Source organism: Micropterus salmoides, unplaced genomic scaffold (assembly GCF_014851395.1).
Source record: "Micropterus salmoides isolate LMB-PRFRI ecotype aquatic unplaced genomic scaffold, ASM1485139v1 Ms_hic_scaffold_9, whole genome shotgun sequence".
NCBI classification, from domain to species: domain Eukaryota; kingdom Metazoa; phylum Chordata; class Actinopteri; order Centrarchiformes; family Centrarchidae; genus Micropterus; species Micropterus salmoides.
In genome coordinates this window covers 33,670,347-33,795,599 of record NW_024044681.1, presented here as the reverse complement: position 1 = coordinate 33,795,599, position 125,253 = coordinate 33,670,347, and the positions used below count along the sequence as shown (strand labels likewise).

General features: G+C 40.9%; 7 protein-coding genes across 15 annotated transcripts; 5 read left to right on the top strand and 2 right to left on the bottom strand.

Moving 5' to 3' along the window:
- The first annotated feature begins 9,666 nt into the window (after positions 1 to 9,666).
- Positions 9,667 to 41,077, top strand: mark4a (MAP/microtubule affinity-regulating kinase 4a). Of its 5 annotated transcripts, none has more exons than XM_038708529.1 (18): positions 9,667 to 10,354; positions 12,842 to 13,039; positions 13,337 to 13,390; positions 21,944 to 21,992; positions 22,383 to 22,448; positions 26,664 to 26,734; positions 26,829 to 26,885; positions 27,471 to 27,707; positions 30,246 to 30,365; positions 31,354 to 31,453; positions 31,623 to 31,732; positions 33,083 to 33,269; positions 33,633 to 33,844; positions 34,022 to 34,125; positions 34,738 to 35,022; positions 36,236 to 36,318; positions 36,997 to 37,041; positions 37,110 to 41,077. In XM_038708529.1, the coding sequence occupies exons 1-18, from the start codon at positions 10,301 to 10,303 to the stop codon at positions 37,508 to 37,510; spliced, it is 2,433 nt and encodes an 810-aa protein (XP_038564457.1). In that variant the 5' UTR covers positions 9,667 to 10,300; the 3' UTR covers positions 37,511 to 41,077. The 5 variants fall into 5 exon arrangements, with proteins under 5 accessions (XP_038564457.1, XP_038564455.1, XP_038564453.1 ...); XM_038708527.1 differs by having other exon boundaries at positions 9,671 to 10,354; positions 33,618 to 33,844; positions 37,174 to 37,367; XM_038708528.1 differs by having other exon boundaries at positions 10,301 to 10,354; positions 37,174 to 37,238.
- Positions 41,078 to 41,545: 468 nt separating this feature from the next.
- ckma (creatine kinase, muscle a) lies at positions 41,546 to 45,521 on the bottom strand. Its single transcript, XM_038708531.1, has 8 exons — positions 45,406 to 45,521; positions 43,883 to 44,090; positions 43,522 to 43,676; positions 43,151 to 43,283; positions 42,703 to 42,874; positions 42,455 to 42,578; positions 42,174 to 42,363; positions 41,546 to 42,036 (listed from the first exon to the last, which is right to left on the bottom strand). Exons 2-8 carry the CDS (start codon positions 44,073 to 44,075, stop codon positions 41,858 to 41,860), a joined length of 1,146 nt encoding a protein of 381 aa, XP_038564459.1. The 5' UTR covers positions 44,076 to 44,090; positions 45,406 to 45,521; the 3' UTR covers positions 41,546 to 41,857.
- A 10,520-nt stretch (positions 45,522 to 56,041) lies between these two features.
- nccrp1 (P1, F-box associated domain containing) lies at positions 56,042 to 58,601 on the top strand. The gene is made up of 6 exons (XM_038709019.1): positions 56,042 to 56,261; positions 57,226 to 57,306; positions 57,407 to 57,503; positions 57,606 to 57,701; positions 57,959 to 58,097; positions 58,180 to 58,601. The coding sequence occupies exons 1-6, from the start codon at positions 56,120 to 56,122 to the stop codon at positions 58,324 to 58,326; spliced, it is 702 nt and encodes a 233-aa protein (XP_038564947.1). The 5' UTR covers positions 56,042 to 56,119; the 3' UTR covers positions 58,327 to 58,601.
- Positions 58,602 to 59,345: 744 nt separating this feature from the next.
- slc8a2a (solute carrier family 8 member 2a) lies at positions 59,346 to 94,002 on the top strand. Of its 2 annotated transcripts, XM_038709017.1 has the most exons (13): positions 59,346 to 59,625; positions 75,193 to 75,606; positions 75,888 to 76,025; positions 76,275 to 76,502; positions 76,590 to 76,865; positions 81,771 to 82,205; positions 82,493 to 82,854; positions 87,251 to 87,354; positions 87,901 to 87,918; positions 89,508 to 89,620; positions 90,828 to 90,927; positions 91,798 to 92,070; positions 92,269 to 94,002. In XM_038709017.1, the coding sequence occupies exons 2-13, from the start codon at positions 75,256 to 75,258 to the stop codon at positions 92,643 to 92,645; spliced, it is 2,775 nt and encodes a 924-aa protein (XP_038564945.1). In that variant the 5' UTR covers positions 59,346 to 59,625; positions 75,193 to 75,255; the 3' UTR covers positions 92,646 to 94,002. The 2 variants fall into 2 exon arrangements, with proteins under 2 accessions (XP_038564945.1, XP_038564946.1); XM_038709018.1 differs by lacking the exon at positions 87,901 to 87,918 and having other exon boundaries at positions 92,269 to 92,645.
- A 2,020-nt stretch (positions 94,003 to 96,022) lies between these two features.
- hnrnpl (heterogeneous nuclear ribonucleoprotein L) lies at positions 96,023 to 110,917 on the top strand. 3 transcript variants are annotated; one of them, XM_038708465.1, is made up of 14 exons: positions 96,023 to 96,169; positions 96,675 to 96,815; positions 101,909 to 102,146; positions 102,700 to 102,785; positions 103,046 to 103,142; positions 103,252 to 103,324; positions 108,096 to 108,131; positions 108,399 to 108,467; positions 108,561 to 108,811; positions 109,253 to 109,374; positions 109,495 to 109,696; positions 109,790 to 109,847; positions 110,290 to 110,385; positions 110,519 to 110,577. In XM_038708465.1, the coding sequence occupies exons 2-14, from the start codon at positions 96,685 to 96,687 to the stop codon at positions 110,575 to 110,577; spliced, it is 1,518 nt and encodes a 505-aa protein (XP_038564393.1). In that variant the 5' UTR covers positions 96,023 to 96,169; positions 96,675 to 96,684. The 3 variants fall into 3 exon arrangements, with proteins under 3 accessions (XP_038564393.1, XP_038564392.1, XP_038564391.1); XM_038708463.1 differs by having other exon boundaries at positions 96,075 to 96,169; positions 96,675 to 96,793; positions 110,519 to 110,917; XM_038708464.1 differs by lacking the exon at positions 108,096 to 108,131 and having other exon boundaries at positions 96,073 to 96,169; positions 96,675 to 96,793.
- A 1,620-nt stretch (positions 110,918 to 112,537) lies between these two features.
- Positions 112,538 to 117,548, top strand: LOC119895110 (interferon regulatory factor 2-binding protein 1-like). The gene is made up of 2 exons (XM_038707973.1): positions 112,538 to 114,693; positions 116,631 to 117,548. Exon 1 carries the CDS (start codon positions 112,899 to 112,901, stop codon positions 114,666 to 114,668), a length of 1,770 nt encoding a protein of 589 aa, XP_038563901.1. The 5' UTR covers positions 112,538 to 112,898; the 3' UTR covers positions 114,669 to 114,693; positions 116,631 to 117,548.
- On the bottom strand, positions 117,546 to 123,338 carry micu2 (mitochondrial calcium uptake 2). Of its 2 annotated transcripts, none has more exons than XM_038707975.1 (12): positions 123,095 to 123,338; positions 122,612 to 122,741; positions 122,199 to 122,230; positions 122,017 to 122,092; positions 121,656 to 121,703; positions 121,264 to 121,346; positions 120,506 to 120,553; positions 120,318 to 120,415; positions 119,096 to 119,267; positions 118,904 to 119,012; positions 118,659 to 118,816; positions 117,546 to 118,131 (listed from the first exon to the last, which is right to left on the bottom strand). In XM_038707975.1, exons 1-12 carry the CDS (start codon positions 123,290 to 123,292, stop codon positions 118,036 to 118,038), a joined length of 1,248 nt encoding a protein of 415 aa, XP_038563903.1. In that variant the 5' UTR covers positions 123,293 to 123,338; the 3' UTR covers positions 117,546 to 118,035. The 2 variants fall into 2 exon arrangements, with proteins under 2 accessions (XP_038563903.1, XP_038563902.1); XM_038707974.1 differs by having other exon boundaries at positions 117,546 to 118,137; positions 123,095 to 123,337.
- Positions 123,339 to 125,253: the final 1,915 nt, after the last annotated feature.

The following is a 125,253-nucleotide window of genomic DNA, read 5'->3' as shown; positions in this document are numbered from 1 at the left end:
TAAAACATCTTAGAACACAAATGTAATTGAAACATGGGGATGGAGCATTTCTTGACAATACAACAGAAATCCTGGAAACACTTAAATGAGGTCTGTATATTATACTATTAATTATAACTGTAGACTATATTAGTGGGAGGCATTTGAGCTTTCCAAAATAAACTGGGATGTGCCAGGAGACATAGATTAATGCTACTTCTGCCATTTGGTGCAACTTTTTAAACAACAATTTCAATTTAGTGGGAAAGTGGGATTCCAAGACACTACGCTTATTTGAAGGTCATTTTCATCTGGCTAGAAAGAGGTTACAAGAGAATAATTTATATAATAACATTTTTAGATATCTATCATTTTAAATAGTTTACCCTATAAACCTACAAAGTAAATTTAATGGATGTAAAGTATATATAATTAATTTTAAAAAACAAACTACCACACACTGGTCTGACTTTACTACCTTTAAGGTAGACTTATCCTGCTATCTACCAGCACCTGATTGTTGTTGCTGTGCTCGGGGAATTTCTTGAATATAATTTAATATTGTATGTGATATTTTTAAGTTATATTTTTTAACAAATTGAACAATCCAGACTTTATTATTTATTAATTTATTTATTTATATTAGCGACAACAGTAAAACTTTGCTACCCTCTGGTGGGTTTTGTGTGGCATCGCAAGAACAAACTGCTCAGACCAACAAAGAAAAAGTGAAAATTACTTCAATTACTGCATACTTTCAGCAGCAGAGTATTTAAGCTTTAAATGGCTTTCAAGACTTTAAACTATACTTTACCACAGTTGGTTTTGTTGGCCAATGTGTACACATACAAGGAATTTGACTGTTTATTCTTTCAGTGCTCTCAATGTACTTACACAGAGATGGAGAGCTGCAAACTGAACAAACTAGGAGACTGCACTCAGTAGAGAGATAAAACTGCAGAGGATTCACGTCAAAAGGTTGTGCATAAATTAAACACAGAAAGTGCTTATGCACAAAAATATTCTGATTTATAACATAGTGCGCATTCACGTCCCAAGCCAGGGGTGTCTTCGACAAAATGAGTTGAAGCTTATTTTCTGCAGGCTTGTGACTTCTTCCATAAGAAGTTTACTCATTTTCTATACTCCCTCCTGAAACCACTGTACTCCCACGAACTTTAAGGATATAATATTGTTGCTTTACTCCAGAATCTTTGCCCTCTAAATGCCCCTCACTCCACCTTTAAAAACTGATGAACCCGATGAAACCTGGGAGGCTGTACTTCATTGAGTCCATTCATCCTAAATCTGTGCTAAGCACAGCACACTCAGCACTCTCCATTGTGTTCACAGGGCGAAGTAACCCGCATTTATTCTGAAACTGACCCATTGAATGTGAGATCTTTATGCATATTTTCTGGTTCTGCTCTGCCTTACAGTCTTATTAGCTCCCCTTATTTAATTTAAAAGAAATTAAATTAGAAAAAATTGGTACTCATGCGTGGGTCCCCTGTTCAATTTCACAAGACCTGGCTTCCATAGACAGTAGACTAGATTTCTTCTATTTCTTTCCTTACAAGATTTTGCAGCACATTACAGTCTAGTTCTTCTCTCAGAATTTCCATGCCTCACATAGGCCACACATTAGATGCAAATGGTACCAAACAGGCAAACAAGAAGGTCACAAAGCCCTCTGACATGCTGAGTTTGAAGTGTTTGATTGCCAGTGTTATCAAATCATGCAGGTTAAAAAATAATAATCCTTCATTACCAAATGATGAAATGTTATTGCCCTTGAGATGGATAATTTGATAGCTTCTATCACCTTTGACACTGTATTTTCTTTTATTTTCTATCATATTTGAGCTGAATATAGTGTACCCATTGGTATGCTGTTCAGCTTGTGTCATCTGCTTGAGTTAGAATTTGATACAGAGCTGAGTTGGAAGTTATGACGACGTAATCAGAGAATAATCTGTACCCTTTATACAGAGGTTCTTTTAATATCCCTGGTTGTGTCAGCTCATAGTGGGAAATGTTGCAAAGCAATGAGCAGAATACTTCATGAAAATATTGGATTTACAGGATATTTGGATCATTGTAATGAAGAACCTTGATTTCTAGTTATACGTGCAGTGCTGATCTTTTGTATCCCCCTTCTGGCAGTGAGAGTCATTACACGCACAACACTGACACGTTCTCATGATGAATGCCTACAGGTGAGCTTGCCCCAGGCTGGTGTCCAGAAATAGTTACAAAAATTTATTTCCACAGGTCCAAAACAATAAACCATTTTAAGGTAGAATAAATGTAATAGCTTCGTGGGCTATTCAGGCAACTGTGTCGCATCTTACTCTTCGGCTAACATGTTATGGAAAGTCTTATTGGTTTCAGTTAGCATTCATTGCTAACTGGGCACTGTACACAGAGCACAGCTAACGTGTCACAACGAGCAGTCTCTTACAGTATTTAGTTAGCTCAGGCTAAACCCCGTGTGCTCGCTTAACTGACAGATAAGCGCAACTAGAACAGCTACTTAGTACACTGTCGTATTCTTTTCCAGTTACCATGTTCTCAGCCGCTATCCCCACCAAAGGCTCAAGAGGCCGGAACCCTTATCTGATGTTCACAGTGGAACTTGTAGTTTTCCATCCTCCTTCATTCTCCTCAGTGGAGGAGGAGAGGCTTAACGCATTTTGCCCAGTGCAGACTATGCAGGTGTATGTGAGCAGGACAGCTGGATATAGGGAAGAGGATCAATGGTAAGCCATTGTTCCGCCAGCGGCTGTCCCACTGGATTTTGGACACTATATCTCTGGCCTGAACTTGCAAGAATTTGCAGCCCCCCAGGGTTTGAGGGCTCATCCCACAAGAGGGAGTGGGCTAAATCTCCCATAGTGAAACACCGAATAGCGTTAGAAAAAGAACTTAACGTAATCCCCGGTTCTTTGATAAAAGAGTGAGGTTTTTCATCAATCACTACTTCTCTCTCTGCATAGGCACGGAAAGAAATCGGTGGAGAATGATTGGGGAGGGGTTTGCTGACTGTGGTATTATGAGGTGTGCCCCCAGCACAGCTCTACATGTCTGTCAGTGACAAAGGTTGTGTCATTGGAGCTTCCGTAGTTGGTGACTCCAAGGCGATTCCCCATAGAGAAACACCTCGCTCTGTTATAAAAGAACCAGGGATTACGTTAAGTAACCCCAAGATTCTTTTTGATCTGGAGCATTGGAAACTTCTTAGGTTTTTCTGCTATAGCCTCTACCATACTCCCAGTTGAGACAGAGCTGTGTCATCTCCGTTCAATTTCAATTTGACCGGCTTTATTGGTGTGACTGCATCCAATACAACGTTACCCAAGCATATTAGCTCTAGCAAAGCAGTCAATGCTGGTTTGCATTAAACACATCACTACAAGTGTGCCAGTGTGGGAATAACACCACAGACAAAAGATTTAAAAACTCCGGTGGCCAGGGCCTGAAGGTAACGAACCTTCGTGTATCCAAAAGTCCTGCACTCCAGCTTTAAGAGAGCGGTGTAGTTCTTGGGATGGCAATGTCGGTCTGTCAGCCAGTGGATCCACCAGTTTGGTCCAGACTAAAATTTCTTTCTTTTCTTCTAGCGTCAGCATGAGTTTGACTTATGTGGTTTTGAGTAAATTTGGTACAGACATTAATTTTGCAGGTCACAATTGATACTGAAGTAGTAACAGAAAATAGTTACAGGCTCTCCGGCAAATGTCCAGATGTCCAAATAACTAGTCTGCAGGTACTAATCCACAGATTTTACTTATTATTGAATTTATGAAAATAGTTTTTTGCTTGGTAGAAACATTGCTAAATGTTCACCACTGAACAAACTATTTTTTTTGTACCCACACCATGTATCTTTGACAGCTAAGAAGTTTTGGGAATCTCGTTCTATGGGCACCTGTGGTGTTCCAATAGACCTGTTAGATGAAAGATCACGGCAGAAGATACCTCCACTTCTGCTTCTTGTCTCGCTTTCCCCAGGAAAGAGAGGTGGCTAGAAGCCAATCAGACATGAAACCATCTGGTACTGGTACAATACTCTGCTCAAGCAAGGTGTTGGACCTGTGATTAGACGACAGAAAGCACTGTTTGGACCTGCGCTACACTCTTCCAGAAAACATGCTGGAACACTGGCTCTGCTGCCTCCTGAGTAAAAGAAAGTCAGGAGAGAGGGATGAAGGGATCTTCCTGGTAGAACTAGTCTATTTACATGAAGATCACAGTATAGCCATTAGTGGGTCAGTGCAAATGAGACATCAGGGTTTCTTGGGAATATGTAGGTGTTCTAGTGAGATTCCTTAAACTGTGTAAAAGTAGGCCAAGCAGCATCCAAAGTCTGGGTTTCACCTTCACTAGAAGGCCTCTGTTCATTAAAAACAGATGACCTGTCAGTCACATGGAGCCCAGTGGGTAACTTGGCAGCAGACAGAAAGAGAGAATTTTCAGTCATATACTTCTCCAGTGATGGGTAGCAAAGTACTAGGGTTGGAGGAAGCAGGGGTGCTGTCATCCAGGAAATTCCTTTCTGTCTCACAGGTCCAGGTAAAGCGGGAAACTGAACTCTTGATGCAGATGATGAATGTGGCTTCCATAGAGAAGAGCCTCTGATAAAGACATTAGAAGACCCCAGAATTTTCTGGATTTTCTACCAAAATAGACTTTTGGTAATCCCGAACCGCATGGATGTTCTTTAAATGATAAAAACCCAGGATCCCTATCATAGAAACAAACAGGGAATTGGAGGATGTTATAATGCAATGTCCTTCATGCTCAACACATGAACCAAACTGAACTGGGCGAATGACTGTCTTATACTGCAGCACCTTGAAAGACAGGTTCACAATTTTCAGGTCTGTCTTAAAGGTACAATGTGTAATACCTGGCCGCATGCTGGTGGTAAGAGAAAAAAATGTAGAGGTAGCAGAGGAACAAGACATTAGAGCGCGAGGGAGAGGGAGACCAAGCTCCTGCAGCAGCCCTCGGGGCAGCTCTACTTCTTCATCCTCTCTGATGAGGGCAGACTGGACGCTACAGTGACTCACTATCACCTCTTAAGGCACAGATGGTATTAAAAGACAGGACAGGCCAGGGTTAGCTGGTTAGTCTGCTAACTTCATCATGTTAGTTCATATTTTGAATGTTTTAAACTAAAATTCTGTCCAGATCTTACACATTGCAACTTAACAATAATAGTCAGATGACCACTTTTTTGCTTGCTGTTAATTCTTATAGCTTAAGATAAACTTTTGAATATATTTTTGCTCAGAATGAGGACTGCAAAGTTTGTCCCCCATTACTTGAAATCACTTTAGGAAGGGATCTCTTGATTTCCAATATGAACAAAAGGAATCATTACATCAAGCAAAACAGTGCACCTGACTGCTTTTTCAATGACGCTGGTGAATGAACTAGTTGCCTCTATCCTGAGTGACAGATTGCCATGGTAGCAACTTGTAAATCACAAGATAGCCCTAAAGCATAGCCTTCTTTATTGTCTATTTGCCTCTAAATGGGATCATAATTTAAACCTCATAAATAAACCTCATGTTGTACTAAAGAAGACTTTAAACTAGTGATTGAGACCATAAACTTATTAGGAAAGTGTTTACTGAGGTAATACATCAAGTGAGAAGTAGGGTCATTTTGTCCAGTGCAGTCCATTGCAACCAGTGGAGTCGCCCACTGCAGGCCATTAGAAAGAATACAGGTTGAAGTCACTTCTGCATTGGCTTCGTAAGGCCCGATGACAGGGCTTCAACCTCAATGCCTCTGCACAGTTGTCCATATCTGCAGAATACATATACTATGATATGTCATCACAAAGCCAATGGGGACCAACCACTTACAACCACTTAATAGCAGCGTGCTCCTCCTATCTCAATGCCAACCCTAGAGATGACCTCTGGAAGTCAATAAGGGCCATTAGTCTAGAGAGTACACCAGGCAGCACGTCATGGACAGTGAAGACAAAAGTATCCATGGAAATGTTATCATTTTAGGGGCTGAAGAACAGTGGATGAGAAGCAATGCTGAATGAACAATATTTGCTGGGAACTTAATCAATTCTAATAATTTCTTACACACCTAATAATTTCCAAACCTTCTATTCCAGTCTTTCAGTCAAGTTGTCATAATTACAAAAAAAACATTACAAACACAGGGTTTTAGGGGTTTCAAGTGATACTATGTCTTTTTAAATTATTTGCTTTATCTGAAAGAAAGGCATTTGCATAGAAATTGCTCCTTTCCTTGTGCAGGCCAGTGCCACACAACCCATCATGAAAATCAAATCAAACAACAGCAGAAGACTCAAATGAATGAGAGATTAGATGGTGAGGCTCCTTACTTCCGCCATTTTTGGAGACTTTATGCTAATTTACGCACAAATCTACGCTATGTTGTGTTGTACTGGACCTCTAAGCCTCTCTGATGTGGCGCATCTCAGCTGTGTCAATCGAAACATGGTTACCCAGATCAAACAGGAAGAGAACCTATTTGATTTCCAAAATAAAAGTGGAACGTTTGTCGTTTTTGAGAACAGGGGTGTCGATGCCTTTATCCATCTTCTGTAGCTGCTGATTTCTTCTCAGGGTTACGGGTAGTGATGCCTCTCCCAGCATGCATGATAAAAGGCTTGTTAACACGCAGGTTATAAAAATCACATGACCCCTTAAGGAGGTTTATGGTCATAGTTACAAGAAAACAAAAAAGACATAAATAAAGCTAGTTGAAATCTAACTGTGGGCAAATACAATACCACAACAAAGAAAAGTATAGCTCATATTTTAGTGTATATATATATATTGAAGTGAAGGAATAAAGGATGTATATAGGATGAAAAAATCTAATGTAGAATACATGCACACATTGCTTGTATCCTGTATTATAGTTTATCTAATTGATCTTGATGTCAATGCAGTGGAACATATTTCTTTCCTTGCTTGTTTACATGCAAAAGAAAATGGTGAAGAGCCTTATGGTCACGCTTCAAGGGCTTAGACACTGAATCAGCAGTGTATTATCTTTATGTCACTTTTATACACTCATTTGTCTTGATGGTCCAACTTTTGCTTTGGGCTTCATTTATTTTTTTAACTGTTGGCTTATGTTGTTAAAAAAACTGGGCGGACAAAATAATAGAAACACTGGAATAATTCAACAGCACCACAAACTGCCGTCTCCATAATGATTTGAATCAGCACCTCTCTAAAATTGTTTCAACACAAACTGAACATTAGAACCTTCATGAAGGAAGGTTTAACTGAAGGACTGTTGTATTAGACTGCATTAGATGTGTACCTCATAAAGCTATGGAGGACTGATCCTGACAGATTAAAAAATAAATACATACATAAATAAATGCTCAATAAATAAATAAAATTCCGATTAAATGCATAAAAAATAAAGTAAATACATTAAATAAATATAGGCAGTAATTAAATTATACAATGAGACATAAATGTATACAGTATATCTTTTAATTAGCTTCTTTATTTATTCACCTTTATAATAATTACCTTATTTATTTATTGTCCATTATCATCTTCAACTTTTTTATAAATTACTTCTTTTTTAAATGTATTTATTTATGTGTGTGTTTTATTATTTTTGTCTGTTTTATTCTTCTTTTGCATTTCTACCTCATTATGCAAATGAGGAGTGTCTGTGTCTCAAGTGGTGAACTTCTCCCCTATTCATAGTTTTCATGAGACACATTCCAAGGAAAACGCTCCCTTGGAGGGCAAAAAAGACGTTATTTTCCGCTGCCTTCCAGCCAATTAATACACTGTTACTTTGAGTTTGTTACTTTTTGCGTTGCCAAAATGCTGGATGGTTGTTGTGCTTTCGGATTTACTAATCGAGGAGGAGACAAGCCCGAGTTGTGTTAAGTACAATTTATACTTCTGTACTGAAACGACGGCGTAGCCTCTGTGTAGCCCCCTACCCTATGCCGTCACCTACGGCGTAGCCTGATGTGCAACTCCTCAAAAATGAAACTACACGTCGAGTCGAGGCGGACCGTAAGCTCTGTGATTGGTCGGCTGGGTAGCCTCACAATGCCTCCGAGCCAACAGGAAGTGTGGATGCTCTGACAGACAGTGTTTCAGTTTGCGGCTTGCACGGACACAGAACTGCGGTAAAGGGAGCTGTCGTTTGTGAGAAACACACAGTCAGCTAGTAGCAGCTAAATCTGGAGTGCACTTGTATCCGACCCTGTGGTAAATTCAGTTTGAACCAGTGCTTGAAGTGGGCTGGAACGCACTGGTACGCAGTACCGGCACCTCAACATTTTAATCTTTGGCGTACTGGGACTTCTCCCAAGCTGAAGGTTCTCTCCTCTGCCCTCTCCATATCAGGTTCTCTGGGTGCTACATGACGCTCACCTGCTCCTGTTCTTGCCTGCCTGCTAAACTCTGCAGAGAGACGAGGGAGAAGAGAAGCTCGGGTGACTTTCAAGCAGCCATGTAGCTCGTCAATGTGACTTATCGTGAACCGACCAATCACAGCCTGGATGGGGCAGGACATTTAAAATACTGACAGAAAGGCACCTATTTCTTTCCACTTCAAGCACCGGTTTTAACGGAGCAGAGCGAGCTAACGGGCAGGGTTAGAGACTATATTCTGTCAGTTTCTCTCTTTACAAAGACAAGTGTGCAGTCTGAGAGTCTCATCTGAAGAGAGACCATCAAATCTCAATAGGTGATACAACACCACAAACAACATACTTCATTATCAAATTACATCGGACTTTATGAAATTAGCACAAAGATACATGACACAACATCCGGTTTTCAAAATAAGGTGTTACCCCAACATATGAAAATAGGAGTAATTGGATTATGTTCACAGGAAGTATAAAACATATTACATGTGTCCATTAAAAGTGAAAAAAAACACAAAAAAGGTAAGGAAAATTACTTTATTCTTTCATTTTGGTTTTCTGGGAAAACATTACATAATTCCTAATGATGACTAGTCTATCACATTTGAGTTCAGGGTAACTCTGACTACATAAAGATTTTAAATCAAGCATTTTTGGCTTAAAAAGTGGCTGTTGAGTTGCTAAACACTTTAGCTCACTGAAGGAAGCCATTTGACTGTGTGAGGAGCAAGCTTGTTGATGTGTGCATAAAATCAACCTCTGTGGTCTGACTGGTCCACCAATAGGCAAGAAGTTCACCCCTTTGAGACACAGCCCCTCCTCATTTGCATAATGAGGCAGATATGCATAGAGAAATGTAAAAAGAGCAGACAGAAATAAATACCATTGGGGAAGTAAATAGGCTAGAAAATGCAAAGGAAGAATAAAACAGAGAAAAATATTGAAACGCAAGCATAAATAAATACATTTAAAAAATAAGTCATTAAAGTTGAAGATTACAAGGACATTAAATAAATCAGTTAATTAATACAAAGGGGAATAAATAAAGAAGCTAATTAAAAGAGATATATACATTTATGTCTCATTCTCATAATTACTGCCTACATTTATTTATTAACTTTATTTTTTGTACCTTTAATAGGATGCTTATTTATTTATTGAGCATTTATTTATTTATGTATTTATTTCTTAATCTGTCAGGATCAGTCCTCCATAATAAACTGATTGTATGTTACAATGAACTGCTGTTGATTCATAAAGGTTGTTGCAAAAGCTACGACCGGAACTCCGGTCTCTGTTTATTCTTCCTGACTTGATGTGGTGCGCATCTTATCGACCGAGAATACCGATTTCTGAACATTTCGGCCTTTTTCCCCGCTTCACCGAAGGCTGTGTTTTCCTGCAAGCGGCTGCAAAGGCGAGCGGGTTGCATTGTCGTCGCGGGGTTAAAGTGAAAGATTATATCGGTCAGTAGCCTATTATGACAAACGAAGATGACACACATCCAGAAGGAGCCGTATTTGTTTTGTATGGCGATATGAGGCAGGGGGTGGAGAGTCGCCACAGAGACGCTGGGCTCCGGCCAAACATCACCGCATTTTAGCACTTATTCGATGCTCGGGCTTTGCATTGCATTGCATTTGCTGCATCGTTGATCGGCCGTGTTTTTGCAGAGTGCATGGTGGAAAATGCAGCTTGTTTGAGGACAACCCCCCTCCAAATATCCATTGCTGCCATGATAGGCAGAGGTCTGCTCTCGACCGCGGCTCGGCCGGTTGGAGAAGAGGCAGACTGATTTGGGACGGTGGGTCGCATATGCAGATGTTATTCTGTCTGTGGAGCCTGTAAATAGCATCCGCGCAAACACACCGTGATTCTTACTCAGGGAAAAAGGAGAAAGAGAACATGTCTTCTCGGTCTGCATTACCGTCTGGAAACGACAGGAGTACTGGAGACCATGTAAGTGCAATTACAGCCTATAGCCTCTATTTGTGTGCATGTAGAAGATAAATCGTGCATCTCTAAAAAAATATCTCCTCTTTTGGCATTCATTGGGGTTTATTCACTGTGTAGATGTAGGCCGTAGATTGTGCTCTGGAACACATTAGGTGAAAGGACTCTGGAGGTGATACTGGATAGATATGTTAACAGAACAGCCTCTTTCAAAATGGGCTAACCTTGAGTGTCTGCGCAGGGAAAGAGCTGATTGCAGGCAAACAGCCCTGAATGAGTCCATCCGCATACGATAACACTCAATGGATGTGCGCAGAAAGCCTGAAAACCAGCCGTCACCTCTTATTATAAGGCTATGGAGAGATAGTGATGTCACATTATACTCCTTGCTGCTGCTGCTGCTGCCCGTGTGTGTGTGTGTGTGTGAGTGTGTGCGTGCATGTATTCCCCAGAAATTGGATGGGTGGGACGAGAGCACAGCAGGCCAAAATAAATGTGTAGAGAATATCTGGGTTGTTCCTATGAAGCAAGGGGATTACTGCGTAAAATGATGTGCAGTCCATTGCTGCGCAGCCTACAAAGCGCCCAGCCCCACAGCCAGTGGGTGTCAGACAGCGCCATACATTTAGTACAGTGGAAAACAGTAGCGGCCTGCTGTAAGGAAAGAATGGGGGGGGGGGGGGGGTTATTCATGTGGGACAAACAGAATATAACATGGTCTGCATATGTATGACTGTCAGTATCTATCTATCTCCTTATTGATGTATATCAAAATGGTGACATGATTGATTGACGTTGCATTATGTCATTTCACTGGCCTAAACACTTCTAGCAAGACCTCCCATCTGTTTGTTAGCAGAGCTTTCAGCACAGAGGGATGGTTAAGCCAGTAGATGTGTGTGTGTGTGTGTGTGTGTTTGTGTATGCGAGTGTGTAACTGGATGTGCATAAGTGTGCGAGGTTTACGAGGTGCATGATTGATTATGAATGCAGATCCGCTCCTACCATTAGAATGGATCTCGATCTGCTGTCATCACTCTACAATTAAGTGATGATGACAGATGAGTGAGTTGACCAGGCGAAATGTGTTGCCATGTTGGCACAGGTGAGGCTTGGCTTCATGTGCCCCTTACAGTTGGTGGATTAATGTAGTCCGCGGCTTTCTGGGTATGCCTCCTGTGCTGTTGTTTGGGACTCATATCTACGGTGTCTATTGTAGAGGGAGGGTCCAAATAGGCTTTAGGTGGGGCGTGAGAACAGGGATGGAAGCATGGGAAGGAGGGACTGTCTGTAGGTGGGGCTTAAGGGTGTGTTTTTTGTGTTGTATGTGTGTGCGTGTGAAGCTGAGAGCAAGATGACATGCTGGGGGGATGGCAGTGTGATGCCTGAGGGCCTGGGACCGGCCAGGGACCACTGTGCCGGCATCTGCTCCCTTTTTTACTCTTTCCTTTAATATTCCTCTCTCCACTAATTACCCCTTCTCTGTTTGTCTCATTTGTTTCTACCCCTTTTCCATCTGATATCCTGATTTCTCTATCTCCTGCTATACCTTTTGTTTTCCTCGCCCCAGCCACCTTCCTCCTTTTTCCTCCTCTCCATGTTTGCTTGGTTTGTCACATGACAAGAAGCTGCTTCATACTGTAATACATCCAGCCTTGTTGTTTTTCCTCCTTTTGTCTTCTGCATTGCTTCCTGGCTGAAAATGATCTGTGACTCAAACTTTTGACTCTATCACTGCTGCACAACTGTGTTCTGAAGCTTTAGGGTACAGACTCAAGGTGGTAGCATGCAGCAGCAGCACAGCTAACTGTTTAACGGCTGTCAGCCCTTCAGGGCTACCTCAGATTTCAGTGAAAGTATTACCCTTATAGTAATAGTCATATCACATAAAGACATCTTCCAGCAGTCGAGCAGTAGACCTCTAAAGAAGATGATCCTGAAGCCATAATGGAAAAAATATGTTCAAGTGTTTATTTGCTGCACAACAGGTGTTAACCCAGAAATGAGGGGCATGTGTTCACATGTAGCTCAGCTCAGCGTCGCCTCTTTTTGTGTGTATGAAACAGACATCAGGTTGAATGATTCTGGTGATGTGCCAAAACAATCCCTCGATAAAGCTGGCCTGCTTATTGTACACATGTTTACCTGTGCAGTTAGTATGTCTGCGATATACACTCACCTGTGAAACAAATAGCTGCCCAGTGACTTCCACAAATACAGCAGTGTTCCCTGGACCTTAAAACTGTTTAGATGCTGCCTAAAAACAGCATATGGTCTCCATATTCTGTGGAGTTCATAACCAGCTTACAGAGACAGAAGGGACTAATGCAGATCATTCTGCTTCTGGAGACAATCAGTGCTCCATAGGTACAGGCAGCCCTGGAGGTGCTTTGCCAGGCTACTGCTGCTGCTGCTCTATGCGATATTGGTGTTCACACAGCGAGTGACCACTTCCCCTCTCTCCTTAAACCCCCCCCTTTAATTTTCTTCCAGCATGTGTCACTGGGGGCCAGCCGCTCAGACAAGGCCACCAGCCAGTCCAGCCGCTCGTTGGGCGCCCGGTGCAGGAACTCCATTGCTTCCTGCTCCGACGAGCAGCCGCACATCGGCAATTACCGACTGCTCAAAACCATCGGCAAGGGAAACTTTGCCAAAGTCAAGTTGGCCCGCCACATCCTGACGGGCAAGGAGGTGAGACACAGGGCATCAGAGGTCTAGGGTAGGAGGAGGGAAGGAGGAGATGGATGATTAAGAAACACTGGGGTTGACAGGGCGAGGAAAGGCCACAGTTGATGTTACTGGTGTCCTGAAGATGTGATTTGGTCCAGTATTTAGTCTAAACATATGTTGAAAAATGTTGCAAAGAAGTAGAGTAGATTGTGGTGTTAATGACATCAATAGGAAAGTCTTCGGGGTATTATTTATGGAGGCTGTTCTAATGATGATGTGCTTACTTTTTGTTCAAAAATGTCTTAATGTCTCTTTCAGGTTGCAATAAAAATCATTGACAAAACTCAGTTGAACCCAACCAGCCTACAAAAGGTGAGTTTTTCCTCTTTATACTGATGGAGTCCCATACATCATGTCCCCAGGTACAAAAATGAAACACGTGCTACATGGTCTTATTCTATCTGCCTTCATAAGCAGCAGCCAGGCATCAGAAATGTGGATGATTGGTCACATTGATGCAATTCAACAAAATACCAATGTATGCCGTTGGGGACTTGCAGAGGTTCAGGTTTATCCTCAGCTGTTCCTTCCTCAGAGGGGGCAGGAAGGAGAGAGCAGCTGATAGAGAGAGGGCTTGTAGGATGTGATGCTGTTTGGCAGGTGCTAGGGACTGGATGGGAGCGAGAGGAGACCTCTGCTCCAGAGATCATCTCTCGTCTCTCTCTCAGGGCTAATCACTGCCCTGAGAGGGGGTGACTCATCTCGGAAACCGCGGCCACCCAACCCATCGTTTTTTGTGTTTGTGTTCTTAATTTGTCTTCCCTGAACACACGTAGCTCTGGATAACAAAGAAAACCGTTGGGTTTGGTGGCCATTTCTTTGTGAGAGGTGTCTTTCGAAAAGCTGGAGTGTATGTCACAGGGAGGGCTTTTAATGGACTGGCTTCTTTTTTCCTGCTGGTCAGCATGTTGAGTGCTAAGCCTGAATGGTGGACACTCAAGGTTTGTTGTGCATGAAGGTCAGAGACGGAGCGGTGGACACTTTGGGTTTGCCAGCTATCAAGGGCAACCTCTGCGTGGGGCAGACACACAACTGACTCAGATTCAGGAGCTGGAATGGTAGATATGTCCAGGCACAACATGGCTGACATGAAGACCATTTGATCATGGGTTGATCCCAAGTTCGGATGTCTCCATCCGATCTCCCAACCACATCAATAAAGCACTTTTCTGCCCTGTCACGTGTGCCTGATGTAGTTGGATCACACAAAGTCAGGCAAAGAACTATCTCACAGTGATGGAAAACATACAGAGACAAAATATGCAGTCAACCATTCAGTCAGCCCATATTTGTCCATAATGCTGCTGATATGCACATATACGGATCAAATTAGAGATAAAATGATTGTTCTTTATATGTGTGCGTGCAATTCAGTTTGACGTTTGATGTATGTGTGTCTTGCTAGAAGACCTGCATTTCTTCACATGGGATGTAGAATTAAAGTAGCAGAGGCATAGCTGGATTACTTGGCCACCTTAAAGAATATTGCTTGGGGAATCCCGTAGTTGTGTCGTACATCCTACTGGAAATGTTGTGGGACCCCAGAATTATTACTATCTTTCACTTTACTGGTAACAACATTGTAAAAATTCCCAAGAAGATTTACCCAGAATAAAAAGCGACTAAAGAAAATAATCCTTTGATTATATATATATTTTTTTTTTCATTTGACTTGTTTTTAGGTAAATAATATTTTCCTTAATCTCTGTATTTACGGTGCAACGATAGCAATGACCTTGGGGTGTTAGAGTATTATTAAGGCTTACACATAAATGCAAGTTCTCATTGTTTTCTTTTCCCATAGCCATCCGTTGCCCTTTTGATCACTGGCTTCCTGTAATCCTGATACTTTGACTCATCGTATTTCTGGTGCTTATGTCATGTCAGAAAATTGATTTTCTGTACATTACCTGGCTAGAATATTTGATGCCTTGCGGGAACTGTAATCCAAATTTGTATTTTATCCCATCTGGTGCTTTTCTTGGACCGAACTGGCTGCTTTGAGAGACAACTGTACAACATTTATGACAGGATTGAGGAGAGAGGCGAGGGATTGGCCACTGATTGGCGAGAATACTCTACAATTGGCGATGATAGCAGGCTTCTTTACATACCCGTGGGCTAGAGAAAATCCTTAGGACTGAAGACATGAAAGAGCCCATATTAACATAATCTGGACAGTAATGTATGTAGAGGGGAAACGGAAAGAGGGAAATGTATTGTACAGGGTAAAAGAGGGGGAGGGAGGAAAGAAAAGGTAAGTGAAATCACAGATGAGAAACTCAAACTTCAACATTTGTGAAGAAGGACTTCTTATAAGAGGAAATAGCATAATACAGGAGAAGATTTCTATACTGGCCTCTCTGATGTTGGAGGACACCTGAAAGTGTCTTTAACTGTATATTTTTTTGTGACACATCCAAGCTGAAAATTATATTTTAATACAATTTGTTTCCATCAGCTTAAAGACAGGAGCCTTATTGCCACTAGGCATGTGTTTCAATCTCTTTCAGCTTTATCGTAGGATTGCTATTTATTTGCGGTCAGTAACGATGACCATGTTCAACGTGTTCCTGGGGTCGAAGATGTTCCCGGGGAACATTGTTTTGACGGACCTGACCGCTCAGCTCTGCAGTGACGAGTAGGGAATTAATGGGACACCTGGATGATGCTTCAGCACTACATATCCCAAGATTCCCTCCAGCACAGCTGGAGAAACCGGTCTTAATACCTGGGTTGCTATGGCAACAGTGACGTTGGGGCACTGTTAGAGGAGAAGACTGCTGGAGGAATTGAATGAAGGAGGAGGGAATGGAGGGAGACACATCAGAAAATAGGAGAGGGGGAGGATTGAGAAAAGAGGATAGAAAAGCTTATTGCGCCATCTTTTTTTTCCCAGTTGGAGTTGACGATGTGGGGGAGAGTCAGTGGTTTTTAGCAATGGCCTTTTGTTGATGGAGTGTACTGTTTTATACATAAAACCAGGGGAGCTGGCTCAAATGTAATCCCCTACTCTGCTCTGACAGAAGTATACAAATATATCTTCGACAGTAGACATATCACACGCAGTGAGAAGTGCACAGACAGAGTAGAAGTTGGTGTGTCAATTTTTACAGGTTCACCACATTTGTATGTTGTTGTTGTTTTAAATGGTGAGGAGGTTTTGTTGGTTGTTGTCACCCTCTCAAAATCTAATTTGAATGAATATCAGAGACAAAAGTTTAAATTTGTCTTCTTATACTGGTCCTCTCTCTCATCTCATCTCTCATGCATTCTTTGTTTTATTTCAACACCAGAATTTATTGCATTGATGGTGTGCTATAAAGACTAAGCCATTTAAAGGTTCAGAGTGTAATATTTAGGAGGATCTATTGACAGAAATGCAATATGATATATATAACTTTTGCTTTCAGTAGTGTATAAAGACCTTAAATAATAAGCTGTTATATTTTTATTACCTTAGAATGAGCCATTTCTATCTGCATAACTGCATCCCCTTACATGTTGCGTCGCCATGTTTCTACAGTCACCCAAACCGACAAACTACTCTACAGAGCATGTTTCATCACTAAGTTGAATATGTACGAAAAACAAGCAGAAGTAGTAGTAGCTGTAGTCATTTGGTTTATTAGAAGTAAGAAGAGAAGTGAAATTTAGACAAATACAGGACCACATGTATTATTTATTTAAAAGAGCCGACAGAGCGCATCGTCCACCATAGCGTCTCCTCCATGCTTGCAAAGGGAAGGGTGAGCGGTGACTGCATTCATGTGGTGTTGGAATAATAGGATTTTCTTTTTCCTCCTTAAATCTTTATTGCAAAAAGAGGAAGTGTACAGTATCTCAAAAAAGATTTTTGTAAATAATTGATTCTATCTTTTCATGTGACAACACTGAAGAAATGACACTTTGCTACAATATAAAGTAGTGAGTGTACAGCTTTTATAACAGTGTAAATTTGCTGTCCCCTCAAAATAACACATCACACAGCCATTAATGTCTAAACCGCTGGCAATGGTGTAAGAAGTGTATGATTCAACTGTTTCCCATGGTGTTAAAGGTGTTAAAAAAGAAAACCACAAGCTAATAATTTTGGGGACAGTACATTAATCTTTCTAATGAACTCCAAAAGGGACTGAGGACAAATTCTGATTGCTGAAGACTCAGTACAAGTTGAAACCTGGTAAAAGGAGAGATTTAAGGGTAAGCAATGTAGTAAATTATTGAGTCCACCTCATGTTTGACACCACAGTAAGAGCTGCATGGATGTCTGATTTTTGTACTGCAATTGAAATTCTTCTGGCTCTAATAAACCCAATTTAAAGGCTTGTTGACAAAAAAGATTATGACTTGGAGGATTCACAAAACATTAGTCTCAATTTATACCAAAGAGTTGTATATCTGTTCCTCAGACAAGAAGGCTATCACTCCCTGTTTGTATGTCAGCAGGTAAATTTAGTGGACAGCCTTTTTTTGGCCTCAGACATTTGATGATCATTCACATCTGAGATTCAGTGGACTTTTTTCAGGCTGAACTGTAAAAATAATCAAGATTAAGAGATTAAAAGTTTATGTTTATAAGACGTCATTTTAACATCAATTTGAAAAATAGGAATCATTGCAAATGTTGTGACATGCAAAAGTATGACAGAGAGGAGGAGCACACACCAGTGTTGCCAACCACAGTGCAAGTACAGGACTACTGTTTAATGTGTGTTTCACTCTCATTCAGCTCTTACAGTAAGTAAGTCACAAGATCGCTGACGTAATCTGTACTCTGCGCATGCGTTGGCGTCTGTAGCTACCTGACGGAAGCTCCGTCTTAAACCTGACTCTTATCCAGTTTTAATCCACACTTTTATGTTACATTTTTTATATCCTTTTTATTTAACTGAAGTTTTTAACTTAAGTTTTACGTGGGTTAAGGATTTTAGTCATCCGATTAGTCATGGATTTTAAGCTAGATGACCGTAAAAACGCTATCAACGCTACTGACCACAACAAAGCTCCAGCGACTAACGTTATGCTAGCCGAGATAACTTTGCCCCATGAGGACTGCACACTCCTTAAGAAAGTGAACAAAAAGATTGCTGACCTTATGGAAGACATCCAACGACTTTCAGAGGAACTCAAAGAGAAATATTCCCTGCTGACTGGCTTTATGGATGTGGCTTCAGTACAAGCCAAACAGATTGTTTCTCTTAGCGCAACCGCTAACATCCAGGACACCGTGCTGTGGGACCCCTCTGACCTTCCAAGGCTTCCCTCCTGTTCGACTCCGAAGCATCAGTCAACCTGGGCTGAAGTGGTGGTCCGTGGCTGCAAGAGAGGCTCGGACGGGGCTGCCTCTCCTCCGCACATCGGCCTCTCCAACCGCTATGCAGCCCTGTCTGACGACACTCAGCAGTCCTGCTCTGGAACCCCACAACCGGCATCTCCTCGTCCCCTTTTCTCCCCAACCACACTAATAATCGGTGACTCCATAACCAGAAACATCCGTTTCTTTAACGCTACCACTCACTGCCTCCCTGGTGCCACCACGGCTGACATTTAAAAAAAACTCCAGGACCTGATGCCATCGCTCCCGTCCTCCATCACAAGAGTGATAGTCCATGTGGGAACAAATGACACAGCTCTTCAATTCAGATTTTAACCCTCTTTTTAACTTTTTAAAGCAGTGTGGAAAGTCCGTTTTTATCTCCGGTCCCATTCCCACAGTTGGTCGCGGTGCTGGCCGCTTCAGTAGACTCCTTGGACTCCACGACTGGCTCCAGTCCGTCTGCAGGGCTCACGGTGTGTGTTATATTGATAACTTTAATATTTTCTGGCAAAGAATGTCTTTTTTTAAGACAGACGGACTTCACCCAAACAAACGGGGCTCAGAAATGTTAGCTGCGCACATACAGCATGTGGTGCGGTCCACACATGACTTACGTGAATGACTAATCATTGATGCAGCACACCTGGACACACCACCGCTCACTGAACAGATCTCTGCCTCACTGCCACAAACAACTGTCTCCACCTGCTGGCATGTAAAGCCGTCTGCTCCCAGCGCTGTTCCACAGACTTCTATTCCTGTCATCATCACGCATAGACCAGTAAACCGAAATGTGCACATCCCACACAGAAATAATAGTAATCTCTTAAGGATTAGGACAACTGCACCAACTCAACACCCAAAACAAACTCATTTCAAATGGCTCTCTATGTGAGATCTCTGTCAAGTAAGACTTTTATCTTAAATGATTTTATCTTGTCTGCAAATCTAGATTTTATGTTTTTAACTGAATCATGGTTGCAAATGAATGACTATAGCCAGCTAGCTGAACTGTGTCCGCCTCAATATGATTGTTTTAGTCAACCGAGGGTCAGTGGTCGTGGTGGTGGGTTAGTGAGCGTGTATAGGAAAAATTTTAAATGTCATCAAGTAAGCTTTGATGAATTTAACTCCTTTGAAGTTCTCACTCTTAAACTTGGAGGGCTGCAACCTATCATATTTGTTATAATTTATCGCCCCCCAAAACCGCCTGGAGGATTTTTATTAGAACTTCCTGAATTTTTATCTACTCTGGTTTTAAATTATGACAGAATTGTTCTTTGTGGCGATTTTAATATTCATGTTGATGAATATTAAAATCGCCTCAGCTGGAAGTAATGATGACTGTGAATTGTTTTTATCTTATTTTACCAATGGTGTCAGTCAGAGCCTCTATTACCCCCACGGCCTCTTACTCAGAGGTCCCTCACCAGCAACAAGAGAGTCTTAACCAGTTTTATCTCATCGACTTGTCTGAGCTTTTAAAAACAGTATCACAAATGAGAGTGTCCTCCAGCCCACTTGATGTAATACCTACAAAGTTTTTACTGAAAGTAATGGATTCTGTTGGGCCCCATTTGATCTCTGTTTTGAACAGCTCCCTATCTACTGGTTGTTTCCCTGATTATTTTAAAACGGCTTGTGTGAACCCGCCTTTAAAGAAGCCTGGTTTAGATCCCTCCCTCCCACAAAATTTTAGACCAATTTCAAAACTGCCTTTTTTTGCAAAGATTCTAGAAAGAATTGTGTCCAAACAGCTGCTCACTGTACTGGAAAATAACAAATTATTTGAAAAGTTTCAGTCTGGTTTCAGGAAGTACCACAGCACTGAGACTGCCCTGCTTAAAGTCACCAATGACCTTTTAATGTCTGCTGATGAAGGTATGTGCTCAGTCCTGGTACTCCTGGACCTTAGTGCTGCTTTTGACACCATTGATCACAACATCATGTTAGACAGACTGAGGCACTGGGTGGGGATCTCTGGTACTGCCCTAGAATGGTTTTCATCCTGCCTGTCAAATAGGAAGTTTTGGTGTCTGTAAACAACTATGTCTCTTCGTTCTGTCCAGTTAAATATGGTGTGCCTCAGGGGCCGGTCTTAGGACCCATTTTATTTTCCTTGTATCTGCTTCCCCTTGGACATATTATCCATAAACATGGTATTTCTTTTCATATTTATGCTGATGACACACAAATGTACTTGCCCATCAGATCCACAGACCCTGGAATGCTGAGTTCACTTAACAACTACCTTTGTGAAGTTAAAAAATGGATGTCAAATAATTTCCTCCAGCTGAACTCAGACAAAACAGAAATCCTGGTCATCGGGTCCCAGCAGATGGCAAAATATATACTGCCATCTGCTGGTTCCCTAGTAAATCAGATTAAGCCTGTTGGAAAGAACCTTGGTGTCTGGTTTGATAGTAATTTAAATTTCGAGCAGCACACCACAAAGCTTGTACAATCATGTTTTTATCAACTTAGAAATATAGCAAAAATTCGATCTATGTTAACTTTTAAGGACACCGAGACCATTTTACACGCATTCATCTCATCACGCCTGGATTATTGCAACAGCCTTTTCACTAGTTTAACCCATAAATCTACTGATCAACTCCAGACTGTCCAGAACTCAGCTGCCAGGCTTTTAACCAGATTCAAAGAAATATGACCACATCACATTTTAGCTTCATTACACTGGCTCCCAGTGTGTTTTAGAATTGACTTTAAAATGTTATTGATCACTTTTAAAGCTCTTCATGGCCTCTCGCCTTGTTTATTTCTGACCTTTTAGTCCCATACGCACCAGCACATACCTTGAGATCCTCGGGCAGAGGTCTGCTGTCTGTTCCAGAGTCTCGACTGAAAACTAAAGGGGACAGAGCGTTTGCTGTCAGGGCCCCGAGGCTCTGGAACAGCCTGCCCGAGGAAATCAGGTCGACTGAGTCAGTGAACTTCTTAAAACATACTTTTATAGAAGAGCGTTTCCCGATCTTATTTGACTTTATTTTATCCCTTTTATTTTATTCTATTTTACTTATTTTATATTTATCTTAAACGTGTATTTTGGTCTTTTCAATGTTTACTTGCTTGTATTCTTTTGGGTATTGTATTGTTGTCTTTGCACTTGTTGAAGCACATTGTAACTTGTTTTTGAAAAGTGCTCTACAAATAAAGATTATTATTATTATTATTATTATTATTATTAAGTACGGGTGTGGAGGAACATAGTCACACTCTTCATACCCTGTCTTTAGGTCCCAGAATTCACATGACCCCAGAGAGTTGTCAGGCTGTCATGTGATTTTAGGGACCTAAAGATCGGGTCAACTGCCAGAACATAACAAACCCCACCTCAACGCGAAAGAACATACATGGTTCTCTAAAGTGGAAATGTATTCTTTGCCATGGACATGATGTCCTCATTGCTACACTTAAAAAACATATTTATAGCAATGTGGAGGGAAAATGTTAAACTCATGCTGCAACACAAGATTTATTTCTGTCTAACATCAAGTTTGAAAAATTCTCTTTTTTCTTTCCAGCTCTTTCGGGAGGTACGAATAATGAAAGGCTTAAATCACCCAAACATAGGTAAGGCACATACATACATCTCAATGGGCTTTTTGTTTGTGTGTTGAGTGTGTATCTATGCATGTGTGTTTGGCTTCCGTGTGTGACCAGGCGGAAGTATAATGTTAGTTATAATGTAATGACAGTGATGAGTTCGATTTACAGTATAAAAATAATAAGCTTAAAGCATTCATTGAACGAACTGTAGCAAGTGACATCTCTGGGCCCATATAGAGTTCACAAGGTTGAATTTTCTAAAGCTGAAGTGCCATATGGATCAAAGACCCCCCACAGCATTAGCAGCAGGCTGCTTGGTATTAAGACAGACATGTGCAAATGATTATTTATAATATAAGCAGGATTTTTTTTAATATATATTTGATTTTAATCTGATTCTGTTTTGGCCTACAGTGCAGCTGTTCGAGGTGATTGAGACCGATAAGACCCTTTACCTGATCATGGAGTATGCCAGTGGAGGTGGGTATATCGGCCGTCATGTCCAGGAAATGCTATGAGTACAAATGATGCATACAGTTAAAGTTTTGGTGGAACTGTTGGAATTTTCCGTGTATGCAATCAGTATTTGGGTCATTCTACAGTTTAGTTCCTCCATTTGAATCCGTGGTGAAACAAAGTCACTGAGGGTAAAACATCTGAGGGGTTTTCCCTCCATATCTGAAGTACAGTTTAAATGAAAAGTTCAAAATTTTGGAAAATACATTCTTGCAGACACTTAGATGAGAAGATCAAAATCCTCCTGTCAGACTCCTGTGTCTGTATGCAAAATATACTGTAAAACCAGAGTCAGTCTCTGGCTTAGCTTAGCAGAAACAACTAGAAGCAAAGGAAAACGGCTAGGTTTAGTTTTTCCTTTTTCACTTTATTACTAGAATAACATGTACATACAGCACAACATATGTACAACCAAAACTAATTATTGTAAGGATATAGCCAGTGCAGATATAAATATAAAAATAAAACAATAAATAACGTGACATATAATCATTTTTATTTTCTAGCTTTAAATGTTCTCTATACGTTTATTTAAATAACTCAAAATGAAGTGGACACATGAAGAATCATTGTACCCTTTTCTTTATCTTTTTCCACTGTGTTAAACAAAAATGTGGGGCCCCATCTTGCACCTGCCGCAAAGTGGCGCCCAGCGAAGCGCAAGTATCATCGATAGTTTCCAACCGATGCAGTTGTCAGTTTCACGCCCAGTGCCCACGTTGTGTAAGTGGCATTTGCGCTCATTTGTGCGCCCATGGGAGTGTTGGACTTAAAATGAGGTGTGGTCAGGCAAATTGTTGGTACATTGCTATCTTGAAGCAGCAGAAAGCGATTTCGCCATTGACCAGACAGAAACCTGGTCAAAAGTCAATGGTGCAGTGTTTCCCTGTTATTTAAAGGGTGCATTATTCAGATAGTAAGATGCGTCTGCATAGGCGGGTTCTAGTGATTTGCAGATCACAGTTATATCTACAGATTGTTTGGGTGTGGTCATAAAAATTATCAGATTTATAGCAGGTGGGTTGCGGATGGGCAAAATAGAGTGAATCGTCGCATTTACACATGAGACAGGATCAGTCAGAAGCACTGACAGCAGCATCTTTAATTATTACAGTAAATCATTAAATAAAACACTCATACCTCAATACAACACACAATTAAAAAATCACAAGTAAGACAGAGATGTGACCCACGACCAGTTCATTATAGTTTATAAAAATGCAGCGCAGTGAGGATTCAGGTGTTACATAGAGGAGAGGAGCATATATAACCTGGAACAGTTTTTTATGTGTATTTTTTTAAACAGTTTTTATAATGTGCCATTCATGCACCATTTAAATAGCAATGCGGCAAGGTATAAGCGCACCTGGCTTTTAAAGGTAATGGGAGATGGCATCCTGGTTGGTTTATTGCATGTTACGCCCAAACACACCCAAGATTAATTTAGAGACTAAATACAACCATATTGAATCATGCGCCTGGCACACGGACTATTTTTTCCACTGTTACACCCTAAAGGCACCTGCACCATGCATTTCATGTTGTTTGTTAAAATAGGGTTCAATTAATTGTTAACAGTTTTAGGAGTTCTATGCCTCTGTGCTTTTGCCAGATAGTTATTTTAGTCTTTGCCCATCCATAGAGACAGTGGGACAATGTAGTCAACATAAGATGTTTTGTGGACTCTCCCCTAATAGGTGTTGTACAGTTCTACATTCAAACCTAATAGAGTATGGAGCCGCAACATAAATAACCGAGCAGCCTCAGTTCAGTAATAGCGCTGCTGTTTAAACTGACTTTAAACACAATTTGAAGAGTAATGCCAGCACGTTGCATCTAATGCGGCTCTCCCTTTCTTTTTGCTTCCATTAGTCTCTTTTATGTTTCTATTTGTGTCCATTTCTTGTAACCAATCCCTTTTGCCTGTGTTCTGGCCCAAACCATATCGTTTGCTCACTGTGACCTTGGAAAATGTCATAGACACTGTTTCAAATGTGGCCTTCTTTCAAGCCCATATTACTTTAAGTCAGAGATAAAAAGACCATAAGGAGGTAGTCGTGACCAAAACCAAAATGTACTATGCTTCTTCTTCTTCTGCTGTTAGGTGTCACCTCAGCGATATCTTTATATTTAGTTAAGTGTGTATTATATACAGCAACAGTTCGCTGTTAATCCAAAATCTAGCAACAAAGTAATGGTATTAAAACAACACCTAAGGGCTGTAGAAAAATATATTGTGAGGGGTTGCGGGGACAGGAAAGGAATGGTGTTACATTATCTTTCTTAAGGGGAATGTAGTCATAGTATTTTAGTGAGAGCGTCTCTTTCTTATCCCAGATTTATATATATTTTTCTTCCCATTTTATTTAAAAAAACATATTTATTCTTTAGGGATGCCCTGACTTAAGATTTAAATAATTTAATTAACTTTTGTTGTTTTGTTCATTTATGTTTGTTTATTTAAGTTTCAGGGCTGAGAAAGAATGTCATCAGTAATATCTGCTGCATTACAGAGAAATACAAAACCCTAATAAAATATCAATTTTACAAGGGGCACAAATGAGCCGCCTGTTAACGATGAGCACTAATGATTCTGAATGTGTCGGAACAACCAGCAAGGTGACTAGACAACAAAGTCTTCACAAGAACAAATACTCGCAGACTTATCAACACGATGGATGATGTATAACGTTACTTACAAACTGACTTGCTATAAACTTGCTTCTCCTCCGCTTGGTGCCTCTCCTGTCCCTGCCTGAAACGGCCGTGTATTCATCGTCCCCGCAGTCCAAGTCCTTGTCAGAGCTCCTGTAAATCTCCTTATTCTTATTGGTGGTTAACAGGAGGGTCCAAAGAAACTATTAATAACATTGGAGATGGACCTGCTTTTTTATAACATTAAATCTAAAATTCAACCCCAACCCACTGCACCTCATCTGTATGCAGAAAAGCTGTTCAGTCATTAACAAGAGTGAAAGCTCATGCTGCAGCAATGAAAAAGATGGTCTGAATCCATAACACCAAATTTATATAAGATGAATAATGATCTACTGTATGGAGGTTTAACAATGGTGCATACACACACATTTGATGTAGTCCGGAGTTTTGATTTTATTTTTTTAAATATCACTGTTGTGTAAATCTGAATAATCAGTACAGGTCTGAACATGTGACAGCATAACATGAAACCTGCAGTACATTTAGACATCATGGATAATGGGTGTATGTACTTGCGGTTTTATGTTATACAGTTAATGATATATATTGATAGATTTGTAGTAATATGTGAGCAGTGGGTTTTGTTTTACAGTATTTATTTCATTATTTTTTTTGTATTTTTTTTTAGAGCTTGACATTTTGAAAAATGCGCTTATTACATGTGACATGAGAAAATTTACACCACTCTCGTCATTAGCTTACCTTGCATTAAATACTGGAAACAGGAAGGGAAACTCGCCTTGTTCTGTCAGAAGATAACAAAATTATACAAAAAGTAATGTTATGTGATCTTTTTTGTGTAATCATGTTTTTTTTTTTTGCTTTTGTACAAATTAAAGTGAGGTAATTGTGGTATAGTTAATGTAGTGTAACGGTAGCACAAATAGAGGAGTCTCATAATGCCAGCAAACACACCCAGTAATGTCACTTCCACAACAATATCTGCCTAACCCCTGACTACTGAACTGAGCAGAGGTGCATTTTGTTACTCGTACTTTTAAAATATATATAACTTTTAAATTCTGAAGATGAAGGTGTTATTTCTTACGGTACATTGTCTAACTTAAATAAAACAAGATATGACGTGTTTGTGAGTGAGCTGTAAAGGTACTTGTAGGTGGATTTTGTTACCTTTAGACAGAGCCGGGCTTGCTGACCGGCTGCAGCTTTATATTGAATGGACAGATATGAGTCGAATCAATCTTCTCATCTAACTCTCTTCAAGAAAGCAAATTAAAGGATTTCCCAGGATGTCAAACTATTCTTTTAAGGCTGTGCGCATTCTGTGTTTTGCGTGGCTACAAGAGAAATTTTGAAGCTGACACCTTTACAGCAATAACCACATTGATGTGTATGAAATTGATTGTGTATATCGGCAGCATATAATGAAATAATGTATGGCTGCTCTGCTTCTGGCTTAATGACCTGACTTATCTGTCTGTCTGCTGTGCAAACTCACAGGTGAAGTGTTTGACTACCTCGTGTCTCATGGGAGAATGAAGGAGGTTGAAGCCAGAGCCAAATTTCGACAGGTACAAAGACTCCTCCTTCTTGATGCCCACATTGTACCAAACCTCAAATTGAATTGCCAGTACTTCAGCTTTGTCTGTCTCCTCGTGTTCACAGATCGTTTCTGCTGTCCACTACTGCCACACGAAGAACATTGTCCACAGAGATCTGAAGGTGAGAAAGCTCAGAAGATGTTTTGGGCTGCTTTCAGAATCGGCGGATTAAGGCTAGTCCGGGACTAGGACATTTCTTTCACTGACAGATTACACTGAACAGAAAGTTATAATCTGGGACTAGTCTTAATCTCTGTCTGTGAAAAGGGCCCTTTAGCATCTTAATCGCTTAGTAAAGCAATGATGAGTGGAGAGACTTGTTTTTTTTCCAAGCTGGTAAGGGTAGGAGGCAGTCAGAGCCTGCTCCTGTTCTAATAGATTATTACATTCCTAAACACACACAGTGACATATCTACAGTATGAGTCACGTCCACTATCTGTGTTGTTGGACAACACACAAGCGCCACCCCCCTCCCTCTCGGTCTCTCATTCGCCCTCTTTTTTCTTCATCACAACTCATGTTCTTGTCTCTTACTTTCTCATTCCTCTTTCTCCTCCCCCATCCAACTATTTTCTCCACTCCCCCCCCCACCCCTCCTATTCCCACCCCAACTTGTTCTCTGTATACATCCCTTGCTCCGTCCTCCCTGCCTCCTGCTGTCCATCCTGCCTCCTGCTCCTCTGCATCAATGTATGTATGACTCAGGCGGAAAACCTTCTGCTGGATGCCGATGCCAACATCAAGATCGCCGACTTCGGCTTCAGCAACGAATTCACGCTGGGCAACAAGCTGGACACGTTCTGTGGCTCGCCGCCCTATGCTGCCCCCGAGCTTTTCCAGGGCAAGAAGTATGATGGGCCTGAGGTGGACGTCTGGAGTCTCGGAGTCATCCTCTACACTCTGGTCAGCGGCTCGCTGCCCTTTGATGGACAGAACCTGAAGGCAAGTGGATGGGGGAAGGGACTGTCTGTCTGTCTGGGTACATTCAGAGGCAGGAGTTCTGCCACAGGGGGTTATGGTAACAGTAATGGGTTTACATACAGTATGTTGAAATGCATAGTTACCAACAACCAATCTGCACCCCAGAAGTAATTTGTAATGAACATTGTAATATTTTCTGTTCCTTTCTGTTTCCAGAACCATTCTGTTGTGCTGTGTGAAAACCATGTAGATTACAGTGTGCCTTATTGAGCATCATTTTGGGGCTGAGTGGTTTGCTTTGCTTCAAATGTTAGATTATGTGATGAATTCAGTTTACAGTAGTAGTGGCAATACAATTTGATAGAACCTCCCTGGAGGCTGTTCTGCCCTTTGGGGTAGTTGGATAAAGCCTGAATCAAATCCAGGGATGTCGTGGCATCCTGCTGGCTCAGTGTGTGAAGAGTAGACATGGCATCCTGGTTTTTGAATGTAGTCCAGGATCATTGTCTTTTTCTCAGGCTTCCTCCTTTTTCTCCTTTTACTGTTATCTGGATTCGGGATTTTTGTGGCCAGTATCGATATTTAACTGCATAAAAATAACAGTAAAAAACAATAACAATGCATTGGCTGATAAAAAACACATAACATAAACGTTTTTGATCCTTTGAACCTAAACGTTTAAATGTGTAAACGTGTTAGCTAACAGTTGCCTGTATACACATGAGTAGATAAGGAGCAACATAAGCATCCATTTGAAATTATTTTTCTGGCAACAAATTTAAGTCCATTATTTACTCTCACTTGTAGCTCTGTTTTGGTCTCCACCAACTCCTGCGGCTCTTTAGCTGCTAAATTCAACTCCAGAGTCAGATAATTCTCTGTGGATTCATCAATACAAGCAGCAAGTTTTACATAGACACATAGTTATTTGATCCTTTGTTATTATATCAAAGTATTGATTTATAGCCTTAAAGATTTGTGGCCAAGATATAGAATGAGTATGACATTTTACATGTGGAAAATAAACAGTTGTCTGTGTCGGACAAACTGTGAAAGTAGCATCACTCTCTCCTAACCATTTAAAACATATCATTTCTGTACTGCAATATATCAGTCAAGCTCTAAAAGAAGGTAATGATAGCATTTTGTACGCCATACGTATGCTGTATTTGAATTTGGTAAACTTCAATGTAAAGGCTGCGGTTATTAACTGCACAGAATTTAAATTGGTGGAGTTGTAGATTGCTGCATTCTAAATTATTCCAAAAAAGATAACTCCATCCACTGAATTAACAAATAACAGACAAGCATTACTAGTATCAAGACATGGATTCAAATGTAATGCCGGTCACCAGAAAATCTCTTCAGCATTTAAGTTTGTATGTAATTTAATCTACCGTATAATGTATGCATTCTAGTTTGTGCATGTTGACAGACAGGGATATAAGTGTTCCATACCCATTAGACTTTAAAGCCATTCAAGTGAGTCTGGTATAAAAAAAAAAATAACCTAATGATGTCATCTTTGCGGGAATGTAATGGTTAAAAGAGATGCGGTATAGTCAACTGGTAATCAGCATGTTGTTAATTTGGATGTGGCTCAATTTCTGTTGGGCCATATGTCATGTGCTCAAGTCCATATCAGCCAGATAGCAAGATCAGGCAAACTGGTCTCTGTGTATACGTGTGTGTGGAACAGTGTACAGTTTGATCAATGTAGTATGTTCCGTATGTGTGTCTCAATGAAAATCAAGGATCCCGTTAGTATTTCATGTGTGTTAACGTGAGCGAAGAGGACACTGTTAATGTGAGTTCATCCTTTTCATGCAGTTTTGCCTTAGTGTCTGTTGGCAGACCCTGGCAACCTCAAAAGACTTTTCACCCTGAACCATTGAATGCATTATTCTCTTTGTTGTCTTTGTTTTCCTACTGTAATGTTATTGCACCCTGTAGTAGAACCTGCTGCTAAATATAGCTAAAATAGTATTTATATCCAAAATCCAGGAGATGGCAATGAATTCCCCCCTAGAGCTCTACCAGAGGGTGGAGACAAATGTGTATTTAACCTCTCTCAAATCTGACCGCAGGCCAAATACTGCCTGCAGTGAGGGACCTGGGGATTTACGTTTTTATGCAACCAACACCATTACATCAGCATGGTCTTATCTTGTTTCGGTGTTAAATAGTTGTAGTTGTTGGATATGTTAATTAAATGTTCAACATAAACCAAAGTGATGATTATGCGTGGGGAATTCTTGGGAAAATTATTAGTGTGTCAAAATGTGTAAGTACCTTCTTCTCTTCTTCTAGTTCTTCTCTTGATTTGACCATGTTTGTCTCAAAAATAGCAGTAAAAGCATATAAAGCAGCAGCAGTACTCCGGTAGCTGAGTGGTTAAGATGCACAACATATAGGTGCAACGTTCACAGTTTGATCCCGGTTCATGATTTTTGTAACATGTCATCCAGCTGATGGTTTTGCAGCTGGCTCCTGCTTTGTGTTTTGGCTCGTTGAATTTGAAATGTGCTGTACGTGTAACGTGATGGATGTGGCCAACAGGAGCTGAGGGAGCGCGTGCTGAGGGGAAAGTACCGCGTTCCCTTCTATATGTCCACAGACTGTGAGGGGATCCTTCGCCGATTTCTGGTGCTCAACCCCGCCAAACGCTGCACCCTAGAGGTGAGAACACATAGCACATAAGGCATAATGTACAGTCCCCTCCAAAAGTATTGGAACGGTAAGGCAAATTCCTTTGTTTTTGTTGTTCACTGAAGACATTTGGGTTTAAGATCAAAAGATGAGTATGAGACAGGAGTTCAGAATTTCAGCTCTCATTTCGTGGTATTCACAACTCAGGACATACCACCCTTTGTTTGAACCCACCCATTTTTCAAGTGAGCAAAACTATTGGAACATGTGACAGATGTTACTTGTTGCCCAGATGCTGCCTTTTAGGTTGATTGTCCAAACATTAAATAGCTCTGCATGACTAGACTAAGTTTTCATCCTTGGTTCAAACCTATAAAGACTGCATTTCCTGTTAAAGAGGATAAACCAACATGAAGGCCAGAGAGCTGTCTATGGGAGAAAAGCAAGCCTCTGTCAAGCTGAGAAAAGAAAGAAAATCGACTGGAGTCATTAGACAAACATTGGGCAGAGCAAGCGCAACAATTTGGAATGTCCTGAAAAAGAAAGAAACTACTGGTGTACTGAGCAACAGACGTCCAACAGGTCGGCCAAGGAAAACAACAGTAGTTGATAAAAAAGCCTTGAATAGCATCACAAATGTAGAATGCAACAGTTTGGTGATGTCGATGGGTCGCAGGCTTGAGGCAGTTACTGCAAGCAAGGGTTATGCCTCCAAATATTAAATGTTATTTACTTTAAGATTATATGTTCCTTTACTTTTGCTCACCTAAGAATGCTGAGGTCTAATACAAAGGGTGGTATGTCCTAAGTTGTTTAACACATTTAGATGTGAATACCAGGAAATAAAAGCTGAAATTCTGAACTCATACTCATCTTTTGATCTTAAACCCAAATGTCTTCAGTGAACAAAAAAAACAAAGGAATTTGCCTTACTGTTCCAATACTTTTGGAGAGAACTGTACCTCATATGAAATTCAAACACAACTGAAGCTCTTCTGTATTTCTGTTTTGTTTACAGCAAGTCATGAAGGACAAGTGGATAAATACAGGGTATGAGGGGGACGACCTGAAGCCCCATATAGAACCAGTTGAAGACTACAGTGACCCAGCTCGCATAGGTGAGTCAGCTGGGCCTCTGTTACTGCAGCTGCAGCTTGGCTGCCTGCCTGCCTGCCATTCTGGTTCAAAAAGTGTACCAAGATTTATTCATCATAACTAACCTGGTCAATGTTTTATATCACTGTCTCCTTTCTTACCTTTTCACATTTGGTTGTTTGTGTTCCTCAGAGGTGATGGTCGGGATGGGCTTCACTCCAGAGGAAATCAAGGACTCTCTGCTCAATCAGAAATACAACGAGGTCACTGCTACCTACTTACTGCTGGGCCGCAAAGGCGATGTGAGTTATATGGATCTGCCCAATATTTATTTATGCATATAAGGTATTTAGCTGACATTCTAACCAGACTGACCTTTTACTTGATCGCTAATTTTGCAGGCATAATTACTTATCATTTGGGCTGGGTATAATTGATTTCTATCGTGTGCCAAATATAGTACTTTGTTGACACCTTACTTTGATGAATATAAACATATTTTGCTCCAAAACCCCTTATTAATATCACAATATAAACCAACCATTTTATTTAATGTTAAAAGAAACAGCCATGCAATAAGTTTGCTTAAATGAAGTACAGATTATTTGTATATCTCCAGTCTTTCTGTCTATATGTTCAGTTCTCTCTGTGTTAGCTGCTGGAATCTCCCACGAAACTCCACCACCTATGCATCCTTTAAAATGCTTCACAAATATATTTGGCTATATTTGTACAGACATGGACTAAAGATGTTCCTCATTCATCTATATCAATGCAATGGAAAAGACTGTGGTAAAATATCACACCATATTCACAGAATTTGATTATCAGCTGTTACATTTTAAATGTGTGTATTGACTTTGCGTAACCCAGGATAAGCTTCTTAATGAAGATTCACCTAATTGTAATCTTTGTCGTATCAGTCAGGGACGTTCCTGCATCTGTTATATCTGGTTGGGGTCAGGTTAGTAAAATGAATTCTAAAATGACTCTGAATCATGAATCTGTGTTACCCTGCTCCCGACGAGTAATGTTAAGTGATTTTTCTATTCTAACTTGAAGTTAACGATGTCCCAGAAAGGATATAGATTAAATCTGAATGTACTACAGCCAAAAGGTTGCAAGCAATTACATGGAAAAATTCACCTTCTCTTTTGCTCTGTCAATGTTCTGGTGCATATATAGATATATTGAATATGGAGATATTGTTTTGGTGGTTTAAATAAACTTGATTGATTATCTGTTGCTAGGATCAAAGGGCCAGTTTAGAGGGCCTGGGAAAGAGTACTTTAGACAGAAAAATTTTTACAGAAAAATTTTTACTTTCATAAAAAACATGTATCTGGTGCTGTATTATTATGTTAAAATGTGACATTTACCCACCTTTAGGGCGGAAGCGAAGGGTTGGTGGGTGAGTGTGTTGGTCAAGGGTAAGAATATGTTGGAAAAAAGTATTAACCAGGAAAAAGAAAATATCCGGTTGAAGAATAAATAAACAAGACTAAGAATCTAATAAAGTGCTACAGTCACGTCTCAGTCAGTGCTCAATCAGGTTCGATACCCAACCCCTCTTATTGGAATTGTGATTCAAGACTTTGGTTTTGGGGGGACACGCTGACACCTTTCTATCCTATATCACTGTGACGTTTCAGGAGGCCAGTGAGGCTCGCACAGCTAGTAGCCTATCCCTGGCGAGGGTACGACCCAGCCCCATCACCAACGGGACCAATAAGCACTCCTCGGCCGCTGGCTCCTCTTCCTCCTCCACCTCCTCCTCACATAGCAAGACCCAGCGCAGTGCCTCCACCTACCACAGGCAGCGACGACACAGCGACTTCTGTGAGTCTCTTCTCTAACACCTTCATTCTTTATCTCTACCTGAACCACACATTTACGAAACCTCACACTCTTTTTTATTTTTATTTTTTTACACCTTTACATCCTTTTCACACCTGAAGAGAGACATTATAAAGACTTTCTCTCATGAGTTGTTACAAAGATCTTAAGTAGTGTTACAGTGCAGTATGGAGTTTAAACTAATAAGAAACATGTTAACCTGGATGATATAAAAAATATCCTCTTTGTGAGTCTCATCATTATTGTTTACAGAGGACTGGCTGTCATGCATATCCCACTGTATATGCAGAATATTCTTTATATGAGTCTCTGTGTGTCTGTGCTCTGCTGTCCTCCACAACAAAGGCGGGCCTTCCATGCCCGTCATGCACCCCAAACGGAGCCCGACCAGCACGGGCGACCGGGAGCTGCGGGAGGGACGAATGCCTTCACGTAAGGCCAGTTGCAGCGTGATGGGGAGCCACAGCCTCCCTCCCTCCAGCCCAATGGTCAGCAGTGCCAACAACCCCAACAAGTCTGAGATCCCAGACCGCCGCAAAGACATGACTGCCACCACAGTGAGTGACAGATTTCCTCCTCAAGTAGGGAATGAATAGCATCTTAATCTTTCTCTGTGGAGGATTTGTCGTGTCCTCCACTGAAGTTGGAAGAACGACTTCTCAACCCGGGAAATGGGACCATCCGAGGAGCATGGTAGATGATATCTGCCTCTTCCCTTATTCCTCTCTCTGTAGAATAACATCCCTGGAAGTGCCATGACACGCCGGAATACATATGTGTGCACAGACCGCTCGGGCGCTGACAGACACTCTCTTCTGCAGAATGGCAAAGACAACAGGTATCATTTGGTGTTGGAGGTTTTAATATTCCTATTTGTCAGTTGATATGGCCACATCTGGACATATCATATAGAGCTGCTGTAAAAACAATAGCGTGAATTCTAAAATCATAAATTAACTTAAAATGATATGTGCAGAATGGATGTTCGAGTCATTTTGCCTGAAAGGATTTACTTAAAGAGGCAGCGCTTGTCACCTTCAGCTGTTCCGTTGTGGAGGATGTGTAAAAGTCTGAAATAGAACTTTCCAGTTTTTTGTGTCTTGAAAGCTTTCCGACTTAGTTTCTACAGTGCCACTAACATTATGCCCATGTCTCAGACAATACAAATATTTCCTCCATCTTGTTAGCCGTAAGGCACTAAAAGCTAGCATAGCTGAAAGACAATGATGTATAGAGATGTACAAGATTCTGTTACTGATGCTGAAACAAAATAAAGCCATGAATACTTCAAGCGGTGCTGCTTTTTACCTAAAGGTTTATTTATCCAATAAAATTATAACTTGTGCCATTTAAGCAAAAGCTTGTGAAAAGGGGAGTTTACCTAAACAAAGTATTTACATAAAAAGGCTGATGGGCTAGCTTAAGAGCCAGTTGTGTTTCTGATCTGCAGCTCCCTGGGACACCGCATGCCTGCAGCGTCTCCCTCCACGCTCAGCATTGCTGGGGCCGGAGCTGCCTCCTCCTCTTCCTCTTCGGACCGGTGCCGCCTGACCCGAGGCTCAACAATCCGCAGCACCTTTCACGGGGGACAGCTGAGGGACCGCGGGCCCCCGGTCTACTCAGCCCCACCCACTTCACCAACCTTGTCCCACCATGACGCCAGCCCTCTGCCCCACGCCCGCACCAGGGCAACCTCCAACCTCTTCACCAAGCTGACCTCGAAACTTACTCGCAGGTAGACGGGCGCCACGCCTGGTCACATTTGTGGCCAGTAGAACACCAGTTACACTTATTGAGAGAACATTGATACCACTCGCATATCTGTCCGTTAAACATGAAGCTACAGCAATGAGACGATTAGTATAGCTTAAAGATATAGCATAAAGACTGGAAGCAGGAGAAAGACCTAGCCTGGCTTTCTAATTAACATTTTTACACTTTGTTTTTTTATGGATTAAACAAATGAGATCTAACTTGTTAATTACTGAGCTTTAGAGGTGCTGGGAAGCAGATTTTGTTTCCTTGTTTCTCTTTCCAGTCGTTTCTGCTAAGCTAAATTAATCATCTATTGGCTGTAGCTTCATATTTAGCGTACAGACATGAGGGTGGCGTCAACAACTCAATGCAAGAAAGTGAGTGAACATATTTTGGAATATATCAAACTATTCCCTTATCTACAGATGTCTAACCAATAATACCAGGGCTGAAATTTAAAGGTTTTTGGTTTCTACTCTAGCTATTTCTTTAATTTGTCAAGTAATGAGCACTTTGAACCTATTTAGAAGGGAATTTTGTGTCAGTCAGACAAGATCTTAATTCATAAACCTATTGTTACAATATCAGCTGCAACAAGCCTTCCTAACTCTGTCCACTCAGCAAGGCTTTTATTTTTTTGTTGGTTCCCACATGCTCTTATATGATCATACGGAGAAGGGCACAAGGGCCCTGATTTTTGCATTCTGTGTTTCTGGTAGCTTTAAATTTTTGCTGTTTAGAATTTTAGGCTTGTTTTGCAGTTTCTGTGGAAAGGTTGCTCTAAAGAGCGTTGGCTCAAGTGTAAAATATGTCTTCAGAAGACAAGACTCGCAGTAAATAAAACCAGGATATCCAATACACGATATGAAATCATGTAGCGTTGTTGTGAAGTTTCAGCTTGAGCACAGCCTGGGTATGGATCCATGCTTATCAGAACATTTTAATCACCCAGGCCTTTTGGCAAGCCCTTCTGTGGCCCCGGATTATCCTCTGCTCCCCTCTCCCTCTCCCTCTCAGTCGTCATAATCACACATGTCTAATCTTATCAAACCTCAGCTCTATCCTTGCCAATCAGCTCTCGTGCTGTGCTCTTTTCCACAACTTTCTGTCTTACCCCCCCCCCTGCTCTTACCCCATATTCCCTCTTTTTCTTCATCTTTATCTCGTTGTGCTTTCCCCTGTCATGGCATCAGGGTCAACCTTGACCCGTCCAAGCGCCAGGGCTCAAACAAATCAGTCTCGGGTTGTACTCTTCCACAAGGATCAAAAACAGTTAGTAAGTTCCCATGTCTCTCGCTTCTTTCTTGTCTGCCCGTGCTGCCCCATCTGCTGCCTGATCACACAGGAAGTCCATAACTGCCTGCCTGACTTTTTCTTATAACTATCTGAATTATTGCCTGTCTGCATGATTTGTTAATCATCTTCATACTGTCAAACTCCCACACACTTGGTTTCAAGCATGGTTGCAATCAAGGAAGATTCATTAGATTTTTTTGTTTTTAACTTTCAGTTTCAGGATCATTGTCATCGTCAGTAGAGACTGGTGCATAAATGGCGTTTTATGTTTTCATTTTGTGTTTGTGGTTAATGATCATTGAATGTTTATTATGTGTTTGGAAGAATGGATGGGAGTGTGTAGCACTATGCACAGAAGTGATGAAAAGTCACACTTTTACATCTGCATGCTACAGAATTGCGAGTAGGGCTTCAACTAACAATTTTCATTCTCGATTAATCTGTTGATTCTTTTATCGATTTATCAGTTAGTTGTTTGGTCTTTAAAATGTCGGAAAAATGTAAATGTGCGTTCCTGTAAGGTGAGGACGTACTGTTCTGCACATCACATGTTTGTTGTTGTTTATGCTTGCTTTGAATTCCATCTTATCTGAGAGTTGTGGGTTGATCATAAGGCTCTTTGTTTTAGATTACCTTATTTTGCCTGGTTGTCCTACAGGGTCACAAATGAATCTGAGGGAATCCGGAGATTTGCGATCACAAGGTCAGTCCACTTGCTTCTAGCTGCATTGACAGCACTGAAAATAGCTGATAGTTATTTTCTGTTTTCAGTGACTAGCAGTGGCAGCCGCAGTCCAGTGCTTGAACATTCTTCTGTTTTTCACCTCCTGCCTAGTTGCGATCTACCTGGGTATCAAAAAGCGTCCGAGCCCCGGCCCTTCGGACGTGGCTGGGATCTGAGAGGTGTTGGGCGGCGGGACCCTGCGGAGGTGGTACTGGCTCTGCGGGAGGCGGCGCTCGGATGTGGCTGCCAGGTCCACCATGCCGGCCCCTTTCTGCTCTCCTGCACCCATGGCGTGGCAGGGGGCCGCGTGGCTTTCGAGGCCGAGGTGTGCCATCTTTCCACAGGCACCTCCGAGACTTCTAACGGGGTGCGCTACACGCGACTCTGGGGGGCACCACTAGCTTTTCGGGACATTGCCACGCAAATCTCTAAGGACCTTGAACTTTGAACGCAGGGTGTGTTTGCGTACCAGTATGTGTTTTTGTGTGAGTGAGTGTTGGTGCGTGTGCAAAAGAGAGGGGGTGGACATAATTGAAGAAAAACATAATATAGCAGAGAAGGGGCTAGGGGCTGGACCCAAGATAGAAAGACTTCTCCTTATGTCTCTATCATGACTAACACCCCCCCCACCCCGCACACACAAGCTCACACACAAGCTCACACACAGATACACAGACCTCACCCCTAAGTCACACAGACGGAAGCACCTCCTTCCACCCAATCACACCACCCAGCTCAGCCAACTTCTTCACTGAGCAACTGCACCCACTGGACCTGGATCAGATGGAATCTAGTAATTTTTTATTGCTACTCTAGCCATAATGACACTTTATTTTGTTATTTATTATTGATCATTGGGTTTTACCCACTGTCACTTTCACACTACAGAAAAACATAATCTCTTGTGTCTCGGACGTCACTGACCAGCCAGTCCTTTTTTTAAAATGGTTCTTTTATATGTCACCTATACGCACGTCATTTTTTCCCCTTAGCGATGACGTGATTATCTGATGACCTTTTATCACCTGGGGACAATAACGTACACACACACGGAGATGGTCCAACTCAGTGAGCAGAGAGGCAGCCACAGAGGGTTGCAGTGCTTTGATTTGTGTCCATACAGCAGTGACGACTGCACTGGATTAAGGTCAGTGGGAGACCAGTGTTGACAAGTCTTTGAGACAGCCAATCAGAGGCTGACCTGGAATCCAAAAAGCCAGTGACATCTTCCACTTCAAGACAGGGCTGTTGCCTCTCAGTCACATTAGCTTCTCTGCATGCGACTAGGAGAAATTAAAAATGTAGTTATTTATTAACAAATAAACCCCTTGGTTAGCCATTTTTTAATGCATACAAGACGATGAGAACATTTTGGTGCAGTGATGCCATGCTCCATTTTAGGTTCTTGTTACAGCAATATCAAAATTAAATCAACTTTCATACCTTTCTTGTCACTGTGAACGTTTTCTATGCTGGCTCTCTAAATGAATGAATAGAGACGCCTGTGCGCACACGCTGCTCTCTGGTTGGCTGGATTCACTCTGTCAGTGCTGGTCATCGCTAGTAAAACTTGGTCAAAGCATTTGGATTTTTCAACCTCCCACCCCTTTTCATCCATTTACCTTTCTTCAAGGGCATTGTACTGAAGACATGACAGGAGAGACACATACTTGAGAATATATTTCAAACTCAAAACCCTTCACTGTTGAAATCTCTGAAGGTGATTAAAGCAAGTGTGAGGGACCTTGCCCTTATAATCTGTCCGTTGTCCCACCACAGATACTGTTTATTTTCAGCGCAATGCAATTCATCAGTTGCAATTCAGTTCTGTGCCATGTGATCTCACCTCAGCCATCTTCTCAGTATGTTGATGGGGAAACACCAAAAGCAGATCAGCCAAGCAACGAAACCTCTCAGATCACACACTTACCTTCACACACACACACAAGAAAACATACACCAAATGTCCACCCTCTCCATTTTGCGGCACAGTCACAAACTGGTCTGTCCATTATTGATGACTGCGGGCTGTGGGGATCAGGGGGGGAGCATTCTGAATCTGGAAAGGCACGGTGAAGGCAGTGTGCACAGTGTTTTCTTTTTGTTAGTCCAGTTGCCTTTAAAGTGAACAAACCCCGGCGCCTTCATACAGTACATATATAATGTATAAAAAAAGAGACAGACAGAAAAACTGAGAAAACTTTCTATTCTCCCTCCCTGTTTTTAGTGAATAACGTACTGTGATATTTACGTAGGCTACAGAGATCATGTTGTTTGGCTGCTGATTTACTGTTAATACTATCTCTCAGTTGTGGCTTTGCTCATGGTGACCCAAAACACCCCACTAAACCACCCCCATTTCCTTTCATCATAAACTCCCCAATTCCCTAGATTTAACAGGGATAGCTGTCCACCATCTTTGTATGTACCACCGACTTTTTTCTATCGTCACAATGAGCGTTTGGCTTTGCTCTGCTCTTCGTTTGTGACCCTGTTTTCTCACAGGGAAACACTCAGCCATCATCCACACTCTCACATTGTACACCCTTGTATGACATCATCTCAGTTCCATTTGGTGTGCGTTGTTTCATGGAGCCCAAAAAGGGGAGACGGGTGTTGACCTGTCCTCCTCCTCAGGGCGAAAACTAGACTCCAATATGGACGCCAGGAGTCTGTCCTTGTCCTCACCCTGGACGTTTCTCATTGTGGTGTATATTAGCATTAGGTAATATAGACCTCAATGCACTTTGCTTTGACTTGAATCAGCTCCTTCCAGTGTACCTGTATAGGTAATAACCAGAACTAGCCACTGGAGGGCGCCAATGTCTTAAATGTGAAACACTTCAATTTGTGGATATTTGCACAGGTACTTTATTTATTTTTTAGAATAATATCATTTAAAAAAACAGGATTTATATCAGTCTGTTGATGGCTGCATATAAAATATATGAATATAGTATATATCTTAGAGCTCAAGGTTTATTTATAGCTAGAGCAAGGGAAGTTATTCTAGTTTAAAGCAGATTATGTCAGTGACAATGGAGAACAAAACCAACCTGCAATCCTGCATGACTTCAGAGTTTGAGTTTTAGGGGAAAAAATTAAACATGATGCACACCTAGGATTGGAAGCTTTGTGAAATGCAGATGTGATTGTTTTTAGACATGAACTGATACACAGAAATGGTGCTAAATGTAGCGCCTGGTCCTTTCCCCTTTCACAAATACAAACAGAAAGGCTTGAGTGAACTTCACTCCACCTTGTTTGCTAGCGGATAGGTTCAGTATGCTCAAGAGGGCTTCTGAGTTCTTAGAAGTATTTAGATACGCTATGAATGGTCCACAAGATACAGTGTAAAAGGAAAAAAAAAAAAAAAAATCAGTTTTAGATCCAACAAGGATGCTTCCATTGGGGAAAATTGTGCAGTTTGGTTCTTTTTTAACTTGAATTTGCACCAATCCCAATAAGTCCCTGACATGTTGAAAGCCCTGGGTTGCTATCAAGCCATAGAAATGTAATGTCACTGTCTCCTTATAGCAAATATGAATCAGGTTGTTTGCGAAGCATTTCAGTGGAAATTAGTGAAGTGAAATGGGCTAAAAAGCAAATAACTTTGTGTAAAACAACTCACTCTTAGTATAAGATATATGAATATTGTCTTAAGGTGGAATCTACTGTGAAAAATTCTTGAAAAGAGTTTTGTTGAGTGGAGTGTTGAGTAGAGAGACAGTGTGTCGCTGGTCTGGTTCAGATGGTGGATGGTACAGTATTAGGGACCCCCGGGGGCTTAGTATTTAACATGCACTGTCATTTCAGAACTGATTTTGGAAACAGTTGATGTTATATGCAAAAGAGACTGAAGAACACAAACAGTTTGACCTGTATGAGTAATTTTACACTGTTTTACTGTTTAATTCCTCTCCTCAGAAACAAACTGTAAACTGAGATTGAGTGGTTGTGGTCTGATAAGGAGAACATGGAGCTGAAGATTAATAAAATTCACTGATGTTGGCAATTTTTCCTTCATTTTGGTGTTTTTATAGTTACGACACACAACCTAAATATTTGTTAATAGCTTTTGATCATCTGATGTGGTGTGAGTGAATCTACGTGGTAAGCTCTGAAAATAATAGTTCATTTTTTACCCCTTAAAGCAGATTGTCACGAATTTGCATCATGCCGCTTTCATTCAGACTGCAGCTGAGATAGCATATGTACTGTATTCCCCCAGTGCCAGTTTCTGCATATTCGATACATACCAAGGAACCTTTTGCAAACACTGGTTGTCACCAATTTGCATCATACCTAAATTTCTAATTTAAAATGTATTATATGTGCTATAGAGAAATTAATAATCTGCACTTCATTTTGCAGCTTGAAAACAAAAACACAATGAATATATATTTTTCTATAATTGTAAAGGCGTCAAGGGGTTAAAATAGTTATTTCTCAAACTGCAACACAAAATGACAAAAATGATTAATGTAGTTGTTTCATGGGGCACTTCTTTATTGAGCAGTATGAACATCTTCAATAATCATTACTTTTTATTACAAAAAGTAGGTAACACCACGTCTGCCAGGCGCGCCCAGCTCAGTGGAGGCTGATCCCAGGATGTTACTAACCAACACTGGAGAAGGTGAAAAAAAAGGTAAAAGGACGGAGAAAAAAGCTGGAAGGAAGAAAAAGGTGCGCAGAGCCAAGAGTCTCTTGGTGAGCGGCTGTTTCTTCTGTACACCTGTCAGCTGGCTCGATTGCACATTAATGGTCACGAGAATAACAAGATTGTCCCTCTTTACTTCTGGGAGGGGATCATGCTGTCGATGGCCTCTCCCTTCTCCAGCTTCTTCTCCATCTCCACCATCAGCTTGACACCATCAACCACCAGCTGGACCTGCTCCACCTCAGAGGAGCCCAGACGGTCAGCGTTGGAGATGTCAAACACACCACCAACGGAGGCAGTGTCCACACCACCTAAAGAGGAGAGAGGACAAGGGATGAGAAACATCACACCCTAAAGCTCAGAACGCCGCAGAATCTCAGTAGAGATCTTAATGGACCTGCCATGCTGATCCACAGGTGCACTCACTAAAGAGTAAAAATATTTGTACCTGTGCCACGCTTCTGCAGACGCAGCCTGGTGAGGATCTCCTCGAACTTGGCGTGTGTGCTCAGCTTGGGCAGCTTGACGTGGACGCCACCACGCAGGCCGGTACCCAGGTTGGAGGGGCAGGTAAGAACGTAGCCGATATGCTCGTTCCACATGAAGCCGTGGTTGTGCTTCTTGAAGATCTCCTCAATCTGGCAGATAAGAAAGAACAAGAGTCAGAGGAACTACGCTGCTTGCACTCAGTCAAATCATGGCTTGTTTTGACCTGTTATTAACGTGTACCTTCTTCAGGCCAACGCAGAAACGCCTGAAGACCTCCTTCATGTTGCCGCCCTTCTGCATGGAGATGACACGCAGGTGATCCTCCTCGTTGACCCAGACCAAGAAGGTCTTGTTGTCGTTGTGCCTGGATTGCAATGGATGCAAAGGATCAACATACAGGAAAACACACACACACGTGATGCACAGACAAAATGAAAGTTCACAGCCATACTGAGAGTTCTGAAAAGACAACTATTGGTGAAACTCACCAAATGCCTCTGCCGTCAGGCCAGTCGCGGGCCATACCAGCGCAGGTCAGCAGGGGGGAGACGGGCTTGTCAAACAGGAAGTGATCATTGATCAGCTGCTCCTGCTCGGCATCAGTCATGGACTTCAGGGGGTAGTACTTTCCCTTGAACTCGCCATCCAGGCTGGTCAGAGCTGGACAGACAGATATACAGTTAGGAGACTATATGTTCTGCTGTTGTATAGATCTCAACAGGCAGTGGGAGTTTCTTTGAGTGTCCTCTGTCACTTAACATGGCCATTCAGACTGATTTAGCATTAAATGAACAAGCAGAACAAGAGTGTGTCCCCTTTTTGGTCACTATATATTCCACCTCTCACTTTCCATTTCTTGTGCACAGCCTATTGTTTGTGAAAATCCCACGCTTACTGCCCAACCCTTTGCATACTTTCAAAATATTAATAGCTTACCCTCAACGGACAGCTTCTCAATAAGTCTGCGCTCGCCACGGCTGTTGTGGGGGGGCAGGGTGAATCCCTTGATGCTGCGGCCAGTACGAACACGGCTGGACAGGACATAGTTGGGGTCCAGGTCGTCACCACCCTACGACAAAAGTTTATTACAAAGTTAAAGAGAGGCCACAAATGTAGGGCACTTAGCATCATAATCTGATTAGTTCCTTTTTGTCTAGTTCAACAATCAATAAAATTATCCAGTGTTTGGTTTAACATCTGAAAGGCTTTACCAGTAAGTTATGTTTTCTCTAGAGATTTACATGTTTCTAAGAATGTTAATGAGCCATTGTGCTTTCTGCTCTTTGTTGCACAGTGGGGTGCTGCACCTTCAGGTTCTCGAAGTTCAGGTCGGTCTTGTGCTTGTCAGTGGGCTTGTATCCACCATGACGGTCGGAGATAATGGGGTCAAACAGATCCTTGAAGACCTCGTAGGACTCCTCATCACCAGCAACGCAGCCAACAGTCATGATGAAGGGGTGACCTGAAGACAGGAAACCAATAGGAAAGCAGGAGTTAGAAGATAGGAGGGAAGATGATAGCTGTGAGACAAGCTTATGAGTATTTAATTTGATGATTTTAGTTACAGATACAACTTAGAAATGTTCCCCACACGCACAGTTTTGTTTCATTTAGTAGACTTATGTGTCAAAATGATTTAAAGATTTCTTTGTCCAAACTGAGTCTCACCGGGGTTGTCGACACCAGTCTGGATGACATCATCCAGGGTGAAGCCACTGGGTGTCTGCTTGTCCCTGATTTTGCCATACAGCTCCTTGGTCAGGACCTTGGCCATATGGTTGTTGTGCTTGGACAGGTCGGGGTACTCCTCCTCAACTTTGTAGTTGAGCTTGAAGTTGTTGTGGGTGTTTCCGAAAGGCATGATTGCTTTCTAACACTGCAAAGAGAGGGATACATAGGATGAGCAACTCTAAACAGAGGCTCTGGATGCTCAAAAACCACTAGATCCTAATCTGACACCGTCTGTGAAGGTGATCTGAATGTCGACCCACATTCTTCAGCATTTGGAGATATGGGATATTCTGCAAGACAGCTGCAGTTTAAGTGGTGTGAGCAGAGGTATCCTGGTAACAAGTGACACTCAATTCTCGATGGCTCAAATGTCCAGTTGAAATAGAGGTGGGGAGGAGCGCGTGTTGGCAGGTATTTTTAGCAACAGCACATCTGACTGTATACTGTTTCTTTAAAATGTCCTCAACATATACAAATAGAATTCTCCCAACACATGCACAAGCCCAGTTCTCCATTTTACATGTTGATACATAAATACACACAAAGTAGTCTTTCCTGGTCATGTTTTCACATATGTATTCCCTTTGAAAACCCTCTGCAACTTCTTTGTATCACTGCTCAACCCTACAGGTTAAAACAGTGTATCACTTAAGTTGTCACTATGACTGAACAAAGTCTGACAAGCTGCAGATACTTGCCTCCAGTCCACTCCACCATGATACAACAAGATCTACTATGTACTAAGATGTACTTCTAATTATCTATAGACATATTATGCATGTTATCCTTGAAAGGGTGGTCACATGAATGATGAAAGACTGACGCATGCAATGACGCACTAGTTACATTACCTGAAATGTGAACTGCAATGTTGCAGTTTGGTAAGAAGCCATATTGTTTTTTTGGTGCAGTAATCAATTTGCTAAGAACAATTGTCATGTTAGCTTAAAACCCCAAAATGCATCTTAAAAGTGGAATACTAAATGGCTATAATCAATTAGAGGAAATGCAGGGCCTTCAGGCTGTCTCTTACATGCCTCAAACTGTGAAGCACCTGTCCACATAAATCACTGTCCAAATCAGAGAGCCATTTGCAGAGACTACATACATGTAGTGATACAAGTCAAACAATACAACATCATTGCAGTTACTGCTATGCTAAAGCAACATGTTCATGCATATTTTCAACAGCAATGAGAATAATCTGACCAAATTCAATGACTTCGGATACCAAGTAGGTCTCATTTATTCCAGGATGTCTTATAGATTCAAACATCCAAGAATTGTTGCGCATTAATCCTTTGATTTCATCATGGACTTTCAGTCCAAAATCCTTCTTTGCAGCCAAAAAGAGTATTATTTGCCATTCTAAATGTTTGGATGTTTTTTTGAAATCTCCAAATATCTGCTCCTCCTTGTTCAACTCCACAAAGCTAATAATCGCTGTGATATTTCTTTACCTGCACACCAGACAAGAACAGAGGTAACAATCCTTGGGATCAGATCCTGTTCACCACAGCCAAAATAGGGGTCACCCAACTTTGGAGGTCTGTGCTCCCTGTTTATATACCGGACAGACACTCAGCCATTGGCTTGTCTATTTTAGTGCCTGCTGCGCCCTCATTGGCCAAACCCTCTGTACTGATACTCAAAGAACAGTTTATGAAAGGGACGCATTTACATCTCCGTCATACAAGACGGGTACTGTAGCTGTACCCTCACCTCCCCTCACCCACCTTTGGCCCATACATAGCACCAACTGGATGGTGGGGAGGGGTGGTGTCGGGGGGGGTTGAAGCAACTGAAAAAAGCTGAGCTTCAGTTTTGTCAAGCATGCAGTGGAGATTAGGGGTCCTTGTGTCAGGGGTGAAGGTTGGAAAGAGTTAGTATTCTTTTTACTTATCGAATGGTTATCCACTTACAAATGTTGTCCAGGGAAGCGTTTTGGCCATCTTGATATCTTGAAAGGAGGAATGATGCTAATCCTAAACTGTTAACATTTGGTGCCTGCCCCACTGAAGCAGGATTAGTCAGTTTTATACTATACAAATTATAGATACACCATATTCAACAGCAGCAGCTTCAAGGTTCAAACAAAAAGGAGGACAAACACACTTGTGGTGTAAAGCAAAATATAGTATACTTTATTAAAGTAAACTTACATAAATAAATCAGTTATGTGAAAACTCAGTAATGCAGATGGGTGTGAAGTGTGAAGAAACAAAGGGGACCATGCAGAAGCTGAGAGACAGGGCCTAAGCAGGCCAGCTTAACAGGCTTTCCAGCCCAGCAGCCCAAGTGAACTTCCTCACGAACCTCCACTCTGTTTGGCTTCTTCCTGAAAGGGGAGGTGCAAAGACACCAAGCAAAAGGAGCCAAGCAGAGTAGGGAAGCAGGAGGGTCATCACAATTGCCACTTTCATTTGAGGAGCTCATTCTGAATTTTCAGGTTCTGACAAAACGAAAAGGCAGTGACTGCAGTCAAAGAAAGTTTTTTAATGTCTTGCAAATTTGAAAAACAATACTGTGCAAAAGTTTGTGACCACCCTTTGACTTCAAAACAGCATCAATTCTTCTAGGTACACTTGCGTAAGTCAGGGACTTGCATATAAGCATAAGCATATGATAATGTGTATGATTAAACAATTATACCAAACAGGTGCTAATGATCACCAGTTCAACATATCTAGACTGAAACAATCATTAACTTTAAACGTTGAGGACCATAGATGCAGCGGCCGGCAAACTAACTGCAGCAGATAAAAAAACATCATGCTTACTTCCCTTTGCAATTAGAAGATGCCCAGACCATGGTACACCCATCTACTGTCTGGAGAAGTCTGGTTGGAATTGTCCAGAAGACCTGTAGCCAAAAAGCCAAACCTCCAGAATGAAAACAGGGCCAAGCGACTCAACTATGCGCAGAAACATGGCAGCATGTGGTCTGGACTGAATGTAAAATATTTTGCTGTATCAGAAGGCAGTTTGTTCGCTAGTTGGCTGGTGAGCGGTACAAGAATGAGTCTCAGGGAACAGTCAAGCATGGTGGAGGTTCCTTGAAAATTTGGGGCTGCATTTCTGCAAACGGGGTTGGGGATTTGGTCAGAATGAATGGTCTCCTCAATGCTGAGAAGAACAGGCAGATACTCATTCATCATGTATTACCATCACTTTATCACAAAATGGAATGTTAAATCCAAATTTCTCTCACACAGACAAAAAAGTTCCTTTTTGCGGGTCTATTGTATTGGATAGCATTAGATGTGCAAATGTGCAGATACTGCTGCCTCTATGGCTCTTTATGTTGATCCCCACCGACCTGCAGGGGAAACTACCTCAAAACAGCCACGACTGTAATTGATATTCCAATTATCAGACATCGAATCTTCAATGGGAATTCTTACTGTCAGATGGAATGTTGAGGATGAAAGATGATGCCGTCTTGGACATTAACTTCATTAGCTCCCTTCTTTGATACTGTATTCTCTCAAATGTCTTACACTAGTTTACCAATGCTATATGCTCCACAGCTGCTTCAGTTTAATCCATAAGAATTTAAGGTAATTTTAATTCCATGAAACTTTCAGTATTGTCGGGGTTTTTGTTTTTGTCTTGGTCAATGGACTGCAGTCAAACTGATTATTTAGACAAACACAAGACGATAACTACTTATATATGTTTCTTATTTTATTAAAGGTTGTTAACCCAGTAATGATTATGTAATACACAAGTATTGATGCCAGTAATAAAGCAGGCTGATATTTTCAATTATGATTGGAAAAAATATCAAAATTCTTATTTGTTATCATTCAGGCTAACTTTCCATTTACATAATTTAAGTCAACTGCAAATGGTGATCCATAGAGCGTTATCACAGGCACTGTACCAAGACGGGGGCATCCCAACAAGCAGCCGTGTCTGTGGGATGTCCCAGCTGTCTCTGACCAGCAGCTGACTAGCTCACACCTGCGTCTATCACTCTAATATATCATTACCTCTCTATCTATACAACCTGCACCTAGAACACTGCCTCCTCTCTCTCAAATATCCAACCCAACCCTGCCACACACTTTAAGCCTACAACCTTCTACCATCTGCGCATAGATGTTCTTTTATGTTACTCCAGTTGTATTTCGTGGATCTTCTGCGTTTGGCGTTGCCCGGAGAGGAAAGCGAGCGAAGTGTCGTCTGGTCACATTGTCCTTGCCCTGAATTGAAATCCCATCTCCTGCAGCACAGTTGTCTGCTGCCTGTCCACCTCCAAGTGGGAAGTCACCAAATTAGTCTTTGTGCAGATTTCTACTATCACCTACAGCATACAACAATGTTTTGTCTTATGTGTATAATATTGAAGCACATCGTAGAGGCTTCTATTTTGCATGGGCTGAAATTTTACCCAGAGCTATTGAATAATGCCAGTCTAGAACAGTTATGCAACAGGGTGGCGATGTGATGATGTGCCTCGTGCTCATGTTAGCCACGGAGTTCCTGAAGCTTCACAAGATTCTGAAATCCCCATCATGCCACTGATCACTCATGACAGTCTGAACACTTTCCAGCTGGGGGTAGGAACATGCTTTTATGATAAAATGGTGGGTGATGGAAAAATTACTGGGGATAGAGGAATTATTTTGTTACACCTTGTCCAGAAATGTTTTTTCCAAAACCTTAGTGTTGAACTTGAACAATTTTTCTTATCTCACAGAATGTGTCAGAGGAAGTGTGCATTAGTTCATAGCCTTTTGCCAAACACTTTCTTGAAACATGTACAGCTTGACCCTTGGAAAGGAATCCATGCCAACTGCAGTGACCTGTGTCAGAATAGCACAGTGTCAAGCTGCAGCTGTGTCCACTGCTATTAGGTGACAAAATATGTCACATTGGTCGGGAATGGTGGAAATTTCAATATATCTGCCACGAGTAGTGAGACTTCAGCAGTTCCTTCATTACGTTGCCTTCTCAACGATACAAAGTGGAAAGTAACATTATGTCCTTGGTAACGCAATACAATGACATAATAAGCCTCTATAAATAACACCTTTATGGCAGACTATATTTAAAGCGTATCTCCCACGTTAAGTTCAACACCTGTCTGTAGAGAACTAGCAGATCCTGCACACATCAAATTTAAGGTAATATTTTACTTCTTAAACATTCATTTTTAAGACATTTATGTGTTAAAAGAATACGCTTTATCAACTTCCTGCCTCAAGTCTACACTGGCTGATGGCTGAACAAAAATTTTCAATGGTTTTGAAAGATGATTATGCAGATTCTAAAATAGCTAGAATGGATATTAAGCAAGCTGAACTTTTGTTTGCAGGCCCAGGGTGATCCGCTTAATGCAGCGCCAGTTGGAGTGTTGTTGGTTGGTCTTACTCCATTGAAACTAAAGATGCCAGGGTCACGTGTACATAGTGTGGTCAGGAGGAGGCTATAATTATACCAGGCTGGCTGGTCCATCTGCACCCTGTCAAACAGGAGCCCCCGCCCTCTCTGGACCCTGATTCAATTTCATCGAGTCAGTTCTCTATCAGATTTGACCAGACATCTCTTAACATTGGCTAAATGGAGGACCTATTTACTAAATCTGTCAAAAATATTATGAATTTAAGATGTACATACAGTATAAACAATGTGGTCATTGCAGAGCTTTTCATGAGACCAAAAACACTGGTAAACTCAATACTAAAAAGAAAACAGTGAGATTAAGGATGTAGCATTTGTCTTCCACCTCATCCCTTCACCACAGTATTATCACATGAGTCATGCAGGTGCTGTTGCTAGTAGGATTAACTGGACCAAAACACATGAACACAGTGCTGTAGTCGGACAATGTTTATTGAAGCGTACCAAACATGTATCTGTGCATCTGAATGAATGAAGGGCCAGCATTCCCTAGGCTTTGAGTACAGTATGAGACCATGGATCATTGCACATGTGATGGCATGTGACACGCAGTACTATGCAATGTAACATGCATCTATACCTGGCTTAGTGCCATAACCCTGGGGAAAATACCTAGTGTGTAATTTTCACCTTTATAAACACTTTTACTATATTTATTTATTATTTTATTATCTACCTGATTCTGCATTGAATGGATGGTTTGATCAAAGTGATTATAGGTTGTCTAATGGCTCTTGTTCTAATATTTAAAGTAGTATTCAAGTGATTTAGTGATCCCTTTCATAAAGTTGGGGGACTTGTTCGAGACAGATTTTTTTTTTGTTGTTGATTTTATTAAAATCAAAGCAACAGACGCAAATATGTTATTGCTGTGATTTCCCTGTAATGAGTCAAAATTCAAAATGCTGAATCCTACAATCCCCTTAATGCTCAATAGTATCACGGTTTGGTGAATGCAAAGCAGGAGAGGGCCCAAATGCAAGACACTGGAGAGCGGACATACAGCTCAGGGGATTTTAATTCAAGACACCAGGCATGAACAAAACTCACGGGTAGTGGAAACTGGCAAAATCCGAAGTGTAGAACACTCATATGACACTGACCGGACGGGGACTGAACAGAAGCACCAAACATATATCCACCAGGGACTAACGAGCAGACGGGCGCAACACGGGTGAGAAGGATCAGGACTAACGAGACAGGCAGGCAGAGAGACAGCAGGGGAAAACAGAGAGACAGGCATGTAGAGGGATTACTGGGGGAACAGACATAAGTCTTTGAACACTAAACACAGGCCATATCAAAATAAGATGTAACAGATAAACACAAATAAACTACAACCAATAGGTAAAACAGACTGATGCTAGGATTAAACAGAAACTGCAAATGAACAATGGAATAAACAAGGCTACACAGAGAACACAAGACAAGGAATGGCACACAGAGTGGCTAAGGGAGACAAGATAACAGAACAACACAGACAAACTCAACAACAGACCAAGATAACTGAACAAAACAGATTAACACAGAATGATAACCAAACAGACAACAAATCAGGCAGAGCTAACAATTAACACTAGCAGACTGGACACAGGACAACAGACAGGACTGAAACCCAAAACACTATACTGAACTGATCAAATAACAAAAAACTCACAGAGACCTAAACTAAGCATAGCCAACAGGCAGAATGTGACAAATAGCATCTTTTATTAAACCTTCCCGGCCTGTGTAATTCCCTGGTAATTCAAACCCCTAGTTTTTCTGTCAAATATTTCTAGTCTAATGGCCTGGTATACCAGCCTTTTAACATGAAGCACCTTTAATTCAGTGGTGTACAACGGTAAACAAAATCCCAGAGGAGGACAGTAATGAGAGAATAAGTCCCTTAGTTAAGACTCTCCAGTTGACCCAGAATGCTGCACATGTACTGACGAACCAGGACAACAGATCATATTTCTCCTGTTTCAGCTTCTCCGCACTTGCTCCCTGTAAAATCCAGAATATAATTTACAGTTTTTCTGAATTATTTAAACAGTATAATCAGACTTTTGAACTAAAATATCAAAACTATAACTTAATTTTTCCATTAGCACACCCTAAATTTTACATACAAATCCCTTTATTTGTCATTGCCTGCACCATGTGGTTGTTGAGAAAGCACTAACATTCAATATATTATATTATCAAGTCAGCACAGGTTGAGCTCAATTAGCCCTCAACTACCCAGGTGGAAACACAAACAGTCAAAATTGATAACAGACCAATCAGAACCTTCAATACATAGATAAAAGGGTCAAAGTCAGTTCATTCAGTTTTGAAACAATGGATCCAGAGACATGTTAACGAAGACGTAGAGGACACCAGAGAGGAGGAGGAGGAAGAGCAGTATGGAGAGCAGAATGAGGAGGAGATGGGATAGGAGGAAGATTAACAGTAGGAGGAGGCGGAGCAGGAGTAGGGTGGAGGAGGAGTAGGGAGGAGCTGGAGAACGAGATGGAGAACGAGAATCTCCGGCCTGTCCCAGACCAAAAACAGGTTGCTGGGGCAGAATAATTTGTTGTTTGGTGTGTTGGAATAAAAAATGTGCAAATGTATGCATTTTTTGTGTCTTATGTTGTTTGCATCATGTGAAAAGGTTTTTGAGGGGGAGAATCTGTGGCAATTATTCTTTATAAATAATTATAAAAAGAGTGACATAGTAAACCTCTGTTATGGTTTTGCACTATATAAAGAAAATTTAATTGAAAATAATAATAATAATAATTTAAAATTATTTATTGAAAATAAAATAAAAAAAGAGAATTTCCGGGAGCTATTTTGACAGAGTTCAGCTGGCTAGTGTTATGGCATTACTGTCCTCTTACATTTAATTTTTTATGTAGGATCTTTTAATGTTACTATTATTATTACTATTCTCGTTATGGCTTATAGATATATATGTAGTATGTTTTTATCCTTAAACTTTCCTTTCCTTATGTTGGTCTGTTCACATTTACTAGGGTTTAGATCAGAGCTGTGAGATTGTTTTGGTGTTTTCCCCTCTTGTTCCTCTCCTCTCCTGGAATGTTCATTCAAGGTCGAGAGAGGATCTCTGTTCCCCAAAACATAGAAACCTAGATTGTGTATATGATGATGCATCCCTTTACTCGGGGCCAGACGCCCAAAGCCGCACTAGGCGGCAGGTCTCTGGACCAGCTGTGTATGTGTTTTAGTACTTCTCTGTTTATTCTCTTTTGTTAATAAAAGTTGGTTGTAACTCAATTCTTTGCTCAACCCCTCACCAGGAATATAATTTCCACAACAGCTAGCAATTAAGTGGTTATCTTGCCAGCTACATTAATTCACTATCCCTGTGAGTATAGTCACTACTTCACCAAGCTTCAACAAAATGTTTCCCAAAGACGCAGGTTTAAATTTGCTGTACCGCTTTCTGGTATGACCAGGCCCTAAAGTCCAACTTAAAAACCCTAATGACCTCATCATGGTTATTGTTGCAGACGAAACAAAGCTCCTTCAGAGGCAAAGAAGATATTTTACTACTGTTTTCACAGGCTGTATATGACATGTAAACTGATCTTTTTGTGCAAAATCGTTGGCTTGCCTTTTTAACCATAACCCTAATTAAACGTGTTTTTCCCGTTAACGATTGTCACCCCTCCCTGCGATGCTTAAGTTGATTGCAGCTCTTAGTGTTTGTATGTGGGTGTTTTAGTGGGAATGTGGATCTTTCAGATCACTTTGAGAAGTACCTGTGATCTCGTTCCACATTTTATTGCGTGCCATTCAATGCAGGGAACTGGTCTTGGTCTTGACTCTCTCTCGCCCTCCCTCAGTCTTGGTCTCGACTGCTCTCAGCCCCTAAAAGTCTTGGTCTTGTCTCGGTCTCGATAAACTCTGGTCTTGGTCTTGACTTGGTCTCGGTTTGGGCGGTCTTGACTACAACACTATTACCCACAATGCACAGGGGCAAAGGGGGTGGGGGGGTGTTGGTGTTGGTTGCATTTAGACAAAACCAGGTGGGGAAGGTGTCACAGCCTACATGTCTGTCTGCTCTGAAGAGCTCTATCAGTTTCTTCATAGTAACTATGTTTTTTCAAATACAAATTATGATCAGTATCCATGCATGCTTATGATATGACACCTTTGAACTGTATTGTAATGACTTTGAGCTTTGAGAAACTTTGAGACTTTGAGAAATATCAGAGACAATTAAACTGGCTCTACTACTATCACTGAGCTTGAGTCAGACAGTGGAGGGTTTAAGAAGCCAACACATATTATGTTTTTTTCAAACACCTGTCCATACAGTAACACATGTCTAACCATCGGCAGCTGAGATCATATTACTGAATGTCTGTCACAGAATCTAGTATGCTGTCCTACCTTTCCAGCACAGCCTACGTCCTCAGTCAAAGAACAAACACTTTAACTACAAAGCTTTGGCATTGCAATAAAGTGTAAAACACCCGTACTGTGTTGTATTCTATGAGTATTGATTTTGGAATATATTACTACAGTACAGTGTATTGCCCTGCAGCAGTCCACTCTTCAGACACAGCGTCTGCTGCCCCCTGTTGCTTCTTTAGCTCTCTACCAACCATACACCCTATTGGCTCTAGGTCATTCTTTTGTCATTGGCAGCTGAACTATAAATTAACCTCCATGACATGAGAAAACACAAGTTCAAGCTATGTCTGCTGTTTTCAACTAATGTAGGCCTACAACATATGTCTGCCATATATATTTAGAACACTAAAATGTGCTTTAGTGTTAGCTTAGCAACTCAGCTGAATTTGCTACATAAAAAGATTGTATCATCGTTTTCATTATTCCTGAGTGTTGTTTCCCCCCTCTCTTTTGGTGCAGGTATACACACAGGGAAAGCCATACATATACAGTACACTGCAATACAAAACATACACTAATGCATTTCTTTCTTGACAATAAGGTTAATTGAAAACACAATTTATTATTATTGGTTGTTTTTATAAAACATAGTTCACCTGTAAGATGACCAGAACTTTAGTTTAAAACATTTTAAAAAATGAACTAACATTATCAACAGGATGTGAAGAAGTAACAGTTCTGGTGTACTGTATTGTACCTTTAAAGAATCATTAGTCATAGTGATATATATATATATATATATATATATATATAGTTGGATAGTCTTTAGTGTGCAAGGGTACAGTATACTTGCATTTTCCTAGAAGACGTAACAGAAGCTCTTATGCTGAAAATGCAAAAACTGTGTGCTACTACTGTAGTGCTACTTCTAAAAAATGCAATACATCCGCCTATTTTAAGGATGAAATTTGAAGTTGAGTATCCTGTTGGCGGCACTGTGAAAACAATGCCAGAATCCACAAGGTGGAGACATTTGTAGATTATTTGCTGTGTGTGTTGACCCTGCCCACACTGTCATCACTAAAAAGTTGCTTTAAATGAGGTCATCCATAAGACATTCCATTTCCAACGCAACAATCAAATAAATTACAAATGTGTAACTTACTGACAAGATGCAGTATGTGTAGTATGAGTATACTTTTTTGGTAACAAGACTGGATCAATAAGACAAGGGCTAATCAGTCATACCAGTTGAGGCATCAGCAGGCAGCTGATGATCCACTGAATATAGGGTAGGATTTTCCCCAGCCACACTATATAATATATACACAGATATATGTTGTAAGAAATAGTAAAATGTAAAAAGAAATAAAAGCATTTGACATGAATCCATTCTGTGTTTAACTATACCCAGAGCATTGCTCAAACCTGGTTGTATTAGTTCCAGTTACAAACAGGATTTTTATAATGAATACATTTTGATTGCATTATGTCTCCTTCTAACAAAACTCATTACATGTCCATTTAAGTTTAGTAAAAACTGTGACTTTTGAACTTTTTAAAGGAAAGGAAAGAAGAAGAGTTTAAAGAGTCTTGCCTGCCAGGGATCAGAATAATCTTGCATTAATATTATTATTCATTTCAACAGGCGAAGCTGGAAATACCCTGCTGAACTCATTTCATGATTAATACTCTGCAGCATACACTGAGCCACACCTTCTTAAGTCCTGTATATTGTCCACTGGTAACCTGCTGACGAAAAAACAATACAATACTAAACATATATGGTAAAGCAGGTTGAGTAAATGTCAAATGTTCCGCTTGGAGAAAAAAATCTATATCAGTGCATCCAGATAAGCAGTGCAAAGGTCAGGGCAGTGTCTCTACAATATAGTCCTGCCACCATGGAGTGATCATATAGGGGCAAAGTGCTTGGGAAAGAAACAATAACTCACTGCTGACTGATAAAACTGTAGAATTTAAGTGATTTATTGCTCATGTGTGTTCTGTGTAGTTTGGGGTCTGCAATTGGAATACTTATAAGGGACAGGGGTTAATTATAATTTATACAGTGATAAATTTATTCAGATGTAAAATGTGTTTTTTTCCTGAGTGGAACATTCACATTTGATGCAATAAATAGTTTTTTAAAATTTCATTACCAGTTTGTTGTCCCATCACATTCCATCTCACAGATCATCTGTCTCTTGCTATTATATTTCTTTTTCTTTTATGGTCTTCTAAATTTTATAGCCTCGATTTTTGGAAACACTATTAAACTACTGTCACTTTAAGAGACCAGGAAGTAGCGCGCATCGTCCTGCTTGCAACACCTGGGTGTGGTGTACAGTAGGCTAAATAACAGAAGTACTCCCGGGTGGAATCAGTGTAAGATTACACACTATTGGCCACAGTATGTCTGCCGCTGAATGGAAGAAGCGATGTGAGGCTGAGTGGGGTATGCGGGGCTCGCTGATGCCCGACAGCGTGGACTGGAAGTTCGTGTGTGAAGCCAAGCCGCTCGGGAGAAACTTACTGCGGAACCCTGCGCCTCACGGTACCACAACAAAGTTGACACATATTGTTTTCCTTTTCAGTACTGATCCAGAGGACAGGTCAGAGTTCAGTGATCCTGATCTACAGTGGGCCTGGAGTTCAGTGCTGATACAGATGCTGCTGTACATTTCAGCCTACCAGCCTACAATAACTTGTTTTGGGTGTTTCAGAGTTTCATGTTTACTTGTTAGATAGCAGCTGTATACAGTTCATAATCAGAAGTAGTTTTCATCTTCAGTAAAACATGGAAGAATTGAGCCAATAGCGCGCAGACTTCCTCATGTTAGTTTATAAACTCTATTGAGCAGGCATCTAAATCTGAAATGCTCAACAGCAACGTGTTTTTAAAGCTCTTTTAAGATATCAAAATGTCTACGTGAGAAGTGAAATGGGAAGAAATTGTGACATAGGATGTGATGACTTTAAGAGCTTTGTGTACTTTAAGCTTTATTTAGTTAAATCTCTCACTAAACCTATAATTTGCAGATGTTTTATTCTTATAGAAGAAATCAGTCTAATCAAATAATGATGGAAAGCAGCAAAATAATTTTTAAGAGGGTTGCTGATTGTTTCTTGGAAGCATTTAATATATATTTTTAGCTGCACTTCTTCCTCCATTTACATTAAGCATTAAACAACGGATAAAGTAGAGGAAAATAGTGAAACCGCCATGCTGTCATTTTTTGTAAACTCATCACTCATCACTGCAGAATGCAAGCTGATTCTAGTCAGATTCTACGATGACGCCAAACACAACTACACTGGAAGTTTCTGTGTGTCCCAAAATGTAGACGTGAGCATCATGAGCTAGTGACTAATACTTAAGTGTCTGTTTTTCACACAGAGGCACACCCAGTGACCCTGTCAGAAAGATCTATTCTGTTGCTTAATGATATTTACCGTGGGATTGCATCAGTAGGTGTGGTTCCGTTTACAGTTGTCCCTTTGTCTTATTTCCCACACAGGATTGAGTAAGGACGCCCCTCCACCCGAACCTGAGCTGCCTGAAATGCCATCAGATGGACCTCCACGTTTTCAACCTGATGGTGAGGGACTGTGAGCATGCCTGGTAGCAAGTCAAGATAAAGGAAATGAATGCAGTTTTGTAAACTCTTGGATCAGATAAACATTTCTCTTAATTCATAGGCGACTTCAGTGGCTGGACCACGAGCACGGAAGTCCTCCCCTATGATACCAGTGGTATCCCGCCAGGTGCTATGATCTGTGCTTTGCCTCAATACAGGTGGGTGTTACTGGGGATCAGGGTCATGGTACCTACAAAAAGGTTTATCCCAAATAATGAGCTTGTGGCAAATTTGACTCATGTCTGCTCTCCTGCCCTCAGCTGGTTCTCCATGGAGCAGGTTGTGGACCTGAAGGCAGAGGGACTGTGGGAAGAGTTGCTGGATGATTTTCAGCCTGAAATAGTCATCCAAGACTGGTGGGTTAATGAGCACGGTCAACACCCACCTCCAGCCCTTGTAACAGACCATGCGTGATTACTTATCACTGTGGTCTTATCAGCTTAGTTGGTACACATGTAGACGACACCATGTAAAGCACATTTCACTGTCTGTACATGTGATGCAGGTTTGCCTGTCTGAATCTCCAGGCTACACTAGTATTTAACTGCTAAACTGCATTGTATTACGATTTCTTGCTACAGCATAAACATTTGATTATCTGCCATTTTGTCAGGTATGAGGAGAGTCAGCTGCATAAGTCCATCTACCAGCTGCATGTTAAGTTACTGGCTGCGGATAAAAGCACTGTGATCTCAGAGCACACTGTCAACCCCACCGAGGACCTCAGCACTTACTCACACACATGGAAGGAGGTGAGTTACTGACAGGTAACAGGCCCCTTTACTGAAGGGCCAGGATTCCAAGTTTTCATTCTATGTCTCTCTTGGCCTGCAGGTGTCACATGTGTTCTCTGGCTATGGACCTGGGGTGAGATATGTCAGCTTTCTGCACCGACTGAAGAACAAATTCCTGAATGAGTTCTTCCCCACCCTGTTCACCGGCAGCTCAGTGATTGTCAAACCAACCAAAACCAGCTACTAGGCTGAAACCTACTGAAAACTGCAATGCAGACATAGTTGCTGACCTACTAATTCTAAATAACCCGTTTAACACATTTTTGCTTTTAGACCAGTAATTATAGGTTTGATTTGAATGGACTAAAAAAGGAGCATTATAAAGTATTCAGTCTTTTTATTTACTTTTGTATGCTGATTTTTTGGGGTTGGTTTTAAATTTGGTTTAAATTTTGCATTTGCTTTTGGATATGGAAAATACCTACACTTTGTGCTTTAATAAAATCACTGTTGTAACAAAAATGTTCTTATTTCATAGTTAATTTCTTCTTTCAAGTAGTGAAACCTGTGTCTGGAAAAAACAAATCAGCATGAAATAGACATACAGTTTTCCTGTATACATGCCATTTGCATGATTTAAACACTAATGACTTGTTAACATTTATAAACTGCGGGCTTGAATTCTTACTGGAAAGTGAGATATCCATGAGCATTATTTTTTTAGCATGATGGGCTTACCTACATTATTACCAAATAGAAAGGATCAATAGAAACCAATGTGATTTTTCACAACCAACCCTTAAAATGTTCTTACTAATGGCAACTACCCTACACAGCAATACTAAATTATTCATTAACCATCGATACAGCCATTAGGCTAGTTATAGCTATTAGAAAGATACATTTGCAAGTGTTTGGAGACATGGATGTTGCTATTAATATTGTGTTTTCAACTTAAACTAACTCTGAACTGAGTTGTTATAAGCCCCGGTGGATGAACAGGATATTATCATACTATATATGCAAATTTGTAGTGACAAGGTGAAGCTGTCTATATCACAGAAATTTAGCAGCTTTGCAGTTGCGCACTTTCCCCTGCGTGTGCTGCCTTAAAGTGCTCTCAAAAACAACTCGGACGAAATAATCACAGGCCTGCTTAAAATACAAAATAAACCTTTAATACATATTGCTGCTGGAACAAAAACTAGCTGTTTCTCTCCTCTTTTCACAGGATACTCAATGGCCGCGGAAAACATCTGAAACATTTTAATTATTTTCACACACTTAAATTAGCGTCAACAAATCGCTTTTACAACTTGACAATGTCCGAAGCGAGAATTTGGGAGGAGACCGTGAACGCCGCACGTCATCCGCCGCGTGGGCTCGCAGCATCCCCCCAGTTAGTTAACGGCAATGTGAGTTAACGGGAAAGTTCACTGAGTGAGTTCAGCTGTGTGTCGGGACGGGGATAGTTTTACCAGGCGTGTGTTTCCAGACTTTCAGACGCAATGCCAGCCTTCGGTGGAGCTGTGCCATAAACGAGAAGGTAAGAGACGAAGAGAAGAGAAGGATACCAGGTCAGGTGCGGAGGATAAACTGTATTTTGGGAGACTGCTAAAGGCTACGCCCTCGTGACCCATCTGTAGTTTCTTCTTGATAACATTAATGTCACTGATTTTGAATATGTACAGGGTCACCACTCCTTTGATTTCTATTAACTAATGTATTAATATAATCTCTGATTCAAACACACTATTACTCAAAGCTGGGGGTTATAAAAAGTTTAGCTAGGACTCTAAAATTAAAAAAGTTATTCTGTCATGGATGAATTGTATAGCCTAGTTATGATTGAGCAAGGAAATATATTAAATACATATTGTAAAGGTAATAGGTCAGTAAAGTAAGTGACAAAATAGAAAATAAAAGCGTCTGATCTCTAAGAAGTAAAAGTACTCTACACAAAAGTATTAATAACTAGCTTTATTTGTATTGCACTTTTCTAAAAACAGTGATTACAAAGTACTTTAAATACAGTAAACTCAAAAGCAAGAATCAAAATAAAGGTAAATGTAAATAGTAGCCATTCTCAGCTCACTGGCACAGCTGGCTGAAATCCAACATGGTTAAACAGATTTTGGCCAAAACCTTGACGGTATAGTGTGTGTTTCAACATACGTTCACAACTTGAATGTGGATCACCGCTGGAAGCTGTAGGCACATCATGTAACGTTTGGTTGATGCTAGAAAAACACATCTATCCTGCTGCAGCTGCAATATGACATTTCATGGCTCAGCTTAATGACAATGCCCTGCTTGGTTGCTTTGTTTGCCAGTAGCAGTTTCTTCTGGCTGAAGGAAGAAATTTAAAGTAGGCTATGTCTTACCAAGTGTGTATTCATGTCGGGGAGTTCTTGCTGGACACTTAGAAGGTCATATTGATTTTATTCTGAAAGATCCCTCTGCTTTTACTGTGACATTTTCTGATAAGGGTTGAACTTCAGAGCTGACATTTAACTGATATAAAAGCATCATTCATTTAGCAGATTGGCTGCGCCACATGCAGTGTCTCACTCGCCCATCTCTTGTGTCCATGACAGGACCGGCTGCCCACAGGCATGTTGAGAGTTGGTGATGTGTGAGACAGGAGGCGTTGACTGCGGGTCCACCCCCAGTGCCAGTCCATTATATTTGATTACACACATGATATCGCTTATATCTCTTTTCAGATAAGCATCCAAAAAAGCAGAATAATGACTCTTTTGGTATTTGCATTTCTTTACTCATGCACACACTGTTCTTTGATGTTTCTCATATGTTATGGACATGTTACTTATATTTATTCATAATATTTGTAGTGTATAAGAATGAATAACGATGTACTTTGGGTCATTTCATCACAGAACACTTACACACTGTATCTGAGATAATTAAACACGATAATGGCAGAAGCAATAGAATGAGGATATTACAACAAATTAAGGAAGTTTTGTTATACTAATACAGAACTTAGATTTACACGTTGAGCTGAAATCATTAGTGGATTGATTTGTTAGCCGGCAGTCAATCGGCAACTATTTTATAATTAATTTTGAGTCACTTTTCAATCAAAACTGCCAGAACATTTGCTGGTAGCAGCTTCTTAAACGTGAGTATTTCTCTTTCTCTGTTGACATTGCTGTGTGTGTGTGTGTGTCCTTGGGCTTTGGGAAATTGTATTGGAATCCCTTCACTGACATAGACAAAATGGTTAATCAAGAAAATAATTGGCAGATTCACCCATAATAAAAATTATTGGTAGTTGCAGCCCCATCTTGTCTTTGGCGGCATCTAAGCACAAGGAAGGACAATGTGTTGGGGTTTAGAAGGTAAATTCAAGCAGTCCACCACTAAAGCTTACTGACACTTATCCTGAAATGCAACCCCTCACCCCCCATAGGTGACGTCTCAGGTAAACCAATGCTGCAGCATTGTATGCAGGCACCGATAAGTGCACCATCGCAAGTGCCACGGGACAAAGGGCTATACTACACCTCACATTTCTCTCACGTTTCCCCTATGATCAGTCAGTAAAACTGTATAGCTGATCCGTCATTAGCCGCCACTAGATTTAGGGAAGTTAAGACCTAAGGATGCGTCTCTTTTACCCTGAGTGAATTAGATTACAGTATCTCATTTTGTTATTGATTTATAATGTTTCTAAAAGACTTATGAAGGCCAAAACTAAATATGTTAGAATCTACGGCTGCACGTTATGGTTAAAAATATTGTGACAGATTTGCGATATGATTCACGATTACTGGGAATGATTATTTTTTCATTTTCACTGACAAAAATATCAAAATCATGATGTGATATTTACTGTAGTCTGTACCAAACATGTTTTCTTACATCTGCAGAACACGATTTGCAGTCCATGCATCTCTGCAGCTCCACAGTACTTATTATAATGCTGTTTTGTCACACACTTTACATTAGAAGATTGCAGCTTCTGTGATTTGGATATTGCACATGGCCAAATTGTGATTTTTGATAATTTTTCAATTAATTGTGCAGCACTGTTTGAATCCGAGAAATAATGAAGCTCTATGTCACAGCTGTCAGTCAGGTTTGTTTAATTTCTGGTGATCTTGTTTGACAATCATTATTTAAACTGTAGCTCGACAGTGTATATAATGGGTAGTATTTACCAGCTTCTCTGTTAGTGTATGTGTAGTGTGTGTGTGCATATGAGCGATTAGGAGAGGAGAGTTAGTGGCTGTGGGGGTCTGTTTTGTTTTCATTGACTCCCCAGTCTATTGTGTGTTCAGGCCTGCTGGCTGCCTCTGCACATTTTGTTAACATTTTGTTGGTCTGAACTAGATTGTTGCCCTGAATTCAAGCGCTCACAGTGAAGAATAAAAGGCACCACAAAAATGTTTCACACGGAAATATTGGTGAGTGGTTTGTTGGCTTTTACTTTTACTTTATTCTTGAGGTTGCTCCACCATGTGAGGACATCTAGTTAATGGACATTATAAGCTATATGTTAACTCAGACTGGGTAATAAGTAGAGATTTTCTTCTTAATGAGTCACATCGGAAAAAAAGCCTCCATTTCGAAGATTAGTGATTGCTCAGGTAGTGACAGTTTGGCAATAGTGCAGTTGCTGCAAAGTGCAAACAGCAATGTTTGTACAATTGACACCATCACTTTATACCACCCCTCCTCAAAGCCATCCGTATCGGTCTGTTATTGATGTTTCCTACAGTATCCTTACTATTGCATAATTGGTGTCCTTGTTTGGGTTCATACTGAAGTTGAGAATGCTGTATCTTCTAAGGTGACAGTGGCTGGGCAGGGTATCTCAGGTAATGGAAACCTCAGGAGCTGCTGTCTGTCAATCGTCTACTAACCCCTTTCTGTCCACCTCACCTCCGGCCCCATGCGGCCTCTCTCTGTCCATCTGCCTCTTCCTTTACAGTGAGCCTGCCTGAGGTAACACATGGAGACATCTTAGGAAAAGGAAGTGTGTCATAATGTTAGCGGAGGCAGAATGACTCCAGGGGGAGAAACAAGAGACAAGAACAGCTTAGAGATGTCAAATGGATTGTTTACCTCAGAATCAAACTGATTAGAAAAGAAGTGAGAAGTTGAACTCCCTAACTAGCGAGCTCAAGGGGCTTCTGAAATCTCACAGTACGTAACTAACGCTTAACCTGAATTCACCCTTGGGTGTAGTAGCATTTGGTGAAAATATATACCATGAGAAGATTTAGGATTATTCCATGTTGTTTATACTATGATAATCAAATAAAATTTGTTTGTTTGTCTCATGAACCATTATACAAGTACAATGTTTAGTGAAATGCTACATGTTAATAACATAATATACACTGCTAGTTGAATGTCCTGACAACAAAATCACACAAAAATTATCAATGGAAATCAAATTTATCAACCCATGGAGGTCTGGATTTGGAGTCACGCTCAAAATCAAAGTGGAAAACCACACTACAGGCCGATCCAACTTTGATGTAATGTCCTTAAAACAAGTCAAAATGAGGCTCAGTAGTGTGTGTGGCCTCCACGTGGCTGTATGACCTCCCTACAACGCCTGGGCATGCTCCTGATGAGGTGGCGGATGGTCTCCTGAGAGATCTCCTCCCAGACCAGGACTAAAGCATCCGCCAACTCCTGGACAGTCTGTGGTGCAACGTGGCGTTGGTGGATGGAGCGAGACATGATGTCCCAGATGTGCTCAATTGGATTCAGGTCTGGGGAACAGGCGGGCCACTCCATAGCATCAATGCCTTCCTCTTGCAGGAACTGCTGACACACTCCAGCCACATAAGGTCTTGCATTAGGAGGAACCCAGGGCCAACTGCACCAGCATATGGTCTCACCAGGGGTCTCAGGATCTCATCTCGGTTCCTAATGGCAGTCAGGTTGCCTCTGGCAAGCATATGGAGGGCTGTGCGGCCCCCCAAAGAAATGCCACCCTACACCCCCACCGCCAAACCGGTCATGCTGGAGGATGTTGCAGGCAGCAGAACGTTCTCCACGGCGTCTCCAGACTCTGTCACGTCAAGAGCACAGGGCGCCAGAGGTGAATTTGCCAATCTTGATGTTCTCTGGCAAATGCCAAACATCCTGCACGGTGTTGGGCTGTAAGCCAACACCCACCTGTGGACGTCGGGCCCTCATACCACCCTCGTGGAGTCTGTTTCTGACCGTTTGAGCAGACACATGCACATTTGTGGCCTGCTGGAGGTCATTTTGCAGGGCTCTGGCAGTGCTCCTCCTGCTCCTCCTTGCACAAAGGCGGAGGTAGCGGTCCTGCTGCTGGGTTGTTGCCCTCCTACGGCCTCCTCCACGTCTCCTGATGTACTGGCCTGTCTCCTGGTAGCGCCTCCGTGCTCTGGACACTACGCTGACAGACACAGCAAACCTTCTTGCCACAGCTCGCATTGATGTGCCATCCTGGATGAGCTGCACTACCTGAGCCACTTGTGTGGGTTGTAGACTCCGTCTCATGCTACCACTAGAGTGAAAGCACCGCCAGCATTCAAAAGTGTTCCCTTTATTTTTTGGAGCAGTGTATATAAACATAACATATAGCTAATATAAACTGTATTAACACCAAGGTATAGCATGTGGCAGAGCTGTTGAACTGGATTGCATTAGATTGTATAGATGTACCTAATTTAGTGGCCAGGGAGATGTATTATAGGGAAGACCTAAATACCTATAATACCTTGTGTATGAGGCCATCTTGGCCAGTGCTGCAAATATGCATTGCAAATAGACAGACATTGTATAAACCATGAAAGAAGACTTTATCCGTATTATACTTAATGTGGAGTGTCCAAAAATGAGATTGCATGTAAGCGTATGGGCCACTTTGTGGGCTATAAAGTGCCTTATAAAGATAGGATTTTCTCGATAAACAAACAAACATATAAATCTGTACAAAAGCCACATTATTATCAAGGTAGAGACAACCGTTTATGGTCTTCGGGAGTTATTGCAAAGAATGAACTTTGGAACGGGATAATTTTGATGGACTCATTGACTTACTGATTATTTTGTTCTATGTGAGCTTTACATTATGGCAATACTAACAGTTCATAAGAAGGGAGTGTTCATTTATCCACAGAAAATCCTCCTGAATACTGTCACAGTCTCATTTTTGTGTTCTTGACATCACAGGACAGTATGGCATATTTCTTCCTGTTGGATAGTGTAGTAAGACCTGTTACCAAAAGGCAAAGTAAAATTTGATTAGAAATTATTTTAAGATCATTGTACAAAGATAACCCAAAAAAGCCGGCACACTGTTGATCACTTGTACTCATTTTATTCTTCTTCTTCTTCATCAGGTAAAATTATATGCAAGAGCGCTGTAGTGATTCTTACCTGCTCACTGTAGTAGACACTGAAAATTCACCATTGGACTGTACATAAACAGGCCAGAGAAATGGCGCTGAACTGTGCTGACTGAAAGAAGATCACCATACTTGAGCAACTGAACAGCGTGGCAGCATGCCCGCCGTGCTGTAAACTAAACCTTGTGCTCAGCCAAGCTTGCACTGCTGCTGTCCAGATTGATGGTAATTTTGACCCAGTGGACACAGGGGGAACAGAGACTGCGCACCACTTGGGTTATCTTTCCCCTGCTGTGTCTCCATGGACTTCTCAAAAACTAATTAATTCCATTGGGGTACTGATTGAGCCAGGTAATATGTAGACTTAATGCAAGTTAAAACTAGAAGTCACAGACAAGTTCTAAAATGTAAGCAAAGTCCAGGTGCCTCTATTACACACTGCACCATAATCTGCGGTAAATCAAATTCACATCTACTCTTTTAGACCTTACAGACCATAGTCAGCTTTAACCAAGCAGGAACCTTCCGGTCTACAATATGAAGCCGATGCGGAAGTCCCTGAAACCTGCATTCTATTGAAATCCAGCAGGGGGCGACTCTTATGGTTGCAAAAAGAAGTCCGGCTCCATTAGAAATAATGGGAAAATGAGGCTACTTCTTAGTCTATGGCTTTAACCAAGATGTGGTTGTCATCATCCACGCTCCACGCTCACAATGGTTTCAAAATCCTTCCTCGATGCAGCCTGGGAGAAAACTCTCTGGCTCCAGGTGCCCATATCACGTGAGCACACAGCTCTTTCTGTAAATGCCCTGTCATGTCTGAATGAAGCCGTAAGTAACATAAACAAAAAAGTAACCTATATTTAAATTAAATTAAGCCGCAGATGAAGCCAGCAATGTTACGTATTCCGTGTATGTTCCATTGGAATTATGGCTCAGAAAGCAACCTGGGTAAATCAAAGAATAACGTTTTGATAGCCACAGTAGGAAGGTGTAAAGTGGACAGGATGCCCAAAGATAACTAGATAGATACACTGATCATTAACTATAGTTAATAATCCAACTCCTTTTGTGCGTTTTGATGTTATTTATAACATAGTCATGAAAAGTGAAAACATGACTCAGAGGTTCTTTTGTGGATCCAGTTGTTTAAAGTGTAATCTGTTGTGCACACCTTGCTGACAGACTCTTTAGTCCGTCAACATTTAAGTGCATTCTTATATTCGGTCCTGTATACAGTGACTAACATACGAGTGTGACATGTGTGACAACTTGTTTAAACATTTGCAGAGATGGTACTCTGTGGAAAATTTCATGAAATGAAACAACCTAACTAGATTATTCTTTAACAAACCCAGGTCTGCTTATGATGTCTTTTCAGGACCAAGATTAAAGATAGGTCTCCTCACACTCAGGTGTCCGTTCTGTGTGTGCTGAAAAAAAATCTGGTGTGTGTACACAGCCCTGGCTCTGTAAATGAGAAACAAACAAAGTGAATACGGCTGTCTGGAGCTGGTGTGCTGACTGTGGGAAAGCACCTGGTCCTCTATGCATGTTAGCTTTAGTTTCGCAGCAGCAACTATAGCAACAGTTTGCTAACGCAAAACTTAGCTAACATAAGTTGCATTAATTAACTAACGTACATTACTTGCTGTGTTGTTGCTCACTCTATTTAAAATTGCAATGACACAAAATCAGTAAGTGATAGATATTCATATTTAATTAAACAATCAGGTATATAGTAAAAACCTAACTGTAAAAAAATAGATTGATCTTCCTCCAACTTATATACAGTTGTTATGTCAAACTTTGGCACAGTGCATCCCCCAGGACACATTTTGAGTTTATCTGTGCTACATAACATAATGTTAGCACAATCCAGCGTTAGGCGGTAAAAACTGGGAAATGCTAAATGTAAACAAAACCATGTTTGTTTACAATATATCTCTAATGCCACATTAGTGGTTTGGCTCAGTCTGTCTGTGTGTCTGTGTGGCCTGTGTGGATTATCTTTCACTTACACTCATTGGGTTCATTTACAGGCCCATAGCAGCAAGCCAAAGCCGCGTGTTACTTATTAAAGACATGGATCTCTTTCCTTTCTTTACTTTAACTGCTAACAGAGAGACTGTCTAACTGCTTTGATTTCTGTGTAACTTGAACAGACATTATTGTGCTATAAGGGATGTGTTTTAAACTGCGTTGCTCAAATCCAAGACTGAATCCTCTGTAGGGGAAATGGCTTGGAGCTGCAATCCACGAGACTGCAATCTTTTGGATTTGTTACAAATTGAGATTGGTCTCTTATGCTTTTAAAATAGTGTAAGAGCCTGCCTGAAGTCCTTTGGTCTGACCATCCAAACACTTTCAACAACATTGAACACTTTCGATACATAAAAACAAAGGCATAACAAACTGTTTCTGAACAAACAATGATAGCCGCTTTCATAAACCTGGTTTCCAGTAGCAGCAGGCAGCTGTTTTCAGTGAAAACGCTCTGTACACTACCTGCTCAGGACTGAAGGGAGACAGATAAAGTTAGTGACTAGCTGGTAAACATCGAGGAGCTCTTAACAGCTGTTTTAGTTTATGAAGACCAAAACTAAGTTTAAAAAACTTTCACTAGATGGCCAGAAATACAATTCCAAAAGATTCCTAATGTTGCTTTGTTTCTGCTGGATGTGTGTGATCATGCGGTTTTGTGTTCATCGCTTGTTGCGGTGCCCCCAAGTGGCCAAAAAACAATCAATTAATGTATGTTTAAATACTGTTAATTTGTATAATAATATTGATATTCTAGAGAGAAAGGATTTGCACCAGTTGAATTATAACTACACACAAGTACAAACACCGGCCCTGATTGGTTGTCTGTAAAACCTATACATGGTTCGTTATTGGTTTACCTGTGCACAGAACTATTATCCTGAAAAGAAGATGTTTGTCTATCTGCATAGAGGTCAAAGCTAAGTAAGGCAAAATAGGTAGAAATAGGTAAGAGACGGTGAGATTTTGCAAGTATCCAGCCTGAAAAAATCCCAACCCTCCCTTTAGGCCTCCCTTCAAAGCCCCTCCCCAAAAATACATGTTCACATGAGTGCACTGGCAGAGTGAGTGCAAGTAGGCAGGTAGGTTGACGGCAGGTAGGCCATACTTAATACGGTCCTGTGACATCCTGATTGCTGTCAGGATGTAAAGAGAATTTAAGCTTTAATGACCAAGCTGCATGGTCAGTGCAGTTTCTTTCTGACGGTGATGGGTTGGGGATTGAGAAAGGGTGTGTGTGTTTACACAGACAAGTTTCAGGTCCCTGCTTCTGAATGCAAATGTCAAATTGGACCAATGTATGCTAATTAGTTTATGTATTTTTACAAATGAAACTAAATCTGAAAGCAGGTGTATTAAATCACAAGATGGCTCATGTCCAGATTCCACTCGTTTTTTAGGTGATGGTAACATCTCTCATGCAAATATACACAGCAGAGTGCCTGTTAGCTACTTTACTGTAATTGATGACCCATTGGTGACAAGTAAACTACTAGAGGCAACAACAGTATGTCTGCCTATCGGGTCACTAGCTCTCAGTCTGACAGTTAGGCTCAAAACCATTAGAAAAGGATTTCATCCACTGGTTCATTGGCACTAAAGTGGAAAAACCAGTAGTGAAGAAGACACTGGAGATCCCCCCAGAAATGATTGTCACTAAGTTATACCTGGAACAGTGCTTTGTTTCAGTTAAGATAAGAGTACATTATTGATACTTTAATCATGTATCTCTGCCTCACCCTCACACCTGAATGCTCTGCTTGTCAAAAGGAGCATCCCTTATCTGACAGTACCCCACTGTCAGGGCACAGGCAGGAAATATTAAACTGTTAAAGGTGCTAACTCCCTTTTTCGCTGGAACTCCTATCAGTGTAAGATAACCCCAGGCAATCACTTATCAGTGGTGGTGACAGATGGTGGCCATGTCAGAGGCAGTAAGAGTGAGCGCGATGAGCTGTCACCCAGCTCACTGTTCCTGTGCGCTAGGAGGACAAGGAGACCGCAGACCTGTCAACACCTCACGACCCCCTTTCCCCAGGCATTAGAAAGGCTTGTAAGAATAGAGTGTGTGTGATTTGTTTGTGCTTTTGTTGTTGTCTACCATCACTTTTTAACATGAACATTTTCAAGTTTTTTCATCTTTTTTGAAGCAACAGTTAAAATTAAATTAGTGTGCGCAGTGAAACAAAATCAAAAAGAGTTTACTTGCATCAGTATCACTGCAGGGGATAGCTCTGATCCATTATGTGAGGGCAGGGAGTGGCAGTAATCTGCCCATTTATCTATCCATTTACTCAGTCTATCAACTGGAAAGACTCAGAAGCACTCCCTTTATGTCTGGCTGATAAATTCACCAAGCTGCTCTTCTAAATGGTGTTTATAGAGCTGCTTATTCTACATTCTATATTTAGGGGAATGCATTGATCAATAATGCATTCTGCTCTTCCAGCCAGCTTCTTGATTAGCTAGCACTCATATATTGCCTCTGTGGCTCTGTTGTAATGTACAGATCATCTGTAAGGAAAATGTACCACTTACCATATGGAAAAAATCTGTATTTGGATCTTAGCATGTTGCACACGTGGAAGACTAAAGACTCTTGAAAATATATAATACAATATGTTAGGAAGTCTTTTTCCTGTCTACGTTATATAACTTTTAAAGCATTTGGATAACAGTTATGCTTTTTGATCAGGTGGTGTGTTTATATCTGCATATTGCTGGTGTTATATGAAATTGTTGGCTGTTATGGTAAAAATAAGACTGGTGCTCTCATCACAATCCAACAATATTATAATATTTAAATGAGACATCATATTAGAAATGATTTGACCGAAGGTTTGTTGTCTAAATATAAACGTTGAGGAAGTTATTTTTGGTAAACCTACCCTCTTCCAGCACCCACTGGTGTAAGGTGGCCCTCTGTCTGAGGTCGTGGTAACCATAGCAGGCCTTGGAAAGTGAAATGCGATGCGGCGGGCCCTCTGGGCTGTGTTTCTGAATCACAACTCCATAATGAGCTGGCAGAGCTCAGGCTGCATCAAAGATGCAGCACCCCAGTATCTGTTTCAACTGCAGTGCAGTGTCACCTGTGCAGGGAGAGTGAAGGCAGCGGGCCCTGGAGGAGCACTGAACTGACTGAAAGCTTTCAACCAGCCTTCTGTAGTTCGCGCCCATACTGCCTACTACACTTGTACACTTTGTGTTTGCTCCACATATGTCTGTGCTTCAACATTATTAAGAAAACACCTGTTAAAACACTCCAAAATAACACATATATCAAAAGTAAGATGATGTTTCTTTTTAAGCATCAACACATGCTTTGTTCAGGTAATTTAAACACAATTAGTGTCTTGGACGCGGTTAGTAATTTACTACTTCAAAGTCAAAACACTGTATGAAATTATGTACAAAAAATAAATAAAATGCCCGGTCAAATGTTTTTGACCGGGAATAATGTCATTAAGTCGTGTGTTTGAAAGCAGTACAGTGGTTGGTAACATCAAGTCAATGATCATTAGAGCTGTAATGGTCAATAAATACAGTCAATTATGGTAGCACACAAGGTTTACTAACACAGCTTGCCATTGATGAATGTGAGGACGGTAACATATTAAGGTTAGCCTCAGTGGTAATGATTCAGGTAATATAGAAAGTATGTAAATAATAGCAATAATTGATGAGTTAAATTGTGTCAGTATATGGACATTACTTAGTTCATTAGGATATTTACCAAATTAATTTCTCTCTTTTATCTTAAGGTATCATGTCTTTTGTTGACAGTGCTGCAGGTAGAAAAAACACAGTCTGAGCCATAAATTAGTGTTTAGTCATTTCAGAGGTCATTTTGATATGCTGTGATGCAGGGCTGGACTGGGACAAAAACGTGGCCTTGGCATTTTTGGTCCAGAACGGTCCTCCACAATTATACCATCCTTGTGGTTCCCTATATATGTAATGTACTATTCTCCGAAACACTTCAAAACTTCAGTTTGGCATGGACAAGTAGACCAGTGTACTGACTCGCTCTTAAATGACTTTCTGATGATCAGACGTGGCTGTGGAGTAGACTATAATAATACTCCTGTAGAAGTACAAGTTATTGTCAAAGAAAAAGCTCAACTAGAAGCCAAAGTATAATTTCAAATTATTTCATAAACAAGTATACAAGTATCAAATGTAACCTACTATACAGACGTTTCACCTGTCTTTATCAATGGAACCTATAGCCTAATAATTTAAGCACCATGCAGCAGTAGCTGACGGTCTCACTCTTATTATCATTATCATTAATGAATTAATCATCATTCATCCTTATCATCATGCTATGGCACACACACTAGCACCCTGCATCTTCCTGTATCTTCCTGAGATCCCTGTTTCCCTGCTTACTGCTTCAACTACACTCTCTCCAGTACACTCTTTTCCCTGTCGCCTGCTCTTCGCATGCCCAGCCACTTCTCCTCCTTCCACCTGTTGTTGCATAACAGTTAAAAAAATAAATAAATAAAAATAGAAAAAAGTGCACGGGTGCAGTTTACTTTGGATTGACACACCTGTAAAGTTGAGACTGACTCTTGCACGGCTGTGATGTGATTGCGTTGCCAAAATCTGTCCACAGACAGATTTATAACAGCTGACTAGGGACTCAAAATTGTTTTTTGATAGTTCCCGCTACAGTTGGTGTTTCCGGGACGGACAGACACACACACACACACACACACACATAGACATACTCTCAGACTCAATCTGCATTATTGCTAACTGCAGCACAGTCCCAAAAGACATCCTGGAAACAGACTGCATGGGTGCGTGCATTAATCAGTTAATGGCTGTTCATCATCTGCTGGGTATTACATAGGTTTGTAATAGAACCATGCAGGAAGGGAAAGAGAGTTTTGGCAAACTTAGTAATGCAAATTTATACTAAAATTACTCACAAAACTGAGGGGAAACTTGTAGGAGGTCCATCCATCCATCCATCCATCCATCCATCCATCGTTAACCGCTCATCCTGCGTACAGGGCCGCAGGGGGCTGGAGCCAATCCCAGCTGACATCGGGTGAAAGGCGGGGTACACCCTGGACAGGTCGCCAGTCCATCGCAGGGAACTTGTAGGAGGTTCAGGTTTTAATTTTAGGATGAAGTGATAGTGCTTTTAGTAGTTTTAATTACAATTTTGGTGTATTTTTTATTTAAAAAAAAGCTGAGGTGGTGCAAGTTTAAAAAGAGGTCCCTTTAGGTCAGTGTTGGATCTAGAAAGGCTTTACTAAAATGGGTCTTGTAGGTATGGCACTTCTACAGTAGCTTTCCTCAAACTGTTTGAAACCCTTACATGTTATGTTGCGTAATTACTTTTTGCTTACTGTATGTGTTTTTTTTTATATTATACATTTTAATTTTATTAATATAACTTTCTGAAAAAGACCCAGCTAACAAGCTGATGGCGCTAGATGAAAAGTCAGAGGATTCCATTGCAATCCATTCACTAGTTGTTGAAACATTTCACCAAAATGTCAAGCCCAAATGTCAACCTCCATGTCCAGTTTGAGGAAAAAGCAAGTATCACCAAAGTCAGTAGCATCAACCTCTGGGGTCCATGACTGTCTGTACAAAATTTCATGGCAATCCATCCTGTACAGATACAGTATTTCACAAAAGTGAGTGCATCCCTCACGTTTTGGTAAATATTTGATTATATCTTTTCACGTGACAACACAGAAGAAATGACACTTTGCTATAATGTAAAGTAGTGAGTGTACAGCTTGTATAACAGTGTAAATTTGCTGTCCCCTCAAAATAACACATCACACAGCCAGTAATGTCTAAACCGCTGGCAATAAAAGTGAGTACACCCCTAAGTGAAAATGTCCAAATTGGGCCCAAAGTGTCAATATTTTGTGTGGCCACCATTATTTTCCACCACTGCCTTAACCCTCTTGGGCATGGAGTTCACAGGTTGCCACTGGAGTCCTCTTCCACTCCTCCATGACAACATAACGGAGCTGGTGGATGTTAGAGACCTTGCGCTCCTCCACCTTTCATTTGAGGATGCCCCACAGATGCTCAATAGGGTTTAGGTCTGGAGACATGCTTGGCCAGTCCATCACCTTTAATTCAATTCAATTTTATTTATATAGCACCAAATCACAAAAACAGTGCTTTTCATAAAGAGCAGGTCTAGACTGTACTCAGTGATGATATTTACAGAAACCCAACAGTTCCCACCAAGAGCAAGCACTAAGCGACAGAGGCATAAGAACCATGGCTCAGGGTGGGCGGCCATCTGCCTCGACCAGTTGGGGGTGAAGGAGAGAGAGAGAGAGAGAGGGCAAGAGTGGAACAGAGAGAGGGATGGAAGGAGAGAGAGAGGGGAGGGAGGCAGCCTACACAATATACACACAGAGGTACAGACAGTAAAGGTGATGTTGCTATAGACTAAATGAAAAATGGTACAGATATTTATAGTAGTGTTAATGATAATAACAATAGTTGTAGCAGAGGGTGTCGAGCAGGAACACGGGGGCAGCAGGTGACCCTCAGCCACAGATCCAGACTCCACAGCTCCAGAGCCAGAAACACCTGCAGGAAGTGATAGGAGGAGAGAGGAGAGGGACGAGAAAGCACAAGACTACGGGAAAGGGAAGAAACCCTTTACCCTCAGCTTCTTTAGCAAGGCAGTGGTCGTCTTGGAGGTGTGTTTGGGGTTGTTATCATGTTGGAAAATTTATTCTGATTTTCTTTTCGCTGAGGAAATTCAGGGGAATCCAATCACACGTTTACTGACGTCTGCTTTTTCAGAGGTGTGGCAAGCAAGCCAGTCTCTTTTGAATGAACTCTCCAAAGTAAAAGCTCTCAATAAACTTGCGGAAAAAAACGTTCTCGCGCTTTTTTGGAGGCACAATCACTTAAGAGGAAGTGATTGTGTGAGTAACTGTATCTGTCATGACTGAGATCTATTTCAGCACCAGCCGCTATCAATTTATTTATTTTTTATTTTTCTGCTATCAAAGCTATCTGGCCACGGGCCAGATATTATTGCTGGCGGGCCGGTTCTGGCCTGCGGACCAACTAGTGCTGACCACTGGCCTAGACCATTTTTATGTAGAGCAACAATTCTATTTTTCAGATCCTCAGAGTTCTTTGCCATGAGGTGCCATTTTAAACTTGCAGTAACCAGTATGAAAGAGTGTGAGCAACACCAAATTTAACACATCTGCTCCCCGTTCACACCTGGGACTTTGTACTTCTAACGAGTTACATGACACTGGGAAGGGAAAATGGTTAATTTGGCCCAATTTGGACATTTTCGCTTGGTGTACTCACTTTTATTGCCAGCGGTTTAGACATTAAAGGCTGTGTGATGTGTTATTTTGAGGGAACAGCAAATTTACACTGTTATACAAGCTGTACACTCACTACTTTATATTGTAGCAAAGTGTCATTTCTTCAGTGTTCACGTGAAAAAATATAATCAGATATTTACAAAAATGTGAGGAGTGGACTCACTTTTGTGAGATACTGTATTTCAGTCTGGATCAAAGTGATGAACTAACAGACAGACTGACAGACCTTGCTGTTGATACAGTCATGCTACTCACATGGCCTCAACTCAAATAAAATGAAAAGATTCTTTAGACAGAAACATCTGTTACTCTTTGTTGTATCTCTTTCTTAGAACTGTGTGCCTTCTTCTGTTCCTCCAGGCGAGTCCTCTGACCCAGTGTCTCCCCAAGTGACCCCCAGGCCCAACCTGACTCAGGGATATCATGGCACCCCTCCACGTTCACTTTTCGACACTCCTCTTCCTCCTCCACCTCTCATTTCTCCTCCTGGCCCACCCCTGCACTTCCTTCAGGCCTCAGGTTGTAGAGCGAGAGTCTGGCCCCGAGCAGCCTCAGTCCTCTGGTAACACTACAGGGTCTGGCAAGCGCACATGTACAGGCATTGTGGTGTGTAAACCCGGTATCCTGCTGCCGGTGTGGTTACCACTGAACCCTCCACTGGGGGAGCAGGCGGGAAGGGCTGTCATCTACTTCCTCTGTCTTATGTACATCTTCCTGGGTGTGTCCATCATTGCAGATCGCTTCATGGCATCCATAGAAGTCATCACCTCTCAGGTATTATTGATCTTCACTTTGACAAGAAATTTAATACACAACTTTGTAGCTACACTCTTACTTCGTCAGTAATGATGAGTGCTTTGGTCGCATTTGGTCCCACCCTCCTAGATTGTGACACAAGAGAATCTTGGGAAATTCAATGTGCCATTATCCACAGTGGTTGCTGGTTAGCAAGAGTTGCTTGCTCTAGAACATAAAAAAAATCAAAGTAAGCGATGTACTATATATCCAATCTTACTGAAGTATACCGGTAATTTTCACATACTTCTGTCCGATAGGAGAAAGAGGTGACCATCACCAAACCCAATGGTGAAACAACAGTAACGACAGTGAGAATATGGAATGAAACTGTGTCCAACCTCACGCTCATGGCCCTGGGCTCCTCTGCACCTGAGATCCTGCTTTCTGTTATTGAGGTACGGAAGGCATTTTACATCCATTTAACATCTCCTCCATGGTTATTTCTTGGGATTTCTTTTTCTAGTTATATGTTCAGGATATTTAATATTTGTGTATCCCCACTCAAAAATAGGGCTATTCTTATATTATTTGTTATTCTTTTACAATATTTTGGTTGTTAAATGGGTCTTCAATTCAGTCCTAGTCCAGGTCTTTGATTTTGTTATTTGTGACGTTGTCTTTTTTGGTCCCTTAAATGTTGACAGGTGTGTGGGCACAACTTTCATGCAGGGGAGCTTGGCCCAGGCACCATAGTGGGCAGCGCTGCCTTCAATATGCTTGTAATAATTGGTATCTGTGTGTGGGTGATCCCTGACGGAGAGGCCCGCAAGATCAAACACCTTCGAGTGTTTTTTATTACGGCTTTCTGGAGTATTTTTGCCTACATTTGGCTCTACCTCATACTGGCTGTCATCTCACCTGGGATTGTAGAGGTATGTTTACGATGACTGTATATACATTTATTTTCTAATAAATCAAGTGTGTAAATCATGTAACGCTCATATTGCCTGTGTTCCCAGGTGTGGGAGGCCGCAGTGACGCTGCTTTATTTTCCGGTGTGTGTGATCTTGGCTTGGATTGCTGACCGCCGCCTACTCTTCTACAAATACATGCACAAGCGTTACCGTGCTGACAAGAGGCATGGCATTGTGGTGGAAATGGAAGGTGACCTGGAGCCCAAAGGCATTGACATGATCATGGATGGAAAGTTGTCAGACGGCAGTTCGTGCCCTGGAAACTCCAGTGTGACAGTCTCTGTGCAGACAGGCAATGATCTACACCAGAACAAAGATGAGGTAAGATAAGTGTCAAAGTAGTAAATGTTGTTGTAGCCTGTAGTTTTTTTTTACCTGAAATGTCAGGTTTGGGGTCTATTTTGTATTAAGTAATTAGAGCTCCTTAAAGGTACAATGTGTAAGACAGGCCCAGAATCTTTGTTTAAATCAAAAAATTAACTAACCAAATCAACAGAATGTGAACTAACAGTTCTGACATCATGTCAAAGACGTCTGGTTTGGGGATTGCCCACAATTATATTATAATAAAACATTTTATAGTATAGTTTTCATTCCCCTCACACACCCACTCTGTCATCCAGTAATATGGCTTTGTATTGCAGAGATATCTACTGAAGTTAGCATGCTAACGAGCTCCTGTGTGTTCTTATACCATTGGTGCCTTGAGAGACGATAGTGTGCTTGTAAACTGTAAGACTGTCACAGTCGTGCAAGTGGGGTAGCAAAAAAACAAGTGATTGGACACAGATGCAAACACTGGAGGCAGAACAGGTGCAGTTACAATGATTTAAAAGTAAATAGGTACAAAAAGCTTACAGCGTGGTGCAGCAGTCCAAATGAAGGCAAAGAAATCCTACAGAAAGGATCCAAAAATCTAAATCCATAAAAACAGGAAATGTCCAGGAAAATAAATCCAAAAATAAACAGATAACAATACACTAGGAAGAACAGGAACGCTTGACACAGTGATAAAGACCAGAGGTGTGGACTCAAGTCAGACTCGAGTGACAGATATGATGACTTTAGACTCGACTTTACAAATTCAAAATAGACTTGCAACTCGACTTTGACTTTAACCCCAATGACTCGTGACTTCACTTGGACTTTAGCCTTTTGACTGACTCCCCAAATATAAATTATAAAAGCCCTAAAAGCCCAAATTCACTCTCAGCCAGACTGTACTGTTTAATTCGGCTGGAGCCAACATGAGCGGGGGTTATAACTGTTATACCTTACTAGTCACCATTATTAGCTTAAGCCTATGGAATTTGTGGGTATAGTTAATGGATGTATGGATATTATTTTTATACTAAACCAGCTGTGTTCAGTGTTGCTTTACCTGGTCTGTGCCTGTTAAATCTCCACTGTGTCTTCTAACGTCATAATGATTTATAGTTTTCACAACTGCACCGCTCCAATCCATGTACGCACACGCGCGCACACACACACACACACACACACACACACACACACACACACACACACACACAGCCCCTCAGTGGCCCATCCACCCCTCAAAGCAGTCAACTTGGGAAAAACAATGCTTCTGTCAACCTCTTACACTCTAGATGCTGTTTAAAGTTAATAATGTCGTATAAGCCATAGGGGTGGGAATCACCAGAGGCCCCACCATACGATATTATCACGTTATTTATGTTGCGATTCGATTTTATTGCGATTTTAAATATATTGAGATATATTGCAATTTATTACCTTTTTCCAACTTCCAATTAGGTCCCTAAAGTCAAACTTTGTCAACATCTGTTTATCTAAAAAGTTTGTTCATATCACTTTTTCAGTCCTCTATATGGTCCTGTTAAGTTTTCTAGTGGACTAAAAAAGCAACAGATTTTATTATTCTAGTACCAAAAAGTTCAAACTCCCATCTACAATTTATATACTAAAATATTGATACTTGGCGTCCGTGTATCGATACAGTATTGCAATGGCAAATATCACGATACTACACGATATTCTTTCCCCCACCCCTAATAAACCAACTATTTCCTATTTCATGGGCTATTTGAAGGTCAATAAATAAATTCTATTTCCTAAGTCAATGTGTAATTGTGTTAAATAATCATGACTTCAATATCGACCAAAATAAATTGTGATTATGATTTTTGCTATAATTGAGCAGCCCTACATCAACACTTAATTTGCTTCATGAAATTATATGACAATAATTATGTTGTTGTCTGCATTTTTTCTGTACAGGTTAGTAAGCAATTTGTTTCATTTTTAAGGTTTTAACTCTTCTTAAAATATGAAATGGTATTAAATTTGGTGATGAGCACATTATTGTTTAGGACTTGAAACTCAAAGTTCAGGACTCGGACTTGCCTGTCTCTACCGGTCTTGACTTGGGACTTGAGTGCTAAGCCTTGAGACTTACTTGTGACTTGTGAATTAGCACTGAGAAGGGAACACACAGACTAAATACACAAAGGAGGGGAGGATAACTCGATACAGATGAAACTAATCTGGGCACTGGAGACAATAAAACAGGCGGAAAAACACTAAACTAAACAAAGGCAGAAAGTAAAATTACACAAGACACATGAGGAAAGACAACATAACACAGGAAATACTAAAACTAAAACCCAAAACCATGTCTGACGGCATAGGTCGTACACCTCTTGAGGTTGGCAACGAAGGCGGTAGCCCTCTGGAGACTGGACTGGAGAACAGCAGTGAAGATGGAACCAGTCTGGAGGTTGGCCTAGAGTCCACCAGCAAAGACAGAACCCCTCTGGAGGCCGATGATGTGGCTGGAGATCAGGTCCAGAGTCCTGGTGGCTGGAGTGCGGGACCGGAGGCCAGTATCTGGAGATCTGAGCAGGAGGCTGGCGACGGGGCAATCCACACAGGAACTGGGCATCACCGCAGCTCTAAAAGAGGTGAATGCTGCAGCTTAGGCTCAGTGGATTGCTGCTGCACAGGAACATCAGATTGGTGCTGCACAGGTACAGGAGAAGGCTACAGCACAGACACTGAAGATTGCTGCAGCTCAGCAGGAACAGGTGTTGGTCAGGCCGTGGACTAGGGACTAGGAGAAGGAATCAGGCCAGGCTAACAACTGGAAATAAGGAGCAGCAGTCGGCCTAGCCGCTGACTGGGAACCACGAGCAAGAATCGTCTTGGCTGCAGACTACAGACCAGGAGCAGAAGTTGGGCCCGGTAGTTGACAGGGAATGAGCATGAATTGGCCTAGCTGCCGACTGGGAACTATGAGCAGGAGTTGGCCTGGCCACCAGCTGGAGACCTGACAAGGCTGGTGGCAGCACTGGGCAGTGAAAAGGTCAAGGCGCTGGGCAGCAGAGTCTGCCAATGGCGTCAGGAGCCATAACAAGCATGTCTCCGAGGCAAGTACCAGGCAAGAACCATTGAAAGGTAACTGCTGGACATCAGGATGGGTCATTGAACAGTTCATTGAAGGCTTGAATGAGCTGAGGCTGGTGGGCGGCTGGCTTGGCGACTGAGGACAGTAGGACTTCAGGCTTACAAACCAGACCCTAACTGACTCAAGCGCAGGCTGAGGTGAAGGCTGGTTGCTATCAGACTGGGCAAATGGCTGGATGCTAGTGGGACTGCATCCAGCCAAGGCTGCATGTTGGAAGCTAGCTGGCTGGCAATCATGCTCACTGGCCTATGAACAGGCTTAGGAGCAGGCTGAAGGCTAGCAGGCAGGGAGGCAAATTGAGAGTCAGAGGTGTTGAGGAAGTCCATGACCCACACAGGTATCGAGTTCCTTACTAAAGGCTTTGAGGAGACTTTCCTTAGAGCCAAAGACAGAGCTGCTTTTCTTTATTCATTGCTAAGGTCCTTCCTCCAAATATCCTTGTTGCACAAGAGGTCAGAAAGCAGCTCATTAAGATAATCAAATATAATCTGCTGGGTCCATGACTGTCCAGTACGTACTGTCACAGTTGTGCAAGAGGGCTAGCAGGAACACGGTGGATTGGACCCAGATGCAGACACTGGCAGCAGAACAGGTGCAATAACAACGATTTAATGTCAAAGTCAGCAGGTACAAAAAGGCTTACAGTCTGGTGAGGGATTCCAATTGAAGGCAAACAAGGGAGCAGGCAAGAATCAAAATCCAGAAAAAACAGACAAGGTCCAGGAAAAGCAATCAAAAAAACAACAACAGAGAACAAAATACTAGGAAGGGCAGGAACGCCTGACCCAGGGTGAAAAACAAACTCGCAATGAGTAATGGGAACACAGACTAAATACATAAGTGAGGGGAGTGTGACTAGACACAGGTGAAACTAATCAGGACAGGCAGACAAACAGGAAAACACACAAAGGCAGAAAGTATATACAAGACACATTAAGAGGCCTCCTTTAACATAAAACAGGATCAAAACTGAAACCCACAATCATAAGGCCTCCCCTTCAGTGTCAGCTTGCTGACAGCTGCTGAGCCCGAATGGGTTACACACTTGCCCAGTTCTGGTTCTGGTGTCTGTTCCGGACGCAGTGAGCTAATAGGACAGCATTGTTAGCTGAACAGCTATTAACAGCAGTTAAGCAGCTGTGACCTGATATACTGCCCCCTTTTCTTGGAGTATGACTCCAACAGGCGGAGTGAGTCTGAATTCTTACACATTGTACCATGTAAATTTAACTCAGATTTGGGTTTGTTTTATTTCTTAAAAAGGTATCAAATTAATTGTTAAAAGGCAGGAGGAAATTAGGGAAGCTATTTGCAGGAGAACATCTTCTATCCTGTCAGGCTCATTGGCGGATCTAATGGTTTTCTAATTTCAAAGCTAATAAATGAGAATTTAAGGGGAACATCACGTTTCCCGAGGCTAGTAGGATTCAATCCTCAATCCATCAGAGTCTTCACAGCAGGAATTTAATCAGTAGGAGGCTGAGCAGTTGAAGTTTCCAAGATTTCCTTGATAAAGATCCCTGCATTACGCTGAAAATCACACTTAATAAAAGTTTTGTCCCAAGAAACACCAATACTTTTGTCATTATAAACTCAGATGTATTTGCATTCTGCTGTTGAATCCCACCAAACCCTCTGCAGGACCACACTGCACACCCAGCCTGTGTGGTCACAACTTAAAACTGCTGCTGTGGCGAGCCTCTTTTACAGAACATTTGGCTAAACGTACATCTCCATAAATACGTTGTGTTACTTTACAACCGGTTTCCTCTCTTGGATAGGTGGTCCGCATCCTGAAAGACCTGAAGGAGAAACACCCAGACAAAGACCTGGATCAGCTGATTGACATGGCTAACTACTCTGCTCTGGTTCACCAGAAGAAGAGCCGTGCCTTCTACCGTGTTCAGGCGACACGCATGATGATTGGCGCCGGCAACATATTAAAGAAACATGCAGCTGAACACTCACGTCGCTCCGGAGAACAGGAGGCTGACAAGGCCACATGCTCGCACATTTGTTTTGAAACTGCCCAGTACCAGTGCACAGAGAACTGTGGCTCTGTGAGTCTCTGGGTGATACTTGAGGGGGGCACAGGCCAGAACACTTTCTGTGTGGACTACTGTACAGAAAATGGCTCCGCCAATGCTGGGGCAGATTATGAATTCAGTGAGGGAACCCTGGTGTTTAAGCCAGGGGAGACCCGCAAAGAGATTAAGGTGAGCAAGGAGAAAAGGGGACTGTGAAAGTTAGTCATCTTAGTTCACGTAAATCAATGTCATTTAGAAAATTTCAGTTCAAGTTCAGTCATGTTATATTTCACTCCCTGTATTTACTGTTTATCTTCATTGTCTACTGTCCAAACAAGCCAAAAATGCTTAGTTTACAAGTTCCCTTAGTGTGGTAAATTACCCAGAGTTTTAAAATTATTTCAAGTGTTCTCTTCGCTGGTATGACCTTATGCATCCATAGGGAGAGTGACCATACAATACTCTGTGCTCTCCAGGTGGGCATCTTGGATGATGACATCTTTGAGGAGGATGAGCATTTCTTTGTGTGTCTTCGGAACCTGAGGTTAGAAGAAAGTGGAAATGAAGGGACAGGAACTCCCCCCAAGGGTAGACTAGTGGAGCCAACGGTTGCCACTATCACTATCTTGGACGATGACCATGCTGGCATCTTCACCTTTGGCCAACGAGTATTGCGGGTGAGTGAGAGCACAGGCACGCTGACGGTGACAGTGGTGAGGAGCTCGGGCTCCAGGGGCACGGTTGCTGTGCCGTACCATACAGAGGATGGCAGCGGCAAGGCTGGGGTGGACTACGAGGAGAGCAGAGGGGAGCTGGAATTCACCAATGAACAGACCAGGTGAGGCACAGTCAGCAACCATAGGCAATGACTGGCAAATAAGACTTTAGGAGCCACAGATTTTGATGGATATATTTCCTTAAGACATTAATCTATTCTTTTCCAGAAAGAAGACAGTGCCAGACATTGCAACTTTTGCATTTTCCTACTCTTCAACATTATCAAGAACCCTCAAACAAATTATTTTTAAGGATAACAAGCCGAATTCGTACACAAATATATATTTTTAATAGCTTTTAGTAGTTTTCTCGCTTCGATTTTTGAAAAGCGAGAACTAAACACTGAACTATCATGTTAGCCTGTGGCTGTAACCAACAGCCAGTTTGTTCAGTATGATTTCTGAGGTGTCTTTTAGCCATTTGCCTTTTCAATAGCTAGTTAGCTGAGGCAAGCGTCTAGCGACAGTGACGCAAGACGGCATGCTGACGTCACATGTTGCTGTAAGTGCTGCCCAGGGCTGGACTGGGATAAAAATTCGTCCCTGGCATTTTTGGACCAGGTGGCCCACCACAATCGGTCGGACACCCCTCACCAATACACCATCCTTCCATTTAAGGGCTCAGATTAGGGGTGTGACAAAACACTTAGCCCATGAGACGCAACATTGCACAAGATTGGGGCTATGATAAGACAAGAATATATTTTAATAGGCCTACTATTTAGGAAAAAAAATGTATTGATGAAATAGTTGAGAGGGGCTCTGGGGTCCTCCCCCAGAAGATTTTGAGCATTAAACACTTAATTTCCTGTATTCAGGGGAAATTTTATGCACCAGGAAGCACAAAATTCAGGTGGCAGGTGACAATTCAGAATATAAAAATATAATAGAATATGATGCAGGAATCAGTAGCTTATATTATTGTTTTTAGCTCAAGTTACTTTTTTACTATATTTACATTGCAGTGCAGGCTTATTGTGCAAATAAACCTTTTTCATAGCATTTTTATTTGTTAGTTAACATTTCTTGGTGCAAGCTATTTTTCAGAACATTTTTAACAAATGCTTTCAAAAAGTGGTGGGTAGCCTACATGTCCCCAGCCTCCCCAGTGTAAATGACCCTCCCTCCCTGCTCCCTCCCTCCCTGTCACTTTGTCACTCGCTAAACACACGTCGCCTCCTCTGCTTGGCAGGGGCCACAGCTCTCCTTTACTCCTTCAAGTGCCTGCAGCTGATGTTAAAGCTACAGCAGCCTCGGTAGCAACATATTGGTTGTTTTCGCGCATTTGGCAGCAGCCGTCTGAAGATTCTTTTAGGGAGAGCCTAACACAAGAAACCGAGAGCAGAGGGGGTGGGGACTAGTAAGAGATGTGATTGGATCGGCCCAGTGTCAGTATAGAAAATGAACCAATGGGCCGTTGTCCATGCTGTTTGGGCTGGTCGTTGGCCCATTTTTTATAATCCATATATATAATCCATAATTTACGCTACACCGGCCCCGAAAGTGCGTTGGCCCACTGGGCATTTGCCCGGTATGCCAGATTATCAGTCCAGCCCTGGTGCTGCCCTAGAAGGCTGTTCGAAACCAAACCGAGAGATGCCTTCACTCGAAAGTTATGCCTTCTGAGGCAGCTGTCTGTTACGGTATACCGTAATAGACAGCTTAGTCTCACACCATCAGCAGTAAAGTTAATGTGATCAGTGGATCTCCTGGAAATTCCTTCCTGTAGCAAAAAGTATTTTGTTACTTTCCTATCCCTGGCATTGTGCTTTCATTACATTTTCACTTTCATTACCTTCCATTGTCAGAAAGTGATGCCTGCTGCAGGGCTCAATAACGGTGGCCCGATTGCTCGGGGCCAGTATAAAGTAATGTCAGGACTTTTGAACTAGCCGATCGGGCCAGTGCAAAAACAAAAACAATAAAATCCCATTAGAAACTATATAGCCTGCAGTTGTTTTGCAGCTCTTGTAAATTGTAAACTATTACCTTTTTAATTTTTATAATTTGAACTGTGATTACATTTTAGTTGTATTAGGATGTATTTAATAATCGATTGAACATGTTAACAGATGACCACAATATTTTGCCAAATTGTTTTTTTTACCAGATTGCCACACAACGGACCATATATTTACCCTCCAGACTCTAATTGATCAAGAATTAAACATTAAGAAAAGAAAGGTATATGCCTGTTTTGTTGACTTCCAAAAAGCCCTTGATTCCATCTGGCACGAGGGCCTTTTCTATAGGCTACTTGAAAGTGGCATTGGAGGAAAAACATATGATTTGATTAAGAACATGTACACAAAAAGTGAATGTGCCATAAAGATTGGAAACAAACAAACAGCGTTCTTCTCCCAGGGCCGGGGAGTGAGGCAGGGATGCAATCTCAGTCCAATTCTCTTCAATCTATATATCAATGAATTAGCAAACCAATTAGAGAGTTCCACGGCACCTGGCCTCACCCTGAACGACACGGAGATCAGAGGTCTGCTGTATGCAGATGACTTAGTGTTGCTTTCACCTACTAAAGGAGGTTTGCAGCAGCACCTTAATCTCATGCAGAGATTGTGTCAGACCTGGGCCCTGAGAGTAAACACAGCAAAGACTAAGATAATGATCTTTCAGAAACAATGCAGAAGTCAGATTACACACAATTTCTATTTAGACACCACTAAATTACAACACACAAAAAACTACACTTAACTTGGCCTCAACATTACATACACAGGGAACTTCAACATGGCTGTGAAATATCTGAGGGACAAAGCAAGGAGAGCTTTCTATGCAATAAAAAGAAACATTAAAATATATATTCCAATTGAATCGAAATTTGGGGGCCAAAACTAAATAATGAATTTGATTATTAGTATTAGTATTATTATTAGTTCTGTAAGAGCATCCTGCAGGTGCAGAGAAAAACACCAAATAACCTGTTCAGAGCAGAGCTCGGCCACTACCCCCTCCTACTAAAAATACAGAAAAGATCACTTAAATTTTACAATCACTTAAAATCAGTTAACCCCCAGACATATCATCACAAAGCCCTAACATACCAGGAGCTGAAACCAGAGAAGAGTCCCCTCAGCCAGCTGATCCTGAGGCTCTCTGCATCAACAAGTCCCCAACAGCTTCAGGACAGTAACACCAACTCAAGCAGACCAAACCAAATTATCAATAAGCAGAAAGAAAAATACATTGATTACTGGAAAGAAACGACCAAAACACAAAGTAAATTCCAATGTTATCTGACCCTAAAAAGAGAATTCACTTGTTGACAACATCCACACTGGGTGAACACAGCCTGGCCATAGAAAAGGGTCGCCACAGACACATGGCTACCACAAGAGGAGAGACTCTGCTCCCAGTGTGACACAGGACAGGAAGAGACAGAGCTGCACTTTCTAACCTCATGCCCTAAATATAAAACACTGAGACAAAAACACTTATCCCAAATATACCCCGAATTCGAATTCATATCAGACACACAGAAACTCCCCTATTTACTGGGAGAAATGCCCAAATGTGAAATAATTGCTGCAAAATATGTCTCCTCATGCCATGAAGTGAGGACAACCAATCAGACCAACAAATAATTGTACAAATTTTCAAATTATTATTATTTTGATTGTTTGATATTTTAGTAATTGTTTTATTTTTACATTTGATACTGATTTCTTTAAAAAAAAATTATTATTAATATTATTTTTTTTATCAATTAATTACATTTTTGAATTTTTTGTCTGTTAATATACATACACACGTTTACAGTATTATCTATTTATTTTATTTTAATGTTTAATATATTATTATAATAACACACGTTACTGTTTCATTTATTTATTTTATTTGAATTTTTTATATATTTGAATTTTTTTAATACACACACGCTTACTGTTTTATTTATTTTATTTGAATTTTTAATATATATATATTTTTTTTAAACACACACACGCTTACTGTTTAATTAATTAATTTAATTTTAATTTTTAATATATTTAAATAAAATAAAAAAAAACACAAACACATACGCTTTAATTACATTACGTTTTAATTACTTGTCTAATGAAATGTATGAGGATGATTGTTCTTATGTAGATGCTTTGGCAATATTGTTGTTATACATCTTTGGTTTTGTTGTAACACTGATAAATTACAACTTTTGGAGGGAGGGACAGTAAAAATTGTCTTGGGGCCAGTAAGTTAGTTTTAGCTGTATTTGACTCATTGAGGAGCAAGAGCACACTATGTTAAGCCTGAATTATTTAAAGCTCTATTTTGATTCATTATTCAGGTCACTGAATAGATGGTAGAACAAATTTTTAAGATAATGTCATATTTATGTACTTTATTGTTCATTATATTTAATAGTACTTAATTCTTCTGAAACAAAGTGTGTGTGTGTGTGTGTGTGTGTGTGTGTGTGCGATTGCGTGCATGCTTGCATATATCCAGTCAGATCTTACAAGTGCACATTATAAATGTGGAGGAGTATGAGAAGCAGGAAAACTTCTTCATTGTGCTGGAGGATCCTAAATGGCTGAAGCGAGGAATTTCTGGCAAGTGTTTTAGCATTTTAAATGTCATCCTTAATGTCTAAGTTACTTGTGTTTTCAGTAATGATGCAATGCAGTATGATAAAGGAAAATCATTAGTTTACACTATCATAGAATAGTACACTCCAAGTAGAAGGCAGCAATATCCAAGATCAAGTATCAAAACAATAACAACAGCAACACAAGCGGCTGAATGGTGTGCACCTGCGTCAGAGCCAGTAACTGAAGATTACATGCTGCCATTCACTGCTGTCTCTGTTTCACTATACCACAGGTGCAGCCAATATATCCTCGTAGCCTTTAGTTGCCTGTTCCCTGTAACCCTGATGCTTCAAAAGCATGCTGCAGGAATTGGATATGTTCTTGTTATTGGAGGTCCAATGAATCAATTTCACTAGTTTGTAATGTATATTAATTAATTTTGTTAGGTAAGAGTGAAAATGAATACAAAAGTGAAGGTACACTGTGCATGCTGAACTGCTCATTGTATTAGGCCTTGAAAATAGTGTTATTATATTGTATTGAATCATTGTCTGTCTTTCTTCACAGCACTGCTGTTAAACCAGGGTAAGGTAGTTTGGTTGTATGTGTGGGTGTTAAAGGTGCAATGTGAAGCATTTTTTAATACAACATATTATTGTGAAATTGCAAATCTCCCTAGGCCACAAATGAGACAATTGAGCCCTTAGTCTCACACCATCAGCAGTAAAGTTAATGTGTTTCTAAAAATAAATTAGATTTTAAATCATCAAATCAGTAATAAGATCAGTGGATCTCTTGGAAATTCCTTCCTGTAGCAAAAAGTATTTTGTTACTTTCCTATCCTTGGCATTGCGCTTTCATTACATTTTCACTTTCATTACCTTCCATTGTCAGAAACTGATGCCTGCTGCAGGGCTCGACAATAATGAAGGGCCGATTGCTCGGGGCCAGTAAAAAGTAACGTTGACACTTTTGAACTAGCCGATCGGGCCAGTGCAAAAACACTAGTGTTAAAAATAACGAAAACAAAAAAATCCCATTAGCAACTATATAGCCTGCAGTTGTTTTGCAGCTCTTGTAAATTAAATTAAAAACTATTACCTTTTTCATTTTTATAATTTGAACTGTGATCACATTTTAGTTGTATTAGGATGTATTTAATAATCGATTGAACATATTAACAGAATAACATAACTGATAAACTTTTGGAGTGAGGGACAGTAAAAATTGTCTTGGGGCCAGTAAGTTTCAAACCCACTGGCCCAGTGGGGCCAGTTGCAAAAAAGTTTAACGTTGAGCCCTGCTGCTGCGGGACCTGTCACTGGGGGACCTACTGCTGATACTAGGGACAGGGTCAACTGCTAAAGGTGGGGCCTACTATATTTGGTGCATGCTGGAGCCAGTACAGTACCACTTCTGAGTGCCGAGTATACAGCTACTGGGGGTGGGGCCAGGAAAAAAGCTGAGGATGGGGCTTAGTTGCCATCAACAGCGATGGCAGGGGTCAGGTCCACAAGACCACGTCAGTTGGAGTAAGTCCATTTTACCGCTGTTGGCTCCTGCTGGTTATCAGGGCTTAGATCATTATTTACTAGGAAGCTATATTAGAATCACAACCAATAATATGGATGTATGTCTCTTAACAACTGTGCTCCTCCTGTCAACTCTGCTCCTGCTTTCAAGTAAAACTCTCTCTAGCATCCTACTGGTTTACACTTTTAGATGATCACTCCCCTTATCTGGGTCTATTGGGATTATGGGCTTTCTTCCTGAACAGAACTCCCAGGCAGTGTTAGCTGTGTACTACCCCCAACAAGCTCTGCCAATCACATGCTTTGAGTTATAGATGGGTAAGGTTAAAGTTAAGACCATGATTCAGTCTATGTAAAAAAGCTGCCTGGGATACTCATCTCAGGGCAAAAAAAGTATTTTTGTCCACCCCAACATCCTGTTTGAACAGGAAATCCATGAAATTATGGAAGCATGATTCTCTCTAAATACTACACACGTCACCTTTAAAAATGTTCTACTTTGAAAGTGTGTACAGAGTGTGGACTGTCTTTTCTTTTTGCTTTAGGCCTGTACCCTTAGATGAGGTTTAGGATGTGTATGTGTTTTGTACATGACACATTAAGTTATAGACACGGTAATTAAATGTCAGTGCTCCCTGACAGGCAACCCCACCCCTGAGGAGGAAGAAGCCCGGAGGATCTCTGAGATGGGCAAACCCATTCTAGGAGAGCACAGCAGGCTAGAGGTCATCATAGAGGAGTCCTGTGAGTTTAAGGTGTGTGAGTGGCTGATGGAAGGCTTTACACAAGCAGTAAACAACAGTCAGACATGTATATTTTAGATTATTATTATTATTATTTTAGAAGTTTATTAGGAAACCTGAACCAGAGCTTTTTTGTTATAATCATCGTTTTTTAAAAGAAAATGTGAGTAAAAATATGCAGCCTAAAGGCAAATTTTAACTAAAATATGCTATCTGCATTATGCAGGAGTAACAATAGTTGTCTAAATTGGCATTTGGGTGGCACACAAGTTAACTTAAAATATATAATATTATTTTTAATTTGAGTGGTATTTCCTTTAAAAGCTTTAACGAATGTAAGCACGTAGCCAGGGGTTAGGGTTGTTATTTAAAAAATATTTGTGTTTTACTTCATTAACCACCATGCACTCTCTACATCAGACTCCCAATGGAGTACTAGATCAGGTACAGCTTCTACCAGCATGCTGTGTGTGATGGTGTTGATTTGACCTTCTTCATCTAATTTTCTCATTAAACTCTCATTATCATCTTATTACAAAAATATTGTATATTCACATCTGCTTTTTCTCCATTCTTAACTTTTCTCATGCATTATATGCATTTTGAATTGAGATGCACTGAGGCAATGTGTGAAATGTTTGGGTCTATTCTATATTCTATTGTACATTTTATATAAATTCTGCAGCAAAAAAGTGAAGCCAGAGGTTCTGTGGGTATACTATTAATATGTGTCATATTCATATTTGTCTTGCGTATGACACTGTGCCTAATCTGTATCAACTATCCTATGAAACAAACCAACTTTGGTGAGGGTACAGGAATTTAACACAAGGAACTTAGACTCCATAAATGAATGTCTGCAAACAGAAAAGAAGAAACAAAACTCAGACGAGATGTATCATCTCTGTCTTAGGTCTTTGCAACCTCCAAGAAAAGCCTCAACCCACCTACTCCTATACCCCTTGACAGCAGAAAAGAACAAGTTTTTTTAAAGACTTAACTTACAATATTATGCACTAAGCTTGAATAGATAATTAAGATCCTACAGTTTCCATCTCATAACAACACTTTGTTTTGCTGCTGTTAATCCTGCAAACACAACACTTTTATGTAATTTTGAGAAAAACAACCTGTAGAAGTGAAGTGTGAACCCATCTGTTCTGTGTATATTAACATGAACTATGACCTCATTACTGACCTATTTAATGTGCTGTAACAGAAAACAGTGGACAAACTCCTGAAGGACACAAATCTGGCTTTAGTGATTGGCACACACTCGTGGAGAGAGCAGTTCATTGAAGCAGTCACCGTCAGCGCAGGTGAGTGGTTCTTATGTTGGTTTTATGTACTTCTTATATTAATTGTCTTTTTAGTCAAACATTTTGTGCAGAATCTAAGAAAGCCATTTTAAAAAGTTATCAGTCATAGTTGTGTAAAAGTAAATTTCTGGAGCCTCTGCGTGCTTGTTCCTGTTTTTTTAGTGTTGAGTGTGGATGATATTTTGTCAGAACTTAATATCTGACCACTGCATTTAAGATAGACCATGGGTGTGCACAAGTCCACAAGTTCGATCACTTCTCAGCTTTCATTATCAGTTCCAAGTTCAGTTTTTTTTTTTTAATTCATGTAGATTTGTGTAGACCAGCCAACAGCTGGTTGGCTTAGCTTAGCATAAATAGTTGAAACAGCTTGCCTGGCTGTGTACAATGATACCAAAGATGGGGGGTTTAACGTGGGTTATGTAAATGTAAATGCTCTGTTTTTGTATCTGGGCTGTGCGCAAAATGTTAAAAAATATGCTGATGTGCTTGCTAATCATAGTAAAGCTACTATTACATGAGCCATAAAGAAAATGTTTTTCCACATTAGAAAAATCGATTAAGCATAAAACATAATTCACATGACCCTTGACCTGTCAGTCACTTGCTAGCCTACAGGCACTAAACCCATCCACCCTAAAAAACAGGTTTGAAGACACAGAGCGAGACTACTAGAGAATTATGAGTGAAAGTTAAAGATACATACTGTACAACAGCAATCAAAGGATATGAGCCTCAAAACCAGTTGATTTACACAATAAAGCCAGGACAAATGATAACATGACTGCACCTGGTTACACCATCCTGATTGGCTCAAAGTGTGACTGCATCATTTGTTTGATTTATCTTCACTGTGTCTTCTTTAAACAGGTGATGGAGATGAGGAGGAGGGACAGGAGCAGCGAATGCCGAACTGCTTCGACTATTTTATGCACATATTGTGCATTTTCTGGAAGATTCTGTTTGCTTGCATCCCACCCACCGAGTACTGGAATGGCTGGGCTTGCTTCCTAGTGTCAATCTCTGTCATTGGTTTCTTAACAGCCATTATTGGAGACCTTGCTTCCCATTTTGGCTGCACCATCGGCCTGAAAGACACTGTCACTGCGGTGGTCTTTGTAGCACTGGGGACTTCACTTCCTGGTATGTGATTAGTGAGTTTGATTTAGTGAGTTTTTGCACTATACATTAAATCCCAACTGGGAGACACATACAGTAATGATAATGTTTAACTCAGTTCAATTTCTTCCAGAAGTTGTAGTTGGGATAAAAAGCACTGGCATGTGTTGTGTCATTTAAACTACTGAACAATTTATTTTCTAACTTCACTATTTTTTCCAGATACTTTTGCCAGTAAAGTGGCTGCCACTCAGGACCAGTATGCAGATGCATGTGTGGGAAATGTGACAGGAAGCAATGCAGTCAATGTGTTTTTGGGCATTGGGGTGGCCTGGTCCGTGGCTGCTGTATATTGGGAAGTCAAAGGTAAAGTCTTCCGTGTGGACCCCGGCTCGCTGGCCTTCTCCGTCACACTCTTCACCATTTTTGCCTTCTTCACTATGGGAGTGTTGATGCTACGCCGGAGGCCGTCCATAGGCGGCGAGCTTGGCGGCCCGAGGATCCCCAGAGTTCTCACTTCACTGCTTTTCTTTGGACTCTGGTTCCTCTACGTCCTCTTCTCTAGCTTAGAGGCCTATTGCCATATACAAGGCTTCTGAGAGAGCACAGCTGGGGAGAGTAATGACTGCACAATAACAAACACACTAGACCGGGACATTCACCTTTACAGTACTGTTAGGGTAACTACCACTGAGAAGATCTATCATCACTTGACAACTGCTGCCATGGTCCGTAAAAATAAATGTATACACACTACAGACTTGCACATGCAAATCTGTACGTCATACCCACTGCAGGACAGTTCCAGCCAGTATAAATGATTGTGACAGTACTGATTTTTTTTTTGAGTAGACTAAATAACATGTAGTGACTGTATTTGATAAAGGAGAGCAAATGGTCAACATGTACTCAGTGAAGGCACTGGATTTTGCTTGATGCCTGATGACTGATTACCTGGATTTCAAGTTTGGTCTTTTTTCTCCTCACGCTTATAGAGGCTGGGTCAGTTTAGACAGCCTAACCTAGTAAATAAATAAGAAAATCAATGACGGCAGATGAGCAATGTTAAGTGATAAAACATGAAAAGCTGCCCTGATACATGAAAATAATGGTTGAAGAACACTACGCTTTTTGTTGTCAAATCCATTATTTTTTGAACATCAGGACACCTGGGTGTATCACCACGCTTATACAATGGCCACTTGTCACGAGCAAAGTGGAAGATGTGTTCTAACTGTCATCCATTTTTAAAGTTTGTTTGTTATCAGTGAGCATTAACCCATAATTAGGTCTTTTTGACAAGTTAGAGTTTATTGTTAAGGTAGCTCAAAGCAAAAGTAATGTTGCTATGGTTACCTTCAGTTTTTGCGCAGAGATTTAGAACAATAGTTAAACTGTTGTCTGTTAAAGTGTTTAAGTTGTCTTGGTGTACAATTTTGAATGGGACTGCCAGCCAATCAGAACCAAGTGTCTTCTGCGGCCGTGGTATAGAAAAATGAGCACAGTTTGGTCACAATCTACAGTTTGGGAGATAAGCTGCTGTTGTGTAATATCTCTCACTGATAAATTGTGTGTTCTCTGTTAAGTTATGTGACGAAAGGCTTTGTTTAGTGTAATTTAATGCATCTACTGAATTTGATCTCACTATAAGTATTGATAATAGTAATAATCAAAAATGCACTATATGGATCCAATAGAGAAATGTATAACTGACAAAGACTTAAAAAGGCAATGAATTTCTGATAAGCTGTGGAATGAAAAAAAAGTAGGCTACCTAGTATCTGCCATTGAGTGTGACTGTGAAAGCGATGGTTCATTCACCACTGAAATTGTATCTGTTTATTTATCAATGGTGTAATATAATGTCTTTGTAATTTTATGTATTTGAGCTGATATGAACAAAAATACATTGTAATTTATTGTAAGTTGTCATTATTACATTGACATTTTAACTGAGTGTGTCTTCATTGGATCCATCACCCACACTGGTTGTTCAAGCACTGTATTACTTCCTCATTAGTGCAGAAGAAGACAGATTGTCTGGATTTGAAGAGTAATACCACGATGTTTGTCATTGGGAGCATTTGTTCTGATTAGGAGCACATTGAATTAAATCCATATATGCTCTTAAATTCTGTTTCATGTTATAGAAGATATTTTAGGATTGTGTATCCAAGAAAACATGTGGATAGCAGCTTCAGTATTCTTAAAAGGATAAAAATCAGTTAGCCTACTTCCATCAAATCTCATTAAGTGTGTTAACATGGAAAAAGTAAGACTGAACAACATGGCCCCAAAACAGATGTCTGAGTCATTTTTGTGGAGGAAGACCATAGCTACACAATAACACCAATCATGCATATAAGACAGTGATCAAATCACTACCTGATATGGTAATCCAATGTCTGAACCTGCAGTGAGGGACATTTGTAGAGTAATTACACAAACACTGTTGACACATGCTCATGACATATCAAAATGGTCTCAGTCTTGGTCTATTTCTCAGCTTGGAATTGTCATTCTTTTGGCACTTCTAACTATTCGACATCCTCAAGTTCTCCACCAGTCAGTTCATACTAACTATAAGAGGTCATCCAGAAAATACACCCTTGCACTCACTGACCCTCTGCTCCCCCACTCTTACTACCTCGGATACTTTCCAAACACCCCTCATTTTATTTACCTTCTCCATCTGCACAAGTTGCACCATATAGGCAAGATTCCATCTCCCAAAACTCTCACATACTTCACTTCTCAAACTTGTCCTGTAATATTTTTTGTTAGACGAACTCTCCTTACTCTGTCCTATCCCTCAAATCTCACCACTACATTTATCAATCCTAGTCAAAATACGTCCAATGAAGAGCTTGTTTTTGCCACTGACAGGCTTAGATTGTTATTATTGTCTGGAAACATAGTGGAAAGGATCCCTAGAGAGATAGACCTTTAAAAGATTATTTTGTATATAATAATTGTAATATAATACAGTAGGGAAAAAGACATATGAGCATATTGGGAAAACATCCAAGCTTATGTAAACTCTATCATGGAGTTCTGGTTGGGAAGGATTGAGTCAAGTGAAAGGAATGCTGTTAAGGTTAGTGTTTAATTTTATGAGTGACAGGTTTGCCACGGGTTAGCAGTGTTCTTTGTGCTAGGACTAATCAAAATGTTTTAGTGATGTGTTTGTCAGTAAATTCTCAGTGTATATAGGAGCCAGCTCCCTCTGAGAGCCCTGCCCCTCGCAGAAAAAAAATGCATGAAAATGAACAAAGTACACTTTTGAACAGAAATATTTTTGTTTTATATTATATCATAACAATGATTGAAATATACTGTATCTGTATAGAGTTGTTTGATTACTTATAACAATACTATAATTAGGGTGTTATTTTTGTTATAGAACTACGATAGTTATTCTTAACATAACCCACTTTTTAACCATTAATATGACTATGAATATTTTAATGTAGACAGAGTGTCTGATCCTGTAAAGATCCAGCTCCATTCAAGGGCCAAAATTCCTATCAGTAAAAGGTTTAACCAAAGACGTTTTTAGTTTAACCCTTAACCCCATCAGAGGACACAAATAATGATTGACAAGGTAAAGTGACCAATAGTAACGTCTGACGCTTTGCCGCTGCATTCTATGTTATGAGGGCACACAATGCACTTCTTTAGGGAATCTATCTATTCATCACCCTTCATGAGAGATAAAACATTTGAGAACCCTGATCTAAATAAGTCGCACTGGTTGTCATATCATAAGGTTGCTGTGATCAAAGCCCTGTCCGTGACCACAACGTTTTATTTGGAGGATAGACATTTATGTGTAGAAAATGTATAATTGTTTGAATATTTGTCCAAACTACAGGAAAAAAAAGTGATTTTAAGAACAACTCCTGAACGTTTAAATCAGGACGTGTTTACAGCTTCAAACACCTAACTAAACTGAATCATTTCTTTCAGCTGTATAAACAATCCGTTTTTCCCACACAACATGAATGCAGCAGTAGTCCGGCACAGGGGACAGGACAACATGGCTGCTGCTGCGGGCCGATACTACGGAGAAGGCGGCAGAGCAACGAAACGACAGAAAACTGAGGACGGAGGAATGACAACGGTGAGGGTTTCCTGCTTGCCTTGGTAGATGAAGTTTTACTATGCTAACATGTGTTAGGTTTTGCTTTTCTAAGAGAGGAGACGCTAAGTAGCTATCTGAAGCAAACCATTTCACGTCAACGCGACTTTGGTCAGGTTTAGGGTTAACGTTAGCTAGAACAACGGTAACGTTAACGTTATAAGGCTTAACTTACAGTTAACGTTAAATAGCCACTCAACGACATATAACTGCCTTTTTATGTAATGATAAAAACATGAAAATTAACACAACTAACTGGCCGTTGTTATGCCAGTGTTTAACGTCTATGTGAACGTTAGTTAGGGTTACTGGCGCTAATCTCCAAAGCTATAACGGTTTTTTATTTTCTAAGACTCACTGACTGGGGCTGCCGTTTGACGCTAACGTTAAGTTACTCATCTCTTCCGGTCTGCTGCTCCATCCCTTTTCCAGCAGCGGTGGACATATTTACTGACCCCACAAGCATCATTGTGTGCTTGGTTTTCAGGAGAGCTACGATGACCCTCATAAACCGCTACCCTCCCCAGTGGTGCACATCAGGGGCTTGGTGGACGGTATCATGGAGGCTGACCTGGTGGAGGCCCTGCAGGAGTTTGGGGCCATCAGGTACTAACAGACAGCTAAGACGGTGTGTGTCTAACGTGCTGTCAGTATATTCTGTATTCTTCAGTTATTCTCATGCTGCAGGTTTCATGGGCCCTGATGTGTGAACATTCATAATAACCTCGTGAAGGTACTCACAGACACAGTCCTGATCCACTGTCATCTTGTCAAGCAAGTGTCGGACTTAAAGGTCCCACATTATGCTAATTTACAGGTTCATACTTTAATTATGGATGTCTACTAGAAAATGTGCATGTGCTTTAATGTTTAAAAACTCCATTATTTTTCTCATATTGTCCATTGCTGCAGCACCTCTATTTACCCTCTTGTCTGCACACTTCACATTTAAGGCCCCATCTCCGTAAAAACTTGTTCTGATTGGCCAACTTCCAGAAGTCTGCCGAGCAACTAGCTAGCGCAGTGCTAAAACCATGGACGTATTAAAAAAGCTGGATACAGCTTTGGATGCATGAATCCGTTAATTCCTATGAAAGCTGCTCAGTGACGCAGATGATTTACTTGTGCGGCTTTTCTAGACTTTCCAAATGTTATCAGACCAAATAAATAAAATGTATCCACCAAAATGTATTTTCTTGGTGGATTCCGATTCTTTAAAAGTCTGACTTTCCTATTTTATTTCTTTCTAAGACTATATATATTTCTAAAATGGAATTGACAGTAACTTTTCTTTATTAGGTTCCAACAGAAAACAATGTTTCCCCATAGAGATGCACCTATCCGATACTGATATCAGATATCGGCCTGATACTGACTTCAATAGCTTGAAAGGATATCTGTAACAAGGGAGCCGATCTATTCAGTTCAGTTACGCACGTACTACGCGATGCGTCCGCAGGGCACCGGTAGGTCTGAACATTTTGCTAGGAGAGCAAGTTTGGAAATATTTTATGCTTGCTAGTTCCAACAAGTTCTACAAAAGCACATCTTTTGAGGGGTGGTGGTAGCACTGCAAAACAGAACACAACCAACCGTTTTGTTTTCCAAAGTTAAGAAGTAATGGTTAAGTCAAGCCTGATGTTAACTTACAAATATAAAAGAATGGCTCCCAGTCTCTTCCTCACACTGAAGAATATAGCTTTTTATTAATTTTACACTGGATCGGTATCAGGACTCAAAAAGTGTCGTGGGGTTTAGTGTTGTCAAAAATATAATTTTTTTGTTTGTTTTTGATACATATCGATTCTGAATATTTTCAGACACACACCGCTGCAGTGCCCACACAGCCCCGCCTCCTGTCACTCACAACGCTTTCTTCTCGTCTCATTCTCTTCGTTTGAATAGCGTTTTTTTTCTGCCAGAGGTTTGACAAGTCTGGCCCTACTGTGCTGTGAGTAGTCATTTGTGATTGGATGCTAGCAAAGGATACAAGCAAGCCCATACGGTCCAGAGCATTGCAAACAAAAGAGCAAAGCCTCTGCAGGACCGACACACGAGAAGTTGGAGACGTCCTCCCTTTCAAAATCACTAAAGTATATAAACAAGATGGCCCAGTAAACTGTTGTTGATAAGATAGTTGTCCTGCTGTTTGCCCAACAGAAATTTATAAATCTTAAAACTAAGCTAAATTAACTTATGCTGTTCTGCCTGACACCCAGTACTATTAACTTTAACTTACTAAGATAAGTTGATAATTGTATATTTATAGTTATTTAATCAATGTTGTGTCAATTTTCCCCCGTGGTATTGAAGATAGTATAGAATATCGATATTTTTCAAGGTAATGTATCAAAGTTAGAATGTCCAGTATCCTATTTCTAGTTGGTGCTTTCTTATCTCACTATTTTCCTTCTCCACCTTAATTTAGTGTTTACTCACAAACCGCTTTAACCGCTGCTCACCTTGCTTTTCCTTTATTAATGCTATGTGTCTACTCTGTTGACTTTTTTCAACAGCAGTGTGTTTTTAAAGTCACCCAAAAAACACAACTGGCATTTTGGATTTTTCCACCTGTGATTCCATTTTCAGCAGCAGGTGAACCGCCTGTGGAGGATGTTTGTTGTTACTGAAGTAGCTTATCAAAATGATCGAAACCGATGTGGTACTGAATAGCACCTGCACCAACAGGTGTGTTCATTGTTGCTTTAAAATATCCACTGTGTCCGCGTGTAACGTAATACCAGATAATGTCTCTCTGTGTTTTAACGGTCAGCCCAAATAAAGTCTGTGGGGACAGCTTATTTTGGCCATACAAGTATTTCAAATCGCAAGCTTTTTGTCTTATTTTCTCACGGTGAAGAAATTCCACGCTGACTACATGTCTGTATCATTGACACATGACGTGAAACACCGTACTGCATGTAAATTGTGTAAATGCGGCTGGCACAGGATTGGATATGTGACACTGATCGGCCCCAGGCAGTGGCCATGGCTGATGAAGCTGAAAACCGGCTGATTCCGGGGCACTGAATTTGATGAATTTACTGTTTGTCAGACCACAAATGACACGAGAATTGGATTGGAAAACCAATAGATGCTGCTGGAGTATAGTGTTTCTGGGGGCAGTTTTCACTGATAACAGTAAAAAACACAACTTTATTACTTTATTCACAGATTTTTGTGAAACTGGAACAGATTTTATGTAGAAAATATTTTCCAACTGCTCGTGGCAGAGCAGTACTGACTAAATGATGCAGACGATCGCTCAACCTTAGTTACTTTACTAACTAGTGCTAACTGTAGCTGCCGTGCAGCTAGTCATCCTGTTAGCTGACCCTAACTGGGCTGGGAGCATCGAAGACCAAGGTTGTGTTTGTGTTTACACCTACTTTATTACTCTAGTACATTAGCTTGGGAGCACCAGTGCGCCGAGCTCGCAGTCTGGACTGTGTCGACTAATAATGACCGCTACAGTTAGCAGTAGGTAGCATTTACTTTAGCAACAAGTAAAGCTATCTGTCCATGAGCAAACTCCAAAAAACGAGAGTTGAGAGAGCAGCTGGAGGACATTAGAGGGAAATATTTAACAACGTCCAGCTCTAGCTCAGCGACAGAATGATTGCTTGGTTTTATGTTGTTAATAAAGTTAAAATGACAACAAAAAACGTTGAATGGTGGGTCAGAGAGGGCTGTGATTGGTGCGTGGCTGAGGGAGGAGACTGTATAGTTGTGACATCACAACCAAACAGAAGTCCCGACGGCTCGTTTTAAGGCACAGTTGCTGAACACGGGCTGTGTGCATTTCTCCATTGATTGTTTTGATACTTTCACAGTCAGGCATGCAAACTCCTCACCTTTTTGCGAAATTTGCCGTTTTGAAACCAAAATGGGTCACCTTTGATTTGTGCAGATCTGATGAGAAATACATTTTTTTGGGGGGGGGGGGGTAGGTAGGTTATATCTACAGGTTATATGAGCTTTGCATATGCCTTACCAATCATCTCTTTCTCTCCTAATGGCTAAACCTGACAATCGGGGACAGAGTAGGACGGGTCTGTTTTTCAAGTCCGCTACACTGTCTGACAGCTGAACATGTGAGGACGTTACTGCTGAACTTCCGAGCAAACTGTCCGTCGGACAGCAAGCCTGATGTAAGGCATAAGTAAGCTAGCTTACAATATTAACTGTCCTGTCAGATACAGTAATGTTTTTACATTTATAACTTTGGCCACTGTTATTAACCAATAATATCAGCTAAGCTAATTGTTCATTTATGGAGACCAGAGGCAGCACAGTAGGCTAGATGTACGGTAGGCTAACGTAAACAGGAAAAAAATGTATCGGTGGTGTTTGAGTCATGACTCATGACCCCACCAACTTTTGAAATGGATGATTTTGCCCCGACCACTTTTTGAAAGCTTTTGTTGAAAATGTTCTGAATAACTTGCAACCAGAAATGTTTAAATAACAAATGAAAATGCTTGGAAAAAAGTTAATTTGCACTTAGCTTGTTTTTTTTTTTTTTAGCTACTATAAAATGACCCCAAAATGTGCAGCACCAGTTAATAACTTTAACAACTTCTTGACAGTTTCTTTTTGGCCAAGTTTTCCATTCTCTTATATTTTTAGATTTTTAATTTTCATCTGCCACCCGAATTTTTTGTTTCCCTTTTACATAAATAAAAAACATTTCCACTATAAATTATTTCTAAAAATTGGTGCAGAAATTTCCACCAGAATGCAGGAAATTAAATGTTTAATGCTCAAACTTTTCTGGGGTCCCCAGACCTCCCAAATGAGATATTTCAGCATTCATTATTTTCTATAAAGTAGTGTTAATATATCATCTTGTTTTGTACTCGTGACACCAGTATTGTGTCTCCTCTCGTGTGTTCAGTGTATCATCACACCCCACAGGAACACTGTATAAACACACAGTATTTAAAAAACACCTAGACCTGTGTTCAGAATACAAAATCTGGAAAATTTCACTTCCTACAGTATGGGACCTTTACCACATCAGAGAAAAAGCACTCTGGGTTAGTTTTCCAAATCCTTTGTAAACTATCTTGGTGTTGAGCCTAGATGCTAGGCTTTTCGCCAGCCACAACCCTCCACACTTGTCATCCTCAAGGGTCGCCATCTCGGCTTTGTAGCGGAAAGGGAGGCAACACCAACCAATTTTCAAACTGGTGACAATAGGGGCCGAAGAAGCTGGAGTGGTTGCGATTGCACACACAATCAAGTAAAAGTGTTAATTTTTAATATAATTTAATTGAAGTCAACTGAGCAAACAAGCTGGCACGTATTTTGCGGGTGACAATTGTGGTCAAATGTTGGCAATAAAGCTCTGCATTTCTCCATTAAAAAGAAGTGGTCAAATGTTGTGATAGTCATTTCCGGTAAGTGCACAACCGCTGTGTTTGATTTAAGACAACACTACCCTGTTGAAATTCATTTACTATGCAAGTAAGTACATAGTGTACATGTATGTGTACTAACGGAAGTATCTGAATTGGGAGGCAGCACTCTTTAAAAGTACTGGGAACCCTTGCCATAATGCTGGTTTAAATTTAGCTAGTTATAGGCGAATCAGCATAACCGCAAGTTCAACCAAGTTGACAATGACTTCAAACATTTGACTCATGCTTTTAATGAAACTTGGTTCAGTAATCCAGCCTACGGGTCCTGTAATTTTCTTCTTGAAATACTTATTTACAGTTATGTGGTTATGATGCCCAAGAAGCGCCAGGCCCTGGTGGAGTATGAGGACATGAATGGCTCCTGCAATGCTGTTACATATGCAGCAGAGAACCAGGTTTACATTGCAGGCCACCCTGCCTTCATCAATTACTCCACTAGCCAAAAGATCTCCCGGCCAGGAGACTCAGATGACACCCGGAGCGTCAACAATGTGCTGCTGCTCACGATCATAAACCCCATCTATCCTATCACCACGGTAACGTGATTATAAAAACTAAACTTGCGTGCAGTTAGTGTCACATCATAATTTATTCAGTAGTGAGTTGAACTGGATACAAATTCAGACAGAATCAATCATTAGATTTCTTTACATTTGACCCTGTTGTGATTGAAACTGGCTTCTTGAAATATTATGGATGGATTTAATTGTTTTTTACAAGGTGTGGAAAAACTACTTTGATTAGAGAAACTTCAGCCAGTACATCCATCAAACAGTATCCCTTCTATCTCCTCTGCACTTATATACAGACCTATTCTTCTGCATCAGCATGCTTTTAGAATACAAATAATCAGCTTCTTTTCATTTCATTTTTCTTCGTAATATATACTTTTCACAACTACTTTGAATTTTCCTTTCCACTTTGTCACTGACTTTTTTTTTGTATAGAAGCAAAAATTTCACAATTTAAAATTAACAATCAGCAAAGCAGTATAATTTTTCTGTTTGGTCACGTGATATGTGTGCTATTGCATAAAGTGAGCTTACTACATCAGGAGTATTATATGAGCTTATCTGTGTGCCTCTACAGGATGTGCTCTACACCATTTGTAACAACTGTGGTCCTGTACAGAGGATCGTCATCTTCAGAAAGAATGGTGTTCAGGCCATGGTCGAATATCCTTTTTAATGACGTGCTGCAGCGTGTTGATGGAGCAGGCATCATCTCAAGAATGGTCCAGTTGACATGCATTTCCAGACGGACATAGTCTGTCCCAGCTCCATTGTCTCTTGTTCACGTTGACACCATGCCTTTTTTTTTTTATTGGCCATGTTCCTTTACATTTGGATACACTGTCATTTTACAGTATGTTGATGTTTTAGTTATACTTGCGCAAACAGAAATATAATCAGACCTCACCTTAACTTGTTGCCACATTTGATTCGGTCCAAAGTGCCCAGAGGGCCAAAGCCTCTCTGAATGGGGCAGACATCTATTCTGGTTGCTGCACTCTTAAGATTGAATATGCCAAGGTAAGTGTATGGCAATGTCTAATCAACCTTTGTGCCTGTTTATGTCTATTAACATCAGATGTTAGTGAGAGGACACTAGTTTTGATTGTAATTCAATCCTATTCCGCAGCCAGCACGCCTCAATGTCTTCAAGAATGACCAGGACACGTGGGACTATACAAACCCCAACCTCAGTGGCCAAGGTAACATGCAGTCCCTAACCCTTCCTTCCCCCTTTTTTTCTTCCTCTTTTCCTCTCATGCCACTGTATGGGATGGTTAGGGTTCTCTGCCTCCGGGAGTATTGCCTTTGATCACAGATGACTTGTTTCTTCCACCATGCTGCCAACTCAGTGTTCAGAGGCAGTATTCCTGTGATGCCTTCACAGTCTTCATTCATTTTCTCGCCACACAGCAGGCTTAAAGTAAGGGCATGAGGAGCAACCTCAAGGGCAGCCAACCTCAATTACAGGCTCATGCATGTAAAAAGCCCAACGCACCTGTCACAGTAGCATATGCAGGTGCACCGTTCTTCACATAGGTTCACATTCCCTATAGAGCATGTCACAGCTGCACAACCTCACATCCCTGCCTACTCTAATCCTACAGAAATCCTACAGAGACTATCACACCTGTAAGCATTCTTTCAAACATAGTGGAGATTTTATCATAGCTTAAATTAGACATTGCACTAGCCAGCTGAGTTGACTTGTGAGACCACTAGGCACATCTCTGGTTAAAGGTCCCGTGAAATGACTCCTGAGATCTTAAACCTTCCACAAGCTGTGAAGTACTGTACAAGTACTTCTGCACGAGGGTTGGACTTCACAACGGGAAGGCCTGTGTTTGAGGGTATGTGGAGCACAAACAAGCAGAATGAACACTGTCACTGTATTGTTGAGGATTAAGCGCCAAGCCATGTTGTGTGGTGTCAGCATTACAATCAGCAGAGACGGTAGCTGCTGATGTTGGATGGCATCTCTTTCTGATTACATTTTTATTGGATAGATGATTTTGCATATGCCTATGTATGACTACATAATGAGTTATTTAAAAAAACACTTAGATTTTGTGTAATTTCAGTATAATGATGGATTAAATTATTTGGAATGTTTTACATGTAACCATTGATGGAACAACAGATCCGGCATTTCATGGGACCTTTAATGTAAAACGCATTACAAATCTACATTGTTAAACTATCAAATTTGTATTGTTTTGAGACTCACTTTGGCAAATACCAGATAATGTGGGCATAAGTTGGATATGTGTATTGTTGATGTAATGCTAAAACAATATGTTTAAAATTCAAGATCTAGAAATGAAGATCATTTCATGCCTGAAACCTCCAGCAAAATAACTTAACCCGCCACTTACTGCTAAATGCAAGTAGGCAAAAAGAACATTCACAAATATATAATGTGTTAGGAGTGTGATGAGAAGACAATTCTCCAATTCATAATATTACATATTTGCCTTCAATTCTGTGTGGTCAGCAATAGAATTTGGCTATGATTTTGAACCTGATTACAGACAGATACTTTATTTATATGGAGGACATTTTTGATTGTCTTTTTCTTTTTGTCAAACACTGTAAAATGATGTAGTTGTTTCTCTTGTACACAACCAGGACCACAACATGTACATTTCAATTTTCATACAGGTTTTCATATAGTTTGTGCTGCCTTACAACCCAGAGGTACTCCTTGTGTCCTCACTGTGCAAACTCATTCAGGCTTACCTCAAGCAAGCAGACACAGCGGCTTCTACAGCTACAGTATAACAGCACCCACAGCCACAACTAATGTAAATCTGCTCTGTGGCATACATCGGACACAGTGGGGCAACAAATACCGGAACACAACCTCAACTCAGTACTTCCTTATTCCAAGTCCATCATCACTCCTATCTCCGCCACCTGACACGGGAGTCCATTTTATTTTTGCTGGTGGACAGTAGCCACTATTTCAATTTGAGGGACAGAAATAATCCAAGGCCACGCAAACAGACACCTCGCATATCCACCACAGACTGATGTTGATAGATTGCTAAGCATCTACCACCACCTCTTTACCAGAGCAGCACATCTCATCTCCAAACCCCCGAGGAGTCACCACTTTTGACACAACACATTGATGATGAGGGCGGGAGTCAGGTGTGTGGTCGTTGCGGCCCCGCCTCCTAGCCTTTGGGATGTGCCTGCCATAACACAACCACAGGGAGCAACAGAGGAGTTTTCAGACACACTCAGCCCGACCAGGGAACAGATGACACCACATACTGGGGCAGTAAACAAAAAGAGGCCATTCTCTCTCTCTCTCTCAGATGCTAAAATCGCCCATCTCTACCTTCCTGTGCCGAACACAACATCGCAACACAACGAGCTGAATATCCACGGCAACACACAGCTGAACTGCCATGACAGCACATCGTCACGCAGATATTCCAGATGACTTATTGCAAAGCACTAGATGCCTTTTCACTTTGCAAGTGGCTGAAAGCTAATAAACCAAATAAGCAAGCATCATGTGAGCATCCATTTTTACACAAGAAGAAATATCCACGGGGGGGCCTATGAAGACACAAGCATCAAACACCTATCAAGCATACAAGCACAGAGGCAAACAGATTAAATCCTTTCCTAAAGCTTTCTACATTTATGGACTGCTGTTTTTTTCCCCCTGTACCTTCCTTCCCATTTCCCTCCTTCTCTCTTTGCTGTTCTTGTGTTGTTTCTGCGTTGTTACATTTTGCCTTTTTTTGCACTGGCCCATAGTGATGCCTCTAACGCCTCCCGTGTGATGCAGGTTTGGCTCAGTGTGTCTGTGGACAGACAGCCCACTCTCAAACGGTGCAAATGTCCTGCTTTGTGGTCAGAGCACGGTAAGCTGGAAATGAGCCTCTAATAGCAACTTTCAAAACAAACCGACAGCAAGTTCAAACCTAGCATGGACCTGTGGATGTACTTGTTCTCTCTGGTGGTGGGGATGCAAGAAAGGAAAGAAGGAAGAAAAGACTGAAGAGGGAGAATGAGTTGAGGCTGGAGTCAAGAGGTTGGCGGGTAGCATCCTAGCTGAAGACTGCCCCCTACCTGCCCACTGTGTCCCATGCTCCATGTGAGGTGCTGTAAGTACTAAGAAATGAATGAATAATGTGACTTGATGGTTAGAAGGTGAAAGTTGTTGTGAAACTGAAACAACATGACTGTTAAATTGTTGAGCCATCATGTTAATACTACAATATATGGTAACACCAGCAAGTAGGACTTGAGTAAAAAGTGGCTCTGATGTTTCGTGGCAAATTTCTATTAATAAATTATTGTTAAAATATTCTGAGAATTTACTACATTAATGGCCGTTTGATTATAAAACTTAATGTTGGTGTACAAAGCACGTTGGTGTTCAAGGAAACCACTCAGAAGTGGAAATTTCTTAACTTTGCTATCTAGGTAAAATTTGGTTCTGTTAGCAGTTTATATGGATTTTCCAAATTGTCAGTTATAAAGGAAGGAAGATTTTTATTTTACAGATGTGGATTTTTGTTTTTATACTGTTCTGAGGTAGTTGTCACAACTGGTGGCGACACACTAATGACAGAGATTTGCTTTGCTCAAGTAAGGGTATGATGGAACAAAGATACATTAAGAGTTTTATTTCTGTTCACTTTGTGTGAAGAGTTTGTAGAAATGGCGCTTGTAATTAAAGTTCCCATTTGGTGACCAGTCCCAGTGATCGCCCCTTCTATTGCCTATTGGTGTGTATCTCTAATGGCACAATCAATTAGCAGTCTGCAATCAAGGACCCATTATATGCTGCCACTGGTATAGAATGATTAACTTCACATCTGTTTCAGTGAACTGTTCATGACATTTAATACACAATCTCCCAGTGTTCATATCACTGTGCAGCTGCAATGTCTATGCATATCATAAATATTCTGCAGATAAATGTTGTGGTTACAGTTAAGGTTGTATTTGGGATAGTAAATCAATGTTTTTATAACTATTGTGAAATAGATATGTCATAAGCTAACTGTAACCAAAATAGCAATTCAAAACAGATAGGTTGAAATAAGTTGAAATATGTTTGGTGACTTTAGCCCATGATGAGTTTAGCAGTATGGTAGTGTGGATCTGTCCATGACATGACACTACTTAATAATGTGGTTATTTTGATAATGGCAGGGCTGCATCTTCCAAAAATAGTGTAAGCTGAAATGTATGGAAAATGCATCATAACATTTATGGGTACAGCAGTTTTTTGTTTTTTAATGGGCTCATACATGTTATGATCAAGTAATCACTGTCTACAGGTATGATTGAAAACTAGATTTATTTTGATATCTATACTAAATATACTGCTTACTATAGTCTGAAATGAAGTATACAGTGTTCATAACCAGAATTTAATGTTTATTGAAACGTAACTATTTTATATGAGAACATTAAATGCTGTTTTCTTAGTTAATTGTTATGACTAGATTGCTGATTTACTAAACTTCAGGAAGGGGCACTTACAAAATGGGCGGCTATCGATGCAAAGAATTCACCCTGGGTTTTGTTGAATGGAGCTTGTGGTAGAGCTTTTTACAACAAAAATGGATCATTATGGAGAATGTCAGTGCTTACTTTTCTGCTGACAAATTTAAGCCAGTCTACAATTGGGTTCTACTTGTTTCCCTTCCACAGTGTAATCTGGTCAAAGTCCCTGATGTTTATTCACTGCTAATGTTATACCTGTGTCTTACGCTGATTTGTAATAACTGTATAGTTCCCATAGTTTTCAATAAAACATGCTTAGACTGCAGGTGCTGCTCATTGCACTGATGAACATTTTACTCTCTGATCTTCTCCTTGAATGTTTCTATTCCATGTAATTGCCTGGGATGTTAAGAAGTGTGTTTATACAGTGTTGCCAAATTAATACTTTTTTAATGTTAATTTGGATTTGACATGTGTATATGTGTACCTGCACAGATGCTGATGGTGAAGGCAATTGGAACAATTCACAAGGTGTGTGTGTGTGTGGGTGTGTGTGTGTGTGTGTGTTTGTACTAGGATGGCTGATATAGGAGGTCTTTTAAATGTCTGAAAACTATTTCTACTGTTAAAAAATCTCCATTATGTCACGTGTTAGGTAAGCAAAATAGAGCCTGCAGACTTTTTTTTACCCTTTGTTGCATGTCAATCACAACCTTGTCCCTTAGCACACAGTGGCCTATTTTTTGATACCTTAGCAAGGAAGCTGTTTGATAGGCAACTTTTATTTTATAATTTTAGATCCCAATGCCAATCCCAACAAACGCCAGAGGCAGCCTGCTCTTTTAGGAGACCATCCACCTGATTATGGTAAATATCCAATTAAAGAAATTGGTCTGACATTTAGAAGAATGGATCACATTTCATTACTGTATCTGTACCTCTGTTTTCTCTCAATTTCAGGAGGCCCTCAAGGAGGTTATCATAGCTACAATGACGACAACTACGGTCCCCCTCCTCCTCACCGCATGGGTCCAGGTATAGCTGGGCGTGGTCGTGGTAGCCAGCGCTATGGCCCTGGATATGGGCCACCACCCCCTGAGTACGGTCCTCACGCTGACTCCCCAGTTCTTATGGTATATGGCCTTGAGCCCTCTAAGATCAACGCTGACAAAGTCTTCAACATCTTCTGCCTCTATGGAAATGTAGAGAGGGTGAGTGAAGTGAAGCTAACCAAACACTTTTGGAGCATTAGTCATTAGACACGTGATGGCTGCGTCCTCTACTTTCAAAAAGTCAAATTGAGTGAATTGGTTTGATAGTGATAACTGTGAGAACAATTTTCACCACTCATTACAAATGTTTCCTGCAGGACGATTAGTCAATTAAGAAAAGTTTGTGAACTATTTATATGATCAATAAATCATTCAAGAAATATTTTTAGAAAATGCAAAACAATTTTTTGTTTTTCTTTGTCATAGATGACAGTAAATTTAATATCTTAAGGTTTTAGACTGTCAGACAACACAGGCAAATTGAAGACATTGAAGACTGGGAACCAAGAAACTGACAGGTTAACTGGTGGGGAAAAAAGCAGCAGAGTTTCCTACTGTTCCTACTGTTGTTTGAGTCAGATGGATATTTTCTTTCTTTAGATTAAGTTCATGAAGAGTAAGCCTGGAGCCGCAATGGTGGAGATGGGAGATTGTTACTCTGTGGACAGGGCAATCACTCACCTCAACAACAACTTCCTTTTCGGACAGAAACTCAATGTTTGGTAAGAGCAGCTGGCCCCAAACCATTACGGAGCATTAGAGTAGACTGTCAAAAAGAAAAAGATGCAGAATGCAGAGCTAGATATACAGATGTAAGACATCTGGCCCTCTTTCCTTGGCAGTGTGTCCAAGCAGCAGGCTATTGTGCCAGGACAGTGCTACCAGTTAGATGACAACACCAGCAGTTTCAAAGATTTCCATGGATCCCGCAACAACCGCTTCACCTCCCCAGAGCAGGCAGCCAAGAACCGAATCCAGCACCCCAGCAACGTCTTACACTTCTTTAACGCACAGCCCGACATCTCTGTGGAGATCTTCAACCAGGTAAAAAAAGTCACCAGGGTTCGTTTTGTGAAGCCTTCATTTTTCTACAAATCACCACCTCAGATTTTCACTAAAACTGGTCTTTCCCTTCAGGTCTGCGATGAACTCGGAATTAAAAGCCCCGCAAGTGTTAAACTTTTCACCGGAAAGAGTGAGTTACAGCTTGGCCAGTCATATAAACTGGTTTCGTTGAAGTGTGCTCTACAAAAAAAGTCTATAAATAAATCACGTTTGTTCCAGGTGTTCTTTGCTAACTAGATAATTCAAGAATGGGATCTAAATTTATTTCTCATGTGTATAAATCTGTTGAATTTGGAAGGGAAAGAAACATGTTGGTGAAAGTGAAGTAAAATTAAATGTTTGAAAAAACTATAATTCTCAATGTAGTTGAATTTGTTAGTTTGTTTACTTGAGTTAAAACACATTTGTGATTTTAGATATTTCTATTTTTGCTTTGCTGCAGCTGTTTAGTGGCTTCTTCGAGTAGATTAGTGAGAGATCTTAACACATGCAGTTCTTTTAGTTTAATGCAACACACAGTTTAGTATTGTCTATTATGAAAATCTAATTGGTCATCTCATGTGGCACAAAAGGTGAGCGAAGTTCATCTGGCCTTCTGGAGTGGGAATCCATCAATGATGCCATGGAAGCCCTAGCTATGATGAACCATTACCAGATGAAAAACCCTAGTAGGTTCTCATCTTGTTACATTAGCTACCAGCTTGGGTTTTTAAAAGCTGGCCTGCTTTATTGTACAAATGAAAGCCTTCATAATGTTATTTTTAAAATGTATGTTTTTCTCTTCTTTCTTTTCTCTTACAGGTGGGCCTTACCCTTATACACTGAAGTTGTGTTTCTCAACCACACACCATGCCAACTAAATATTCTCCCCTCCAACTATTTTTAATGTTTTGTGTGTTTATATAGTATTCTGTAGTTCTGTTGCCACGTCCCATTAAAACATCCAGTCCGTACTGACAGAAACTAGGATTGATGTGAGTTAGAACACTTGAACTATGATTTTGTATGATTTATTTTACCTTTACCAGGTTTTTCAATGAGTTGTTTATTTTGTACATTCACAACACTAGATTTGAATAACCCCTCACAATCCTGAAATAACATTTAAATGTGGAGCTCTGTTGTTGGTTTTTAAATAAAGTGAACATTACACAAGTCATGATGTGAATACTGCTGACCAGTCTTCAGAGATGGTTTGAATTGTATTTTTCAGATTTTCTTGATTTGAGGTAAACATCCATGTCCATTCATGGACACTGTGATTGTGAAGCATAATCTTTAGTAATTACATATACTCAGTATACACACCTACACTGTATAATTGTTTTTATTACGGTTTGTATTCACTTGTGCTAAAATATTTAAAACCCGATAATTCTTTAGGTTCTGTAGGTTATTAGCAGCAAATCCAAAATACATTCACTGGAGAGAAGTAATGTCTAACTATCACAGTGGCTGCATGCATTCATTGTGGTGTAGCTTGAAGTTTCTCCAAATCTAATATTTACTGCTTAACAATGGGGAAAAATGTAATGCAATTTTCTAAAGAACAAGTGGTATGTTGACAACAAAAGGCGCGCGTACATAAACAAATTTGTTAAAGAACTTGAATGTTCATTCTTTCACCTTAATGCTTTATACTAGTTTGACAATAAAGTATTAACTCACTAGATCATTTCTGGAGCTTTCAGCCGCATCTCGTGGCGCTTTGACATGCCTGCTGATAAAGGCCATGAGATGCAGCAGACAGCTTTGGAAGAGTAGGATGTAAGTTATTGTTGCGTTATAACCGTAGACTGTAGCAGTCGATGGATGGAAACAACGTTTTTTAATGCGCATTTTTAAATATCTCATTAGAAAAGGTTGATGGAAACTGCAAATTTCGCTTGAGGTGGTTTTTGCCTTTGTCGAAAAAGAGTAAATGCGCTAAATGGGAGATGGAAACACTTCCATCTGAATAAAATCTCGAACTTGTAACTCGTCTGATCATCTGTTTCTGCTGAGTTCTGCACACTGATCAAACGGGCTTATCACCGCATATTTTTGCTGAATTTCAATGAATGCTACATCTACTGCTACATCTACTGTGTGTAATAAAATATGAACGACTCTAAACGTTCATAGAATAGACTATATACTTAGAATCATTTATCATCATTGAGGAACCCCACAAAGGATATTATAGCGTTTAAAAGCATTATTTGGAGGTGCGTGCAATTCTCGGGAGGCATGCAAAACTCGCGTAACACCGGATATTCCCATAATGTGCAGAGACATGGCTGGTAGCAGTTTGCCCGCTTGAAACACATTTCTGAGGACCTCTCTCCATTTTTCTAAGATGACCTGCCATCAGGTTCAAGCAACTGGTTTTGTTTCTGGTTTGGAACCCATACGTCTTGTTTATTACAGCCATGTGTAACGTCAACTACTGACGTAACGACGCTTGCAGTAGCCTGGTTTATTCGCTCCAAACAAGCGGATGGAAACGCACATATTTAGGAATTTCTTGCGAAATATGTTTTTTTCTTTTTTGCGACATTTCAAAGCTTAAAATTCGCATGACAATTGGATGGAAACATGGCATGTATATAAAAAGAATGTAAGACTATATTATAACACCTATTTTCTTGCTCCCACAACAAACTGTTTAGGCCAGCAACTATCTAAAAAAAACAATGTTTCTGACTTTACAGGTAACGTTTACGCCGATTCTTCATAACATAAAATAAGAGTTTCAAAACTTCACAAATATCCTGTTTAATAACTGATAACAACGCGTACCTTAGTTACCTGTTATGTGTAGCCTTTATCCCTGGTTGTTCGTGCACTAATGTTACTATAATAACTGTTAATCGCAATGTTAGCGAGAAAGACGGCGGCCCAAGAAAAGAACTACAACTCCCATAGCGCCCCGAGCGTCATTCACGTAGGTGTTTCCGGTGTCTTATGACATTTTACTTCCTTCCACACAAACCGACACGAACAAATCGAGAAAGAAGACGTCGCTAACTTTTAAATGTTGTCGTCAACAGCCGCGTTTTGAGGTTAGTTTGCGTTTGATTTCCATCCTAAAATGCGCGGCATGTGGCGCGTGGTGTCTGAGAATTAAAGAATTGTTGGAAAACGTAGACCGTAACGTGTAGGCCTCCGAAGAAAGTTTGGTCGAAGGCCTGTAAACAACATGTCCTCCGCCTCGCAGTCTTCCTCTAGACGGCAATGGTGCTACCTCTGCGATCTGCCCAAGATGCCCTGGGCCATGCTGTGGGAGTTCAGCGAGGCTGTGTGCCGGGGATGTGTCAACTACGACGGGGCAGACCGAATAGAGCTCCTCATTGAAACTGCCAGGCAACTGAAGAGCACGCACGGAGTTTTAGACGGCAGGTCCCCCGGTCCACAGCAGGGCAAGCCCAGCCCGGCTGGGCCCATTGAAGCAGGGAGACAGCATGGAGAGCGTCTAGATAGGGGGAGGGGTGAGTATGGGGTGTCTTCTCGCCTCCCCAATGGCCTGCACAGAGCTGAAGATGTGGCTTTGTCAGAGGGCAGCAGACAGAGCCCAAACACTCGTCGGGCTATTGTTGGGGCAGTTCCTAGTCTTCATGGCACCATATCCCATGCCTTGATAGCTCAGGGGTTAGTAGCAAACCCTCATGGGCTTTTAGGCCAATTACCAGGCTCTAGAACTGGGGCCACACCTATTGCGGTCTCAGCTGGCCCCATCATGAGTGATGCTGGTAGAAGACAGGCTGTGGGAGCTAGCACCTCTGCTCTGGTGGGTATAGATCCTGCACTGTGGAGGAACAATGAAGTGTTGGCTGAATTGAATGAGGTGGCACGTAGCAGGGTCGAAGGCTGGCCAAACCGTCCCAAAGCAGTCCGGGATGTACTTGTAGCGCTCAGCAGCTGCGTCCCCTTTAATGTGCGCTTCAGGAAAGACCATAATCTGATGGGTCGTGTTCTGGCCTTTGATGCCAGCACAACTCCAGAGTTTGAGCTGAAGGTGTTTCTGGAGTACCCTGTTGGCTCTGGAATGTTCTTCTCAGGAGTCCCAGACCTGGTCAGGCAGATGTTCCGTGACTCGGCCAAAGACGCAGGTAAAGCAGTGAACTCTGGCTTGCGCTACGTGGAATACGAGAAGCGCCAAGGCACAGGAGACTGGCGTGGGCTGTCCGAGCTGTTGAATGATGGCGTGCGGATGTTTAAAGAGCCCCCAATTCCAGAGGTTCTGCCACAGCCAGATGCAGGGCTGCCTATGGCACCTGCTGGACGCCCTGTTCCAGCAAAGAGCACAGCTCGGCGCCGCAAGGCTTCTCCGGGCTCTGAGAACGGAGAGAGCGAAGGGAGGCCCGATCACCCAGCGAGAGAGCCCTGGCCTCGAGGTGCTTACTCAGGCATGGAACCTCTTCCAGGCATGGCTGTCCCCCAAGAGGGCCCGCCCCGTTTACACAGCCAGCCCTCACCCATCTCGGCGCTCATGGGAGTCGCAGACAGCCTGAGCTCCAGCCAGATGGCCAGAGACAGCCCCAGCATGTCCACAGCCCACTCCTCTTCAGCCGGGCGCCCCACCAGCAGCAGCCCCTCCACTGCCTCCACCTCAGTCTCCCAGGCAGCTATGGGGCAGGGTTTAAATGCGGTGGGGTCGAGCAGCAACACCGGAGCTGGGGAGTCTACAAGCAACGCTCAGGGCACTCTGCTCTGCTGCACCCTCTGCCGAGAGCGCTTGGAGGACACTCATTTTGTCCAGTGTCCCTCTGTCCCGCACCACAAGTTCTGCTTCCCCTGTACCCGAGGATTCATCCGCAACCAAGGTCAAGGCGGGGAGGTGTATTGCCCCAGTGGAGAGCGCTGTCCCCTGGCTGGATCCACTGTGCCATGGGCCTTCATGCAGGGAGAGATCTCCACCATCCTGGCCGGAGACGGAGACGTGACAGTGAAGAAGGAGAACGACCCTTGACGTCTCCATCCTGCTGTGGTGAATGGTAAGACGAGAGCCGTCCTGAGAGACATGGTTAGGATCTCACCGCTCCGTTTAACATTACATTTAAACAGTTTGAACTAATCAAAACAAAAAACATGATCGAAAGTCCCCAAATGAGAGGTAGTGAGAAAGGGAAATAAGCAGTGTTATCAAGTGATTAGTCTTTCAATTATCTTCAGCTATGACTCTGCCTGGCTTGAAATTGCATATTAGTTGAAGTTAGTGTGGCCGATTTGTAAAGCAGGATGTCAGGTCAACTTTTAATCCTCATGGTTAAACTTGAATCAGCAAGAATAAGTGATGTTCTCTTCATTTCAACAGCCAAACCATGCAATATAATATACAAAGGTGAAGAGAGACTTGAAAAGCATTGGCACGAGTGTTTGAGTGTATTACAGTATCAAAAGAATAGCTATATGCCACTCACTGAGTGTAAAGAGAGACAGAAAAAACTAAACAATAATACATCTAAATAACAACAATTACAACTCATTATCACAATGCTTAGTATTATCCAAAATATACTACACAGGCTAAGGCTAAATGTGACGTTTGGTGGCAGCATAGGGCAAATTTACAAAGGGGGAATTAGCAGTGTAGATAACATTTAGTTTAATCTTATTATACTTTGCGTCCCGTAAAGAAATATTATCTCCTGCCAACTTAAGCTCGTCAGTTCTCACTGGAAATGTAACTTCCATGTGAGAAATACTTTCCCTACAGTGGAAACACTGGAACACTGCCACACACACACGTTTTCATTTACAGAGAACTGCAATTTCTTTTCTGCAGTGTGAAAATGTGCTTAAACACGTTACACTTTTATTCACTTTCTATAATTAAGAGTTCATTGTTGGTGCACCTGAGCGGCCCCTTCATTAAGCAGCAATAAAACAAAGGTGGAGTCTGTCATTGTGTAGAGCCTTCAACAGTTTGATGCTGATTTAGAGATCCGATTGAGGGGAAAAAGTGAAGCAACAGGATAAAATAAAACACTGGTGTAATTGTCACTATCTTGCAGTTCACTTGCACTGTTTGTGTGTTAACAGCCTCACATCAGCTTTGATTTCTTTGGTAGTACAGTGTCACTGTGCTTTAAGTACTGTACTGGATGTTGTAGACACTTAAAAGTAGACCTAGGGTTTCACCAAATTAGATTTTAGACTTTTTAAGACCTTTAACACGCAAAACCAATAAGACAATAAGGCCTTCAGTTAAAGTATATGAATTACATGACATATCACATTTTTGTACTTCCTGCTGTATATAACTGTTAATTTCTAGTAATATAATTAATTAATTAATGTGACCTGGACCGAGAGAAGTGGCAGGAAGTTATGGATGGAGTAACGTTTTTATTATTATTTTAAATGAACCCTTGTCAGTTATGATTTGATGCGCTTCCTAGCCACAGTGACAGTGTTTGCTGTGTCTGATGGTGCTGACTGAAACTCCAGCCTCCTGCAGCACAAGCCACTGTTCGGCAAGTCTCATTTGTAGTTTATAGATGCCCATCACCACCTACAGAAAAATGTATAACTAATGTTATGTCTGTGGGGCAGCCTTTGTAAAGGTAATTCCAGACTTTTAGTACCCTCTCAGGCCTTTTTGAGGGAACTTAATTCAATGCTTTTAAGGTGTTTCATGACCTACAGATACTCTGTACACCATTGTGTCTCCGCTCCCAAATAAAAGGCTGCTATGTGCACAATCAATTGTGACAGCTTGCACAGTTGTTTTTTTTTTTTTTTTTATAAAAGCATTGGACAAGAACCACATTATGTCTACAGGAAATGCTCCCCAGGCAACCAAAATTTGCCCTAAACGAAGTGTCACTGTTAGTGTTAGTGTCAGTTAAAAAGAAAGCTGCCCGTTGTCACCCTACAGTTTGTTTAAAAATGTTCCAAAATCTTTACACATGTTCTTTTTTTCCCACAGTGGATCAAACACTTTGAAAGCACTTCCCGATTATATCAAGCAGTGGTCCGCATGGGCTGCAGTTCATCATGTGTGCCTCTGAAAACAGAAAAACTGAACCCCAGGAGGACAGCTATCACACACCGTTAACTAAAGACACAGCAAGACTCACTTTTGAGAAGAGGGACATGTCCGTCTGTCAGGGCTGGGCTCACCTGCGAAGGCCGGGCTGCTACATCGCATCTGGTCGAGTCCTGACCAAATCTCTCTCTCCCTCTCTTTAGTCCAGTGCAGCAGAGGCCTCATTTTCAAAGCCCAGGATAGAAAGCACATGCTTGTTTTTTTCTTTTTTTTTTTTTTTAAGTATGACAATCTGTTTTGTCTTTCATTTGTGTTTTTGTTATATACATGGCATACTGTCCGATACAGATGGATGGCAGCGATATTGATAGATGGTTTGACACAATAATGCAATTCTTCGAAAAACAAATGAATGTTCAAAATGTGTCAAAACCATTGGGTCCTTAAAGCCAAGGATAGAAAAAAAATTGTAACGCCAAGGATGGAAAAAAATGTAATCCCACATTATGTCTCTTAGGTAATATCCTTATACATTGTATGTCAAAATGTGAATTTACTTTCAATATGGCTATGTAATTTCTATTTTTGATACAATACAAATTTCTATGTATTTGTTTATAGTGATAAGAAGACCAAAGATGGCTTCATGCTCAATGTAATTTTATTGTATTGTAGCCGTGTATGCTGTATTCACTGATAACCTTGGCATCGGTCACTAATTTGTTCATCTATCACAGAAGTAAGCTTGTTTTGTCTATTTACTTTTTCAATTAGGCTACATGTATGGTAAGATAATTAGCACCCACATACTCATGTGAACTTAACAGGTCAATTCTACAATAAATGACAAAATAGTTATTAGTTATAGCTGGTTTATTTTTTTTGAAGCTCAAATGTGCAGCACATTGTTGAAACATTTTTATAAAATGTGATAAATATTTTTTACAAAAAAGGTGAAATACCCACACCGGCTATCGCATAAGCCCTTGAAAACATTTCAGTAGCACAGAGTTAGCATCTATCCCTTTAAGTAAAGTTACCTAGTTTTCCAAATTCACTGCTTGTGTTGAGTGCAGAATCAAAGTGATCATCCATAATGAATATAAAATGCATGACTGATTAAGCACAAAGGTCGGCACACTGCACCAAACAATTAAAAAATATATATATATTGTAAACACCGCAACCAGAGTTCTTTAGCTAATATCAGACAATATATATTGTTGATCTGTAAACATAATTTGTACACAAGATAGTGGTGTAGTTCCTTTGTGGTTATGTTTCTATTCATGTTCGCACCACTTTTTGATTAGGGTACCCAAGTGGAAGTGGAAGAAATCTCGGTTCAGATGGGGCTCCTGACGTCCCCTAGGGCCTCCTTGGCTCCCTTCAGGGTCTCTCTCTTCACACATTTCCAGTAGCCAGAGAAGCTGTTCTGAGGCTGCACCTTAGACAGGACAGTGTTTATCACTTGTAACAGCACTGTTATTCATTGTGAAATTCAAAATGCAAACCCTGAGAGGAGCAATGTGTAATTTAACTACTGCTGCAGGATTTTTAGCTTTGAAAAGAAAGTAACAAATGCTGACTGCTGATTTTGTAAGAATGAAAAATGCTCAGTCTGTACAACCGAAGGGATACAAATTAGGGCAAATTCTCCATATTAGAAGATTTTTCCCATCAATGTCTTCAGTAGTTGATTTGATTACTTAGGTGACTAATTGGAGAAATAGTTCAGCATTTTTCTGAAATATTCTCGTTGCAGCAGAGTTATATATCTTATTCTTACAGATAAAAAAAAGAAAAAAGGAGTGAGCTTCAAAGGCGCTGGGTGGCAGACTTTCTTTCATTTGGGCGGAGCCAGGCTAGCTTTCCAGTCGCTAAACTAAGCAGCTGTAGTTTCACAACACGTGAGGGAGTATTTGCTGCTATTAAAACACAATATAAAGTCAAGATGGATAGACTTACCCTCAGACCTCGCAGTACTCTGTCTTTCATCACACCAATGAATTCCTTATGGCTCAGGCAGTTGTCTCCATCCGTATCAAAGAGTTTAAATACAGTATCCAGCACGTTCTCAGACAAGTCATGGCCTGTGGCGATCCTCACGGCTCGCTTGAACTGGGCTGCAATGAGAGGGGAAAACTGTAGTTATCTACTGTATTAACGTTAAGAGAAAACTATCCGGATTCTAGTCAACAGAGAGTTGTTACCCATTCCGACAGGACGGTTGGCTCCAGTGACCAGTTTCATTGAAAAGGAAAAATCCTCCAGATTGTTGGTGAAGAGACAGAAGACTTTGAACTCATCAAATGTGATACTCTGTAAGACAAAATCTGTCAGTTCACTTTTTTGATACACTGACTGAATTTTCACAGCATTCTGGTGAAGGAAAGGCCTTTAACCTGGCCAGCAGGGATTTTCTTCCTCATGTTCTCCCAGTAGGCTTCGTTGTATTCTTCGTTGGTGTAGTGCAGCAGCCACTCTGCAAAGTCTTCTCTTCGCATTGTGTCCATACCTTTGGAGAACTGCAGGAACTCCATCTCCTGGACTTCAGCCTGCAGGTCCTCCATGAACCTGAATGACAGAAATTGTGTACTTGAAATCTCAAGCTTAGAGAAGCAAGAGTCCTGCTGAGGTTTGTGGAAAGACATTAACAATACGATACCTCCTAGTCACTTTAACGTGAGCATGAGAAATAAATCTGAAAATACATCCTCTATTCACAATGAAGTCCAACATCTTTAAGTCAAATAAATGGGAAAGTAAAGACGATGGATAATAAATGAATGATCAATAAGCACTTGAGAAAAAGCCAAACGTACAATGGAGGGAGGGATAAAAGAAAATGACAAATTTAGATGGTGCGTCTTCAGCTTTAACGGTGAAAAATGAAACCATTGATTTTTGAATTAGGGAGTAAATTCATGCAGTTACTAATACAGATAAGTCAGTACATTGCAACATGTTGGGAGTAAAAAAAGGACAACGAAAGTGCATTTCTTCACTGTTGCCATACATTCAACATGTGTCACAGTGATGGTGAAGTAATAAACAACCATGATGCAATGCTGCTCACCAGGGACATTCAAAAACTAGCAAACATGTTGCATTGGTTCAGTGACTGTATGGTTAGTAATATTTATTGTAACTTGTGCTGATATGAGGTGTGTGATTTAGTCTTTTGCACTTTGTATGTCAGGACAGAAGATTGTGTGTAAAGGCAAGAATGCCTTTGCATCGACGGATCTGCACACTGAAATTCTAGTGAAAATTGAGCCAAAGCAATAGAAAAATTTTGTAATACAAAGGTTAATTTAATGGTAGTGATGATGAGCTCTATATAATCTTTTTTAATTAAACAAACACTTTAATATTAAAGTTAATCACCAGATTCTTGTTTTCAAAAACTTAATATATTTTTTTCTCTGACATGTGTACTTGCAACAGTGTCCTATACAATAGTGTACTATCAGGTGAGAACCCAATTTTTTAGAGAAAGTTAAAATGTGCCCCCAGAGCGGACCTTGATTAGTCTGACCTGCATGTTTTTCCCCTTAGCATCCAAAATGTATCGCTGTAATGTAATGATCACTGACAGTGAGACTACAGAGGACATTTCCTCACCTGCAGAACTCCTGATACTGCAACTTGTTTTCTCCTTTCTTCCCAAAGAAGTAGGCCTGCAGTGTTGTGTTTGCACTTTCCCCTTCTTCTGCTAGTTTCTGTATACATCGGGGGAAGGCATTGTTGGTGATGTTGAAAAGGGACAAAATCATGCTACGCTGTCCTTTTAAGTTCATGTGAGCACCCACCTCTGCGCTGTCCATAGGAACTTTATTTTTCCCAATGATTTTCTTCAGCTTCAGAAGCAAAACATGAAAAATTGCAAAAGTGTTAACACTTGACTTTTTTGAATGCAACAATGTGAACATACATCGCTCTTCTCATAACTATTACAAAAAATGACCACAAACAGGCGGGTTGTATTGATTAAACCAGGTATATAACCTTCATCTAAGTCAGACACAACAAACACTGGAGCAGATGAGATACCATGCACGTCTACCCTTTGTTTGAATGCTTTAGGCTTGTGCACCAAGTCACAACATGAAAATATGACACAAGGTGCATAGCGTGCCAACATGCAGCCTAACAGCCCGGGCCTGTTCTAGACCAAGCCACAGAGGTCTTCTCCTGCCATCCAAGAGGACATGTCAGGTTGGAACAGACACAAAAATGTGACTTTAAATAAATGGACTAAACTGAGGGGCTGACTCAGGCTCAGAAGTGCAAAACACATGACAGAGGAAACAGACTAGAATAGCTAGCAGGGCAGCTCTCCCTCACCTTCACATGGTGCCATGGTCCATACTTACAACTGTGGTAGCATCAGTGCTTGAGGCAGCGTTAGGTGGACATTTGAACAAACAGAATCACTATTCTCTCTGCACAACGTGTCCTCCCATGCTCACTGGGCTTACACGTGAACAATCTGTGTTATGTTCAATATTACTACAAAACTATACAAATCTAGCCAGTAAACAAAACCCTGATACAGCCGAGGTCTTACCTTCAGAAATTCCTTTTTGTCCACTTGCTCATTGCCGTCAACATCAAGCATTTTGAAAGCTATATGAAATCCTGTAAGAGGCTCTGCAACAGCAACACACAGTTATCTGAACTCGATCTGAATGTTATAAAAAAACCTAACATGAATCTGTACACTTGGTTAGTAGGACTACATTGTTTTCCAGGCTGTGTTGAGAAATAAAACACAACATAATTGTCAAGCTCAGCTCAAATGTGCAGGTGTGTAATGCTTGGAAAGGACCAACTGTGTAAATAAAAGCAAACACTTAAGTCACAAAATCACAGGCAAGTCCATTCAGCACAATATTACTGAGAGAGGAGGAAGACCTTGTAAGGCCTAGAGGCTCATGCAAGGTTTAGGAATATACTTACTGGTCAGGATAGTCAGCAGGAACAGATACTCTGTGTAGGATATCAAACCTGCAACACACACAGAAATGTATGCTGAATTATATTTTGGAAATACCCAACAAACATATTGACTGACTTTGAAAACAAATGATGCAAACACACAGATGTGAACCTGTTAAGGTCACACAGATAAAAATTAAAAGTTAATGGGAACAAGATCCATCCCAGAGTTGGTCACTCAAAAAACAGACCCATTCTGATGTCTTACTGCGTGAACTGCAGTCAGTCACAACTGGATCTAGACATGCAGAGCTGGATACCGGACATTAGATCTGAAAATCCTGTGTGTTAACACCACTCTGTTGACAGACTGAAGACTTACCATGGTCTCCTAAGCTTCTGAACAGTTCATTACCAGCCCGAGCTTTAGAGGCAGCAACCAACATTTTGTTAACTTCCTGCAAAGATACCAACAGGAAACAGATAAGAGCACAAAAGTGACGATGATCTACATGTGCAGGTGGATACTAACTTATGTTACAAAATGTGATGATGTGCACATACCTGTGTTGTTAAAATTCTCTTTTGCAGCTTCCCTACAAGAGAACAAAACAAAAAGATGAATTAATAGGACAGCAACAATTGTATAATAAGCAACTGCATGAAGGCGGCATTACATGCGAATTGTTTTCATGCACCTGAATGTCGGCAGGAAAATGATATGCAAAATAGCTGCATTAAATTTGAGATGTTTTTCCAACTACAGAGGCTTCATACACAAGCTCTACAGAACATATAAAGAGCTGATACTTCCTATGATCAGCCTATGGCATGAAGAGCAATCAACAACCAACAGCTTGTGACACAGACTGAAGGAGAATCTGTAGAATCGCCTGGGAGGACAGACTAGATAGACTAAGATGGTGTTCTGTCAGTAGATGGACACTATAAAGTAAGTGGACGTCAGTGCAGCTTACGGTCAACGTTGTCCAGCATCACAGAGAACAGGAAGTCTCTCGGGGTCATGTAGGGCTCGTCTTCGTAGATCGCTGATGCGAACTGGATGAAACGGAGCTTTCTGGGACACTGCGGGGCAGCTGCGGTGTCCTGAAACAGCACAGGTGAATTATGTATCACTGTAAACTAACTTACTGGACCACATGAAAACTCAGGGCGGGCCTGGTAAAGAACAAACAGCACTTCACGCTGTATGCTGTCAGTGAGTGACAGCTGAGGGGCGTTCGTTGATACAAACTCTTGGCTGAGCATTTATTACGCCCGCACTCTAAATATTCATTTCGTTTGTCACCGTTACACGTATTAAGCAACATACATCTGTATGTTTAAATAGACGGGCATGTGAACAGTATAGTGGTCACATGACGTTAGGTCTCTCTGTTTGCCGTCAGTTTCGACGACAGAAACTTTCTTGTGTGTAACTTTAATGTTTGGCAACTCACTTTTTCTCCCTCAGCATGAACGGCGAAGGGCAGAGTCCTGTTGTTCGCATGATAGCGGTAATAACAGATAACCCCAGTTCCGACTAAAGACGCCAAAACACCGGGGCCGACAGCACGGCGCAGCGCTAAACTTCTCAGCGACACAGGGCTCCTTAAAACATTCCTCAAGGTAGCGGCGACTCTTCCCCAGCTCGCCATTTTCAGGAAGCAAGCTGGACAGCTCTCGCGCAAACCTCTACGGCTTCCGTAGCTGCGTACACCATGTCGGGAGCGTCACGCTCACAGGTACAATGTGAACTACAGGTCACGTGACGCTCCCAGTTCTAGCAAGACCTTACATGTCCATAAAATAACTAAAGGAATTCAAACGAATTATAAAGATACAGAATAATTGATACTAAATAAATGAGACAGCTTTAGGACAGAGCTTATAAAACGGTCCTCATTAATATAATTATTTTTGTAAGAACACCTTTGAGTACAACATACAACATATTTAAACATCCCCAACAGACGTGTTTATGACTCTGCTTTGGACATGTTTTTGTGTTTAATATTGTTTTCCCACAGAAAAGTCAAATTTACTCATCACAAATGACACTTGCTCCATTTTCTCTCACAACACACGTGTGTAAGTTGTGATGTAGTTGTGATGTAACAAATCCTGCTGGTACATCAGGTGTTAAACTGAGATTTAAGATGAGCCCAGAGGAACTTCAGCAGATGAATGTAAAAAACAGCCTTTTAGCGTCAAACTCTGCACAAACACCACTCCGCACAGTGAAGCTCAAACACCACAGGAACAGCATGTAAACACATTTTGACAGGAGGGGGGGCAGGGTAATTTCTATTTTTTCAAGTTAATATGTTGTACAAATAAGAAATTACATATGTTCAGAAAGGCTTGGACAGGCAGCTCCTCATAATTGCAACGCAGGTCAAGCTTTCTCAGGCAGCATCCACCATCTTTTTCCTGTGAGTAATCCCACTGTCTCACATATCACAACAACATCTCCTACAGTACATAGTGTCCAAGGGCTGAGGGCTGCCAGTTGAAGGCTGATCTCTTTGAACTCTGCTCCTGCTGCAACAGACTGAATGTCACCCAGGACCTGCTGTCTCATCTGAGCATGGGCAAGACTGTGGACGATCCCACCACTTTAGCCCTGAAGTACAGGGAGGAGAGCAGGGAGAGGTCGAGGTCCAAACTTATCTGGCTTCTCTTAGTGAGCTCAATCAATCATTCTGAGTCAACAATGCCATTTATATTTAATGCCATGTAGCTGGAGGTGTTCCCCAGTCTATAACACTAACCTTTAAACAAAAATAGTGGGTTTCATTTATTCGGATCCTGAGCATTTCTCTGCAGCGTGACACAGAGATCATGTAATCTGCTTTGGAAAGAATTCACTGCTTTGACCATGTGTAATAATTACATTTGCATTGATTCTGAAATATTAATATTCAGACTCCTCTCACTCAAGGTAACAGTGGTGCTTTACCTCATGGTTGAGTTGACTTGTAACTGTAAACCTGACAGATGTGTACAGAATCTGGTGGAGGGCACTGTGAAAGGATTATTATGTTACTGGAGTCACAGAGCAAAGTGTCACTGTGGATTAGAACTGGGCCTACATTTAGGCTTCATGGCTCAGGGAACATATTTACCCACATTTTCACAGAGAGATGCACATTTTATCACATTTCTTGAACAAGTCATCATTGACCTTCAGGATTTAGGAGAGCTGCAGAGGTTTGCATGCCATTGTACTTGGTCTTTTCTAATTATTTCATGTAATGGCTATAGTTGTAACATCCAGTGGCAAGATATCGTTTTCTTGGTCAAAAACAGTAGGGCAGTGTTTGAGATATTTTGCAATTGTTATCAGTCAGACAATAAAATCACAACAATTCACCTGAAGCACCTCACGATTCCTCTCAGACTTTAGAATAACTCTCACTGTAAAAAATATAAAGTGTCTGTCTTTGGCTGTGCTACACACCTACAGAGGGGAAAAAAGACAATGGCAAAATCAAGGGATGAACAGATTTTATGAGACAATCCCATATTTCATATTTCCACAGACAGATATTGGCAGATGTTATTCAATTCAATAAACAAGTCATTATTAAATTGTACATTCTTAAAACACATCAAG

Coding starts and splice junctions, on each gene's coding strand:
- nccrp1 (XM_038709019.1), top strand. CDS start 56,120: ATGTCTGCCGCTGAATGGAAGAAGCGATGTGAGGCTGAGTGGGGTATG. Junction 57,307..57,406: donor TCCACGTTTTCAACCTGATG/GTGAGGGACTGT, acceptor CTTAATTCATAG/GCGACTTCAGTGGCTGGACC. Junction 57,504..57,605: donor TGTGCTTTGCCTCAATACAG/GTGGGTGTTACT, acceptor TCCTGCCCTCAG/CTGGTTCTCCATGGAGCAGG.
- ckma (XM_038708531.1), bottom strand. CDS start 44,075: ATGCCTTTCGGAAACACCCACAACAACTTCAAGCTCAACTACAAAGTT. Junction 42,579..42,702: donor CCTGACGGCAGAGGCATTTG/GTGAGTTTCACC, acceptor ATTGCAATCCAG/GCACAACGACAACAAGACCT. Junction 42,037..42,173: donor TCTGCAGAAGCGTGGCACAG/GTACAAATATTT, acceptor TCTCCTCTTTAG/GTGGTGTGGACACTGCCTCC.
- mark4a (XM_038708529.1), top strand. CDS start 10,301: ATGTCTTCTCGGTCTGCATTACCGTCTGGAAACGACAGGAGTACTGGA. Junction 26,886..27,470: donor TTGTCCACAGAGATCTGAAG/GTGAGAAAGCTC, acceptor TGTATGACTCAG/GCGGAAAACCTTCTGCTGGA. Junction 27,708..30,245: donor TTGATGGACAGAACCTGAAG/GCAAGTGGATGG, acceptor TGTGGCCAACAG/GAGCTGAGGGAGCGCGTGCT.
- hnrnpl (XM_038708463.1), top strand. CDS start 96,086: ATGGCTGCTGCTGCGGGCCGATACTACGGAGAAGGCGGCAGAGCAACG. Junction 109,697..109,789: donor CTGTGGAGATCTTCAACCAG/GTAAAAAAAGTC, acceptor CTTTCCCTTCAG/GTCTGCGATGAACTCGGAAT. Junction 110,386..110,518: donor TTACCAGATGAAAAACCCTA/GTAGGTTCTCAT, acceptor TTTCTCTTACAG/GTGGGCCTTACCCTTATACA.
- LOC119895110 (XM_038707973.1), top strand. CDS start 112,899: ATGTCCTCCGCCTCGCAGTCTTCCTCTAGACGGCAATGGTGCTACCTC.
- micu2 (XM_038707974.1), bottom strand. CDS start 123,292: ATGGCGAGCTGGGGAAGAGTCGCCGCTACCTTGAGGAATGTTTTAAGG. Junction 121,704..122,016: donor CAGAAGCTTAGGAGACCATG/GTAAGTCTTCAG, acceptor TGTGTGTTGCAG/GTTTGATATCCTACACAGAG. Junction 121,347..121,655: donor CCTGCTGACTATCCTGACCA/GTAAGTATATTC, acceptor TTGCTGTTGCAG/AGCCTCTTACAGGATTTCAT.
- slc8a2a (XM_038709017.1), top strand. CDS start 75,256: ATGGCACCCCTCCACGTTCACTTTTCGACACTCCTCTTCCTCCTCCAC. Junction 76,503..76,589: donor TCTCACCTGGGATTGTAGAG/GTATGTTTACGA, acceptor CTGTGTTCCCAG/GTGTGGGAGGCCGCAGTGAC. Junction 92,071..92,268: donor ACTGGGGACTTCACTTCCTG/GTATGTGATTAG, acceptor TATTTTTTCCAG/ATACTTTTGCCAGTAAAGTG.